The following is a 144,179-nucleotide window of genomic DNA, read 5'->3' as shown; positions in this document are numbered from 1 at the left end:
AGAATGGCAACAGGCTAATGTAGGTTAATTTAATGTGAAAATCTTTTTAGTCTGCACACAATTAAGGATGAGATGCTTCTCAGAAAAAACCTGCAACACCAAATATTAACACTTAAATGTACGTCTAAAATAAATGAGAAGACAAAAATTACTTAAACAATAAATAAGTGGGATTCTAAAGTTATGAACACCACCAGTTACCTAACTGGTAAGAGTTTAATTTGTCTTCCTACCTTTTAAGTCGAATACCTTAACCTTAATGAGTAGATTATCAGGCGATAGAGAATTCCACACCCAATTTGTGAGTACAGATAGAAACTTTAAGTGAAATATATGTCGCTTAGCTGTGATTATCTTTTGAAATTCTGGTACCTAATGTTGCGTGAACATAAAGGCCTATATAATACAATTATTTATGACACAAAATTACAAGGACACAGGGAACAACATAGCACCAGAAGTTGTTCAGTTGGGAAAAAAAATACATTCAAGCAAAGCTATCAAAGTATACTATATTGCTTCAGTAGCAATAGGTAATTACAGAAAATATACCAAGGTTATAAAAATAATGGGCTTTCCATTTTAACAATCAATTCACATAAAGTTAATGAACCGTTTTCACTGAAAAGCATCCTAAAGAATCTTTTCAGCTCTCTAAACAAGTGTCTTCCAAAAGCAAAGGAACTAGCAAAACTGACTCCTAGATGCTTCTCTTGGAAGAGAGCATGAAAATATCTTAACAATTCTTTATAAATGGTGAAATTATTTAAAAGGAATATTAGATGCTCAAGTACTGAAAATTATGAGTATTATTGATCTACATAGTATATCTGTTTCTAACAGCAGTGAAATTCACTGTATCCGTGGTTACATGATCTTCTTTAAATTATTGAACTGTATAAAACTGGTTTCTTAAGCAAGATGATACAAGTGTACCTTATTCGTGTCGTAACAAATTGTCGTAAAGATTTTATGTGTCATAACAGATTTGTTTACAGAAATACGTATCGATAGAGATAGACATAGAGATATAAAGATATATACAGAAATACAGACTTGTCTGGATATATTAGTCTGAAATATATAAATATATATAAATACATTTATCTGTAAATAAGTATGCAAATATTAAATTCTTCATGATCTATCCTGCAAAAGGGGCATGTATGAAACAATTTCAGTTCTCAAAATTGAGTAGAAGCATTTATGTTTATTTTAGTTAAAATTGAGTCAGGCCCCAAAGTAGTCTCTCAAGAATTAAGGCCATATTAGATTTGGCTTAAATGCTGATGGCTGAAATATCTCTCAGGGGGGTTCTTCAAGCACTCATTACTAAGCTAAGCACGATAATTTTTTACCTAAGTCTCATTTCTCTATTTTATAATGTTTTAGTGTTTTTTTGTTCTAGGAGCAGTTTTAACTTATTTCTTTTTCCTGGATTTCAGATGAACTTAAGTATAACTTAGCTTTCTTGATAGTTAGTCAACCAACAGCTTCTCATCCACCCTGAAAAGAAAATACTTGTCCTCTATCCCCCAGTATATTTGCAGTCTACAGAAGCACAGGAAGAAGACAAAGATTAATTTCTTAGATTCCCAAATGCAACAAAAATGGACATGATTTGAAGATGGTGAGCCTGAAATCTGTGATGCTAGTAACCTACTCTGCAATTTAAGTATTTCTTTCTAACTACTTAGCATATAACTTGGTGAACATAATCATATTTCTCCACATCTCCCTTCTTTGCAAGATTTTATGAGGGTTTGATGTATTGTCATCTCTTTCTATGAGAAATCACAGATTAACTTAATTCCATTTCAATAATTAATTCCAGTGATATCACCATGAAAGGTATTTGAAGAACATTATGAATTTTAACACCTACTTTTGTTTGTTATGAAGTAGGTATGAAAACCATATTTGACAATAACGCATCAAAACTGTAATACTAATCTTTCTTCTTTTCAATATCTCTGCCAATAAAAAATAAAAAGAGTAATATCCATTAAGCACAACACTATATCTCTTAGCAGTTTTTCTGTTTTCATATACAGCGTCACAGTTTCTCTGCCCAAGCCTTATGATTCCTTCTCCTGGAAAACGTCCTTAATACCAAGTACATGGATGGCACCCTTTTAGTCCAGTGTCTGTTCTTATGGCTAAAACTAAGTATGCATTCTTAAATGTTTTTGGTGTAAGTAATTCTTCATACCTATAAACATAAATAATTGCTACCTTTTCAGCATGAAAGAATTCTTGCTAGCTTTTACCAAAAGGAAAACATTCCCTGAAACAGAGAAGATGATTATAAACTAAGTTCTTGATTAATTTCCTTTAGACCAGTCCTAACCTTTATACTTAAAAATTATTGAAAATTTATTATGGTAAATTCTTCAGGTCAGTTGTGCGGAGTACATTGAAAACTGTGACTCAACAAAAGACTTCTCTGTCCCATAGTGATGTTTTGTCTTCTGCATAGAGCTCAATATCTTCCTCATTAATAGTTGATTAGATTGTAAAGTGTAGCGTCTGCATGCTATACAGAATTAATTGCTGTAATTACCAGTGATACATGTCATTCCAGTTATAGACCCATACTGCTATAGGTTGCCCCTACAGGTTCCCCTCAAAGAGGATATGGGATATTCAGAGATAATACTTGGTGTTTTCGATTACTCTTCTGCCCTGTGAAGTCCCTTCTCGACAAACTTTATGTTCGATACACTTCAGTGATTAACCTTTCCTGTCGTTCTGTATCAAAGTGCATTATTTAATTATTACCAGTCTCTTTACCCACTGGGATTTTCTGTTCTTTTTACCCCTACGCTCCCTGTCGTCAATTTTTAGTATTGACCTACCTAGCTTTAATTGCAAGATACACTTGTAAAATACCTCACCTTTCCTCTCTCACTGCAATATTACCACGGGCCTTCTGTGAAGATTTGCATCTTGGTTGCATCCACATACCAGTGCATAAATCTAATGAATTCTATGTACTGAGGTAGAATTAATTGCAGTCAGCCTCAGGTGAGTTCATTGTTTGGAACTTTTTCAGCTTGGGAAATTGTTGTTTAAAAAAAGAAAATCGCACAATGCTTTAATGCATAGTTGTTTCTGTGAATAAGTTTGTTGACATTTAATGCAATAAATAATTACTTAAGCAAAGACATGAAAAAACAGGGGCTTGGGAATGTATGATGATCTAAATCACGTAAAGTTTAGGAAGAAAAGTGGATCCTTTATCTATTGCTGAAGTTCCTGAATTTGGGGTTCAAATGCTTCATCACTTCCCCCAACTGTCTGCATCCATATACAAGTTTAATAGTACAATAGCTTTTATAGTAAAAATAATTGTCACTTTATTTGCTCTGATATAGATTCTTTATTTCTATGCAAAGATGTTATTATTTAAAATTTGTGATGGTAAATTCTAAAACCGTATAAAGGTAAAAGAGAAAATCATATTCTTTTTTAACATCCTGCAAATCAAAATATTTCATAGAGTCATATTAATCTTCTTTATCATAGGCAGGTTCCAATGCGCACACCTGCACTCACCTTGTCTATATACTTCTCTTTTTTAGAAAAGAACTTTTCGAATTCTTCACTACTTTTGTGAAGCAGTTGTACATCTAAGCTCACGCTTTGCCGGTCACGAGTACTCAGGTACAGCCCCGCTGAGCAGGAGGATGTTTCAAGCTCCAGGAAAGTCCTTGTTTGGTGATGTGCACGAAGAGGAAAAGCACCGTACACCCAAGTGGAAGGTGAATGACTGTGGTAAACGGTGTAGTCACGGAGAGAGAATGCAGGAGCACTAAATGAGGTGCCAGCTGTAAAGCGTCAGACACGGACAGTTACAGGGACTGCCCTAAAGTTACCTCCTCCCTCCCCTCTCAAAGAGAACCCGCGTGTCGGGGAAGATGCCAGCTCTGCCCCGCTGCCGGGGAAAGCTGAGAAAATGTTCATTCTGCTCAGGTCTGAAATATTTGAATTGCTCTTTCAATATGCGTACTGGACAACGAGGAAACGATGAGCTCGTGTGGACACAAAGCGAGTCTCTGAGCGTCTTTAAGCGCACGATTTAGAGCGATCTGGGGTTTTCTCTGAAAACGGTCTATCCTAACGCGTTACCGAGCACGGGCTCCTCGGGGAAGGAACCACCTGCGCCCCTCGGCCCCCGTTCGGCCCCGTTTCCAGCCCCCGCAGGCGCTGCCGGTGGCCGCTGCCCTTCCGCACCGCGGACACGCTCAGCGCCCGCACCGCCAACAGCACCGCGCACAGCACTGCACCGCACCGCACCGCCCACTGCGCAGCGCACCGCACCGCCCACCGCAGCGCACCACAAACCACACAGTCCCACGTTGCACCGCGCACCGCACAGCACCGCGCATCACACCTCCCTGCACCGCGCACTGCACCGCGCACCGCAGCACGCACTGCACCACGCACCACACGGCGCACTGCAACGCAACGCATCCCGCACCCCTTCCTGCACCTCGTCCCGCACCTCCCCACCCTGCGCCCCTCACCGCGCCCCGCCTCGCACTGCGCCCCGCACCACGGGACCCGCCGCCCTCGGCGAGTGCCCCGGTCCAGCCCGGGGAGCCCCGGCTACGCATTCCGGTCCTTTCCCTCCGGCAGCTGCTCCGGGAGGAGCCGTCTCCATCCGGAACACCGGTGCGGGACAGGGCTCTGCCCGGCGTCGGCGTCGTTCCACCCGCGGGCAGACGGGCGTCACGCAAAGCCCGCCCGAGCTCTCCATAGCAGGAGGTTTATTCTAAGCCTTGAGCTATCTTTTCGTTTTAAAAACAAACTGATAACCAAGCACGCTTTGTTAGCAAGTGACGGGATCGACTCCATGCTCTTTCCAAGCCTGTACCTTGATGGCTTCTTCTGAACCGTGCCCGACCCTCGGAGGCGTGGGGGCGAGCGTGCTGTCCCTGTCCCCACGGCCACCGGCGATGGGGCGCTTCGCCAGCAGCAGCGGTGCCCGCGCAGGCATCGGATTCCTCTGGAGCGGTTCCCCACCATGGATCTGCTGGAGCCCGCAGGAATGCTTGGAACGTTATTTTTAAAGATAGCCCGAAATGCTGCTTACAGATAGTTAAAAGACTATTATTGAAATTAATACTCGATTTTTAAAAGCTAGGCGACATCCACCCAGCTGTGCACTCCAGCTGTGGCCTGTCGCGAGGCAGGGTTGAAGCTGAGAGTCTTGGGGTTTTAGCTTCAGTCCCATTTCAACGTGTAAGCACAGAGGAATATTGAGAATGTATAAATTGCAGCATTAAAAAAATGTGTATAATAACTTGGACGCATTAGGGTAGGAAATACTGAAAATCTGCAGCTAGAGGCACCTCTCAGCAACTGAAGGAACCTGTCCAGTGGCAGGATCCCTTAGAGTCTTTTAATGAAGCGGAAGAACTCCCCTGGGTTCAGTCATCGCTTTACAGGAGAATCCGTAAAAGTAGCTCCAACGTCATCTTGTCCAGGTCCAATGCCTGGTAGGTGTATGGATAATTAGTGCTAAAGTTACAGGTAGAACACTCAGAACAATTGTAAACTATATTTCACTCTAATCTGCCATTCAGAAAAGATGATGCATAGTGATCCACCTTTAGGAATGACAAAAGGAAGTGTGCAACACTGGAAGGTGAAGTTCTGCCACAATATTTACTCTCTTCCTTGTTTAAAGATGATAAAACTGAATGCCTAAAACCATCTATGCTTTCCTTTGTATAGCATCCACCGGTGTTGATTTTTATGTACTCAGGGAGAGTTTTCTCACAGTCCGGTGTTTGCATCTATTGACTTTGTAATCTGTAGACAGACTCTTAATGAGCAGAAAAGACAAGAATCTCAGAGATAAAACCTCGGCATAACAGTGAGCCTTTACAGCTTGTCAGTAGGAGAAAGCTCAAACATAAATATCTGATTTACAGAAGTAACACAACTTATTTTGATAGATTACATTGTTTCTGTTTCAAATTACTCTGTCAATAGAGGAAGAAGAGGTTAAGAGGTCATATTAAAAGAAATGCTTGAAAGGGCTCTTTCAAGGGATTTTTCATAAATTTCCGCCCCATATTTAATTACCGATTAGTGATGGCTCTAAAGCTCTACTTTTCCTATCAAAGATGCTGATTTTTGTTAAATTTTGTTTTACAAATCCTCTCAAAGGCGCAGGACCCCCTACACGAAGCCTGAAGTGCGGTGGTTTGCCCCACACAGTCGCTCCTGACGGGTCATCACATCTTCATTTCAGGTTTCATTTTTATTCTGTGTTGGGTAGAGCTCTGTTGTTTTGGGTTTCTTCACTTGAGAGTAGAGGGTACAAAAAATGACATGGGCTTTTAAAGTAGAAGTGAGATCAAGTCTGAGAGTCCTTTAAAACAGCGATTGCCGGACCAGAGACAGGGAGGCAGAAGGGTTTAAAACGTTGAGGCAAAAATCCCCTTGGACACAGTGGTGCTTAACGCCACTCCTGTGCATCGCCACAAGCCCTGTGTGAACCCATATGGGCAAAGTGAACCGTTTCGCTCCTCCCGTACCCGTTACATGCCACAGCCGCCGTGGTGGCACCGAGGGCAGGAGAGGACACCCGTCCCGGCGCCCACGAAGCCCGTGGGAAGCACTCGGAGTGCCTCCTCACCGGCGCCCCGGGCACGACACGCCGTTTCTGGTGCCTCGGGCAGAGGCATTTGTGGGGTCGAGGGCTGTTTTATCCGGAGAGGAGGCGAGGGAGGCCGGGGCGGGTGTTCAGCAGCGGCCTCGGCCGCCCCGTCCAGCGCAGACGAGGCGGGAGCTGCGCGGCGGGGGCGCGGTTACCGGTGGGCTGGGACACGAGGGAGAGGCGAAGCGGAGCATCCTCGCCTCCCGTGGGGCCGCCCCGGCCCGCGGGCACTCCGCTTTTCCAAGGCGCTCCATTCCCCGGCAGCCGGCTAGCAGGAATAAATTACAAACCCGCATTTAATGTTAGTGACTCTTTAAATGGAATTTTTCATTCAAACTTTGTCATTAAAATAGAAAGGCCTTTTGGCTGTGACCATACAAGCATAATAAATTGTATATGTTTGCGATACTGAATGAATCCTGCCCATATGCTGCACTGCAAGGCTACATGAATGAAGCATTTACCAAATCAGGCCCACCACATTAAACAGAAAAACAATCTTTATTCATGGTAACTTATCAGTTTCAATTAATCAACCTCGACAATAGAAATTCTGATGTGTTCAAGCAACTTGAAAGCAATAGGTCATCTCCAGGGCAGCCATGTTGTGTCTTTGTGCCTATGGTCTCAAACAAAGCAACATCTCCAATAAATGTACATCCCCACACACAGATGTGTGTCTGTATGTGTACAAACATCTAGGCGCGCCCAGGGCCGTGCTGTACGCATACGGCTGGACCTAGAAGTGTTTATCTTTTTTTTGTCATACAAAAAGTTATTGTTTTCTAGTATTTTTTTTTAAGCTCTGCGAGTTTAAACAAAAGAAAAGAAATTTCCATTGGATGACCATCCTTTCAGTTTCTCTGCTGCTATGTGAATAGCATTGTGCAAACCATTCCAATGGTATTGAAAAGGGGTAACCATTGGTTTGATTTGGTTACACGGTTTCGTAAAGAGCTCCCTCCCACTGCCTTAGGGTCTGTGAAAGGTCCGTGACCTGTTTAGAACTGCCAAGTGAAATGTCATGTCGCCCCTCCCAAATGGGAGTATCTGCATTCATTTGATCAGTATAAAAAATGATTGGGGATGGCGAGATCAGGGCTTTTGAATTGCAATTTATAGCAGTTTACAAAAATGCACATTGTTGGAAAAGAAAACATGGAAGTGTTTCTTTCTAAATTGCATTACCTGTGAAATGTCATTAGTCTTTTTAGGTTATCGCATCCTATTTTTTATGATCTGGGAGAGAAACTTAAATGAAGACGTTAGGTGTTTCCTTGAGATAGGAACGCATAACGGGTTACCTAACGCCGCGCACTAAGCTTTGCCAGCTGTGGAAGGAAATGTTTCTGGATTCTTTTCCAGCACATGTTTATAGCTCCGCTGTCGTCACTTGATGTTATCGTGTATTTCACGAGATCTTGTCATTTCAGTGAAACTAACGACACGAGGCTGTTGCGTTCTGGGAGGGTGGTTTGTCCGTGTCCAGGGCTCAGCATCCTCCTGCCTCCCGCCGAGCGCTTTGACCACTGCCGCCTTGTCCGGGACAGATTCACTGAACGCTTAATTTGTTACTCTTGCAATTGTCCTCATAGCCGTGCACCTTAAAAGAAAAACAAAAAGAAAAACAAAACAAAACAAAAAAACAGAAAAAAAAAAGAATAAAAAACCAACAGAACAAAACAACAACAACAAAACAAGGGGGAAAAAAGAAACAGAAGGGAGAGGTTACACTGATTTTAAACTATCCGCCCTTGAATTTGTCTTCTCTCGCACACCATTTACCCCGGGGTCTGGGCCGGCCGAGCCCGGTCGTTGCAGGAGGGAGGCCCCGCCCCGTGCCGTGCCTGGCACCGGCCCCGCAGCCTCCGGTACTGGTTTGGGACCGCGGGCGCTGCCGGTCACCGGTGGCATCGACGGGACAAGGCGGGAAGCAGCAGGGCCGACCCGGGGCTGCCGTGGGCGCCGTGCGGGACGGAGAAGCGCTCTGGGGAGGGGAAGAGCGGAGAGGCACGGCTCGGGGGGCTTTGTGAGGGGCAAAAGCCGGGGGTGAAGTTGCCCCGGGTGTGCCGGGGACGGCTCGGGACAGGCCCACAGGACAGGCGCGGGCATGGATGCTGGTGGCAGGGCCGGCAGATGGGGCGGGCGGGTCGAGGCCGCTCCCCCTCCTTCAGGAGCCGGGACGAAGGGCGAAACTCCGCCACATCCCCTCTCCCCCTCACCTGGCAGGTGCCGCCCTGCCAGCACAGCAAAGGCTGGAGGCTTGCTTTGAAAACAGCGCCCTGCCTTCCTGGGCAGCTCAGCTCGGCCTCCTGGGAGCCATGTCCCGGGCCTAGACCGCGTCTCGACGAGCCCGGTGTTGCTCACCTAGAGCTGAAACCTCAATAAACCCTCCCCCGCGGCACGGAGAGCCTCCGCAGAGGCAGCGCCGGGGCTGCCGCGGGGACCTCGGGCACGGGGAGGCGGCAGGAGCAGCGCGTGTCCCGGTGTCCCCGCGTGGGCTGATCCGGACCCCGGGAACCGGAGGAGTTGTGGTGTCCCCGGGTAAAATTTTGGCGCTATTTCCACATCTGTGTTCATTGGGTGCTGTCAGAGATGCTCTTTGTAGCTGCTGTCGAAGGCGGAAACATTTAAACGGGGCAGATAAATTACTAGGAGTAAAAGACTTGAGCGGCTTAATTGGGAAAAGCGGTCCTGGTTCCAACCAATGTCCGTACAATTGCACACTGCAGTCCACCATTATTCGAGCTTCATCTACTATGCACTATATACCACCGTCTCCAAAGGATTGTTGCCCTAGAAACTTGTTTTAAATCTCCAGCTATATATCAACACCTTGTTTTAGCAGTCCTTGGCTGAATTACAGTTACACAGTTTGGCGCTTCTTTCAAATTTCCTCCCATCAGTTTGGCCAAAGAAAGGAATTTTTCTCCTTTAGAAATGAATTGGCTTAATTAGTAAGTAGATTAATGGCAATTGCTGGTGAGTTGGTTTCCAGCAGAGTTTCACCAGAGAGGGTTAATCGGAGTCAGGTCTGGAATCTTTCCCAGAACTGGCTGCCAGCCATTTCCGTCAACCAATCAACCCCGTAAACAAACGCGCCATCCGCTGAAATAGAGTTTATTTCTTACTGTCATCCCGCTGGAGTCATTTCCCCAAACAGCAGCCACCTTGCAGTGGGTTTGAAACGCATCGTTCTCGGCTCGGGGCTGCTAATTTCCACCTATTTCCCCAAATACTTGAAAGTGTATTCCTGGGGTGGGGGGGAAGAGATTTTTTAGGCGCATCAGTATTCAATAAACACGTAGCCTGCTTTCAGCAGTCTCCGACTGAGTTTTTTCCCTTCTAAGAAGCTGATAATTCGAGACAAAAACAATTAGCGTAACAGGGCAATCCAAAACCCTTTTCCAAAGTCACTGCCTCAAACAGGGGGCAAGAAAAAAAAACACCACCACAAAAACAAAACAAAACACATCACCACAGACTTTGACATCTTTTTCAGCCTTTCCACTTATTTTTTTTTCCTATACCGATAAACCGCATTCATACTTCGACTTGCAGCTGCATTAGTCTTGGAAAAAAAAAAAAATCCCTGCTGAGAAATGCATATAATAGGAAAAACAGATCGGCTGGACAGCAGCGTAATTAATGCCAGAAAGGGCTGAGGCCGGTTTCATAGTTTGTCTTTTGAGGATATCAAGACGAGACCTGGTGAAAAATGACGCATGCTTTAACATTTCAGAAAGCTGGCAACTAGCAGCGCTCCCCCCCTCCGCCCCTCCTCTTTTTTTTAACTTTATGCCTCTGAACAAAGGGGTCGGCAGAACTAGCTAGGTTGTAATGAGTTCTGTGTCCCTAGCACATTAAGTGCATCATGGAAACATATTGTATCGAAATAGTTTGGAGGAGAATACTGGGGATGAAAGAGAAAGGGTGCTTTGATCAGCTCCCTGGGGTCCTGAGTGCGCGCAGACCAACTTGCAAGGACTTATTCAGCTCCAGCGAGACACACTTACAACGCCATTCAAAGAAATTTGCATATCTGTAATTTATCACATTTGTCCCCAACATTTTTGCAAGGTAAATAAAAGTTGGCTGAATAAAAAATATCAATCATCACAGAGAGAGGGAAAGTGGGAGCGGGAGAAAGGCGAAGTGTTTGTTTAACCAGAATCCGCTTGGAAAACTCTGCCTGAACGCGGAGTAAAACCCACCTCGGTGCGTTTCGCACGGTTTATTTCAAGCTCCCGGTCCCGCCTCCCGCCCCGCAGCTTCGGAGCTCCGCGCACCCCGCGCAGCACCCCAGCCCTCGGGCCACTTCCCAGCCTCCGCAGGGCCCCGCAGAAACTCCTGGCAGAGTCCGAGGGGAGAAGGGGAACCGGGGAAGGGGAACATGTAACGTCGGGGAAAGATCCACGGAGAGCTCCGTGCAGCCCCTCGTGCGGCGTCAACTGACGGCGGCCACATCGCCACCGGCATCTTCAACTTGACCTTGGCGTGGGCTTCGCTCCTTCGCCTCATCTGTCACCCGCGCTCGGTGACAGTGATGCATTTCGCGGCACTGTCGGGGCAGGGCACGGGGAGAGCCGTCGGGGACGAGGGGACAGGACGGGCTGGCGGCAGAGGGGATGCGGTGTCACCGGGCGGTGGCGGGGACCAAATGTCATAGCGAGACCCCTGTGCGGCTAATTCCCTGAAAGGCGCGTCCCGGTCCCGTCCCGTCGTCGTCCACCCCCCTCCCCTCATCCCGGGGAGAGTCACTGTCTCGGGCTGCTCTCCGCTCAGGGCGTTCGCAGGACTCCACGCAGCCCCCCCGCCCCCTAAGACCGCGCCGTCGGGAGGCGCCCGCCGCCGTACCCCACACCGAGGTGCACACTCTGTTTTAACTTGTCCCGAGGGCTCTGTGCTTTCCCTCTTTTCCCCAAAATCTGCCGGACCAAGGCTACTGGCGCCAGGCCCGACTCATCTCTCTTCGGGCCGCTTCTCGGCTCTGCTGCGATGGGCAGCTCCCCGTTGCCCGGTCTGGGTGGGGGCCGGCGCCGTCGGGGGTGCCCGTCCCGGGGAGCGTCCCCGTCCGCTACCCGCGTAGGACCTGTCCGTCCCGGGGCAGGGTGGTGGGTTCCACCCGGAACATCGCTCTCCCCGGGCCTGATGTGGGGGTGACTGGGGCGGTGAGCGGCCACCCCGAGCCGGGCCCTCCGGGCGCAGGGCATCAGTCGGGGCGCCTGGAGGAGACGTTTCCCAAGAGGGGAACTCTCCTCCGCCTGCCCCGCAGACGCCGAGCTCTGCCGCCCCGGGCTGCTCCTCCGCACGCCCCTCTCCCAGCTACCCGCGGCCGCAGAGTTCTCGGGGGCCCCGTCGGGGCTCGGCATGAGCCCGCCCTTCGACCCCTCCCGCCGCCTCCCCGCGGGGAGCGGGATCCTCCGCCTGGCGAGGCCGCGGACTCGGGCCGCTCCGCGTCAACCGGGCACCGAGGGGCGGCGAGGGTCGGGGGGACAGGGACGGCTGCGACTCGGACAGGCCGGGCCGAACCGGGCCGGGCAGCGCGGTCGGGGTCTGTCTCCGCCCCGAGACTCGCCCCGCGGGGCGCTCCGAGGAGCGCGGGCGCGGCGGAGCAGGCAGTTCCTGCCCTCTCCAAGCCGCTCGGCGTTGCGGGTTGCGCAGAGCCGGTGCACGAGGAAAACGTGGCCTACGGCGGGACGGGGCGGCGGGCGGAGGCCGGGGGGGCGCGGGGCAGGGGCGAGCAGGGGGCGGTCGCTCCCGCAGGGCCCCCCCGGGGGCCGGGTCTTGCCCGCCCAGGCCGGGCGCTGCGCCCGCGGCCGCAGAACCGAGCGCTGCCTCCGGAGCCTGCTCCGCCGCCCCAGGGGCCGCCCGGGGGGAGCCCCGCTCCGCTAGGCGAGGCCGCCGCCAGACGGGGCCCGGCGGCGCGGCTCGGCGGCCCCTCGCAGGGCTCCCCCCTGGGCAGCGGCCGGCACGGTCGCCGAGCAGGGGCGGCCCCGCCGTCGTCCCCGGGGGCTCCCGGTAGCCGGGCCCCCTCTTGGAGACCTCCATGCGCAACGCGGGCGGGAGAGCCCCGCCGCCGCCGCCCGCCGCTGCTCCCAGGGGCCCCGACGGCGGTGGGTCCGCGGCGCGGACCGCGGCCGGGAGCCACCTCCGGCGCGGGGCCGCCCCTCCCGCCTCCTCCCGGCCGCGGTGGCGGCGCCGGGAGCGGCGGGGACGGGCGGGGCGCACGCGCGCCCGTGCGGGGTCCGGCCCCGCGGCGGGGCGCGCGGCGGCGCGGGGCGGCGCGGGCGGCGCGGAGCCGGGGCGGGCGCGGGCGCGGCGCGGCGCGGAGAAGGGGGGCGCGGGGCGGGCGCCCCTCCGCGCCCCCGGGGCGGCCCCCGGGCACGGCGGAGGAGACGGCGGCGCGCTCGTCCCCGCCGGGCGGTCTCCGGCGAGGCCAGCGGCGGCCGAGCGCGCCTCGCCTGCAGCCGGAGCCATTCATCCCCCGCCCCTTTGTTCGCCCTGAGAGTAACGCTGTGAATTAAAAGAAATGACAATATTTCGTATCTGCTCGCCCGGCCAGGAGAAGGGCCCTTGAGCCTGGCAAAAATCAGGCGGATCATTCATCGTGCCACCCCGCACCTGTGGGCTTGGCATTGAAAACCCCGCGGACCTCTTCCTATTAAACTTAATTATTCCCCCAAGGCGCACAATGGTTGAAATGGAGCAGGTTGGAGTCTGTTTATTGGTCGTAAATGTTTTTCTGAAGATCTTCTGAATCTCATTGTTAGCTCGTTGTTTGAGGCTGCCCTCTTTCTTTCAGACGAGAGTAGCCTTGGACTTTTCAATTTTCAATCGTAACATCTGCTTAATCGTACGGATCAAAATATGGAGACACAAAACATATGTAATGGTTGATTTGTTAAATCCTGGTAATGAGTTATTAACAAGGGAAAACAATAGGGCAGGATGGTGAGAGCCTTATGGTAACAGAGTCACTTTATGTAACGCCTGACGTTTCCCTTCTTGATAAATGGAACTAAGGTCTGAGCGCCAGGTGATAGCAAGAAAATCAATGTCTTTAGGGGCCGGCACGGAGACTTTTTTTCTATGTGAAAAATTAGGAGACATAAAATTTAATTGGCTGATCAGGGGAAAGCAGTGGTCTTAAGTTTAATTGCCAGTAGGCTTAGCGAGGGAGACAAAACAAGATTTGGGCCTGTTTGTTTGCTTGCATCCCAGCGCCGAGTCCAAGTGTATCGTTGAAAATGTGTTTTATTATAACACATGTCATGCTTTACAGTTCCCATATTGTGTAAAGACAATAGTTAATGGTACATTAAAGACAAGCAAACCATGCCAACACGTCTTGGACACATTGTAAGGGCCTCTCTCTTTGCTCGCTTTAGGCAGCTGCAGTCCAGGACCCAGAAGCACAAAAAGAACAAGTTTGAAATACCAGGTGCATCCGAGAGAACCACGACAGGGATTGATATGTTATAGCCCAGGACATGAACCTAGCAATAAAGATATCATTGCGATTGTTTGCGGCTTCCACGCCATGTAAAGCCGGAGGCGCCGGAGCAGGCTGCTTTCTGGCAGCGGAGGCTCTGCCTCCCCGGGCTCCCCCGGCGCCCTCAGCCAAACCCGAGCACCTGTTGGCCAGACCCCGGCCCCGTCGTGGGAATCGCCTCCCGCCCACGCTTCCAGGTCCCGGCAGCGCGGTTTGTTGTGGAGTTATTTAGGACCATTCCCACCGGCTGCGGGATGCTTTGGAAAGCGGGAGGTTTACCAGGGGACACTCAACTGGTGTTTGTTCGACCTCGCAGCTGGTACTCGGTGCCAGCGAGAGATGCGTGAATGAAAGAGGGATGAGATCCCGGGCTGGGGAGGCTTCACGCCCCGCGCCTCGCAGGGCGCTCGCCCGACTGCCGGCAGATGAGAGGCCCTGGGAACCGCGGCGGGACGGGTTCACAGTGCCCGCGGCAGCCCCTGCCTGCGCACAGCGCTGCTCGGGAGGCACGCACGCCTTCCCATCCCCTCGCTGCCCGCGCAGGCGAGCGGACCTGTGCCTCCGGTGTTTCAGGCTTGGGGGGGTAGTGGTATTTTTTTTCTTTTAATGGGGAATTATCCGTTTCAGACAATTAAATTGTCTTTTCACCTAGAGCATCACCAGAGACGCTGGTCCCCGGAGGGCAGCATCAGCCCGCACACCCAGAGCCCGCACCTCTCTCCTGGGAACCTGCGGGGAGCGAGCCGCCTGCAGCAGCCTCTAACCGCCCCTGCACTCCCCGAACCATGCGGTCCCGGGGATTTAGCCTCCTTTTGCTCACTCTTGCCCCACTTGGCGGCCCCAGTTCCCTCGGGGATGAGGGGCGGGAGTGGGACGTGCCGGATTCCGTGCTCGGGAGGGCCTCCCCCGTCCCGCTGTGGCGCCGTCGGGGCTGCGCGGCCGCGGAAGGGCGGATCCCGCAGGACACGGTGCGGGGTTTCAGGCGGGCAGAGGCTCCGGGTGCGGGACAGGGGCGTGGGGGAGGCGGGGAACCCGTGCCCGGGGCGCGCCGCGGGGGGCAGCGCTGGAAGGGGCAGCGACAGCGAGCATGGCCCCCCTGCTCCCGCTCAGGGCCGCGGGGAGGAGCGGGGGAGGGCGGCCCGGCCCGGGGGCTGCGTGGCTGTCTGCAGCGCCTGCCCCACGCCTGTCCCTACCGCACCCAACCGTGTTCACCGCCAGCAAAACCCCCCAAAAGCTGCCGCAAAAGCTGCAAGCCGGGCTTGCGGGAGCCGCAGGGTCCCGCCGGGTCCCTCTGGGCCGGGGGACCTGCACGGGCACTTCCCTCCTGCCTTGTGCGGCGGGATTTTGTCGCAGGAGCGCGGCGCTGGAGTGAATGGATGACGAGTCAGTCAAAAGGAGCTGTCAGTCTCTTTGAAGATTGCGTTTAAAGGGACTTGCCAAGTCAAGACGGGAGAGTGACAAGATAGAAACCCTGGTGTTTTACATGCGAAGGCCGGCTCTTCCGCTTCATCTGCACCATACTAAAGGATGTGTTGAAGCATTGAATCACAAAAAAAGTGGCACGCCGAAGAAAAGGTGCCACATAACAATGATTGTAGTGTTTTAATTGTGGGGGACCGCATCACCAAAGCCAATTGAGACGGACGGGGCTATACACAGAGGGAAACGGTACAACACTTCCATAACTTATAATTAAGCTGAAGTCCGACTAACATTTGACTTTCTAATGAGTGTAATGAGATTACATGCCTGATGGAAGCATTTGTGCAAAAGCGACTTTCTGTGTTTAATGAGGTCCTAATACAGGACAAGATCGAATTATAGGTCGGCTCTTTTTCTCGCTCAAAGAGCCCCGTTTAAGTTCAATGACACCGGTGCCGCCCGCCTCCCGCCCGCTGCCGGGCGGGGTGAGGATCGCAGCCGAGCAGCCCCTGGCTCACACGAAAAATGAGCAAATAAATAAGCAAAACTCCCCCACCCCCGCCCCCAGCCCAGCCTTGGCGTGTTTGTGTGGGTAAGCAGCTCCTCTAATTGCTATTGGAATAGATCCATGCCATCCGCGCTAGGGAACTAAATGTGTCTAACTAGGTTAATGCAATTAGCATGCATGCAACATATTGCTCCCACTTTGTGGCAGATTTGGAAAAAAAAAATAAAATGAGTGACAGGGAGAGATGTACAGTATATGATGGGTAATAATTATACCTTGGCTCACCCGGGCCGTTCCCATCCGCTTGGGCACAGCGCGGGAACAGTTCTGCTCCGGCCGCGGGCCCGGCAGGGCATCTGGGGCTCTCCCGGGGGCCGAGCCGTCGGGGCTGAGCCGCGGGTGCCACGGGAAAATCAGCACCTGCGGCGCCGGGCCGAGCCCCCCGGCCCAGCCCCCGCCGGTAGCACTTGCAGCCCCCCGGCTCGGCCGGCCCTGCCTCCCCCTCCCCTCGCCCCCGGGCAGGTGCAGCCCAACCCCCTCGAGCCCCCTTCTCCCCGCCTCTGCCCAGCAGCCGCGGACGCTGAGCTGGGGCTGCCAGAGCCACTCCGCCACCAGTTGCACGATGTATTAGCACCCCCAGCGGCATCCCCAGGGCGAGGGGTACAGAGCAAGACTCCTGCCCGCCGGGAAGGCTTGGCCCCCGCGGTCGTGGCACCGCGCCGGAGCCCTGACGGCCGCCCCCAGCTCGGTCCTCCCTCCCTAGCCCTTTTGGGCAAAGCTTTGTCTGGCTGCGGGTAGCGAGCCCATCCCCGTGGCGGTGGGGCCAAGGGTACAGGGTAGCGGCGGGGAAGGGAACCCCCGCGAGGCTGGCGTTTCGGCACTCAGGTCTTTCAGATGGAAACCACAGGCAGAGCAGAGGCACTGAAAGGAGGGGACCTCCTAGAGATAGACAAAGACATCAGTTGGAAGCACTTCAGGAGAGGACGTCAAAAGGGGTGGAGAGAAGGGGAATGTGTCTCCCCTACCGTCCCGTCCCCTCTTCCCCCGGCTGTATAAGAGCATCCCGAGACAGCGATGGGGCAGAGTGGGGCCGGCCTTGGAGCGGAGGGAGCCTGCCGGGGCGTTCTCCGCTGGGCCCCGAGGCTCATCCCGCCTGCCCGGGACAGAGCTTTTGCCTCGAGGCTTCCGCGGGATGCGGCGGGGCTCTCGGCGGCCGCTTCCCACAAATACACTGCTCCGCAAGGTACAATCCGGGTTTATTATTAACAAACACAGAAAGAGTCCACGTGCAGCAATAAATTATTTTCACAGCTTCCGGTATTATTATTTTTTTTCCCAAAAAAAAAGGTGCTGGTGGAATAAACCTATTGCATATCTTTTAAAAATCAGGATAAATTATATAAATTATACATTCAAAACAGACGATTCTACCTCATTATCGCTATACCATAATAAATAGATAAATAAAGTTGATTGCCCTTAGAGTCTGAATCTTAAATTACATTTACAATAGAGGTCTCTACATACAGCATGTACAGGGCGGGGCGGGGGCGGGGGCCACCCGCACGGCGCCTCACGCCACAAAGTCGAAGGGGGGTTCATTCTCGATGTCGTTGAGGGAGGCTTTGTTGTTCACCTTCCGTGGGTCCTCGGGGGTCCACACTTTGGCTGTCCGGATGATGTTTTGTTCCTTGAGTTGCTTTTCATCAGTCCACGACAGGGAGTGACCGGCCAGAGGGGGGAGTCCGTAGTCGGGGTCGCTCGGGGAGGGAGATCCTGGGGGAGAGGAGAAAGGGTCGGTTACCGCCGGGACCGGCATTCCTGCGGAGCGCGGAGCCGGGCCGGGCCGGGGCCGCCACTTACTTGTGCCGCGGTGGCAGATGATGATCTTCTTGGGCTGGCTGGGGCTCTCGCTGCTGGCGCTGCGCAGCGGCAGGTCGGACTGCACCAGCTCGCTGAGGAAGTTGATGTAGCCGATGGCCAGGCGCAGCGTGTCCACCTTGGAGAGCCGCTTCTCGTAGGGCAGGGTGGGGATGTGCGAGCGCAGCCCCTCGAAGGCGTCGTTGATGGACTGCATCCGCCGCCGCTCCCGCACGTTGGCCGCCTGCCGGAGCTGCTGCAGCTCCGCCTCGGAGCGCACCCGCCGCCTACGCTTGGCCGAGCCCAGAGCCTGCAGCCGCGACCCGGGGGACAGCAGCGCCGCGCCCGCCGCCCCGCAGCACTCGTAGGCGAAGCCGGGCGAGGCGGGCGACGGCGGGAAGGCGGCGGCGGGCGGCGGGCAGCAGTAGCCGCCCTCGGGGTCGCCGCCGTCGCGGTAGTACTCGTGCAGCTGCCGGCTGAGGAAGTCCACCTCCGGCTCCAGCAGCCCCTCGGCGGCCAAAGCGTCCCGCGAGGGCGGGTCGGGGAAGAAGTCCTCCTCGTCGAAGTATGGGGGCGAGGAGAAAGAGTCCAGGCCCCCGGGGAAGTGCTCCAGCAGCATCGTCTCCATGCTGCGAGCAGCCTCCGCGCGGACGGCACGGGGCGAAACAGGACGGGGGGGGGGGTGTGTGTAGCCCCGCCGGGACGCTCCTCCAGCCGCTCCCTCCGGCCCGTTGGCCGAGCCCCCCCGGCGGCGGCGGGGCCCCCGCCCCTGCCCTGCCCTCCCCGCCCTCGGGTGGCCGGGAGGCCGGGCCGGTGCAGCCGCTCTCCGGGGAGGAGGCCGGAGTCGGCTGGCGCGCTGGGCCGGCACGCGAGGAGTCTTATAACAACATCCCCGGGCGCGTGCCGCCGGCCGCCGCCGCCAGCCAATCAGCGAGCGCCGGGGGGGGGGGGGCGGACCCCCCCCGTCGGGGGACCCCGCTACGCCCCTGCCTGCCGGGGGGCGGGGGCCGGGTGGGAGCGTCCCGCCGGTGCCCCCGCTCCCGGCTCCGCCGCCCAGTGACCGGCCCGGAGCCCGCGGAGCCGGCGCTCCCCGCACGTCGGGCGAGAGGCTCCGGTGCTGCCCGGCACCGCTCCCCGCCCGCCACCGGCCGAAACGCAGCAACCGGGCAGCGGCGGGGGGCACCCTCCGCACCTTCCCTCCAGTGCCTTTCTCGCTGCCCCGGGCCCCTCAGCCCCCGCCGGAGCCGCTGTCGGAATTGACGCGAGGCGGGTCGGTGGCGGAGATGGGATTTCTCGTGGCGTTTGGAATGAATGAAGACAATTCTATCGTAACATCAAAATAAATCACGTCAGCTCTGTCGTGCATCGATTTTGACGACATCGGGCCCTGTTGCATTTCTCCTTTTCCCACTCCCGTTGCCCTGTCAGGACGAGCTCGTTTGGCGGAGGCTCTGTTAATAATTCCCTAACTGACTCTCACTGATTAAAGCCTTCAAAATTCTCACTGGGGTGAAATGGATTACCAGGCAGATTAGGGGAGGATTATCTCTGCCATTAGCGCTCCAAGAGTTTGTCCGGCAGAGTCTATCGAGGTTTATCGAAAGTGACTTTCCAGTGTGCCACCAGCACGGGCAGAGATCAAACCCCGAGTGGAAACGTACCCCGCTCTATCAGCAAAGCAGGACAGGGCCAGCTCCGGGAAAGTAATAAATGACCCGACTTCAAAGCCGCTGACAACTCCGTGATAACGGCAGGGAAAGGCGTGAGTCATGGGACGGAACAAAGAGCTTTGCAAGAGCCACTTCTTGGAAAGTCCTGCCCGCAGACGGACCACGCGAAAGAGCGAGAAATGAAGGAGGAAACCTTCACGTGAAGCCAGAAACGCGCCCAGGAGTGGCAGAGAGACCGCTGCCACCGTCCTGGGACGAGGAAATAGAAGGAGTATCCCCGTGGAGGGGGCGAAGCGACCCCAAAGCGACTCCCCGTTCACGTCGAGCCGGGGAGTCGGACAGGGGACGAGGGGTCGAGCCGAGTGCTGCGGGGAGCGCTCCCAGACCGGGACGGGCAGGAGCCTCCAGCCGCTGGTCCCTGCTGCGGGCATCACTCCGCGGTACCGGCCGCTGCACCGGGGGGCGCCGGCCCCGCTACCCGGGGCTGGCGGGAGGCTCCTCTCCAGCTCCCCTCCGCCCGAGGGTCCTGCGGGTCCTGCTGTACTGCCCACTCTCGTCTCGGCGGGAATGGGGACCCAGGCAGTGGGGGAGACGAGGAGGGCTCCAATGCTCCCTCCAGCTCACGGCCGGACCAGGCTGCTCAGGGCTTCATCAGGCCGGGTCCTGAAAACCTCTATGTTGAGCCTGGATGGAGCCTGCACAAGCTCCCAGGACAACCTGTGCTCCTGCTCCACGCTCCTTGGCCCGTCATGGGTGTGTTTCCTATGCCGCGTGTCCCCAAAGCCGGCCCCAGTACTTGGATACGGTTTCCTGAGCGCCGAGTGTGGGGAATGATTTCTTCCCTCGGTCTGCTGTACTGCTATCGTGTTCACGCAGCCCAGGGACGCTGCTGGCAGCCCGTGCGGCCAGGGCACACGGCTGGCTCCCGCCCAGCTCTCTGCCCACCACCCCTCGCAGCCCTTGCCGCTGCGGCCGGAGGGAAACGCTCCGAGCGCCGTGCAGCGCGGCGGGCAGAAGGGCCCTCGGTCCCCCCAAACCTTAGCTTGGCAGAGGCACCGTTCGCCCATGGACCTCTCCTCCCGACCAGCCATGTCCCACCGAGACGAGGAATCCACGTAGGAGAGCAAACAGAGCCTTGGCACCTGTGGACCGCCCGCGGGCACGGCGATGCTTCGCCGTTCCCTGCCTCGGGTTCCCCGGGGGCCGCACTGCCCCTTACACCGCGGGCATCCCCTGCGTCGCCCTTTGCGCTCCCAGCGCTGGGGATGCAGATGTGCGGCACCCCCACAGCGGCCGAACGTGAGGCGCTGGTATGAGGGCAGGGGTCGGCCACGCCTGACCCCTGAAGCTGCTGGAGAGGTGCTGGTGGGCAGCCCAGAGAATGGACCCAGGACCCAGGAGTCGCCAGCTCAGCCGGTCCCACAGTCGCGCTGCGCAGCCGAGGCGCGGTCGCGTCACCCCCTAGCAGTCCGGTCCCCAGTCCCGTGCAGACCGCGGGGGACAGGGACTCCGCCCGAGATCCTGCTCGTCCCCAGTGCCGTTGGCTCGGCTGGGGCACACGTGGACGTGTGAATGAATGCTGCCTGCGAAAGCATCACGTCTAGAAGTACATGGATAAATCTTGCAGGTATCGTACACGAAATGCTCTCGAATAGGTGTTTGTCTTACCCTGAAACACTTGGAAAAAGAAGAAAGCAGCTCCTTAAACCTGAGGTGATTTCAGGGGAATTTCCTGGCCACAAAGCTGGCTCCCTTCCCTCTCCTGCATGCCCGAGGTGTCATCACCCGTGGGACAGCTAGTCCTTCCTTGTCTCTGTCACACTGCAGCTGGAGCCGAGGAGTTCAAAGCCGATGAGCAAATCACATCGAGTGGTCCCTGTCACCACCGCATCCACTCGAGACACACACTCACACACTTCCCGACGCTGACCCACGGCTCCCCTGCCAGCGAGGTCAGACAGACCTAGCGTCGCCAGATCCAGAGGGGGGTCAACCCCCCCGAAACATGTTCTTTTTCCCCAAAGCGTCTGCCCCGAGCCTTCTCCCAGCGCAGCGCTTTGGCCGCGGTGTGTTCTTGCCCCTGAGGGAGAGACAGGCGCCAGGACATCTCTCGTTAATGTGGTGGTGAAACACCTTCCCGGTGGAAAAGTTTGAGGGCTCTAGGGGTGATGAGGAAGAAACAGGATTTCCGCTGTTGGTCCAAGAACTGTTTATGCTCAGAGAGGCCAGGGGAGCCCGGCTCCTTTGCCGTGCCCGGACCCTTTCCCCAGGGCCGGCGGTGCCCGTTTGGCCCTGGGCGCACGTTGGTATCGCACAGCCGGGATGAGCCCTGCCGCGCTGGGCAGTGAATGTCACATTGTGGCACGACACAGACGAGCCACAATATTCAGGGAGGCAGTCTGCGAAGCCAATTAGTGCGGTCTGTCCTTCCCGCCCAGGCAGATCCATCAGGAACGAAGGGCATTTCGTGGCGCCGTTGGGGCAGGGGGTCTCCCTCGGCCGCCCGGCCAACCATGGGTTTGGGAACCCGCTGTTTCCTGACTGCTGGGGACTTGGAGCCTGTCTTAAAACCTAGCAGATCTTCGGAAAGCCTGCGATCAGCTCTCCAGAGGTTCCCGAAAGAACAGCTTGAGGCGCGGGAAGGCTCCTCTCGGGTTGCTTAAGACGTTACAAAAATGAAACTTGCGAAAACCAGGAATTGGTACCAGCGCAGCCCGGGTCACAGCAACGCACCTGGGCCAGCATCGCCTGTGTCGCAAAACCCCTTCTTTCAATATTTACCCAGTGTCTCATCCGGCTCCCTCTTGCCCGCCGGGAGGGTTAGCGGTGCACTTACGGGGATGACACCTCCCGGCACCGCTCTCCTGCAAATAAAATATATGATCAGCACCTGACACTTCAGTATTTCAACTCCTGAGCGCAGTAACCGGGGGGAGTGTGGTGGTGTCTCTCCGAGGGGCACACCGCCTTCCCTTCAGAGTCAATGACCATACAACAAATCTACCTGGCAGCCACCTTCACGGGGACCAGGAGTCTCTAAAGGTGGGGTGGGAGATGGGGACAGGCCAGGGCTGGATGCGGGGTATGGCCCACTGGCACCCACAGCCGACCCTCCGTGGGCTCACGCAATCCCCCCCCCAGGACGGAATAAGGGGGCTGGGGGGGGCACACCCTGCACCGAGGGGATCCGGAGCACCTGGGCTTGCCAGGTCCTCTGGCCCTGCCTCTGCCGAGGTGCTCGACGCTGTACGCTCCCCGGGCCAAGGACACCGAGCCTTCGAGCCACCGAGTCTAGACCCTGGCTTCGGACGGCGGTAAGGACCTCCTCCGCGGGCGAGGGTCTCGGAGCACAGCTGGGAGTCCACAGCGGCACAAGGGCAAGAAGAGTGCCCATCCCTTCTCGTCGAGAGGATTCCCCTCGGGGCCGGGCAGCAGGAGCATTCCCCGCCCCGGCGGAGCCGCAAAGCGATCAGGACACCCGGCAACACTCTGCGCGGAGGGCGGAAGGCAACCGGTCCCCGGCTGCGAGCAAGCGAGCGATGCGGGGGTGAGCCCCGTCGGGAGCAGCAGCAGCGCTCCTCCTCGCTGTCTCTCCGCGGCCCCTCGCTGGCCCCCAGCGGGAAGAGGCGGCCAGGGCTCCCCAGCCCCGAGCTCCCCGCCGCTGGCTCCGGCGCCGCCACGCGAAGGTGCCCCGGCTTCTCTGTTCTGCTACGTTGTGCCCCGAAGATTTAGGAGACAGAAAAATGGACCAAAGTTGGAGTTAAGCGAGAACCAATGAGGCCGAGGTGGAGGGGAGCCACAGGTGGAGGTGGCGAGGTGGGCATCACGCACGCTGCCTTTCGGTCCGGTCCAGTCTTCTGAAATGGCCCCAAACACTCCAGAATAATGAAACCTGTTAGCTAAAGCAAAGCTCCAAGTCCCCTAAGAGACGCCTGTTGGGTTTCCTATTCAAGCCCCAAACCCAGCCCTTACGTTACCTGTATATTTTTCCTAACTCCTATTGCTGATCCAATGCAATGAAACCACAGGCATGGAAAGACGAGCCGGGTTTCCCCTTCCCGTGAGCAGTTTTCTTCTGCAAACCTTCATCTCCACCCTGCCAGGGTCTGGTTAAGCAAGAGGTTTCGGGTCTGCAAAGCCATGGTGGGGCCAATACCACCATATTTTCCTCAAGATTATAAAACTTACCAGCCCCCATTTGGATTCTTTGGTGCGCTGGACTCTCATTAGAGAAGCGCTTTTTTTTTTTTTTTTTTTTTTTTTTTTTATGCGCAAAGGAAGCAGAAGGCTTTTAAAAGATTGGATTTGAGTTGGCCCAACATCTATGCAAACGATATTTTATCACGAAAGGATTTTTTTAAGAAAGACAAACCACTCTTTTGCAATTCCTGATTTCCAATGGTACTTTATTTAACTGAAAAAGATAGTATCTTCTCCGTCCTTTCAAGCATTGAAAGCTAAACTTTGCTCGGTGCAGCCTTGGGGGATCGCGCGTTTCCTGATAATACATTTATGTGCAGCTCCCTCTTCTCTGGAGGCGAGGGCAGGGCTCCGCACGCCTGGCCCGGCCACCAGGATGTCCCACCGCACTCCTGACGCCGGAGGACCAGGGTGGCTTCTCAGAGACGCCTGCGGGAGCTCTTTCTCTCCCCGCGGGCCAGCAGAGCAGCACCAGCCCTCACCGGCCCCGCGCTGTGCCCGGGACAAGCCCGAGGGATGCGGGGGAAGCGGAGCCGGCCGCGGCGAGCCCGCCCCTTCCCCGCTGCCCATAAATAAGGCGGGGAGGGGCCCTCGCGAGCCCGGAGGAGGCGGCGGCACCTGCAGCCCGGGTCGCACTCTCCCCTGCGAGCTGGTACCTGGGCGCTGGGCTGGTAATGCACCATAAAGAGCCTCCTTTCAGGCTCTTTCAAGCCGAGATCGCGGAGGTCACCGTGTGTACAAACTCCCCTCTGTCGGCCGCTCGGGCCGGGGTGCCAGCGCGGCAAGCTGGAGAGCAGGCGCAGCCCATGGGAATCCCAACACTTGTGCCGCCGGCTCCCCCGGCCCGCCCTTCTCCCCCGCTCCCCCGCCCCGAGGAGCCGCTGAATGTAACAAATGAGCTGCAATCGATCTGCGGGCACGGGGGAAAATCAAATTATATGGTGCGGCTGGGCGGCCGCGGCCGGCAAAAGGTGCGGGCGAGCGGCGGGCGGGATGCTGCCTTCCCTGCGGATCCCGACTTCGCCGCCCGCTTCGCGCAGGGGCCCGAACGGGACGTACTGGCTGCGAGGGGCTCGCTAAGAGCCGCGAGAAGCCACTGCAAAGCGCCTGGAGGGGGACGGGATGGGGGCACTCCATCAACCCTTCTTCTGGTGCCGCTTCCAGGTCTCTTCCCCGAGCTCCTCTCCCGGGAAAGGGCTGGCGAAGGCAAAAGCAGCCCCGCTCCCGGCACGGGTGGCGCCGGGTCTCTCGCCGCGCCGCCCAGGCGAGAGGGGAGCGGGTTTCCCGCACCTGCCGGAGCCGCGGGCTGCGAGCAGAGGGGGCTCAGGGGGCGAGCGCGTACCTGAGCCCCTTTCTCGCCCCTCAGACGTGCGTCTGGGGCCGGCTCTGCTTGGGAAAAACGCGGCGCAAGGCCGGCGGTTGTCGGCGGGTCCATGGGAATCTGGCCACTTGTGCCGGGCGCAGCCGGGAGGGGGCTGTGCTTCCTTTACAAAAAGAGACACAATTAAGCAAAATGCTCAATGAACATTATAAATGATGTGCAATCGCCTCGCAGATTGCTTAGCAAATCAAATTATATGGTTGCTCACGGGTGATTTCCATGTGCTTTAAAAAGCAAACAGGTACTTTCTGATTTTGGTGGGGTTTTTTTTGTTGGTGGAAATTTTTTTTTTTCCTAAACAAAAAAAAGCGCAGCGCTGTAGCCATTGCGGAGCAATGCCACACGCTGAAAGGCGTCTGTGTGAATATTCACGTTCTTCTTTGTTGGCCCCTGAATTTCACAATGGCCCGGGGAGGGCACATCCACTGCGCTCTTGTAAATTTACCAATCCCTGACTAAAACCGCCAGGCACCTGCTTGGCAGAGCACAAAGCTGCCTACGTTTCCACCAACGATTTACTTCAGCTTCCAAATTGGCCCCACAATAGAAGGGCTTGAAGCAAATATCGGTTAAACCCAGGGAGACGGCTCCTCCTGCGGGACCCGTTCAGGTGCGAGCGGGGCGGGCCGGGCCCTGCCTGCCGGGCAACCGGAGCTGCCCTGCTTGGGCTGCCTCACCGGGCCCGAGGGGAGCCCGGGGACCGGGACCGGGGCAGCCCCGGTGCGGGGCGGAGGGTGCCGGGCGGGCGCTGAACGGGGAGGGCACAGCGCCGGGATGAAACGGGAACAAACCCAACGCTCTCCGGCAGGGAACGGACTCCGGAAGGGCTGTGGCTCCCCCGGGGGAGCTGTGAGCAAGGCGGCCGGAGGAAAGCGGTGCGCTAAAACCACGTTTTGATAAGGAGTCTCTTGTTTTCCAACAGAAAGCTACTCATGGGGAGGGGAGTTGTTCCCTGAGACCAGGTCCTGACCACACTCTGCTCTGATCCAGAGGATCGCTCGTTTGAAAAATTACGCGTAACTGTCATCCCCCCTGCAGCAGGGTTAGGGCACAACAAAGTAAAGCGGGTGGCTGTCGGTGAAAACGCTGGCTGCACTCTGTAGACTTTAAAAAAGGGTAACAAGGCTCCTTAACACTAGCTGGCAGGATGCGCTGCGACCTGGTTTTAATCGTTTTATTCCTGACAACTCCTGACGAGTAAGAGCCCTGTCCCGATGGATAACAGGGCACGTTTCCCTTCTGGTAAATAACCGTGTTACACTGCCTCTACCATAAATATATACAGCTATAGATTAAATAAAAATAAGTTTTTCCAGTCAGCTCTCCTCCTTGTGGGTCAGAGACTCCTGTTTTCTAACCTCCTCTCTTGGTTTCTTCCTCCCTAGTTTATGCCCATTTGCTCTTGTGTGAGTGTGGGTTCCCATGAAAGACCTCAATCTCCGCAGGATTTTCCCTGACATTTATACACTGCCACCACATTCCTTCCGAGCTCTCATTTTGCCAGGGCAAGCAAAGAAAGCTCAGGATTAAACTCCCTGTTTCTTTATCACTCAATGTACCTTTCCCTGCCCTTTCTCCGTGTAAGTTATTTTGCTGGGACAACCAGAACCATAACTGCACACAGCCATTCAGGAGAGTCCTCACAGCTCCTTTGAAAATACTGTCAGCATCTGCCTTTCTGCCCCCCCCCCCCCCCCCCCCCCCCCCCCCCCCCCCCCCCCCCCCCCCCCTTTGTACTTCAGGGGTTGTATTTACCCTTCTCATGGCCATGTTCCTTCAGCAGCTCATTACCACTTTGTCATTATCTGGTGCCCCAAGGTCTTTTTTTCCTTCTCTGGCAAGGATTACCAAGACCACAGCCATACCACATGTTCTTACCGCATGTCCCAAATGCGTCACCTTTTGACACTGGATTTCATTCCTTCTTTGCCACTCTGGTACTCATAGTCCTAAGCTTCCTTCTGATGATTTTTCAAGCCTTCTCTATGATGGGATGCCCTTCCCACTTTGTGACTTTGTCAGATGTTGTTAGCAGAGACCTTCCTTTATTCTAAAATTGTTAATATGTATTTTCTATTGAGTCCATAAGAGCAAAGAGGGGACTGTCCTGGGTCATGGCATAGGTCTATTCAGTTCCTTCACCCATGCTGGTGTTAGGAGCTCAGGGTTTTCCTTTGCTAGAGGTTGCTTCTGTGTATCTAAGAGCTCTTGAGACCTCTCTTTCATCAATTTGTCTATTGGCTTTTAGAACCCAAGCAGCAAGTTGTTTTACTAAAATTATGAGATACTATTTAGTAGAGCTGAGTTTTAAAAGAGTGATACCTGTCTTGGAAAAACATGCATAACTTAGAGATGCAGGTAAAACCAGAGGCTTAAAAGCACCTTAGGAATCCACATTCCTCAAGAATCTCTCCTCAGCTACTACCCAATTCCACAGTGTCTCTCCCGAGGAGGAGGCATCCTACATGATACGGTGTTTTGTTGGATAGTCTTGGCTGTAATATGATGTGAAAACTATCTTGATGATTTTTAACTAAGAAGAACTGACCTGCCACAGTTCTTCACTTCCAGGAAAGGATTTCCAGTGGAGATCCCTCAATCTCCACTTCTAAGGGCAGTTAGGTTTTTCTCCAGCCCAGAGTTAGACATCTTACATTTGTTGGCTCCTTGCTGAGCCCGCTGGCTCACTCCTGCATTCTTTGTTGATCACCTGCCTCCCACCACACCAGGAGCCTTGGGGCTGGGTGCCCAGCACCTACAATTTAGGCATTGCAAAACCACATCTCTGCATCCATTTAGCCCTGAGGCTTTTATCTTTGTGGTGAATTATTAACCAAGCCAGGGACATGTAAAACATCTACACAAGGAGATGCTGCATTTTCTTTGGAAGCTGTCCACACATGAACAGTACTGTTTTACCTAGCCTGGTACCTCTTCTCCTATGCTCACTTTCCAGTAGGCATGGGAGACCATTGCTTATTCCACTCTAAGAGAGCCTTTGTTGTAATGAGGATTGTTTTCACGTCTCCTCTTAATGATGTCTTTCCAAGACTAAGCAAATTCATTTCCTCTCTGTGTGTACTTTTTAAACATCTTAACATTTTTTGGTGTTCTCTACTAATTTCCCTGTAGCTTTTCTTCAAGTTAGTGCCCAAACTGGACACTACACCAAGGCTAAGGCTCAACAGTGCCAAGTAGAGCAGAATAATTACCTTAGCGTTTTAGCCAAAACACTGCTGCTAATGTATCCCAAATTACATTTGTTTTCCTGCATAAGTTTTATCCTGCTTTACCTAGTGCATGGTTCACAACAGACAGTTGATCCACTGCTGCACTGTTGCTGCCTTATTAGTTATTCCTTATTCCACAAATTGCACATTTGATCTGTCTTTTGTCTCAAGACTGCGTTTTGTACTTGTCTTTATTACAGTGCAGCTTATTGATTTCAGGCAAGCTCTCCAATCTGTGAAGATCAATGTGAGTCCTGATCCTGTCCTCCAAATCAACATCTCCCAGACAGTCATCTCAGGAGTTGAATAAAGTACTCTCTTTTCCAGTAGCTGGTTTATTGTTGAAAACATTTGGGCCACAACAGACACCTGCAGCACCCCACTCGGCATGCCCGGCTTTGACAGTGAACTGCAGATGAATGCTTTGGTATGATTCAAACATTATGTGCCCATTTCAATCCCCATTTCATTTAGATGTCATTACATGGCTTTTTTTTTTTTTTAATAGGAAGAGAAGGCTTTTGACACTCACTAAGTTGACATATATCACATCTGTCCCTTTATACACTTAGCTAGTTAGTCCTTCAAATGAGGACACTGAATTAATTTGAAATGATACGTTCTTGATTAATCCATGTTGATATGTCCTACTGCCTTCTTATCACTTCTGTGCTTACAAATTGATTAATAATTGACTCTCATTATCATGGTTATGCTGATAGATTAATGCTTCCCAGGATCCTCTTCTTTGCTTGCCTCTTGCAAGCCTCTGGCCACAGAGGCCAACACATGCCTCTGGCATCACTGTCCTCAAGCAAGTCACTTAGGGTGTGGGGTCATCATTGCCTCTAACTTCAGCCAGTTAAAATCTGGACACTAATTAGGAGAGTGATTAAATTCCTTACACACAAGAGTAAGACATGCATGGTCTAATATCATGTAAAGTACTACACAGTATCCAAGATATTTCCTGGGGTTCACAGATAAGACACGGGACCCACAGGAGACCTGCACCTTTCTGAAAGCTCATGGGGAACTTCCCTACAGGCTGTCCGCGAGATAAACCTGAGAGGATCTAGAATGGGATAAGGCATCTATACCAATGTTAAAGTAACTGCTCCCCAAGTATAAAGTGTTCATTCATATTCAAGGGAAAAAGATGGGTATAACAAACCACCCTCAGGAAGGAACTTTCTTAAGATGGATTCTGCTGGCCTTCAGAGATGCCACTCCCCTTTCACTGGAAATAGGAGGAAACAAAAAAAATTTAACTTCAAGTTACAGGACTACATGCTTTTCAAGGCATTCTGACGCTGAAATAGTCCAAATTCCCAGTGTGCATTTTGAAGTATCTAAGTGCCTCGCTCCCAGACTGGGGCAGGCTTACTCTGGCTGATTTTCAGCACTACTGAAGATACCCAATGTAGGAAGCTAATTACTCCAAAACCTCCCAAAACTTGGAGTGCCCTCTTTACATACTCATAGCTCTTTAAGAGTTACTAAGAGAATCTGCACTGATTAAACCTTAGCTTGGGTGGATTTGTTGACTGAGAGGAATCCAGGGTTTTATAACTCAGTCCTATCTATATCTATATCTATATCTATATCTATATCTATATCTATATCTATATCTATATCTATATCTATATCTATATCTATTAAGTTCAGAAAACAGCCTTCCACTTACTCTCAGGGCTTTGTGAGGATAACCAAATGAAAGCTTGTTGGGGGCTCTTTTTTTTTTTTTGTGGTAACAGAGTCCCAGGCACCCAAGGCAGAAGGTTTTGATGCACTGTGTGGTACAGATTGCAACACTGGAAATTCACCTGAGCTGCCCACAACCCTGACCTGTGTTAAGACCTTCTTCCAGATCTACAGACAGGACACTGATGGCAGCATACAGAATCACAGAATGGTTGGGACTGGAAGAGACCTCTCTAGTCCGACCCCTCTGCTAAAGCAGATTCACCTACAGCAGGTTGCACAGCAATGCATCCAGGCAGGTTTTGAATATTTCCAGAGAAAGCAACTCTACAACTTCCCTGGGCAGCCTGTTCCAGTGCTCTCTCACTCTCACAGTAAAGAAGTTTTTCCTTATGTTCATGTGTAACTTCCCTTGTTCCAGTCTGTGCTTGTTGTCCCTTGTCCTGTCGTGGGCACCACTGAAAAGGGTCTGGACCCATCCTCTTGACACTTGCCTCTTAGATATTTATAAGCACTGATAAGATCCCCTTTTGATCTTCTCTTCTCCAGGCTAAAAAGACCCAGGTGTCTCAATCTTTTCTCATAAGAGAGATGCTTCAATCCCCTAATCATCTTTGTGTTCCTCCGCTGAACCCTAGCCACCAGACTCCAATTCTAATGCAACAACAAATGAAGTAAATTAAGAAAACATCAAAGATCATATCAGATGACAATTGCTTCTATTTCGTTACCAAATGCTCAAGACCTCTTCTGGACATAGTGAGTCCCGAAGGTACATAAGCATTGCAAATCCACATGTTGAGCTGCATGCATACATTCATGCTCATGTGATGTACAAGATCTTTATGATCAATTATAGATAGCCAAGTGAATGAATGACACTGGTGCTGGTAAGGAAGGGATAGCTGCAGAAAGCAGCATTTCTCTTGTCTGTGTCTTTATTTTGAAGCTGTCAGAAATCTGTAGGATTAATTCCACTGCCAGCAGCATACAGGCTGTTAGATTTAATCCATGCCTCCATCAGCTTTCCCATCAGCATAGCGCACAAGGAGTTATCATATAATAGTTCAGATCCAAATGAGCTGCTGCTTTTCCCACCCCAGCATGAGGACTGATCCCGAATTACCCTAGGCCACCTGTCCCAGCTCACCACTGCAATGTACAGTAGAGGGATTTATCCCTTATTTGTAATCTTTTGTCTGTGGCCTTGTTGTTTGGGTGGGGCTGCACCTGTTCGTGGGGAGTGGGAATCCCTTAATTGCGGCTGTGGGGCTGGGCAGTGAGAGCCGGCCCTACGCACTGCCACACAAAGGCTTAGGGGAATGCGTGTGAATCCAGTGCCCTCTTTATGCCATGCCAACATTCATTGCAAATCCTCTGCAGGTCTTCATGGCTCAGCTCCTGCATTCCCAGGGCTTCTGTCCGGTATTTCACACACCAGATTGTCCTTTCTTTAGAGGGCAGAGATGAGATGCTGCCTCCTGATATTTTGGATTCTTGGGGTCTGCGATTGTTTAGGAATAGCAGTCGAGGGTTAGTAATATATTTTGAAGTGTACTTTTGGCTGTATCATCAACAGTTATTTCCTGTTATCAAATGCAAATTGGTGACCACATCCTATGTGTCTTGTTAGCGATGGCAGCTTAAGCCACACAGACACCCAGGTTATATACTCAACTGAATCCTCACGGATGATGTGACCTCAATTTTTTCCCCACGCTAATCCCTGATGAAGCCCGCCTTCAGTGAGTGCCTCATTCCCTCCCGCCCCTGCCCTCTGCTCCTCTCTGCCCTCGACATTTAATCTCCTGGTGCCCAGGGCTGCCGTCTCCTTTTGCTCCTTCTCCTCCCTCCTCACCCAAGCCTCGCCCTACCGTGTTTCAAGGCAAATATCACCGCCTCCCACCAAAATGCCAGCAGAGGAGACACAAACAGCACGGCTGGCCTCTGCTCTTTAACTCCAGAGGTCAACGCCACACAAACCTCTCAAGAATTCAAATTAATTTGTGCCTACACCTTGCGCTCCTGGTCCGGAGCGTGACCTGTTCAGAAGCAAACCACGGTGTTCTACGCTGCCAAACCCGACCAAGCCTCTGGTGAGCGTGAACACAACCATCCCCAAAGACTCATCCCACAGCAGTTCATCCCGCTGTGTTCCATGCCGGCTCTGCCGGTGCCCCTCCTGGGAGGAGCGGCGCTGCCTCCGGGCTCTGCCGCCACCGTGTGGCGCGGAACGGCGCCCAGACCAGCCCTGCCCGGGGCTCCCGAGCCACCGGCCCTCACCCGGGAACGGGCAGCGTCGGGGCGGCTCGGGGAGCCCCTGCCCTGGCCACCCCCGCCCTGCCACAGCGCACCGAGGCGGGTTAGCGCCATCCCACCCCAAACCATCCCAACCCCCCGGCTCTGCCGTGCCTGAAACCTTGCAATATGACCAAAACAGCCCCGGAAACGGCTGACATTTGCTTTATCGCCAACTCTTGCTAATAACGGCACTCCCCATTTGCAGTGATGCTGGTGCCGCAGGGGCTTGTGGGTTTTCTGGTCGTGGACAAGGCTGATGGATGTCCTTCATCCTGATTCATTGTGAAGGCTGAAGCTGGGCAGATAATGAACGCTGAGTCCCACCGTGGACCATTCCCATGAAGAGAACGAAAAGGAAGCTTAGCTGGTGCCCCTTCATCTTTCTGCTGCTCATTGGCAGCATTGCAGATGATGACACAACATCCATACCTTCTTTGAACCTGTCCTTAGAGCCGTGAGGATAACCAGGGTTGAGAGCCAGCTGTTGTTGAGCTTGTATGACAAATGAAGGGTTCAGATGTAAGATTGATGGCAATTACATTGCCACCTGCTATCGCTTTAATCCGTATCCCAGATTTTTAATTGTTAAGGGGGAGGCTGTTGGCACATGAATACGTAAGGACTATCTTAAAAGGCAGAAAGCGTTAGGATTGCATCCCAATCACCAGAAGTAGGCCTGCCCCATTTTTCAGTTTTTGGTCTCATTTTTTGAATAGTTTTGTCCTGAGCTTCCTAGGACTTCCGTACTCTATACTTCCACCCATGGATTTATTTATTTACTTATTTACTTATTTTAGCAAACATGATGATTTCTTTTTAGGCTTGGCCAGCTCTTTCCAGTTTGGCTTCCTGACAACCTTCTGCTGTCAAGTGGCCAGCATTCATTTGCGTCGTGTCTGATTTTCAGCAGGTCCCTATCTGAGGCCTATTCTTCCTGGCTCTCACCCAGGTGAGCAGTCCTACTGCAGTCAGAGTGATAATAGCTGTCAGTAATTGGTACTTCCACAGGTTTGCAGGGTCAGGGCTTACTTCTTCTCCTCATTTGGATAGCTCTAATCTGCTTTCAAATCTCTCTTCATAAGAAAAAGAGAATGCTGAGAATTTTGAAAGGTTTGCTATCAGGTTCCACAAAGGGATACGCTTGGGAGGAACATGTTGATTTTGTTGGAGAGACACATAATATGGACTATGATTTGCATAAGGAGCTACTGAGAGAGGGAAACTGAATGAGAGGTCAAGGCAAGGGTTTTCATTGACTTCAAAGAGTATTGGATCAGATCCACACGGAGCATCTGCAACTTCCTTTGATGCACCAGCAAACTGTAGATCAGGCCTCTCTTCTCTCTACATGCCCTAAGGCATTAAGTGGAGAAGGACTTTGAGACTGGTAATGGCACAAGCCAGTCTTAAAAGAGAAAGTAGGGCTGTATGATCTATTTGGGAGAAGCTGTTTTTTCTAAGCGATCTAAGGTTGCAGGAGGCTGGAAAGCAAACATACTTCTAGGTCACCGCAAAACAGCCATTTGAGCTGCTCTGTGTTCCAAGGGAAAATTGTCAAAATGTTCTGGAATATTAAAGTAGATTTTTTTTTTAAAAAAGAAGTATTTCAAGGTGACTCTGAGCAGTCAATGTCCATCCTTCTCCAAAACCACCCAACTGTATGCCATACCTGCACACAGCAGGATCCCTAAAGTGTACCCTGTTACCTTTCTCAGATGGAATGTCACCTCCCTCATGCTACACCCTCCACCTCATATCCCCATTTACTCCCGAAATCACACCTCACCACATGAGCTCTTCCTGCTGTGGAGTAGCCAAGCCTCGTCATCTTGTCTGCATCCTATCACCCCAGCACCCACAAGCTGGGCCCCCACCATGGTGCCAACAAATAGTCTCACTAGTCCTTTTCCAGCCAGAAGAACGGTTCTGATAGCAGACATGTCCCTGCAGGCACTACTGTGTTTGCTGTGGTCTGGGAATTCATCATAAGCACAGCTGAACACTCCTGATTATCTGTGGAGAGGTGCTTAATGGGCTTAAATACCACAGCATGGGCAGAGTGGAGGAGTTTTACTGTGTCTCTTTGGAGCAGTTCATTTGCTATCTCTGTTTCAGGCAACGGGATTTCATTGGCAATTCTTGCTTATTCTTGAGGCAGGTGTAGAGCAAGAAGGTGAAATCTTCCAGAAAAGAAGATAAATTGGCACAGGGGTAATAGAAATAAGAATAGCAACAGGGCCAAAATAGCAAGCTGTTGTGTGCATTTCTACAGCCCTTTTCATCCGTGGATGTCAAACAATTTGCAAGAGCTAAAAAAATTAAGCCTCTCAGCAGTGCTCATACGTCAGAAATACGCAGCTTCTTTCACCTATTGCTTAACTGCTGTCACCCCTGAATTAGGACAGAGAAGCTGTTCATTGCTAAAGGCAACGACGCCTTTCGATTTAGGGTGTGAGAGGCTAACTCAAACTGTAAGACAAGGCAGCATTTAGAGTTGGCCAGGCCACTGCCTTACAAAAAGGAGCCATGGATCTTTAACTCCAAGTGGTCAGGCCCTCAGTTTGACGTCTCAGCTGATAAAACAGGAAAGGTGAAAGCAGGGGCAGAACCAATCTTTTAACAGCTGGCTGTAGGAGAAGACAAATTTGTAAACTGAAAGAGGGACAAAGAAAAAACATTTACCCCCCGCTTTTAATAGAGATTCATTCATAAAAGTAAAGCGAAGGCTACAAGGTCATAGAAAGTTACATGTGATCCGGTTTTGGAAATGCCCCTCTTACAGACCAAGCCCAGAGGCAAAGGCTATTTGGGCTATTGCCAAGGAGAAGTGTCATGGAGCCCCTTTTTTTCCTTCTCTGGGGGCCTAAGGAAACTCCAGCTAGACATTTTGTACATGACAAGGTTTAATGACCTTTGTTCTTAATGGACCCAAGCGTGAATACCCAAGCGCATTCAGGAGAGGCCCAGGACTAGGAGGTAATGTAAAGCCTGAAATAGGGAGGAAATATTTTCTGGATTGGGAATAGGGTCATTCCTGGGGCAGTGAATGTATGAGGGTTCGTTTTGCACCTGGTATTCTGATTAACAGTGCGGTCAATCTCCTGAACCTCCCAAGCATGAACACCTGCTTTTAGCTCTGCTCAGATCCTAGCCCTTCACAAGGCTTTCTCCTTCAGTAATCCAAGAAAATCCCATGGTTTTGTCAGAACAGGCCCCACGACACTGTCACAACAGGGAGGACTATCTCAGCTCCCCCATTCCTCAAAGCTCACTGTCAGCTCTTTAGCTGCCATCCGCTACGTGCTTTCAGTCCACCAGCTGTGTTCTCATCCTTCAGCACTGACTCCTTCCGGAAAGGAAACCGTGAGTTCTTGTCATCTCTCTGACTCCAGCATCTTCCTTCATGTTGCATTTGTCTCTTTTCTAACAGTTCTGCAAAATACTTTGCTATCCTTTCCCGTTCCTTCCTTCTATCATAAAATGTCTGGATATTCTGGTGTTCCAAAAATGACACCTAAGCAAAGATGACCTGGCTGCGGGCCACATTGCCACATCCCATACATCAGTAACACAGCAGGGCAGTTCAGTCTTTGTTTCCAGAACTAAGCAGGCTGCTCGAGCATCCCTGGTGACTTTTTAAATTTTCTTTCCCCTGGTTTCTGTGGCAGCTCCTCTGTTCCTGACAAGTTTTTCTGGAAGTCACTTTGTAAATGCTATCAAACTGCATGTGCAAAGTTGTCACGCTGGATGAGCACAGCTGATGCCGGCTCTGCCAGCCTCCCCAGACCCTCCAGAGCAGATCCCCATGTCACCTTCAGCACGTGCAGATAGCTGCTGACTCAGATGTGGGTGAATGACTGCACAACCTCTCTGGCACTGAGGGAAGCAGACTCAGTGTATGGAACTAGAAGGGTTCAGGTACAAGGCGAAGGTAAGTGCAGTCAAAAAAACTAGAGCCCAGAGGATATTACAAAGGGATTTCTGAGGAGGAAAGAGGAAGGATACCACAGAGCAAAGAAGAAAAGAAAAAAAAACCAAACAAACCCCCCCCCCCCAAATAAACAAAAGAGAAGACAGTAAAAGGGATCTCAATAATGGGCATGAATTTCTCTTTCTTTTGCCGCATGGCAAGGTGCCAATCCTCTCCACACACATTCCTCATCACTACTAAAAAAAGTCCCCATGGACACACCTGCCTTGAGACAAATTCTTTTAGTCTTGAAAAAATCTGGGCACTTCTTCAATAAAGAGCCTTGCTTTTAAACTACTTTGCCTTTGTGAATTTTGGCAGCAGCTCACACTTGGAGAGCTTTTAAGAACCCTTTCTGCAGTCAGATTCCCCTGCGCTGCCTCAGGGGACTGTGGGCGAGTCACTTCCCACAGCTGTCCCTCAGCTTCCTATTTTGTGACATGTGGCTCAGCACCACCTCGAAGGGCTGAGGCCAGGCATCATTTCTGTGTAAATAGCTGTGAAATCCATGAGGTTGATGGGGTGCTGAGCGTTACATGACACGCTGTGAGGGTGGTGTTACCACAGCTCATCACTTGGGTAGAGCAGGAGTGTGGTTTAAAACACTTCACTCCCAGGGTGAAAAGTCATTAAGTGAATGGAAGAGGAGGCAGTTCAGTTGTGTGGTGAGAGGACTCATTTCTTCTACACAGTATTGTCAAGGTTGAAGACCGGAAAATGCAAACACTTGTGAGTACTAGTTAAGCCCTCACCATCTTGTTAAAATCCAGGAAAAAAAAAGCAAAACTCAAACTGAGATGTTCCAGTTCTTTCTCATGCAGGCTGCCTCCTAAGCCACCTCATACTGGAGATGTTCTGAGGTAGAAAAATCCTATTTTTGCTCTGGGAAAAGTCTCTCTTCTTCTCTTGTCCCAATCAGAGTCAGAGTATGTGGTCAACAAGCTTAAAAGAGAATCCAAACGATTTGCAGCATGGTGCAACAGACAAGAACATCACTACAGTTCTGTGGACACATGGCTAAAATAATGGGCATTACAGTTTCTGGTGAAAGGAGTGTGAAGCTGCTAGTTAAATGTGAGTATCCTGCTCCCTCTTTCCTATTTTCCTTTTGCAGTCACAAAAAATCCATGCTGTCTTCCAAGCCAAGAAGCTGCTGTTAGCAAGCTGCTTTGCCTCATTTCTGCCTAAAGCTGCCATGGAACAAAGAACATTGGTTTATTTTAGACTGTGTAACAATACGCAGCACAGCCAGAGAATACATCTGCCTGATTCCTAACCAAGCCCATACCATGTTTGCTCTGAGAAAGAGGTCAAGTATTGCTCTTTATGTGCCAAAGTTGCCCTAGTTGCCTTAGCTTTGGTTTTAATAGCGTAGATGGAAAAAACATGTGCTAATTTCACCTCCTCTCTTTCAATAATTCACCTCCTACCCCCAAACAATTAGATACCAAAACGAGTTTTAGAAAAAGCAGGGTCTGAAGATCTGGACGCTGCCAGGAGCTACGCAGAGACTAATTCTGGCTTGGCTGCTAGAATAAGTCAATGAAATTCTTCTTATCAGCTCTTCCCTCAGTAAAATTGAGAATAATTACTTGCCTTGTAGAGATGCTGTGAATACTAAGAAAGCCTTGAAATAGTTTATTTTAGATGTTAACATCTCTTAAGAATTATGTAGAAATCTCAATTAGGATTTATAAAAAGGTTATTTGAAAACACAATGGGATAAAATATGTCATCATTGAAACTAATTAATGAAATAAAATGTTGAAAAACTTCTCAGATGTGAAGAATAGAACACAAATCTGCTGTTGCCTGGCAGAGTTCAGCTCAGAGAAGCAACCGCTCTTTATTCTCTACGGTGGAGCAAAGTCAGTGCAGATACATGAGGAAGTTCCTGTCACCTACGATACTCTTTAACAGTGTCTTCCATCATTATCACTCTTTATTAGTAATGATCTTATGACATCTTGGGCCTTAGCTGGGATCTGTCCTGGGGTGGCTGGTACTACAGATACAGAAGATAATGAAGTTCCCTGCCCCAAAGAGCTTACAGTCAGAGGTCCTGAATGTCCAGTAGTTTACATCATACGGGGATGTGACCATAAATGTCAATGGGTCTGTTTGTAGACATCAAATTAGTTCATGCAAACATATCATCACAGGAGATGAATATATAATGAGAAATGTCATTTCTTGGATTCCCCTGGCAGATGCATGAACCACAAGGAAACAGTGGCATCCTTATGGCTGGTGTAATCCCAGCCGTTGGAGTACATCAGTTACTTACATGTGCTCCATGTGCATAGTGAGAAATGCAAATTTCAGGGAAGGGGCCAGGAAGAGAGAAAAACAGGCATTTTGCCAGTTATCTTCCTACTTTCTGCCATTTAAAAAATGAGAAGCATTTTGCTTTGGTATCCTGGCCAAAAGTTACTGTACTCAGGCAGGTGCTGGTTTCTCTGCCAGCACCTGGCTGAACACAGGAGTCTATCTGGGGGCACCTTCTACTCACACTCTTTTCTAAGACAACCCTCTCCTGATGTGAAAGGTGAGGAGAAGGAAGGGAGCTGTTTGACTAAAAAATGCCCAGAGGGGGCAGGCAATAGCTACAGGTGATGCAAGGGCGTCTCTGCATGGCAGAGCGTGACGCAGCACAGGTACAGCAAGCTGCATGCTGCTGGTAACAGACACCTCTGATGACAACATGACTGTCACCATCCACTACACTATGTAAGGCCAGTAACAGCAAGTGTGTACTCATGGTGCTTCACACCTCTGGTGGCCTTTGTGCCATTCTAGTTTAGGCTGGCTGTAGTGATCACTGTCTTCAGAGGATGTTTTTAAGAGTTATGAGAGTGTAGAGTTCTCCTGCAGAAAGTAAAGGAGAATTAAAAACTGCAGAGCTCCAAGACAGAAGAAGCAAAAGTAAATTCAGCAAAATTGAGGGCTGATTTCTGAAGACATTAAACAGTTTTAAGACTACACTAGTCTAAGTAAATGAACCCACCCTTTTTATTACTGAGGCAACCAATGTGGGAAGAATGGAAACAGTCTATTACAGGTAAAGCCAAATGAGATGTTGCCTAGTAACTCTCAGCAGGGAAGCATTTAAACGCAGCCAGTTTAGGGAAGCTGATGTTCTGACCAAGAGATTATTTTCTTTGGAAAAAATATCTGAAAGCAGGAAAGCTCAATTTAACAAACATACAATTTATTTTCCTATTACAGCAAACCATGGTGACAATGCTTGGAAGAATACAGAAGTATTTAGACTTGCACAAGGAAGAACAGACAAGTATGTTTTCAACAAAAGCATCACTTTAATGAACGTTGGTTTTGATGCTGATTTTTTTCTCCAAATACAGTAAACTTCACATTAATTTCTATTTTCAGATTCTGAAATACACAAGTCATAACAGAAGGCTGGAAATATTACACAGATCATTATGTTATTATGATGTTATTTCTGTAAAAGGAGGTTCCTGGAGCAAACCCTCCTTCAGCTCTGCTATTTGGCACAGAATCAGCCATCGATTGAAAAGGATAAAGACTCGGTGTCCCTGCTGGTTCAGTTGCCTGGAATAGTTTTAATTAGGTCCTCCTCTTGGACTTTGCTTTTATGGGTTCATGGAAAAGTCAACTGGCTTGGCTAAAGGTCTCTCACATAAGGAGAAAAAAAACGCCTCAAACATTATTTGGAGATTAATTTTATTTTTGCTTCTCTTTAGAAGGATATGATGATTTTACAGAAGTAAAAGCTCTGGCATGATCAGCCATGTACATCTGTATTCCTGGGTGCCACAACTGCTGTTCAGCATAGGCAAAGTCAGGTTCAGGAGAGCACTTCATTCCAGCAGCCTTAATACAGTTAATGTTGACAGTTACGAGTGTGAACTATTGCACAGATTTTTTTTTAAAATTAAAAACATAAACAGATCAACACTTCCAGCACACTAACCTTGAAAAGGCAGACTGCCAAAGAGTTACTACAAAAATACACATTTTATCAACACTGATAACAGCCGGAAAGCAAAGCTGCTGTGGCTTAAGTACTAAATTTGAGTTCTATATTAAAAGTGTGAGAGTTTTTCCCAAGCCTGTTGTACAAACAGCGAGGCTGTAAGCCACAGAGATCCACTTCTCACTGACTGGAGCCTGGTTTGAAAGTTAATGAAGCACTGTTGATACAGAACCTCTGCCCAGAGGGTGCAGGACCATCATCAAACACATGGCCTAGATGAGCATCACACTGCAACAGAAACGATGTACCATTATTACAAGTATGAACCAACAGGATGCTGGTACCTACTGCGCTATCCTGAATGAAGAAACCTCTATGATGAATTCACTGTTGAGTTGTGCAGGTGGGGGAGTCTGGGGAAGAGACTAAAAGTACATCCTGGAGTAATCACCTCTGTCCAGTGGGCGAACATCTGCCCCTCATAAAAGCAGATCCCAGAAGAGGCATTCAAAAGGTACTAATGCCAGAAAGTATGGAAATAAATGGAAGAATATGAAATCCACAATTCATAATGAAAATTTCAAGTTAATGGAGACAGTCACTGCAGGTCCTTACAGGTCAACTCAGAACTCCCATCCTCTCCCCAGGAATTACTGATGAGGAAAAATTAGACTCAGTATAGCTATCCATCGTTCATTATCAAATTGGAAGGTTGTGTACAACTGTTTTTCTTCAAAGATAATTCTTGGATACTACTGCAAACATTAACTCTACCATGATAATGGACTGCAGCAAACGTTTGTTACATTTGCAGCTAATACCTAATCCTGCTAGAGGGGGCTGCAAGCATACTGGAGGACAGTATTAGAATATAAAGCAATCCTAACTGTTCCAAAAAACAGACACAAAGAATCTCAAGATGCAATCCATTAAACTCAATTGCATACTCTCATATCTCAGCAAAAGTAATAGACGGCATGGATTGAAATGGTTAGAGGTGGCAGTTCTTTAGAAAATTGTTTGAGTATTACAGCAGGTCCCAATACAGGTATGGGTCATGGGTTGGGGAAAGGTAAAGGTGTAAGGACCGGAACACTATAATGCATCTAAACAGCCTCTGACATCTGACGCAGGTGAGGACTAGCTGCAGCGCTATGTCCAGCTTTACACTGTACTTCAAGAAGGAAAAAGATCAATTGGAAGGCGTGTGAACTAGAGAAACAAGAGGATCAGCGCTCTAAAAACTCTGCATAAAAAGAAATGGTTGAAGGAACTGGCCCCTTCTAGTCTAGTAAATAAATGATTGAGGGAGTTGAAATAGCTTCACCACAAAAAATAAGAGAACCCATAGAAGGTAGCTGTGAATTTGCAGGGTACCACTGCTACCATGCAGGGCAAACAGTAATAAGCTTCAACTGCTGCAAAGCAAAGCTAGTGGTTTAGGAATAGGAAAAAATGAAAATTATAGCTCATTAGGTAGCAAGGCTGTGGAGTCTCTGTCACTGCATATTTTCAGAACAGCTTCAGCAAAAAAGTAGCAGGACTGAATTAGGAAGAACTGATTCTGTGACGGGGCAAATGCATGGACTAAATCTCAGAGTCCATTCTACCACCTGTTGTCACACTCTGCAGTTCACCTACGCTCCTTGGAATAGATCTTCTGTCTATTCCTAGATTCTCTAGTCTAAACTCTGGCCCTTGGCTATACTTACATAACTGCTCTCCCCAGTCACATAATTTTCTTCAGCCCGAACTAACAGCCTATATTTGATATTTCAAACTCTACTCATGTGTTTCGTACCAAAAAGTGAGACAGAATGGTTCCAGTGATACCGTAATTCTCACCCCTCTATTTAAGTAGATTCACTCATGGGGGCAACCTCTGGCTTTATTTTTTAAGAACTGGGTCTTTGGGTACCACCTCCAAAATAAACATACCTGCTTGCAGACGACTTCGGTTCTAGTTGATCCCAACATGTTATCTGGTCGTCTCGTGATATTGGTGTTACTTTCATCTTTGCCACAAGTACCATAAGCCTCAGAAAACGATGGCCATCCAGTCCCAGAATTGTACTTCTTCTCTGAGCTACAGTGGAAACCAGATCTTCTTGTTAATTAATAACAGAGATGTTATGAAAAGGTCTGGTTTTAATAAGAGCACGGGCTTTTCTCCTCAGTCTCATCTTGTACTACTATTAATAATATTTGCCACAGCAGAAGTTTTCTCACTGGCATCAAAATGTGCTGGAACCTCTTTCCTAAAGGAAATTTTTGATGAGCTCACAACAGGAGCAATTGCCTCACTGTTTCTACTGTACTGACAGTTTGGCATTTTATAAAGCTTGAAAAAAGAGCTTTTCCAACACCCGAGCACAGCGTTTAGCTGAATTACACCTGCAAAGCTCTAGTTTGAAGCCTGGCCCAAGACAGCACAACTTCAGACAAGAAAGTTTACAACAGGAAATTAAGTATGGAAAATGAGTATGGAAAACGGCTGAGTTGGCCCAGCAGACCAGGCTCACATCTGATAGTGGCTTTGGCTTGCAGTCTGCTATCAAAACTGTTTGGTAAACCAGACAGAGCCTTGCTCCAACCATCAATCAACCAACGACAAATCCTCACAGCACAAAGATCTACTTTTCCCAAGGGATAATTGCAGCCATCAGAAACAGTCCCACAGATTGTCAGCCAATAGGTGCCTCCCGTTGACATCCAGGATTATCAGCCCCATTTAGCTGCATAGTAAAACCCAGAGTGTACTGGAAATATGATAAGAAAATATCTTTGGAATTGAGGGTATGGAAATGACATAATCCTTCCTATCTGAAGTTAAGCAAGTTTTGACAGCAATAAGCATTTTCTTCTACTGAGGAGTGCCCTACTGTGAGTTAGAGCAAGAAATTAAGTCAGACTTGCAAATCAGTAGGAGAAGCGTCCTGGAGACCCGCCACAACCATTTTCGCCCAGTTTCCCTGTTGATCCCGGTTTCACAAATCCAATGCTCTTACTGGCACCTAGTGGTGTATGGAGACACCGACACCAGCGGCAGCTCTTCTGTGATCCAGAGGACTAGTCCATTCGTCAACACAGAATTTAAAGCAAAATATCTACTGCATATCATGTATATATGTGAATAAAAATCTGAAAAACTTAATAGCAGTGCCTTTTAGAAAGACGAGACAAACAAGCGGGACAAAAAGCTTAAAAAATCCAAGCCAAAGAACAGCACATTCTTTAGGATGCATTTTATAATTAACTGCACAAAGCTGCCCTTGAGCAATGCAACTGTGGAAATAAAAGAGGTTTTGCACACAGAATGACTGAAGGCTAGTTTTTGTGGGGACTGTTGCTTAGCCCATTACACCAATCCACATGAAAACATGACAAATGTTCTCCTACCTCCTCCCTTCTATAAAAATAAGGAGAAATAGGAGACAATACAGAGGCAGGTTGCACCGAGGCAAATGTGGTTTATAGCTCTGTATCTGCATGAGAAGGTATTTAGGGCTCCAAGCACTGTGTCTTCTAGCCGCAGCTTCCCAAAGGAAAACTTGGGGCAACACAAGAGTCCGTACACCACTTCTGAGTTTCCCTGATACACCTGTGCCGTTTCTTTTATTTTATTTTCAAAAGATTTCTCTTAATTTTTCTGACACAGAGATCCTTCTTATTATTCATACCTGATTCAGGGATCCTCTCTGAAATCCTCTGGGGTTAAGGAAGGTCTTCAATGCTATGTAGGGTTTGCAACTGACTCTGACCGACTCTAACTCTTACATGTCGCTCACATGTTAAGTTTGTTTTAGATGTTTTCCACTGCCAAAGGATCAATCTTTTGAGTTGTTGAACTAGCTCTCTACAGAAATGGTCTCTGTGTGGTTTTACTAACAGTAATATCACTTAGATTCCCTAATAGAAACATTTTAGTACCCAAAAATATTGCTGTTCAAGATCATATTTGTCCTTTGAAGTATTTCACCACTTAATTTACGAATAAATGGACTTTCCCCAAACATATGCATTAGATTAGCCTTCGAAACACCATTCCTCCAGCACATGTCATTTACTTTGATCCTTATTTCAGTCATCCTGGACGGAATCCAGATAATTCTAAAAAGTGCTTTTTGCTGTATGAATCTCAGCTGTATGGTTTATGGTTCGCTGAAGGTTTGAGATTTCATTAAAGCACCACAATTTGCTATCTATAAAGGTTAGAGGTATGTTCCATGTATTTCTAACTCTTTCAAAGGAATATTTGGTAGCAGAAGGTTATAAATTCTGGTATAAATGTATACACACACATGTACTTTGAGCAAAAGGAGGAAATACTTCATGTTTACCTGTAGCTAATGATCTAATGCATTTGAAAAAGAAAGGACATTTTTAATACACTAGGGAATAAACATGATGAATGAATCTCTTATCAAATACCATTCCCCCCCTCCCATTGTTAGTGGTTAGTGTCCTCTACAACATAATGCATTCATGGAAAAAAATATTTTCAGACCATTTTGCACATTCAATAATTTTCAATTTTCTTAAAAGGCTTTTCCTGTAAGTTTGTTTTTTTTTTTAATTTCCCTGTATCAGTCACATTATTTTATGTTTTAAACAAAATTGCCTTTATTCTCTGAGAGCTGGATACTGCAAAAAGCAGCAAGACTGTTTGCTTATATTGTTGTTTTGTTATTAGCTTAGCAGTAGAAGCAATTCCCATCAGTGCTCATCTCTCTTATGTTGGCATGTCAATATCTATTGTCTAACATAAAGGATGCCTAAATTGAAGGAACATTTGAAGGAACTGAAGGAACTCTTCCACAGCTTAGTAATTTAAAATTTCTCTAATTTATCAGTATTTTTATTTGTCTTCACAATATTATGCAATGCTGCACTAGCTTCTGAAATAATTTCATTCTAAAGCATTTATTAGCAAACTTTTACAGAAAACATACATCTTATCAAATGTTTATTTGCAGAACAATAGTTTTCTGCACTGGGCCAAAGCAAAACTAACTGTTCACAATTATCAGCCCCCAACTTTACATTTAATTGCTTAACTTGTGTTTATTTTTAATATAACGACCATATTTTTTCCCCTCTTACTACTCAGACTTCTTGTTTCTCAGTTTCCCATTTGAAGCTCTGATCTATGATGCATCCTTTAAAATATTCATTAAAAATGGGCAGATCAGGTGTATTCCACTGAACTCACAGGTGAGAATTATAGAATATTTTCTAGATGAAAAATACGAGGAATTGTCCTTCCCAGTTCAGTTACAGAGAACAAAACACCCTCTGCACATGCTACTCTGAGGCACTTTATTTCCTTTTACTTAGGCTTTAATGAATTTGCAAAACAGGTAGTATTGTAAAGAGCACAGAGGTTAATAGCACAGGCATTCACAGCCAGGTTTTAAAAAGTAGATGTGACCAAAAAGGCAAAACCAGTGGAGTTTAATTTAGAGAACAAAAAGGAGGTGGGGTGAAAAGGAGGTTTTGGCTCCAGTATGAGGGACTCAGCAGTAAGAACATAACAGCAGCCAGGCGAAGGCAGACCAAAGGTCTCTCCTGCCCAGAAGCATGAGTGACATAAGTTGACTGTGGAAGAGCACAAGAACAGAGGAAACACGGAGTGATACTGACACATAAACATGTGTTCTGTGGCAACTTGTGGCTTAGGGACCTCTTAAAGAGATAATTTTTATCCACCAGAAAGGAGAGTGTGTGTGGCAGGAGAAAAAGGCAGACCCTAATGTAGCAACTACTGTCTGCTGGACATTGGAGATGCTTATATGCTTAAAAAAAGGGCACACCATGTACCTGTACCACCACAGGTATCCCAGATATCTTATACACAGCACTGTGGCACCAAACGATTGTTCTTCTAACCAAACTAAGCTTTCCATTCCTCTCATAAAAAGACACTGCCCATTCTGCACAGTTATGGCATTTTAAGGATGCTGTGAAATCTGAAAGATGTTACCTGAACAGCGGGGCATTGCAGCACACGCAGGAGTATATTCCTGATTCCATGTTGTTCAGATAGATCCCACTAAAAGGCTTTTAAAACAGGAAGAAAAAAAGAAGAGAAGTTAATAATGCAGGTCTTTAAAAGCTCGCCATCTGGAACAAGCATGTAGGAATCAGGAGAAAAACCATAAAAAGAAGGCTTCACAGGGGGGCTTTGAAGAACAAACATTAGTAGCCTAAAGAAATGAAGGGGAGGATGCCTTTGGATTAATAGTGAAGACTACCCCCTGCCCTCAGAAACTTCGAGACCAATCAGATACATAAATCATCCAGGTAGCAGGGCGAGAGTCATGACCTCCGAGGAACTTGTGAAATGTGCAGGATCCCAAAGACCAAGGCTCTGTTATGGAGTGCCACAACTTCAAAGTGGCTTGACAAAGGGACTCTCCTCCTCCCTGCATGGTCTGGAATTGGGATCCTCATTTTACAGACAAAGATTTGGGCATGGTTCAAATGATTTAGTCCTATGGTACACGCTTCACACATGCAGAAGCCCTGGCTCTAGACTAGGGACACCACAATGCTACATGGCCTCCATCACTGATAGCAGCAAAGTGTGAGGACAAGGCAGCTGGGTGATCTGGCACACAAGGGATAAGTTTGCTCCTGAATTGAGTGTTACATATAAGATTTTCATGGCAAACATACATACGGTCAAAAAAAGGAGACTACAGGACAAAAATATGTTTTTCTCCCTCCCACTGGAGAGGCCTCCACTACTTCCACACAGATGGCTGAGCTGGCAGTAAAGTATCCCAGAAATAAAAACAAAATATGAAAAGAATGCAGAATGTTTTTTCATCTGCAAACTAGTCCAGGTCAGAACAAAATCCACCCAGTTCAGTATGCTGAGAATAATTTTCACTCCCAGGAAGGCAGGAGAAAACCTGCAAAGCAACCGAATGATGACAGCTCCCCAAAGCAGGTTTTTCTCTGCCCAGCTTATCCTTGCGCAGCATCAGTGTTTTTGCTTACCGGTTCAGTTCCTTTTTCTCTTGTAACATAGAATTGCTCTGGAGTAAGGCATTTTTTCCAGTCTGTAGCAACAGTTGCTTCAGCTTGTTTAGTCACAGAGTCTGGGTCTTCAATTAGATATAGAAAGATAGTTTGTATTATTTTTAACATCATTTTAACTTAGACTCTCTTGATGCTTTCCATCATCATCTCAACTCTCCCACAGTTTCTATGGGTACAGATAGAACACAGCAGGGCAGTTCAGGGACATAAAAGCAGAGGTGAGTGCAGGACTTTGCATCTGCTTTCCAATCTGCGGGCAGCAGCTCCAGCACACCCCTTAGGAAGGCTCTAAATGAAAACAGGCACTTATGGCCCAAGATACCATCCACTCTCCCAGCACAGCCTTCTATTTTGGCTTGGGATAACTGCTGGTCTGCTGGTCCTTCTTCCTCATCCTTGGGTATCACTGAAAGGGTCAATGGTTTGCATCTTGGAAACTCAAAATAATGCTCACTTACGGGCTACTAAAGATTAGCAACTCCATAGAATAATAGAATGTTTTGAGTTGGAAGGAACGTTTGAAGAACACATCTACTCGAACTTTGATGCAGTGAGCAGGGACACCTTCAGCTCAATCAGAGCCCTGTCCAGCCTGACCTTGAATGTTTCCAGGGATGGGGCTTCTACCACCTCTCTGGGCAACCTGTCCACAGGCCTCAGTGAAAAGCGGTACTAAGAAGGACCACCAGAAAAAAAACAACACCTACAACCCAAGAGAAATAGGGACATAATTAAGTGATGGACACACAACAGCAGAGCAAAAGTCACCCATCACGGTGCAAGCTTCCAGCAATACCTCCTATGAAACTGTACACACTATGTAGAACACTTATAGTGGTGTGGGATAAGAAAGAATTAATAGATTGGCTGAAAAATAATGAGTAAAATAGTTCCATTACTTCCCTAATCAAACGTCTGGAGAAGAGGAGGCTGAAGCGTAGACCTCATTGCCCTCTACAATCACCTGAAAGGAGGTTGTAGCAAGGTGGGTGTTTGTATTTTCTCCCAAGTAAAAAGTGATAGGATGAGAGGAAACAGCCTCAAGTTGTGACAGGGGAGGTTCAGATTGGTTATTAGGAAAAAATTCTTTACTGAAAGGGTCATGAGGCATTGGAACAGGCTGCCCAGGGGAGTGGTGGAGCCACCATCCGCAGAGCTGTTCAAATTCCGTGTAGACATGGCACTTCAGGACATGGTTTAAGGCACGGTGGTGTTGAACTTGATGATCTTGGAGGCCTTTTCCAACCTTAATGATTCTAAGTCTGAGGTGGGGAACTACCATGCTTATCTTCCATCAGCATAAGAACCTTGGAAAAAAAAATCAGCTCCTGCGTATGAATGCCTGGACTCACCATTTGTGATGCAGAGGGAGAAAAAAGGGAATTTGCACCTTACAGTCTAACTATAGAACCTGCAGTTTAGCCTGCGAAGTCTAGAGAAACACCTACAGCGGGGTGACCTGCCTATCCAGCCGGCTGGAGGCCACCGGGCACGGGGATGCTCTCTCCCTTGGGGACGGGGATGCTCTCTCCCTTGGGGACAGGGACGCTGTCTCCCTTGGGGACGGGGACGCTCTCTCCCTTGGGGGCGGATCCTGCTCTTTCCCCTCCCCACGGCGCGGGTACCTTCGCCGGCGCTGCCGGAGCTGCGCAGCGGGGCGCGGAGCCGGAGCCGAGCACTGCCGAGCCGCCCCCGGAGCAGCGCAGCCGCCATGGCGCGGGGCGGGCCCGGGGGGAGCAGCCGCAGTCCCGGGGCTCCCGGTCCCTCCCCGCGGAACCGCAGCCGAGAGGGCGTTCAACCTCAATAACCGCACCATGTGACAGCTGTGAGTAACGCACCTGCGTTAACCCGTGCACCACCTACAGTTAAAGGTGTCGATCACTTCTTACCAAGACGCAAAGAGATCGGCTTAAAATTTGAGCGATCGCTGCAGCCGTAAATAGGACAAAATCCTGCGGAGACGTTTGCTTGCAGCCCTCACAGGTTGCTTTTAAGGAGGAGAAGTCGAATATTTGTATGCAAAAGTGGTCTTGCTCTCCTAAATGCACATTGTGGACATTGCTCTTAATTGTATTCATGAAGAAACCGGGGAGGCGATGTGCTAAGCGGCAGCGTGTGTTTGCGGCGTGATCCGCAGTCGCAGCTGCTTGGACTCGGCCTATAAATATACCTGTAAAAGGACCCACATTTTAGTTTGGCCTCCTGTTCTCGGGAGGTAGCCCTGAGTACATGTCGCTTTGCCAGGTTAAACCTTAATGCTATTGTCTGTTTTTTTCCCCCCCCAGTAGCTCCATTTCTGATTTGGAATTACTGAACCATGTGGAGAGAACTGTTTGATTGCATCAGATAACAAAACTATTGTGTTTATTACAAAAGTACCTTCTTTTTAGTCTAAGCCTGCTGGCCTAATTTTTAAATCATAGCTAAAAACCAGTGTTGTGTGATCAGTCTTGTGTATACACACCATTTTTATTGAATTATCCACGTATTTAAGGTGGTGAATTCAGTGGCAGCCAAGGGCATCCAACACAGCAGAGGAGCGGTGCCATAGCTGTAAGCAAATCTGCTCAGCTCCATAAAGCCGTGCACTGAAAGACAGGTAGCATAAGGCTCATAGATGTTTGCGTTCACTGTGTGCAGTAGCAGGGGAAAGGGGGCACACAGTTGTTTAGTGGAGGCTGGCTGATGTTGTGCCCATATACAAGAAGGGTTGCAGAGAGGATCCGGGGAACTACAGGCCTGTCAGTCTGACCTCAGTGTCAGGGAAAGTCATGGAACAGGTGATCTTGAGTGCTATCATGAAGCACATGCAAGAGAACCGGGTGATCAGGCCCAGTCAACATCGGTTTACAAAAGGCAGATCTTGCCAAACTAACCTGATCACCTTCTATGACAAAATCACTCGACTACTGGATGGGGGAAAGGCTGTGGATGTAGTCTTCTTGGACTTCAGTAAAGCCTTTGACACAGTTTCTCACAGCATTCTGCTTCAGAAACTGTCAGCCTCTGGCCTGGACAGGCGCACACTCTTCTGGGTTGAAAACTGGTTGGATGGCCGGGCCCAGAGAGTGGTGGTCAATGGAGTTAACTCCAGCCGGAGGCCATGCACAAGTGGAGTTCCTCAGGGCTCAGTGCTGGGTCCAGCTCTGTTCAATGTCTTTATCAATGACCTGGATGAAGGCATTGAGTGCACCCTCAGCAAGTTTGCAGATGACACCAAGCTGGGAGGAAGTGTCGATCTGCTGGAGGGTAGGGAGGCTCTGCAAAGGGATCTGAACAGGCTGGACCGCTGGGCTGAGACCAATGGGATGAGGTTTAACAAGCCCAAATGCCGGGTCCTGCACTTGGGGCACAACAACCCTATGCAGCGCTACAGACTGGGGGAAGAATGGCTGGAGAGCTGCACGGAAGAGAAGGACCTGGGGGTGCTGGTTGACAGCCGACTGAACATGAGCCAGCAGTGTGCCCAGGTGGCCAAGAAGGCCAACGGCATCTTGGCTTGTATCGGAAATGGGGTCACCAGCAGGTCCAGGGAGGTTATTCTCCCTCTGTACTCAGCACTGGTGAGACGGCACCTCGAATACTGTGTTCAGTTCTGGGCCCCTCACCACAAGAAGGATGTTGAGGCTCTGGAGCGTGTCCAGAGAAGAGCAACAAAGCTGGTGAAGGGGCTGGAGAACAAGTCTTACGAGGAGCGGCTGAGAGGGCTGGAGTTGTTTAGCCTTGAGAAGAGGAGGCTGAGGGGAGACCTTATTACTCTCTACAACTACCTGAAAGGAGGTTGTGGAGAGGAGGGAGCTGGCCTCTTCTCCCAAGTGACAGGGGACAGGACAAGAGGGAATGGCCTGAAGCTCCGTCAGGGGAGGTTCAGGTTGGATATCAGAAAAAAATTCTTCACAGAAAGAGTCATTGGGTACTGGAACAGGCTGCCCAGGGAGGTAGTAGAGTCGCCTTCCCTGGAGGTGTTTAAGGAACGGGTGGATGAAGTGCTTAGGGACATGGTTTAGGGAGTGCTAGGAATGGTTGGACTCGATGATCCAATGGGTCCTTTCCAACCTTGTGATTCTGTGATTAGTACTTCAACATATATCATAAGACATGGTGGAGTGAAGCTGGAGTACCTTGATAAAAATCCTGGAGATGTGATGCCTGAAAGTCCTCAGGATCATGAGTCAAGACGGTGGGAGGACAGTGCTGCTGGGCACAGAGGAGAGGGCCTCGCTGAGGCTCTTGGTGCTGGCAGAGGGCAGCATCTATGCCGTAGGCAGGACATTTTTCCATGCTCAGACACTTTGGGAAGTAAAGGTCAGTGAAAAATCTTTCCAAAACCCTTCTAGCTTATCCCTACGGTGTTTTATATCAGTCATTTAGCCACAGTTTAGGAGGGAACTGGAACGTGTTAGGAAAGATGAGAGACCCAATTAGATACTGCCCCAGTTCTGGCAAATGGCTTAGGACTGGGAAGTGCTGGCAGGTGATGGGGTCTCTCTGGGGTTCACTGCTGTTGTCTTCAGTTCAACTGCGACAGAGAGGCGTTTCCCTGCCATTCCTGGCCTTGGTGTCAGGCAATGTTTGCTGCTGTGGAGGGGAGGTAATCAATGAAGATTTCCCTGAAGTATCTGAGAAATGAAGGAAGGTGAAATAAAGTGATTAGTCCTGAAACTTGCGTCTTTTAATGTAATTGACATTGATTTAACTGGTGCTTTTTTAAAAGACAAAATTCAATAAAAATGAACCATCAATATCTTCTTTGCAGCTCTCTGTTTATCCCAGAATGCAGGAATTTAGAGGTAGTGGGAACTGAACCAACGCAGATCCATTGCTGTGCCATTTTCCTTGGCCTCTGAAGGAAGGGATGAGCACCTGGGCTATGCACCGCAGGGAGCAGAAGTCATTGGGCTTGTCCACTCTAGCCTCGTCATCCTCTCAGTTACCCAGTTTATTGCAAGCCTTTCCTTGTTTAAAATGAGCATCGTGGTGGAACAGGCAGATCCCGTTGATGCCAACACCCATGATCCACATGAAGTGGTGCCCTGACAGATCATATCCTCCGTTTTTCCCTCCAACAAAAGCCTGACCTGCTGTTCTCCGAACCAGTGTGACAGGTCTTCCTCAAGCAGAAAACAGCCCCCCTGGCTGAAGGTATTTCATTTTTCAGTTCTTCAGTGCTGAAAAACCAAATCATTGTCCTGTCATGCCCATAATATTGCCTCCCGTGGTTACAGCACATACCAAGCTTTGTAGCTAGGCAGAGAACTGGCCTGCATTTCTCCCCATAGGCTGTTACAAAAGCCAATTAGGCTGTTATTAATTTTTTTTTTGAACCCTTATGCACAGGGGGAAGCAGTTAAAAGTCTCCCCTAGCTACATTATGTAAATTTTCAAGTGATTTCTCCTTGAATTGTAATTCAGTGGGTTTGTTGTTAAAAATATCACCTGACTGCAGCATATGGACAAGCTGCATCCAGGGAAGGGTCGCTCATCAAAAGCACAATGTTCTTATTAGATGTGTGTAGATAGGGAGAAGCTCCTCAGCTCCTCCTGTAGCGTTACTTTGTGCCAAGGCAGCAGCAGCAGCAGCAGCAGCAGCAGCAGCACATGTGTAGGCGGTTGAAGGCGAGAGTAGAAGGGAGGCGGTCACGGTCCAGACAATCCTGCTAATATTTATTCGGGTTCTAACCATTTCCCAGTCCAGGCTCTGTCTTGACTGACAGCTTTGGGGACAAGTGGAGCATCGTATAATGCCTACGCTGGCAAATACTGAGCAGTCATCCAGGAAGCGGTGAGGTACAGAAGTTAAATAAGCCCTGCTCAAATTCAAATATCTGCTTAAGGGGCTTTTGTTAATAAAGCCCCTCGACATTACTGCGTATGGAAGAAAATGCTGAAATAGTGGTATTTTTACTTTATATGCATTTGTATGCAATTATTTTTCTTCTGCTCGTTTCGTCATTCCTAATGTGTGTCCCCTCCTATGGGATGTTCCTGTTGAAGGGAGCTCAGAATACAAGAATTTGGCTTGGACTTGTCGTATGTAATGGTACTGTGTGCCCAGGTCCCTGGAGAATGAAGGAAAGGGGACCGGCATGAGCACTTTGGTGAGTAGGTTGCATCTGTGGCAGGCTCCCTTTTCTCTACAGAAGTCCTCACTGCTTTTGTAGATGATCATGGGTGCTCCACATCCTTCCTCAGCAGAGTCTTCCCTCTCCCCTAATAGAATTGATGCAAATCCACAGCTAGTTTATCACAGTCAGATGTAATGAAACTGTCAGCTCCTGGTATATGGAAAAAACATTTCCACATAGAAATACTATCCAAAGATATATGGTGATGCTCCAGTGCTGAATTCCAAGGATGGAAAGGGATTTCAGCAAAAATTTTTAGTAGCGTAAGTGCCAAAGCATCTTGGAAAAGAGTATTGCCAGTTTCCAGAGGCACAGAGAGACTGAATACAGACCTGAACCTCCCTGAAGCTTACCCATGGATTCTACTGAGATTTGTTTATGGAGTAGCCTGGCATGATTCAGGTCAAAGTTGTTATTAGTAATAATTAACACACAACATGTTGCCTTATTTGCTTTATGGTTTAATGTATCCTTTCTCTAATCATATGCTATAGGACACCTAATTTTTCTGACCTCTATTTTTAGAAAAAAATAGGTCATATTTGTGGACTAGCTTAAGCAGAAGCTTTCTACTGGAGTATAAGGATGGAAATGGAATGGAATGGAATGGAATGGAATGGAATGGAATAGAATGGGCAGCTATTTGGAAGGAACAACTCCAGGCTGTTTCCCTGGATTGCCCCATGCATTCCCTATATCATACCATCCAAATTCCTTGAGCCACGTAGACAGTTATAATACATTCCCCAAATTTGTGTGTGATTTCTTATCCCTTGTACCTCAAGGCAGTGAAGAACTGTGAGAGTTCTTCTTCCTTCCAGCACTCAAAGCCTGAACAAAACATTGAATGAACAGTTATTTGGCAGCAACTGCTGTAGCAGCAGCTTTCTGTAGGTTATCTTAATGGATTTATCACCCTGAACTAAGCCCTGGCCATCTGTTCTATTCTCTAATTAGAAATGCAGAAAAAGCTAATTCACAATTGCATCATGAAAAAATGAAATATAAGTGGTTTAGGAGTGGGGTATGTCATGCTTCACACTCTGATTGGGATAAATTGCTCTCCCTTCTATAGACTGACTTCTGTGGTAAGAGGAAGTAGGGAAGGAGTAGAGCTCACCAGAACAGGTTTTATTCCCCGTCACTCATCTTAGATGTGTTCTAAAATTTGGGATTTCAATAAATGCAATTATGAACCTTCTTTCTTTCTGTCTCAGTGGAGCTCCCAAAGATGTGTTTTTCATGCATTTTCTAATCAGGGGAAGCACAAACTCATGCTCCTTTAAAACCCCCCTAAAACTCTGTGTTTCCTCTATCTCACTTTGCTGTGAGGAAGGCATGTCTGGTAGAGTCACCCACTCATTTTGTGCTGGCAGTTCATCTTCACTGCAGTGCTGTTGGTATGGAAGAAGGGCAGAAAGTGGAGGGCTGAGTGCACGCACTGCTTCTCATGTGTGACCTTTTGTTCTGCCACTCTCTGAGCCACCTGCAGTGGTCATGGTTTAGCTGGGAGCTCAAGTTCTGATCCACTTGCGTTGTGTGGGTAAGGACTTCTGGCAATATCTGTCCTCTGGAAATCTTATACTAAAAAAATTAATGGAATGGAACAAGTTAAGTTGAGGGGCCAAGAAATAATACTATGGTCCTCTGGTTTTTGTGGGGTACAGGCTCCTGACACCAGCACCTCTTTGCAGTGTGAAGCATTGTGCTCTGGGCTTACAGCAGCGTTGGCAGAGCCTTGAGCAGCCCTGAAGGCTGTGGGGGGGTTTGATGGGCCACTCAAACACACACTACCAGCTCCCTGCAAGAGATAACTGCTTCATGGCCAGGCAGGGAGGCTGGACTCTCATCTCTTGATTTCACTGGGATGATGAGCAGGACTGTTGGTAAAGTAGAAAGATAGCGGGTGGGTGGGGAAATATATCAAAATCAGTATGGTATCTGGGGTTGTGGAGGCTTTTTAGTTCTATTCCCCCCTATTTATTTAAAGATTGAGATTTTCTCAAATGCATATATTATTTTTTTAAAAAAGAAACATGTAGTAGGGTGGAAGCAGAGAAGAGATCATTCTAGTTCAAAACATTGCCTGGGGATTTGCAGGCTGTGCAGGTCCGCTTTGCCTAGTGGAATTTGCCTGCCTTAAACTCATTATTTTAGCATTATTTAGCAGATTAGATTATAATCCTTGGTCTGTAGCATGCTTACCAGTTACCTGCTGGAAAAACTGGCATTCTGTTGGCAAGGTGTGAGCTGGTTTTCTATTTCATGAAAATGGAGTGCTGAGTGGCATTCTGGCCCAGCACTTCCCACTCCCATAGGAATGGGAGTAGAGGTTTGCTTTCCGGGAGCCTATGTGAGCAACTCTGGGCTGTGCCAAAACTTCTACTGCAGCCTCATGTCATATAAGGACCAGTCAGATCTGCAGGGACAACTACCCCTATAGGAACTTTACGTTAGCAGACTTTTAAAAGACAGAGTGTACCGAGTCTGTGCTGCTGCTGTAAGTGTTTTGGTCCATATTTGCTATGTAGTAAGAGAGTAGAAAGAGTCAGGGCAGGCTCTAGGTTTTATACAGATCTCTTGTTTCCACACCATACTGCCATTCATCTTTTGGGGGAAATCCTGGTACCTCAGGTACTGCTGGCACGTTAGCATGCATTGCTTTGAGTGGCAAGCACAGACAGACACCTTCCCAGCATACCAAATATTCAGTGGCATTTCAGTACCTAAAATGAGCACAGACTTGACTGGAATCTGTGCTGCTGTTTACTGTTGGACTCTGGTCAGCAAATACACCTCAAGTGAAAGCAACAGACTAAATTGATGGTGGCCCCTTTCTTTATCCCTCCTCTATCCCCTGGTAACCAAAGCCACACAGTGAATGATTGCAGCTTTCTGATCAGAGCTTTTGCCCTGAAGAAGGCACCTTGACCAACAGAGCAGCTGCTTGGCACACGTAACATGCTCAACCTGGCATTTCGTAGAATCATAGAATGGTTTGGGTTGGAAGGGATCTTAAAGATCATCCAGTTCCAACCCCCTTGTTGGCAGGGACACTTTCCACTAGATCCGGTTGCTCAAAGCCTCATCCAGCCTGGCCCTGAGCACCTCCAGGGATGTTTGATTTTCCCTAGTTCATATTTTTTTACAGGCATGCCACATGCTGTGTGAACACTTGGCTTGTGGAAACTGTCATGAGGTACTTACATCCAACATAATGTTCGGTGCAGTGCTGCGAAGCCCCAATCCCACTTAATTTTTGATGCTTAGCTTTCTTGTTATTGAGAATTTCTAGAGGAATTTAATACCTGAATAGCTCTAAGCTCATCCAGTGTTTAAACTTATGCCCCTTGACTTTAAAAAAAAAACATTACTGAAATGCCAGCCTGTAGTAATCTAATTCTCTTTTTATTACTGCAGCTCTTATTAATAGCAGGTGGATCTAGGATTAAACTCACTTACAATTAGATATCATTACCAAAATCGCTTACATCTCGGGACACTGAACAGACCTCCACCCTTTCATAAATGGTTTCCTAATGCCGATTAAAAATAAACATTTTGAAAAGGCTTTTGACTCTTGAATATCTTTCTGACACCTGGCCTTTAAGGAGTCTTCTTTCTTCTCTGTCACTAAAAGCAGCTTGTTTAGACAAGTTTGTATTAAAAAGGAATTAAAAACATGCTATGGCTTTTTTTTTTTTTTTTTCAAAATCCTTCTTGTAACTAGGAAGCACTGCAGATCTGTAGGAGGTCGTAGGCTAGAAAACACAGAAAATGAGTATCAGAAACTGACAGTCTAGGGACATCTGCAAACAGCAAGAGAGAGCAGTAACGATGAAACAGGGAGCACAGAGTTTATGAGCTGTAATGTAGACATGGGACCAGCATGGGCTGAGGTGTCTGTACTTAGCTCAACCTTTCTTGCAACAGAATGGTGAACTGGTTTTGGAGCAGTTTGTGATCCACAAGAAGTTTAGCACTGTGTTTTAAAGAAAAGTTGCACAACGCTAGCACTGCAAAAGGGAAAGAAGTTACACACTGTGAAGTCCAGTGGAGGAGCTTATTATTTTTGACAGTTTTATACAGCATGGATGAGGGAGTGAGAAACAGCAGTGGATGGCTGTAGACTGGAAAAGGTTGGCTCACAGGTAGATCTCCACACAAACCTAATGGCACTGCACTTTCTGTGAGATTCTTCCACTGAAGAGCCTTTTTTGTCTCGCAGTCAAGGCAATCCTGCACAGACCAAGCATTAGGACTGCTGGACGGCAGGGTCAAAGAAACTGTCTGCTGCGCTCACTTGCAAAGTAGGACTAGAATGAGGAAAGATGGTTGTAAACAGCAGTTAAGTAGGGGGGCATAACCTGGACAAAGGGCTGCCTGAGCGACAGGATCTGCTGCCTGCTTTGATATGATTGCTTTTCTCATCTTGCTATATTTCCCCCAGTATTTATTCAACCTCAGGTAAGAGCTGGTTTCAATTATGCCTTGTACATGGTTTTCATAGATGACATCTCAGCATGTCAGTGAAACATCAATGAGCTGGAAGAACAAGCTAGTTCATTAGTATGCAAATAAGCCTACTCCTTAATGAGAGAAAAGCTTTTACTAGCTCATTGTGTCTCCAATACACTAATTTCTTCCATGTCCTACAAATACTATTTTTATAGGTCTAAGACACGTATGCGCATCTGTCTTTCCCTCTGTGTTTCTGTCATTTCTGCATGTACTCCACCTATACCTGAAATGTAAATTCTGCTGGGGTGGGTAAAAAAGGCCAGATAAAGTCATCCAATATTTCTGATATCTTTCAGTGTCAGCCAGTTTTTGTATAATAGAAAAATAATTAGCTCATTAAGAGGGCTAAAGAGCTGTTAATTTATCTGCAGAGTTCTGCTATAATAGCTGTACTAATAAAAAGCATGAAAAAATCATGCCCCAGATCCACATAGCTGCTTTATAAAGCTCATGGCAAAATGCTGGAGCAGAGCCCTTTGGTCGTTTCCCTCTGTGCTCTTTGGGGAGAGGTGCAGCTGCCTGGGAGACGAGGAGGTACCTTGGCACAGCCATGGTGGGAGAGGGTTTGCTTTCTGGATGCATCAGTAGGTGTTTATCTGTGTGTGGTTGTACTGTATTACATGTTTTCATCTCTGTGTGGTGCTTCATGGTGTTATGGATGTGTTGATCAGCACTCAGCAGTTCACATGTTTTAGCTGGCCACCGATTCCCACCCTTGCCAGTGGCCAGTCCTGCCCCCTTCTCAGCGCTTGGGTGGCGATCCCCTGGCTCATAGGGCTGTGAATGTCCAGTGCCTCACATAGATCCACTATATGGTGTTGGAAGAGGTCTCTTTTAACTTCTGTAGTTCAGGGAAATAGTTTACACAGGTGAAAAAGAGGTCTTTTGTCAAGGGGTGGTAAGGGTTTTGCCATTGCTGCGCTGTTGGTAAAGTTTGTTGAGGAGAAGTTGGCCATAGTTTTAGGGACTTTTTCCTGCAAAGTGGTGCCTGTGGTTCATAACCACCCTAGCCCAAAACCAAGCTGATGTTTATCAGCGTGTTTTCTTCTCTGTGACAAAAAAAGATGAAATGGTTTTGTAACTGACTTCATTCCACTCCAGAGCAGCCCAATCCAAGCAGTGGCAACACGGATGCCTTTCCCATTCAGAACCAGAACCCAGGCACTGGCTCTCACCTGCCCACATGGCAGCGGGTCCATGCAGTGGGAGGTGGGTCTGAACTTGTCCTCGCTGCCCTGAGCAGTGCCCGCATGCCCTGCGTCCCAGTGCTGCTGGTGGATCAGCAGGCTGATCACGCTGCTGCTGGGCAGAAGCCAGGGTGCTGGCCTGCGCTCATTTCGAAAAGGAATGGACTAAGCGTCACACAGGTGAGTTCAAGGGTCTTGGAACAACTCTGTGAGCTTGAATTCTGCCTGCCCAGGCACTCCTCAGCTCCTGAGGATCCCATGACCAGCTGTGGAAACTCTGCTGAACATTATGACCCTGGAACAGCTCCTGGCATCCCTGGACAACACCCTCCCAGTCTGACTGGACGGACAGATATGCTTTTACATGTAGATTACAAACACAGAAACACATGGTGAACACACACAGAGCCAATGCAGGTCTTCCAGATCATGTGCACTGCTACACTTGTGCTTCTGCATGTGGAAGATTCCTCAGGAGAAGATGCAAAGAGAGTAAAAACAAAAAGGAGGGAATGTGAAGGAAAGGATGGACAGAGCAGGTCGACAGGTTGACGCCATTGCACAGGCCAGTATCACATGTGGCTTACTGGCTATCTTCGGTGGTGCTTTTATTCTATAAATACTAACAACTTTTTGAACACACCTCGACTGTCTCAGAACGATGGTTTTCAGCAAGTGTTTGCTGGTTCCCTGCTGGTCTGGTCACTGTGGCTGGACTGTGCCGCAGCAGGTGGACATGTGCTGGGCTACAGGGGCACCCTGCGTGGGGGGCTGCACTTCCCAGTGTTTCAGGACGGGACACTCCAGCTCTTACTGCTGAGCAATATTTTTGTATTTGTTTAAAAATAAAGAAGGATGCCAAATCTTTTGACTGGTTCAACTCAATTGTCAAAAAAACCCCACCCCATGACATGAGGGGTCATTATTAATGAAATACTAATGGGTACACGGGCTGGATAGGAGGATGCTTCTGCCCATTAACCTGTGGCTTGACACAAGTCACATTTCACCATCCACAGAGGCCGTCGCTTCAGTCTGTGCGTTGTTCCTCTGTGGCAGCCGTCACTGACCAGGCCATGCTGGCTATTTGTTTGTTACTTGCATCCCTGGGGCAAGGGCTGGCAGCCCCCGCGCTGGGCTGAAATTGGGTCCTGGGCGGGGATGATGGCACTGGTGGTCCCAGGTAGGATGGGTCAGGACTGTTAAGCCTTGTTGCTTCACTTAAAGCCCTGACAATTTATCTTTATCACAGGAATTTTTCGGTGCTAACTTGTGCTGCGGTACTAAATAGTCCAGGGCCCAAACCTGCTATTGCCGCCCAAATCATCACCTCCCTGCTGGCTGTAGCTGTTGTGTGGTGACACCTTGTTATGGGGATAGAAAAAAAAGAAGCTTATGAAGAATGAAAACCTTTGTAGTATAAAATCAATTGACCTGAATGACTAAATCAATAAACGTGACTGCTGACTGCTTATTTTCATACATCAGTGTATGTTGAGGTTTTAAATGGAACTGCCACTAAAGCTCTATTCTGCCACTCAGAGCTCTGTAGCACCAGGAACTCTGGCACAGGATTAGAAATCACCTTTTCACAATCAGCCTCTGAGGGCAGAGAAGGAATAGTAACTGGATAACACCTTCAGGAGTTTGTGAAACCCTATAAACCAAAATAGTCGAGATTACAATGAAAGACTTTTTTTTCCCATTTTGGCTAGGTGGTTCACACCATGGGCATGAAAACAGGGGAATGAAAGAATGAAGCTTGGAGGATGTATTCTTCTAGTCAATAAAGAAGATACCAGGGGTGTAAGATCTGTATATTTATTATTATTTCCTAAGTCTTGAACTCTGGACCTGTCTTTAATGGATACATCCTAGTCTTCAGACTCTTTTTGTGGTGTGTCTTCCTTTATTTTCTTTTAAGATCAGAAGTAACAGACCGTATACATGAATGGGCTAAGTCCATGGAGTCAAAAAGGCATCTCCTGGAAATGTGGACCTGCTACCGAGTGAAGCATAAGAGCTGTGATTTACCATTGCATTTATCAACTTGGGATGGTACAAAAGCATAATAGCCAAATACTTTACTGCAAAAGGAAACTGTGTATTTTGAAGGCCAGGAGGCCGAACCACTAAGTTGTGTTGAGCATGTAATTTGCAGAGACAGCTTTTTTTTTTATTTTTGCATGGTGATGAGTCAGTTTGGTGTCTCCTGCTTGTTCACCTCTCACACAGCAATGGAGTTATCTGCCATGGAATCATAAGGAAACTCTGACTCAAGTTAGAGTTTAGGAAGACCACAGAGCTATACAGAGCATCCTGAGACCTATGATATTAATACAGGTTAGGCTTCCTACTGTAACCACTCTGCAGCTTATCCAGAGAATTTTAAAGATGCCTTATTTTAAAGACTTTGCATGGCAAGCCCCTGAACTGCAAGCTGCTGAACACTACCAAAGTACTCTGGAAATTTGTATTTGTGTGTTGTTCTTAATCTTTTCCATATTGACTGTTGCTGGAATCGGGCTGCTTGGTTAGACAGACGCTTTGCTTGAGCCTGAATTTCCATTCTTATGCTTTCGTCTTCTACTTTGCTGCAATGGCATATGCTGTCATCGGACTTTGAATTATATGGGGATTTTTTTTGCTTATTTTCAGTCTTCTGAAGGAAAACAGTACTGCCAATGAGTCGTTGAGGAGAAGATTCTTATATAAACCAGCAAGAGAACTATGAATATGATAAATGTATTAATATACTTTTCTGTTGTAACTAAGTTGGCATGTCAGCTAGTAAATATCTGCTGCCTCTGCACATTCTCCATTTAGATACTCTGTGCTGATAATGAGCTGGACTTATGAAGTAATGCATCATATAGTAGAAGAGGTGCAGGTGCCTGCAAATAAACTATGGATAAAAGAATTTGTCACCATTCAAAACCTATATTTACTAACGAAATACTTTGGTATTTGCTTGTTTTTCCCTAGAGGAAAGTTTGATGTAAAAAATAACAGAATGAAAGCTCCTCCTGCATCTGAAAAGAACCAAACACCTGTTTTGCTCTAGGAGCCTTGGATTCTTCTCAGGATCCAGAGTTAATCATCAGCGGAGATTTATTGGAGGAAGAATTCATTTCAGTTTCTACTGTACAAGGGATTACAGTTTGAGGGGATGATGTTCTGCCATTGCTGTAGTTTAGCAGTGAGTAATCAGAAACTATTAGAAATGTGTTAATTCTATAAATTACACAGCAGTTTTTCCCTGCTAGCATAAAGATAAAACATGTGTAAGTTAACCTCAGTGCTGCAGCTGCTCAGGGATCGAGGGCAACAGGAGGGAAGCACGGAAGTGCAGCTGCGGCTGCTGCCAGTAATCCATACTGCCTCTGCATCTGCTTGGGGAAACCCATTTCTACAGCAAGGTGTTTACCAGAAGCACCTCTGAGAATCAAGTCTCAGCCAAAACCTGAAATCATCTACTTAGAATCCCCTTAGCCATAATGGTTCCAGCACACAGAGGCCAAGCAAAGGCAAAGGAGTGCAAGGTCAAAGCGCCAGACTCTCTCATATCAAAAGCTGTATTCCAACTTGAAATCACATTGACAGTGCCACCAAGTTTGGACGGCTGCTTTGCTGGTTCATGTTCAGTAGAAAGTGAGGAACCACGTCTGACCTTTCAATAACACACTCCAGTTTTGTACTTCTTGATATGCAGATGTGCTATATATTAGACATTGTACTTTTCACTGCCAAATCAAAACCTAAGTTCTTTTTTATGACAATGAATGGCAGGGAGGGGGTGTGTGTGCGCATGTGTGGTGTGTCAGTTCCAAATGCCTTGGAATAAGGCCCTGGAGTAAGCAGCAAGCTGAGCAAGGCACTACCCAAGTTCAGCACAGTCAGCGTGAAGTTGAGTAGTTCCAGCGAACCAGAGGAACTAACACTAATGTCTTCATGCTAGCTTCTCTCAGGAGCACAGACATCACAGTAGGGATGACTTAGAGATGCTTCTTTCAAATCAGGATCTACAGCCTGCGTCACTGTCCTGGGATAATCGCCCACACACCCTGTCTTTCAAGAAGCTGAGCAAAACCCTTTGGTTTTCATTCTGCACAGCTGCTTGCCATGATGCCTACTTTGGTGTAATTGCCCCGTGGTTACAGCTGTTGAAGAATGGACCTCGATTCAGTTCCTGGTTTTATTTAAAAGAGCCTTTCATCTTGCAGAGAGCACCGAACCAGGGTATTGTTCTAGGTAGGGTGCAATTTCTATATTTTACAGAAGACCCTCAGTACATTATAGCATCTCTGGCAGTGGGCACTGGAGACCCAGACTCTCCTTTCCCAAAGGAAAAACCTAATTGTTACCCCAATATTAGGATGAAGAAGTTGCTCAACTATTAAGTTTATATAGCCTATTATTCCTGCTTTCTTTTCTACACAACAGCAGAGCTTCAAAAAGAGGGATGATGAGTGCTTATTGCCTAGAATATACCCTGCCAGTTAGGTGACTGCAGACTGTTTTGCTCATGCTTAGGAAGGCATCAGACCTGACTCCTGTGTCCCGAGTGACTGATCTGCCCTGAACTATTATGTAAACGGAAATATGAGGCCCTTCCCCATCTGCTCCTTACAAGGTAGGCGATCATTTCATTCAGGCATGGACCAAGCCAGATGCTGATGCTGAACACGTTCTGGGAATACTTACCCAGCTGAGCACTGAAGAACTTTTGAACACTTTGTTTTCTGATTCAGATCTGGACTGAATGTGAGCTTGGCTGCTCTTGTCAAAGTGGAGGCAACTCTTAACCAGGGCATGGCACAGCTACAGGTCCCTGGGAAGTATCAAATAAAAAAGTGTGGCATCTCTTGACTTACTTGCCAACTGACCAGCAGTTTTCAAAATAAGCATTTGGGATTTCAGTGTTTATATTTTATTTAGATGTCATTTCTGACACCAAGTGCATTACAATTTTGAAGTGATGGAACTCTGCTAATACAAAGCTAATAATTGTGACAGACATAAACCAACCTCCTTGCAACACATTTGAATCATCGAAGTCTGCATTATACATGGCTGTGTAGTATTTTTTAATTCGTTTAGCCAATCATTTTCTGTAAAGTAATCTTGTATGTCTAGAAGAGAAGTTTCCCAATTTTGATCGTGAAAAACTTATATTTTGTGTTTTTAAAAAATATTCACTTTTATTAGAAACAACAGGAATAGCTTTGCTTTTCAAGACCTCAAAAAGAGTAACTCACACTTGAACATTATGGTTCTAATACAAAATAATGAAATGCTAATGCAGGAAAGCTATGCAAAATGACAGTAGTAGTAGGCCGTTCATTCTTATTTTACTTCCCTTTATTGAACTTTCAAAGTTGGAGGTTTCTGTATCTGGTCACTCCTGTCAGTGATAACGTATCAATTTTCATCCATCCCTTACCTGCTACATAGCAATGGTGAGAAACACATCCTCACCTTCCATTCCGTTCTGCTAGTATAGTATATATTTTGTTTCCAGAATTCTTTTTCATTCTGATGTCTAGAGTACAGCTGAATGTAAGGTAAAAAAACCTGAACACAAGGCCATATAAGTGAAATTGCAACAGAAAGACAAAATGTTCCCAAAGGGCTATCGGAAAATCATTCTCCACCTCAGGGTGAGTGGTGGGATCATGTTCATAAAGCAGTAATGAATGCAAAAGATTTAAACCTCCTCCATCCAAAGTAGACAATACAAGTGACTGTGCTTATACAAACCCTAAAAAACTAAGAGAACACAGATTCTAAATTTCTTTATCACATTTTGGTGTGCAGGAAGTAAATACTTTGTTGGCGTTCTGGTTTTCTGAAGTTTAATTTTGCGCAATGTTGTCTGCATTGGCCTGAATTCTGTAAAGGAATTTTTCTCAGTTTTCTACAATAAAGTAAACTCACTTGATAGCAATGCTCCCGGAATTACTCTACTGCAACACATTCCTGACAGCTTCAGATGAAAGTGAGAGAGCGTTCTAGCCAGTGTTTGACCTCTCTTAGATGCACCACCGCACTTTGGCAGCACCATGTTACCAAAGGCTGCAAGAAATACAAATTCCCTGTCCAAAACTGCTCCCTGCTCCGTCTATTTTATCCTCTAGTGAAAAGCAAAGAATTTAAAGGGAGATTGCAAGCAATAATGTATCAATCATCGGTCTTCTCTGTGCCAGGTCAAACAGTATTTACATTCATCCAGAGCATGTTATTATCCCTAATTATTAACTCTGTCAAGAAATATATATGGGATGTTTTCTACAGAAGCTGAAAATATACTATTATCTTAGTTCTTGTAACTCTCAGTGCTTGGATTATTTCACACAAGAAATTGTCCAGTTGTTCTTAGGTGACTTGTTATTTCACCAGGTATCTTATTTTCTTGCTTCATGGACATATAATTCCTATAAATGTGCATGGCAATTAAAGGAGCATAAGAAAAAAGAATATACTCTATTTTGGAAATAATTTAAACCTATTTAAGAAGCATTATAGTGTTAACACAGCAAATACTAAACCAAAATTTAATCTCTAGTTTTACTGTTTAGTCTTAAAAAGTACCAAAACATTAACAAAATTTCTAAGCATTGAAGCATACCTAAAATATGTTTAATTAAACGTTTAGGACAATGTACGAGATATGCTTCTTTTTAATAGCTGGACCTGAAACCTCTTCTGTTTCATAAATATGAGCACTGCAAGCATCTTTAAAATAGCTATTTTAGCAAAATTTGTCAAGATGATTAAATATGTTCGTACTGATCTGCTGCTGCACTTCCCTGTTTTATCAAACAGCCTGGATTAAACATTAGATCTACAATATACTTTTTAGGAGGAAGCAGAAGCCCAGCTATCCCTTTAGGAGGGGCATCGACCAATTCAACTTCATTCCAAGCTCTGTTATAGCCGCCACGAACTAAACTACAGCCAATGCCAATTCTGTCTGCTATCACCTAAAAAAAGAAGGAAAAAGGAGTTAATCACAATTAATACATTTAGCTTGTGTGATATACAGCAAGGCGAAGAGATGCTTAAGAAGAAAAATATCTGAAAGGCCAAGAGCTTTCTTGAAACAGACCTTGTAAATCTCTAGTGTTCCAAACTGCAAATCTTATTGTTGGTTCTGCTTAGAAAGTGCAGGCTTTTAAATGTTATTTCTACCATATTCTAGGCACAACGTATTCATTTTAGCTCTTTTCAGACACTGATACATTTGCTTATCAGCCAGTCCTTCAGATCTTAAATGGAGTGCAACATCCACAGTACCCAGGAATGTTTTTTCTAGTTGGAAGACTTATTTCTGAATAACATTTTGAAGAATGGTCTACACAAGCAATGAGGTGTAGGTACATCGCACACATATACCTAGAATGAAATATGAAGTGTAAAATTTTAACATTTCCATCAGTGTAAGTTTAGGACTGCTGCTCCACTCTGAAGCACACTCCTTACTTTTCAGCCCCACGAATTTGGAAAGCAATGAAATGTGAGGCAAGTGTCTGCTAGATGAAACACCTGCCTCTCCTTTGTGCTGTGCTGACAGACCTGTAATGGCTTCCAGCTACAAAACCGCTTTCTCAGAATTCATCTGCTGTGAAGGAATGAAATCCTGAAAAATGTCTTAACTTGTTATGAATAGGCAAGGATATTCATTGCTTAGGCTGCTTTGGCTTTAAGAGCGGTGATCCATCCCTGCAAAGGTTTCTTACAACAGTGAAGGATGCTTATCATCTAGCACTGAACATCAGTGCTGCTTTAGCATAATTAATTCATGCCCTGAGCCCTCTATAAAATATGTTAGGATTTTCTTCTTTCTCTATGCATACTATAACTATGGGATTGTGCTTACTATTTCTTAGGTGCTTCCTGCTTAATGTGCTAGGCCATGGCTTCTCTTTTCCTTTCCATCCAAGAAGGAGGAAAGTCCAGCTACCCAACAGCCAATGAAAAAGGATGGGATAGATAAGCAGGCTGCAGTAGTACATCTTCATGTGAAGACAGAAAAAATTAATTTTCCCTGTCTAAGAAACTAGAACATAAAAGCCATTATATACTATCATAGAATACTGGATGGATATAAAATAAACATTGTCTCAACAAATTTACATTTGGAAAAAAAAAGAAAGCTGCATAATTCAATATTTTTACAGTTTACAGAAAATGTAAAATGTTTTGACTCCCTATCAAATATTTTGGCTTTTTGCCATTTATCAAGTATTCTGCTGATATCACTTAAGACAATTTAATGACAACAAGAACGTTTACAGAAAGAAGCGATGCTGGCTTTAACTCACTGAGAAGTCAACATTGCCAGTGAAAAATGACTTAAGTGTACACAAAAGATTTTGCATTAATATAAATATTATATTACACATATATTTTAGTTTATAATATCCATAATATCAATAATTAATGTACCTTGAAAAGTAAAGCCCTGTGGTAGAATGTTCCTTTTTTGATTTTCCCAATAGGCACAATGTTGCATTTCAGCTCAAATTCTATTTCACTTATGTGAAGTTCCCAGCCGAAGTCATGTAGTTTGTCTTTTTCTATTGGGCCACCCATCTTGTCTGCAACAAATCTGTTCCAATGCATACTGGGATCAATTACATTTATCATTCCTTTTGTATTTAACACAAAAATGTAGTGAAATGAAATGTATACAAGCAATAAGTGAATGACATACAAGACATACTTTTGCTATGTTTCCTTTTATTGCTCTATTTAGTAACTGGTATTTTAAATATGCTCACTGTTGAATACAGGTAGCCATAACTCAGGTCATTCACATTTGTCACATATGTAAACCATGGTGCAACAGCTGTCAGCAGAGATTTTTGAGAGGCCCAGTATAGACCCAAAGTCCTTAGGAAAAATCACCTACAACAGTGTAATAATTACTGAGGAAGTAGTTCAGAAGCTAGCGTTCATCTTTACAGCTCACAGATTAAGCAAGCTATGTATCACAATCCCCAGCCTTTCCACTTGTTTCAAATAGTAATAAAGGCATGAGAATATATATGACAAAAATAAAGCTGTAGGTAATGATCCTAACATAGGAAACCAGCTATATCCAAAACCGGTACTTCAACTTCTATGTGTGCTTTCTTATTCAGTGTTAGAGTAACAGTTAGACGCGATGATCTCAAAGGTCTTTTCCAACCTAAATGATTTTATACTTACATTGAAGCCAATATTCGGGGGATGCGGAGTATGTCTTTATCCATTGAAAAGAATGGCTCAAAGAAACAGGATATCAGAATTCACAATCTGTGCAAACGTTGCCAAAGGCATATCTTTGGGGTGATTGTGCACTCATAGGATTAAGCTCCTACCATCTCATGCAGAACCTCCGCATCCCCTGTGTAGGTGTTGTAGAGCTGACATGGGAATCGCAAGCCACCACTTCAGACAGGGAGCTAAAATCTGCATCACCTCCTCTGCTGTAACTGTGAACAGGTCTCTGTCCTCACAGTACGTGCCAGGGAACCTCAAAGGCTGTATTTCTCGAAACCTGGGGCCTCACGAGGTACTGGTCACAACAGCATGGGTACAGGGAGCTATCACTGAGCAAGCAATTCATGGTATCTTGAAGCTGGGAATTACTGCATAAGCCTGAAGAAGGGGAGGCTCCAAGCAGTCACTTGCCAGCCTTCTGTAAAGACAGCAAAGCTCCCCAAGCCTGCACGCACACCACTCTCACGTGCGCACAAAGATGTGCTGTGACTGTTTAAAAGGAGAGAGCCAGCACAATCGCGTGTTCCCTCATCCACCACGGGCTCCCTCCCCGGAGAGCACAGCAGGGACTCTGCTCAAGCTGCCTGGCTGCCCAGGGCTGCTGCAGCTGCCTCCTCCTCCCCTTCCTATTCAACACACGCTATTCAGGCAGCCGCTTAAAATGGAGCATACACATAAAAATCCCCACAGAAAACATTCTACTTAAATTTCCTGTGATTGTTTTGCTGGGTTGTGTGTCTGCAAGTATTTCACTGGTATGTTTGAAGAGCAGATTTGAAAGAGCATTTTATGGATTCCACCTTGGGGGAAGCAGCATGATTTATACACAGCTGGATAGTTAAGGATGAATATCTGTCCTGTAAAATTTGGCAGTCAACAGAAAAGTCATTCCTCATATCTTATTGGACCACTTAATTAAAAATTAGAACTAGTAGAAGAAACAAATTTTGTGAGACTCAGTGGGATCTGATGCCACACTCTCCAGACCCAGGAGGCAGCCAGGAAACTGCTAAGATAGTAAAGATTAAACTAAGGAGAAGATGAAAGCAGACACACTGCTTGGAGGTGACAGTGATTGGTGCCCACGCTATATACTCAGTGTAACTAATGAATCAAATATTGATAACAACAGTCTGTACATACACCATCACAATATTCTGGCACTATTAAATCATCAGGATGTTAATTACAGTAGCACCTAAAAACTACACCTGAAATATGTCTCATGCTTTTGGCTCTATGGGAAAACAAAATACAAGAAAGTTTCTGTCCCAAGGGGTTTCCAAACGAACTGGGTAAGAAAGATTGTAAAAGAAAGAACAGATACATACAAGTTACAACAGTCTCAGTGTTAGGCCTTTAGGGTTTTAGTGTAAGGGTTTTAGTCTTTAGTGTTAGGGTTTTAGCCTGTGCATTTAGGCTCTGCAGCACCTAGGTCTCTCTTGTTCCTTGATATAGACGTTAGCTGGAGCTCATATGTTCATTGGAAAGGATCAGAACAGCTATATAAATGCAAAAAACGCTGAAATTGTCCATATGAATATTTTCAAAATGAGAAATCGGTATGCTTTTGTTGTAATTTATATTTTTTTTTTAAAAAAGTGACCTAATTACAACAGAATTAGAAAGAAGTAGCTTAAAACCAAAAATTACGTTAAATTCTGGACCGAAGCTGATTTGGATTCCCATTAAGGATGGGAAAAATATCAAATTTGGAAAAGTCCTTGGATAAGAAAACTGTTATTTCATAATTCAACCTATTTGCACTATTTATGGAAATACAACTTGGTACTCACCGTGCAAGAGCCACAACCTGTTCCCGGGTAGTAGGTAGTGGTAGAATGGTTTTGGAAGCACCATTAATGTAATCCATTAAAATGAAGTCAGGTGGTGGTTCCCAATGTGAATCTTCTAGATTTATTTCATCCTGGACTTTAATCTGAGGAACTTCTTTCATTTTTTCCTCTTCTTTTTTCCCCCTCCCTTTTCTTACATAAAAAACAATACACTTATTTAGAATAGTGTAACCTCTAAAGTCCAAATTCTAATACAGTAGTTCTTCAACAGGACATTTTATACAAACTGATTCTGGGAGACAAGTAGGGGGAATATTTTCTCTTGATAATGACTAGTTCAAAACCTACAAAGCTGTAGAAAATATTTGTGGAGCACATCCTCAGGAGATGGTTAGGAGCTAAATGACGCTAGCTTCATATTAATATTCCTGTAAATTCTCATTTTATGTTTGTCTCTGGCTCTGATATGCTTTCCCCATATGTGTATTATCTAGGGGAGAAGACACCCTACATACAGCTACATAATGAGTGTTTGGAGAGTATATAGAAAACATGTTTGGACAGTCATAGTTTGGTTGCATATGGTCATGAATTAAAAATCATGAACTCCCATGTATTTTTACTCAAAAGAAATCTGGACTTCAAATAAAGCAACAAATGGTATCAAGAGCAAGGCTGAAATCTTGACAGGACATGCCAAGTGATAGCCTCTGTACTTGCAAATCCATGCACTTCAAGCATTATACAAACCACAACATGTTTTTTCACAAGCACCTACCAGAGGTATCAGTGAAATGCTTGTTCTGCTTAGCTGGACTGCTGTGCATTTCACAAGTTATAAAATCTGTATCTTGCCAGAGGTATCGTTAAGATCTATACAATTGGACAGCTTAGGATTTTTCATTTGTGGGAACAAATGGAACTTGTGTTTTGTAAGCATTATGTCTTTTTTTCAGCATAGGTCCTGAATAATTCTAGAAATATGACAAAATGTCTTTCCTTTGTTTAGCAGTTCAGACTTATTTTTTTTTAAATCCATAATTCTTCTGGCACTCCTGTAAGGAAAAAACCCAACTAAATAAAGTACCACTTGGGTATATGTCTCCAGGGCACACTATCATTATTTTATGCTTTTCAAAAGATTCTTAACATTTTAACAAAGAACAGCACTCTGAAGATGGAAGGCACTGGACAAAGCAGAAGAGCATATACCATTATCAGTAGTCTAATTCAAGCAATTTGTCTTCAGGATACTTTGCAAATTTTTCTTTTACCTATTGAGATTTATCATATTCAGAAAAAGCTCTTTTCATAGATTTCATAAAGCATATTATTTTAGAAGGATAACCAATTAAGATTTAATCTTCAAATTATGGAAAATTAACCACCCTCTCAAATAAACCTTTCTGATTATTAATTACACTTATACTTGAAAAAAAGCAGACAGTTTTCTTTATCTAGTGTGACTCTATCTAACTATAGCCAGGGATCTTACAATGCTAGATTAAGCAGCTACCTACTTCTCCATTTATGTAGTTATGATTATGGTTGAGAATACCCTGTTTAATTCCCCTCTGAGTTATTACCACCCCTCTGGTGTCTGACTTACCAGGTTTTCAAAACAACACTTTCTAAAAATAGTGTAATTCTTATTCCTTGACATTCTCCCTGTTTGTCCCCTGCTCTTCCTTTCTTTCTCCCAGTACTTTCCTTTCCCTATGAAAAGTGCACCGTTAAATGATAGCACTATAGCAGGAGAATTTGTTCCCTTTTCCTTTCTACTCAAGTGACTCTTGAAGTATTCTCCTTCTTTCCAGTTTTCAGGAACAAAAGATATGAGAAAGATGGGTTTGAACAATGGTTTGCTGGTTTTTTTTTTCTGCTTCATATTCCTCTGCGGTATGACTAGGTTCTATTCCCTCGTGGAATGGTTGATATAAGGTTTTGTTCCCCATCTGTCTCTACTCTAATCCTCAGCTCTTCAGTTCACCATGTCTATCTAGTATTTGTCTTATAAGGAACTGTGAAGTTGCTGTCTTACAGCTCAGTGCTATAAAATAATCAGTAACTACTACAATAAACTTCTGCTATCTTCTCCCTATCCTCTTTTATTTTATCCCTGTTTTATTTACTGATGGGAAGTATAACATCAGGAAAAAAATCACCCCCCTTTCCCAAAGCTGTTTTACTATTCATGAGGTGTACTTCCTGCAAGTGCAAAGGAACATTGCAAAGGAGAACTCATGGCAGTTAATAGTCTTCAAGCTGTTTCCGATTCCTGTTGCAAATTCAGTACAAAATTTCACTGGATCACCAAAGACTGAGGAAGAAGGCAGCCAATACAATATCCTGCTATCAAAAGACAGTCATGACACCTATTTCCTTTGGGTTTTTTTTGCATAGCTTAATGCCTTGACTGTCAGTAGAAAATGCGTAAGTGAGTATTGGAGAGTATTCCCTTAAATGATGTACTGGAACATAGCATGGAATGAATGCACATTTATCAGTCTACATTGAATACTATCTTCCAGCCCAGTCCATGACTATATCAGGTATGCAGCTGCTTGATCAAATATGTTGCTATCTGTCTATGCAAATATACATCATAGGTACTTCCTCTACATCTAATTCAGACGCTCTGAGCAGGTAATTACAACCGCCCTTTCTCTTAGCTTTCAACTATAGTTTATATAAACTAGTATCACTTTTTCAAAACAACGGCTTTAAACTGAGTTCAGTAGTACTTTGCAAAATAATGATGATCAGAAACATATGATCAAAGGAAAAAAATATGTAGGAAAATGTCTAAGCGTGTTTCAGACTTGGAGTCAGATACTGACCTTCAAGTAACTCCCATATAGCTCACAAATTAATAACAATGATGTATGAATTATGAATTCCAAATGAATGGCAACGGGGTTATAAATCATACGACTTGATCATGACATTCAAATGCAACGCTCCTACAACGGAGACTCCATCTCTCCCTTTTTTTCAAACTCTGCAATGCTTAGCATTTTGTAATGCCTGCCACTCACATTAAGAGCCCCGAGGCATGTCGAAGGACCCTGACCATAAAATAAGGAAAAAAAGGAAGTCAGGACCAGAAACCAGTATAAAATGGTCAACTCACTAAGTTGGCTAACAGAGAAGCCGAGGAGAGGTTTAGGTTATATAATGTTCCTACGAAGGCTGTGACACCATTCCATTGATGGGAAGGAGGCTCTATTTGGACTGGTTTTGAAATTCCTAACGTTACCCTGGAATTAGGCATGTAGACCTGTCTTCTCTGAAAGGCACTGTTGTGGTTGTGCTGCTGTTCTACAGAGAGTTACCGGTTCAGCTGAGACACCATGCTTCTGTTTTCTTCTACAGGAACAAACTAAGAGTCAAACATTTTATATTAAAACTCATCAAGACAGGGACTAGAACTTTGGTTTCAACTCTCTCAGATACATGTCCTAACAGCTGAAGTAGAAAGTGCTGTCTGTTATGCTTCTTTGTTAGCAAACAGCTACGATGAACCAGAATGAGACTGCTAAACACCAAATATCATGCAACCATCTCTCTGCAGGTAGGAGGGGCAGGTTCAGATCCACTATCTGTAAAAGAAGGAAATTGATTTCCCACAAGAAAGTCAGAGATTTTCCCTAATTGGTATGAACAGACATGTCCATCATATCAGTTCCACAAAAAGGACTGCAGGGCTTCGCCTAGGGTATGATATGGACCAGAGGAAGCCTTGCAAGAGTAAGGCATTTTGGGGTTTGTTGCTGTCAAAACTGGAACAGTTCTGAGCACACCCTTCTCAGCTTTTAGTCACCTATGGAATTTCACTGGAAGAAATTTAATCTAGAAAGAAGGATGCATGTAGGCAGTGTAGGAAATTTTTGTGGGTCTAGGTTCTAAACTGAGAAAGGACTTCTACCCTAACACCTTTGTCTTGGTTGTCAAGCTGTAAAATAACAGCATTTCGCTGCCTTCTAAGGATACTGAAAGGAAAAACCAACCAAATAAATGGGAGATGTTAAAATACAGCATGAGGAGGGAGGACAAATAGTTACTGAGATCATAGAATCATAGAACAGTTTGGGTTGGAAGGGACCTTAAAGGTCATCTAGTTCCAACCCCCCTGCCATGGGCCCGGACACGTTCCACTAGATCAGGCTGCCCACGTCCCCATTCAACCTGGGCTTGAACACCTCCAGGGATGGGGCATCCACAACTTCCCTGGGCAACCTGGTCCAGTGCCTCACCACTCTCATAATGAAAAAATTCCTCCTTATGTCTAGTGTAAATCTGCCCCTCTCAGTTTATAGCTATTCCCCCTAGTCCTATCACTACAAGCCTTTGCAAAAAGTTACTCCCTAGCTTTCCTGTAGGCCCCTCAGGTACTGGAAGGTTGCTATAAGGTCCCCTTGGAGCCTTCTCTTCTCCAGGCTGAACAACCCCAACCCTCGAGTCTCGGCCTGTCCTCCTATGGGAGGTGCTCAAGCCCTCGGATCATCTTCGTAGCCCTCCTCTGGATTGGTTCCAACAGCTCCATATCCTTCTTATGTTGAGGACTCCAGAACTGGACACAATACTCCAGATGAGGTCTCACAAGAGAGGAAGAGAGGGGCAGAATCACCTCTGTCGTTCTGCTGGCCACGCTTCTTTTGATGCAGCCCAGGATACGGTTTGCCTTCTGGGCTGCGAGAGCACATTGCCAGCTCATGTCGAGCTTCTCATCAACCAGCACCCCCAAGTCCTTCTCTACAGGGCTGCTCTCAATCACATCACCCCCCATCCTGTGTTGAAAGCACGATAGACAAAGGAAGATTACTGCAATTAGGAGGTGAAAGAAAGACTCTGAAAACATAGTTCACATTATATTTGAGCATTTGTACTCTAAGAAACCTGCTGTAACTATTTTTAGAATTCTATATCTGATGATAGAGAGCAATAACAGACCATTGAGAAGTAAATTTTAATACCACACCTTGCTTTTTCTCTGCTACATTTTCTTGACACAGAAGGTGACAAGACAGTCTGTTCGTAAGATGAATCTTGTGCCTTTTCCTCTACTGCAAGGACACTGAAATGGAACAAGATGTTCTTGCAGATTATTTGCAGAGATAGTATTTACATGTTAAGCTATGAAAACAGAGTTCTGATTTTAAAGGACAGTAAATATATCCATAGGAAGTACATAAGTGGAAGAAATAACATAACCACTAACAAACTGGATACTGGTTCAGGGATCAAAAATGAAACACAGAATACCAAACAATGGACAGAAGAGTAACTGGGGATAAGACTGCTGCCAAGGCAAGAAGCTGTATCAAAGTCAAAAAAAGAAAACCTAATAGATAAAGACAACTCTAGGGATCAGCAAAGAACATGGAAGTTTAGTTTGTTATAGATATTCTCAGACATCTTTAAGGTGTCATATACAAGCTTAAAAGGGAAACTAATGATACTGTAAACCGAATATGTCGTGTTGACAGAGAAGGAGGTTTCGGACTTGCAGAATATTGGTAGAGCATTCTTTGATCTCTGAGACTGTTTACAGGAAATGAGTCCCAGTTAAACAAGCCCAATACCAACTTCCTGCATTCAAATCTGAGAAGATTTGTTAGGCTCGCTTCAATTTAAACAGAGACGAAATGGACACAGGTTCTTTATGAAGCCTGAAAACTTAATGCTTGGCTTTGTCCTGCCTCTTGGGATGTTCTGCTTAAAACTTCATGCATTTGTCTGTACAAGAAGACCATAAAATCACAGATTTCATTGTTGCATGTTGACTTTCAAATTAGATGACATAATTACTATGGTAGATGACAAGCTTTGTTATAACTAATAAAACACTGGATGTCCCACCATCAGGAAAAGTGTTAAATGAATGAATCTTAATGGCTAAATTAAAAAAAAAGCAAATCAAATTAATAAATCTTTTCCATCTAGAGGGAAAAAACCTACTTTCCGAATTCCTTATCTTATAAAATACAAATCTCTTGTCTTCTAGGACATGAAGCACTATGCTGAGATCTCTCTATTTTATATATGTGTGTATACATACACACTATGTAATTTGTATGAGAAACAGTGGAAAAAACCAGAAAAGATGAGCTATTGCAATAAATGTTGGTAGATCAAACATGACTCACTCTTCTTGTGGTTTAGCATTAATGAAGATTATGGCCTGACGCTCAGTAAGCTCTTGTATACTTAGTTCCTCCAAAGACAAAAATTTCACTCCATGTTTTATCTACAAGAAAATTAAAATAAAAGATGTTCTGTTCAGTTAAAGATGAAAAGAAAAAAAATATAAAAGATACTTAATGAGTAATTTTAAATTCCTCATCACTCAAAATATGTGAAATTGGTTTCTTTTTAATTTGCATTTTCTTAAGCTATTTTCTTAGAAAAAGACTCTGTAAAAATAATTTAAATTATAATTATTGTTACTATGTCATTCCAAACAGTTCTAAAGTAAGGAAATATTCTTGTCTCTGAAGGTTTTACTACACAGGATAGAATTTTTAAAAGCAAACCAAGTGCTTTAGGTGGAGGTATTTCACTGATTTTCAGTAAGAGTGGTATTTCTAATTCATTTGGGCATTTTGAAAAGTCCTTCTCAGATTTAAACTGAACACAGCACTAAAAAGTGATACATAATAGAGTCATTCTTTGTATATAAACAGTGCTTTATGAGAGAAAAGGTCATGACCAAGGTGAAAAAACAAACTCTCTCCTTTACGTAAAACTTAACAAAGTTAAGTTAAGGAAGTCCATAGGTGATTCAGTATTAGATGAAGTATACTGCACGGAAAGAGACTAGACCAACTAAGGTCTGAGAAAGGATCCAGAAAGGAACTAGGAGCTGCACAGCTTACATAGGATGGGGTAGAAGATTGCAACTAGGAGACAGAATGAAGATGATGAGATTTCATCCATGAAGAAAGACCACGGAATCACAGAATCATAGAATGATTTGGGTTGGAAGGGACCTTAAATTCTACTCAATACCAACCCCCCTGCCATAGGCAGGGAGACCTCCCACTGGATGAGATTGCTCAAAGCCTCATCCAGCCTGGTCTTGAACACCTTCACGGAAGGAGCATCCATGATTCCTCTGGGCAATCTGTTCCAGTGCCTCACCACTCTCACAGAAAAAAATGTCTTCCTAACATCTAATCTAAATGTACCTTTTTTCAACTTAAAACTGTTACTCCTTGTCCTATCACCACACTCCCTGATAAAGAGCCCCTGCCCGGCCCCCTTTAAGTACTGGAAGGCTGCTATAAAGTCTCCCTGGAGCCTTCTCCTCTCGAGGCTGAACAACCACAACTCTCTCAGTCTGTCCTCATGTGGGAAGTGCTCCAGTCCTCTGATCATCTTTGTGGTCCTCCTCTGGACTTGCTCTAACAGATCCATGTCCTTCCTGTGCTGAGGGCTCTAGAACTGGAAGCAGTATTCCAGGTGAGCTCTCACAAGAGCAGAGTAGAAGTGCAGAATCACCAGAAGTGACCTCCTGGCTACACTTCTTTTGATGCAGAGAAATAAAATAAATCAGTATTAAAAAAAAAGATAATAAAAAAAATTCATATAAAAGCTGGGAAACTTCAGCACAAGAAAACGAAGTATTTTATGTAGCCAGATTCTGGATTTTGCTATAATGCTCTTAATTTTCTAAATCAAGAAGAAAATTTTACACTTTTTAAGTAGAGTCATTTTGTTAAAGTAGCTTACCTGACCACAATCATAGAATCCATCAGTAATGATATTACTTGACGATAAATATCCCATCCGGCTGTACTTTTGAGGAAGATTGTTATCAAGTAGCTTTTCCACAGCAGCTTCACTAAATTTATTTTTGCGGCTTGTTGATTGATTAATTTCTTCTAGGACATCCAAAGCACTGTTAAACATAATATAAAGGCAAATTCATCATTAAGTACCAAATATTTGTTATTATACAGTTCAGAGTTAGTTTTCAGCACTGTCAAAGCCAAGACAGATTAATTTCCAAGTGCTAGCCTGGTGCCCTGTGGGCTAGCAAATAGCTGCCTTGAGAACAGAATTCTTTCTCTAGGGAAGGAAAACACCTTGCAGTGCTCAAAAGCAAAAGCAATTCCTTTAGGCAGTTTTACACTTATGTAAAGAAAAGCTAACAGGATGCCACGACCTTTTATCAGAAGGATGTTAGACACCACAGAGAACTTGAGAAAAAGTAGGATGTAAAAGCAGAGCAGAAGGATTAATGTTCAGAGGTGACTACATGATAGAGTTCAGGGAACCTTTCTCTTTCTCTCTCCTCCCAACTTGTACTGCAGTTTCCAGGTTCCAGTTGAGCATTATGCAATGTGTGAATCCTTCTGGTTTAGGACTGTTGCTGTGTTTGGGGGAAGGCACAGTTGGTAGAGATTTGCAAAAGCACGTAAACACAAGCAGTTGTGTCAGCACCACCAGGATGGTAGGATTTTTGCAGGATGGAGGTAGAAACAAATGGCCATGGGGACATGGGAGGACAGGAATTCTTCCTTAGGCTGGTTCTGGTGCCGAAACCCACATACCAGTAACTTCTGGCATGAGAAACTTAGGAAAAGGTCACTAAGAAGATAAAGGAAGCTGAATCAGGAGACCATAAGATAGTGCAGTTTTGCAACTGCTTAGGAATGAAAAAAACAGAAAAAAAAAGAGTGAGACACATTAGTGTGTGTGTGTATGTGCATATTTAGATTTATATCTGTGTGTCTATACACACGTGCAGACATTCTTCACATCCTAAGGAATCAATTTTATATTATATATAATGAACTCCATGTTTAGACTGCCCATTTCTCTCTCTGAACTAAGCAGGGAGCCCCAGCGGCGGACATTTACAATGCAGACTTCTGAAAGTACGTCAGATGGATTCCAGAGAACAAGTTTTTCAGACGAGGCAAATGACAACCTTCTCTTCTAAAAGACAGCAATGGGAGAAAACTGTGGGCCAGCAGTACAGGCTATTTGTCACACAGCATAGTGCAACCAAGTCAGCTAACTGACAAGTAATGCAGGGAAGAATTTTAAAGCAGAAAATGAGTAAGGGATGCCTAATGAGTACAGCAGTGTCAAAGACAGATGACATTACCAGCACAATGGCGTATTATCCTCATATGGAGAAAAGACAAGCCAAAAAGGGACTAATACAGCTGAACCAAAAACTCTGTGAAGACCCAAAAGCCATACAAAGGCTCATACAAAAATGGAAACACTTCCAACGGGAGAAAAACAAAATAGCCACAGGCAAAGTGAGATACGACTATTCAAGGACTCAAACAAAAATAAATGTTTCACATGCCACAAGTCAGAGAGGAAAATGTACGCCTGTTACTCAGTGTAGGAAGAAAACTCATAACAGATGGCACAGAAAAGACTGAAGTGCCTGATGCCTTTTTTTTTGCTTCAGTTTTCATAAAAAGGTTGCAGGCAGATGCCTGGCAGTAATATTAACAAAGAAGTGGAAACAGTAGGCTTAACACATCTAGAGTAAGTTTGAGGAGACAAGTGCCTGAGAAGACTTACCTCATACTACTCTATGAATTGGCAAAAGCAACCTCTGAACTATTTATATTTGAAAATTCAGGGAGGACAGGCTAGGTGCCAGGAGAGTGGAGAAGAGCAAAGATAGTATCTAGATTTGAAAATGGAAGACTAGGAAATAAATAGAGATCATTCAGCCAAATTTCAGTGTCAAAAGGACACAGAATCAAATTATTAAACAACCAGTTTGCATGCAACAAGAGATAAGATAGTAAGAAATAGTTATTATGTATTTGTCAATAATAAATCATGTAAAGGCAATCCAATCCCTTCTGTAACTGGATAGTCAGAAGAAGTAAATGTGAGATATGTGTTGACTTTGATATATATTTTCACTTTAATAAGTCTTTCCACATATTCCTACTTGAATACTCATGAGCAAGTCAAGGAAATATGATCTACATGAAAATAATATAGAATTATAGAATGGTTTGGATTGGAAGGAACGATGAAGGTCACCTAGTCCAAACCCCTGCAGTGGGCAGGGACATCTTCAACTAGATTGCTCAGAGCCCCATCCAACCTGACCTTGAATGTTTCCAGGAACAGGGCATCTACCACTTCTCTGGGCAACCTGTGCCAGTCTTCCACCACCCTCAGCAAAAAAAATTTCTTCCTAATACCAAGTGTAAACTTCTCCTCTTTTAGCTTAAATCCATAATCCCTTGTTGTATTGCTACAGGCTCTGATAAAAAGTTTTTCCTTATCTTTCTTATAAGCTCCCTTTAAAGGCCACAATAAAGTCTCCTTGGGGTTTTCTCCAAGCTGAAAAACCCAACACTCTCAGCCTCTCTTCACAGGTTTTCTGGCCCTCCTCTGGACCCGCTCCAACAGGTCCATGTCTTTCCTGTGCTGAGGGCTCCAGAGCTGGATGCAGTACTCCAGGTGGGTTCTCACCAGAGCAGAGTAGAGGGACAGAATTATCTCTCTCAACTTGCTGGCAATCCTTCTTTTGATGAAGCCCAGGATGTGGTTGGCTTCCTGAGCTGCAAGTGCACATTGCTGGCTCACGTCCAACTTCCCATCCACCAGGACTCTCAGGTCCTTCTCCACAGGGCTGCTGTCCATCTCTTCATTTTCAAGCCTGTAGTGATACTGAGGGTTGCTCCAACCTCGATGCATGACCTTGCACTTTGCCTTGTTAAACCTCATGAGGTTTTCACAAGTCCACTTCTCCAGCTTGTTAAGGTCTCTCTGGATGGCATTTCATTCCTCAGGGGTGTCAACCTCACCACTCAGCTTAGTGTCATCTGCAAACTTGCTGAGGGTGCACTTAATTATGGTTGGACTTGATGACCCAGTGGGTCCCTTCCAACCTAGTGATTCTATGATTCTATGATTCAGTGACATAGATCCCATCATCTATGTCATTGATGAAGATAGTAAACAACACTGGTCCCAGAACAGATCCCTGAGGGACACTGCTTGTCACCGATCTCCATCTGGACATCGAGCCATTGATCACTACCCTCTGGGTGTGACTGTCCAACCGATTTCTTATCCACTGAATAGTCAACCTATCAAATCCATATCTCTCTGCTTTAGAGAGAAGGATGTTGTGGGGGACCATGGCAAAGACCTTAGAGACCTCCAGATAGATGACATCTGTGGGTCTTCCCTTGTCCACTGAGATAGTCACTCCCTCATAGAAGGCCACTAGGTTGGTCAGACAGAACTTGTCCTTGGTGAAGCCATACTAGCTGTCTCAAATCATCTCCCTGTCCTCCATGTGCTTCCAGGAGGATTTGTTCCATCATCTTCCCAGGCACAGAGGTGACGCTGACAGGTTAGTAGTTTCCAGGGACCTCCTTTCTAAGAATAGGTGCAATATTACCCTTCTTCCAGCCACCAGGGACTTTGTCTGACTGACATGACTTTTCAAATATCATGGAGAGTGGTTTGGTGACTACATCAGCCAATTCCCTCAGGACTCTTGGGTGCATCTCATCTGATCCCATGGACTTATGTACATACAGGTTCCTCAGGTGGTCATGAACCTGATCTTCTCTTACAGCAGGAGGGATTGCTCTCTCAGGCAATGTCTTGCAGTCCATCCCCTCGAGGGGTGTGGGAAGAGAGATTGCTAGTAAAGACTGAGGGAAAAATTTTGTTAAGTACTTCAGTCTTCTCATTGTTTGTTGTTGCCAGCTTGGCAGTCTTGCTCATCAGGACAGGTACAATCTCTTTGACCTTTCTTTTCTGATTTATGTACCTGAAGAAGCCCTTCTTGTTATTCTTTGCTTCCCTTGCCAAGTTCAGCTCCAGTTGTGCCTCAGCCTCCCTGACCCTATCGCTACACAAACAGGCAGCATCTCTATGCTCTTCCCAGGATACCTGACCCTGCTTCCAGTGCCTGTGCATCTCCTTCTTGCCCTTTAGTTTGAGCCACAGATCATGACGCAGCCAGACCAGTCTCTTGCCTTTCTTACCAGACTTCTTGAACATGGGAATGGAGGGTTCTTGCACTCTCTGGAAAGCATCCTTAAAGATCTGCCAGCTCTGCTCTGCTCCCTTGTCCCTAAGGACAGTTTCCCAGGGGGGTCCTATTGACTAACTTCTTGAAGATCTGGAAGTCTGCTTTCATGAACTTCTAGGCCCTGACTTTACTCTTCACTTGACCCATATCCCTCAGGACCACGAACTCCACCAGTGTGTGATCGCTACACCCAGGCAGCCTCTGTCCTTGATGTCCCTGATTAGGTCACTCACGTTGGTGATCACCAGGTCATATATATAATATGAAGTAGTGCCTGACTGGTATTATTATCAATAATATGCTGTTCAGACTGGAAGGACACATAAATTAGAGTCCCACTCTGATACTGTCACAAAGAAGGGATTAAATAAGGACAGTGTTATATACAAGATACGTGAAATAATTACTGAACTTTATTTGATGGTGCTGTGACCTCAGCTGAAGTTATCTCATCCAGGCTAGGAGATGGCACTTCAAAATTGCATAAATAAATGAGAGAAAATGTGTAAGAAAATTATACAAGATTTCAAAGCAAAAAGATGATTAACATTCTTACTTTGTCAGGAAAAGGAAACTGAGAAAGGGACATGGAACATGAGAAAATTCAGTAAGTTAACATTAAATTTCTATAAAAACATGATTATTCAATCCCACTGGAAGTAGGACAGCATGTAGTTGGACTGATTTACTTCAAGGGATATTTAGTTCTCAGAAACCCCATTCAGCACTGGAACAGGTTACCTCAGAAAGTTATGAAACCCTCTCAGAATTGGTATTTACACTGAACAAGCAAAAATATGTCAGTGTACCTGATTCAGTTTTACAGTGGGCAGATGCATAGCATCACATTTGAGGTCCCCTCCAGACCTAAATTTCTGAGATACTGACTGCAAAATCCCCTCACAGATGTGCAAGTGTCTGTGTAGTAATCAGAGGAGTGTCCAGCAGAGGGAGCAGGGCAATTACATATATTTTAATTTAAGGATTACTAAAAGAGTCACCCTGCATAAGAGACCTGTGTCATAAGTCTTAACACCTAAACCAGCTTTTGTAATTCAGATATTAATATATGGAACTTCGAGTTTTTAAGAAGGAATAAAATAGAATCTCTGTGACACTTCAGCACCAGCGCACTTGCAGTTAAAACCCAAATTTAGTCTGAGTGTATTAAGTACTATTTGCTGTATCCTGAACTTACCCTGAAATCTTAATTTCAGTTTCATATGTATGGAACATTGTAGTCTGATATAATTGATATCTGATTTTGACTGATATAAGCACATCTTCAACATAAAGCCTAATTTGGTCACAGAAACAATAAAAGTTTTTATAATTCCAGACAGTTCTCTCTTCAGATTTGCGTTTTTTTTCTTATGACTTCTTTTACTTAAGATCATTAGTATTTCATCTGTAACATCTATGGTGCAAAAGTAGTTTCTGCTTACCAAAATGTATAGTTTCACTTTTTTATTCTGCTATAACTATGTAAAAATGAGCAATAAGGGTTTTCTCATAAAAATGTTCTCGCTGCCCATTGATACTATTTCTACTCACCCTAGCCTGCATAATTCAACCGCAGTTTCCTCGTCACTTGCACAGACCATAATAGCTGAACATGCATTTTTCCTGACTTCTTCATTCTTAGAATGTAGCAATTCAATGAGGGGTCCCAGTCCACCAGCATTTCTTAGCTATAAAAAAATGAAGACATTGCCACTTACATATTTCATCTGTCCCAGCAAGAACCACGTGTGAAATTCACGTTGTGAAACATTCAAGCCTTGTAGACAAGCTATGTTGGGCTGGTAGAACGGCCATTTATGGGGATTCTCTGTTTCTGTGAACTATGCATAGGCTGGAGCTGAAGCAAGCTTCACAGTGGTTGAAGGCACACATCCCTTCTTGCTTTGCAGTTATTGGATTGTGTTGTGGAAACTGAAGAGCCTATGCATCCCAGGACAGCCGCAGAGTTACACAGCTTCTTCCGTGTTCTGTTGCCTCCTAGCAACTAATTTACATCACAATATATTTGAATTTGTATTGTACTGTATGTATGACAATCTTATTAACATCTAATTCTCTTGTGTGCTGCAGTACCTTTCCTATACCCGCTGCAGGAAATATGCTCATTTCGATTTCTGAAGAGAAAGACATTTTAAGGACACTGAAGAAGTAGATTAATTATCTACGCCCCTTATTCATGTCCTAATTAACAACCTTGACCCATGAGAAATCCCTGGCTTATGATCTATGAATGCACACAGCATTATCCTTATTTATGAAGAGAAAATAATATTACCATTGATAAATAGCAAATAGTTCAACTTGCTGGATGCCACTGATCAAGGGATTAATTTATATTTGAATTTTGTTTGATTTACACTTACTCTGTGCACATGCAGTATCTTATAAATCAAGGTCAGACATTGCCGTTCAGGCCTCGAAAGTGGGTGACAGAACAACACTGAGGGAAAGTAAAGACGACAGAACTTCTCATTTTCTAAATACAGCTGACAGTCGCAGCTGTAAGAAACTGTAATGTTTAATGCTCATAAACATGAAGATTAAGATATAGCCCTGGTTAAAGCTCATTGAAGCCTCTGGAAAGCTGTAAAACATTAATGTGGTACAAGCAAATACAGCAGTAAAAATACAAATTAAAGAAAACACTTTTCAAGTTCCTCAGATAAACCAGAGCTAATTCAACTGAACAAGCCTATGATGAAAATGAAAATCTGTTACTATCTAGAAAATCCTGTGACTTTTAGGGCAGACATACAAAATACAAAGATCCCAGGTAAGTATACAGCCAACCTCAAGCTCTATAAAATGTTACAAATAACTACAGCCTTGAAGAAGAGTTTTACCTTGGTTCTCGCATCAGCATCACAACCAAATGCAGCCACAGCAAGTGCTGCTTTGCTTTGCACTTGGCTGTTGGTTGAGCGCAACGGTTTTGCAAGCACAGTCATAATACCATGGCTCTGGATAGTTACACGGAATGGCTCTTGTGTGGCTAGATTTGTTAGCACTTGGCAGCATTAACAATGGCTCCAATCTCTCTGAGCATCCAACATATTTACTAACAGCTCAATTCCTTCAGCCTCAGCAACAGCACTAGCAAAATGAAGGAGAAAAAAAGAAACCTTTGTTATTTTATGATTATTTTTTCTTTTAAGTGCATTATATTTACCAAGTAATTTAGTATTACATTCTAAGAATATAAAATATTGCTTACCTGCAATAAATTGCAAGACTAACGTTCATATTCTAAATTACAGTAGGAAATTTAAATTAAAAATTTGAACTGTGATGACTCTCTTACTGTGCCTTAACTATATTTGAGCTACAGTGTGAAGCTCAAGAGGTACAACCTAAGCAGACAAAACAAGTTACAAACCTCTGGATTCCTTAACTTATTCAAATATGGATTCTTTCTGATTTTGAACAAATGAACGATCATTTCAAAGATGCAGAATTTCTGAAGCTTTAGTTCTAAGCAAATGTCTCTGCAGAGTTTTATCACCTCTCCCCATAATTCACTCTAGCACTACTTCTAATGAGGATTATAGCATGTGTAATATCACATTGTTGTTCTTTGTGCTGTCTCCATAAATTGCTGTGATTGAATACTTAAGCAGCATAAACATAGTACAGCAACCTTTTGCCATTCTTACGGAGTAGGCTTACATGGTGCAGCTCAGAGCAATACCAGAATTATTGAGTTGGCTTTATGCAGGCTGATTGAGGCGGCAGGAGTACAACAGACACATCAGCATAAAGGTCAGGCCTGGCTATGACTGTGGTTCCACATTAACTAGTCTATCAGCAGCAGATCCTGTTCAAATATTCCCTCTGCTCCCAGATGATCATGCAACTGCCCCTCAGCAGGGCTGGGACCAATGCTGGTCTGTCTAATCTCTAAGCCAGACCTACAAAACAACCCATGTGCAAATAAAATTGGAGAAGATTGTCAGGATATTTTAAGGATCATTTATAGATCTAGGTTTTCAGAATAGCCAAGAAAAAAAACCAGTTGAAGCAGCACTACTAAGGAAATAGTAACTGCAGGCAGGAGACAGCAGAAGGTGTGGGTAGCTGCACCACTAAGAGGACACATTTGCAATTATTTAGACGTGATGTGCCTGCAAACTAATAGCAACGTGGGTCTACATCTTAGTCACAGCAGAAGGAACTGGCCTATGAGCACTTCATCTTAACATTGCTATTCTGCTTCTGGCACTCACCGGGACAGTACCTTTTAAAGAAAAAAAAATGTCAACTTATGAAGTTGACTTTTAGTATTAGTATCTGGATAAAGATACATTTGAAAGCAGCTGGTGACATGGCTTATAATGACAGTAAATTCTTGACTACAAGTGATGCAGACCCTGAAGAGAGAATCTGTCCTGGCTCAGGGGAAACTACTATACTCTAACAAATCTGAAAAAGCATACCTTTCTGAGGTACCACCTCATTAGGTATTCTTTGGTATCTTTGTCATAAGCAAAAAAGACTACTGATACAAATGTAGTTTACATTTTTCAAATGCCACGAGATATTCCTAACTTGAAGATTTTTGTTGACCTTCTTGCTGAAATTTTGCTTTCTACTAAACAGGAATGTATTTTTTGTCTATATCATCTTTTATCATCTCACATTTGTTTCAGTGGTATTTTTTTCCATCACACTACAAAAATTGAATTGTCTTCCTTCTGAGTTTGTATATAAAATTTGTCAAATGATTTGAGGCATATGCCCATTTTACTATCTGCTCTAGTAATTTTACATTGGGCTCATCTGTTTGTAAACAAAAGTTGGCAATACTGTTATCAATTGAAATGGGCAGATGGGCAATTTGAATTTTCAATTGCACTGCGTTTTATACCCCCCTTTTAGTACATTTTGTCTGTATCAAAAATGTGACAAACTCTTCCACCTCTATGCAAGCATATCTAGCACTTCAACAAGCAGAAGACTGTACAGTTTTCATAAGTTTTCTAAATTTCTGTCAATACATTAATAAGAGAAATCTGAAATTTGTTAGTAGTGTGGCAGCATTAGCAATGGCTCCATCTCTCTGAGCATTCAATGTATTTACTAACAGCTCAATTCCTTCAGCCTCAGCAACATCACTAAGAAAAGGAAGGAGAAAATCTATGCAGTGAAAAAATCTTACTTTTACTGTAACAGAGTCTTATAAAAAAATCTAACTACCCTTTTGATAACTTTCATAGTTACAAATAAAGAGGAGCTTAGGATATTCCATACATAAGAAACACCTATGTTATCAAGTACCATAAAGCACTGGCAAAACCAAAAAACCTCAGGAATGCTGATGGTCACTATCATGCAAGCAGACACAAGCAGAATAGATGTCAACCTGTGCTATATAATCCCATTACACAGGCAACATGAGGTAGATCTACTGGAACTGATCTTAGTGCAACTATCTCCAACCACATTTTCAGAGAGGGGGATGTGGATACTCCTGAGCAGATACTCCTGTAAAGAATCAGCGGGGGCCAAGAGATTTGTTAGTCTGATTTCTGCCTTCAGCCCTTAAGGTGATGGCAGGTCACAGGTAGGGCTGGAACATGAGTGTAAGGAAGGCTGGCAGGCAGGCAGTAGCCCCCAGTTTGGGAAAACAGAAAGGCAGCAATCCAGGACTGAAGGTGAGTAAGGTTTGGTACAGCATAAAGGTATTAGACCAGTTTGGTGTTGGATAATTAATCCTCCTGCAGCATCAGGAACTAACGCAGGCACTTCAATCTCTGTTCAGAAGCAAATCCACACGTTTTCAGATCTCCTGCACTGTACTCCTCAGAGTGTCTTCAATTAGTTGGATTTCCTCGTGTCTGAGTATCCTTCCTCCATTCCCTCTTTGAACAGATAAAGAAGAGTTGAAAATGTTTGGTTTGGTGGTTGAGTTTTTTTTGACAGGGTGGGGTGGGTTATTTTTGTTTCGGTTTGTTGTTTTTTTACTTGGTTAAGGCTGCCTTATTTCTTAGGTTCTCTGGTTAATATTGTCCTTTTCTTCCCTATGAAAATTTTTATCCAGATTTCCAGCTTCAGGAGGGCTGTAGCTCTATCTAAGCTGCTGCACAGGAATAAATCCCAGACATGTGATTGCACTGTAAGGATCAGCTATGCACCACATGTACTACAAGATTTTGGAAAACATCACATTCATAGTACGTATAACAGTAACATGACCTGCTGGCAAAGTGTGGGAGAGACATCACCATATGTGCACACAGCCATGCCTTATTTTGGGAATCCCCCCACGAAATCAAAGTTTTTCCTATATGATGGCTATCCAGAAATTTCAGAATTTATGGGACAGATCCACTGCTTATGAAATGCATCAGTACATCTCACAGGTGCAGTATATTCAGTACTTCTGCAGTATACTTACTACTCTTATACTACATCCAGTAACCTGTAGGAAATCCTAAATAAACATATAGTCCCTGACAGACTGATTCTGATGACACATGGAACTGATGATGCAGCCAATCACATTACAAGAAGATTTACTATAATTTCCATAAATCCAGCAAGTACACAAGTACTTAACAAAAGAGCAAGGTGACAGCTCCTCCTGTGTTCAGAGCTGACCTCAGCAAGGTACAGAGCACTGCCAATTTTCTCAAGTGCCACTCAACTTCAAAAGGTTGAGAACCACTGATTTTAGAAGATTATACATATTTTATTCAATCCTTCATTCTACTTCTGTGCGATTCATTCTGAATCAGTTTCATGAGTATAGTTTAATCAAATAGCACAATGGATCACAGGGAAAAAGAATTCATGTTAGAAGTAACAACAGCAGGTAATGAGAGTTGAAGGTAACCCAATATCTTTGAGAATAAGATTTTAAGAGGACACAACACCTGAGGGCAAACGCTGCATCCTAATAACTGATATGTACGGAAAGGTTATGAGGGAATAGGGGAAGAATGAGGAATTCATAGTTCAACTCACTCCAGCACCCACAGCCCCCCAGAGAACACAGAAATAGTGCTGTCACCCTGGGCCACAGAGCCCCAGCTGCTAAAGAGACAGCAGTGCCTGACCCCAAAAGGGAGTGGAAAGAATGAATATGCTTAAGTTTTCAAGGTGCCGAAATACTACAACATTAAGATCTAAGTATCGAGGCCTTCATTCCCTTCCATTTTGAGCAGAGATATGCACTATGTAGGTTTTTATTAAAAAGGAAAGCAACAGTCTGAGGAAGAAGTTTTACTTAATGTAGATCAGCACTAGCTTCTATCCCTGCTTCGCACACATCCTGCTGGATGGTGCACTTCATCACTGCTCCCACCATAGGACTACATCCTCAAGAATAAGAGCACCTTGGCTTCTTGAAAAAAAAGTATACACTTTTGCATGTAGGAAAGGAGTAAATCATATAATCCACAGCTCTTTTTCCTCCATGTGTAGAGACTCAATACACCGAATCACGGAATGGTTTGGGTTGGAAGGGGCCTTGAGGATCATCCAGTTCCAACACGCCTGCCATGGGCAGGGACAGGCTGCTCCAAGCCCCATCCAACCTGTCCTTGAACACCTCCAGGGAGAGAAAATACTAGGAAAAGGACAGAAGACAATGACAAGGGCGAAAAAAATAGGGTGTTGCTTTTGCCGTATCACCATGTGTTTTTGAAAAGTGGAAGCTATCTGAATCACAAACAAACAGTAAAAAAGACAAGACAGGTGTAGAAAACACAGAGTTTTCAAACTAAAGTTAAAATAATTCAAATGTTATGATTTATAAGCACATAGATATGATCATTACAGTGCCTAACCACTTACCTTAGCCAGGATATACACAGTACAGGTACCCTAATGACCTTAACCATGCCTTGTAGTCAAACAGTAAAATTCTGATTACAATTGAATTTAAATTACTGTATTCACAAATAGCTAAAACATTTTTCTCAAATGTCACTGGAAAGGCAAACATTAGAAGGTCATATAATAAATATTTATTTTAAATATACCTTGTAAGAACTTAAATATACCAAGTAAGAACTTGATTTCTTGAAAACTCTCTAAAAGATCACTCAGGATTCAAAGAATAAATGCTGAGAGTTTGAGAAACCCAAAAGTTTCTGTACTGTTTTTACTGCAAAAATAAATTAAAAGTTGACAATAATGGCATTAACAAAAGTTTCACAATATAATTTTTTTCTAAATGTTTATTTATTTTTATAAACATTTATTTACATGAACTTCACCAAACTGAATACTGAGTTGCTTTAGTTGCCTGTGATGCAATAGGAAAGCTCAGACATTGGCAGAGTGTTGCAAAAACAATCATCAGTAAAAACTGGACCAAAAGTCTGTGGGGTTGCTTTTATCTTTAGGACTGTGAGCTCTCTGGGGCAAGAACCACCTCTTTGTTGGCATCGCATCAAGCACAGTAGCTCCAGTCCCCAACCAAGCTTCCTAGCCATGGCAAGAAAGGTAACAGATTATTTACTTCCTTAGTGCACAGGGAATGGTGCAGCCAGCCTTTCCTCCTGAAGAGAAGGTTCAGCAGAATGGAGAAAGCAACTACCAGCGTCCAAAGAGCTATCAGAAACCACGAAGACTGCCTCTAAACCCCTAAGCTAAGAAACCTCCCATAGAGGGGAGACAGAAGGGAAGAGCAATGGTGCAGCTTCATGCCACTCTTTACTCTGGATTGCATTTAATTTATAGCAGTGAGACTGACGCTTCATAAAAATGGTAAAGCATATTTGGTTTTGCTTCTTCTACCACAACTGAAAATAAACAGGTTTATATTAAATTATATTTTTATTCACATCTATGTTGTTTACTTCTGCCCTTCCTACTGAGCATTTAACACAATTTCTGCTCAGAAAAAAAATCAGGTTTTCCTCCTCACAAAGGCCATTGCACTCCTTATGGACTTCATTTTCCAAATGTATTTGCAACTGCATGTTTAATTTCTGTGCAAAATTACTGTGATTGTGTGTGAGGTGCTTAGCTAGCCATTTATGCCTGTGCATATCTCATTTTCATACATAATTGCATGTAAATTATGCATAAGAATTATGCATCTAATTACACACACATTTTTTAAAATCAACTCTATCTGTGTTAAATCGCATGACTTCTTTTTCACACAAGGCATTTCTCACCTAGTTCTATTACATAATTTCTGACTGAGAAAAAATATCATAGCTAGAAGTTCAAAAAACCTCAAGAAATATATTCCTTTTTATCCCTTAAATGTATTAGTATTCTTCATTTGCCTTGTTATGCCATCAAAATAATCACATCCAATAAATGTCTTCTGCATTTACCAAAAATTTCACTTTGTGATTTAATATTCTCGAAAGCAATTGACTGTTGTGTATAGTCACTCATATTCTAATTAAAGACCAATATTACTTCTGTTTTCTTTACTATACAAAGGAAATTAATGTCAGTATTTTTACTCTGAGCAAGGGAATCTAGCACAAGAGAATCTGATCTACAATTTGAAGCTGCTTTGTGCTACAATAAAAATATTGATGATATCAACAAACCATTTTCTTTTTTCGTTTCAGGAACTGAACCCTCTTCCTATTCTTTAATGACAAGAACCTTGCTAAAACATCAACAAACCCTAAACTCAATAAGCCTCATGATTTGGAAGCAATAAAACCTTAAATTGACTGTGTTAGCAGAGACTGTAGGTCCTGACTCTCAGCAATACACAGAAACCTTCTAAGGTCTGTCACTGAACTCATCTGCCAGAATTACAAAGCTCTCACTACTTAAACTGTAGTATACCCAGTTTGAAATATTACTGGTAATTGGTAATAACTGATCTATCCAGGATATCTGCTCCTTTTAACTATAATATTATTTGCCACCTTTATAAAGAATTTCTGACACTATCACCAGCAGGAGTAATCTTGAAATTCAGCAATACAAATCCTTTTCGCTCCTTAAAGATCCCACGTAGCTTCAGCCAGGATAAGCTTATGGAAAAGACACTACCCTCCTCTCTCTTTTTTTCTGGTTCGAGAAGCAGTGCATGCAAAAATCAATAACTCAGCATAAATGCAGAGAGTCTGGAATCCACATTGTTACAAAAGCAAAATAAAGGGGAAGATTCAGGAGTTGCCAGAGCAGACTTCATGGACATGTAAGAGAAGGAAAGAAAGAGCCAAAGCAGGGTCCCCACAACAACTCATTTTGGGCACAGACACAAAAACACTGTGCCAGGTCAGCTTCTCTACAAACAGTACTCAGACTGTGAAACCTGACCCCATCTTTCACTTCTGGATAAGTCTTTTCTGAACAACTGTGAACTTATCTCAAATGGCAGCAATCTGTTTTGCCTTGCTAAAGGTTCAAGACCTTATGATGATTCAGAGTGCATAAATTTATGCTTTTATTTTTCTCTCTTAAAATTATACCTTCAAGAAAGTATGCATACATTACTACGTTAAGATAAAATTACTGAGGTTGCAAGTCAAAAAGGTCTAAAGTTACTTGTGAAAGCTTATTTTTACCCCCTTCTGTGTATGACAGTCCAATTAGACAACATGCCACACTAAGTGCACAGGTTAAATTCACAGCAGGACAGAATTAAGTTTGCATCATCAGCCATAAACCTGTAATTCCCCTATATACGCTTAAAATAAATAACCTCACACTACGCTAAAGTAAGCTAAGACATATACTTAAATAATTTGCATTTAATTTAGAAATACAGTACAAAGAAAATGTGCATGTAAAAGCACCAATACATCTGTCTGAAATTTACTCAAATGTAATATAACTCTCGCCACTTTTAATTTATAAACAGTGCAATTCATCAGTGCATATCCCTAAATGTTACTGCAGGGATACACACTCAAGAGAAATAAGTGTACTCCTGCTGCTGTATAAACCACAGTTTTCTCTCTCAGCCTTGGAAGTCTCCACCCAGGAGGAAAAAAGTCACACCTGATCCCACAGAAATTTACCCTGGGAAGTCACAGGTGACAACACACATGCTCCAAATTAAATTTCAGCCTTCTGCAGGTAACATAAATATTGACCATATAGATGATCAAGGATTTGAAGAGTAAGGCTTTAAAGGTAAAAAAGTACAAACACCCAGGTGGATTTTGCTATATCTATAGGTGTAGAACTTCTGTTATAGTGACCATTATCCCATTTTAAAAGCCTTCCATTTTCAGTCTGAATCTATTTTGGATACACTTGGGTTCTCAGGCACTTTGGGATTCTGTAACAGGAGATTTGTGTTAGAGACAAATTCTCTATATTGATCTCTGTCTTCAATATAACCTGTGATAGGTAACAGAGTTTAAAAAAACAACAAACAGAGAAATACACAACAAAATATTTTTGTGAAAGAAGAGCTGTACTGGGAACAAAATGCAGTTACAGTGTCTGAGTCTATAGAGGGACTTTTCCTTATGCACATCTTCACAAATCTAAGAGACAAAAGCAACGACTGGCTGAGTGAAATATTTTGCACCTGCCAGGGAGGGCTTATTTAGGGTACTGTCCAAGGGCTGCGGATCAGTCACCTCATGTGACAGTCATAGTGCGAGTCTATTTCTGAATGACATACCAGAATTAGGCCTGGATTCAGCTTTTCTGCCAAAGAAAAAATGCTTGTGATGTGTTGGGTAATGACCATGTTGTCTTTTTCTTTAGACAGTGCCCTTCACGCTATGCATATACAGTAAAAGCAAATCAAACCAGGAATCTATTCATGGCATAAGTTAACAATTCGTATTTGTATAGGGCTCAGCAGAAGGGGGGTAATGTAAAAAATAACAACACAAACCAGAAAAAACATCAAAATTCTTTTACCTTGTAGCACGGTAGCTCGAAATTAAAATTCTGTCACTAGGGGTCAGTATTAAAACACATTACCTTTACACAATACAGCTGGTGGCATTCTATTGTTGACTCCCTCCTTCAGAAACAAACTCATTTATAAAGAACTACTAAACCACAAACCCCCTCAAACCTATACAATGGATACTTATCCATTTCTGGTTTTAAATATAGCTCTCATGTACTAGAAATTTTTGTTTCTTTTCTTCATAGATTAACACATGTATTCATGCAAATTTATTATCTTACATAATATGGATGTTTCAATGTTGATCCATTTATATGAATTAGATTCCATCTATAGTCTTTAAAGAGAAAAGCTATCATTACATTCCCCACTTTCTAATGGGGAAAATTACTAGTTAAGTGATATTGCTACCTATTGATAATAATTATTACTTCCTAATGATAATAACAAGATTTGAAATGTTAGGAAACTGGACATTCCTTAAGAGCCATAGTCATCTTAAAACCAGTAAAAGTCTGTTGTGGATACTGAAAATCTCCATTTAAGACCATGAGAGACAACCACTACAGGTGAGCATTTTCCACATAGAATAGACTCAGGTGTATTCTGGGTCGTTAGATCAGTATATGAATTTCAGTTTGGAATTAGATGCAGTGCCCGCTGAAGTCGAGGAAATAACTCGCTTTCTTCTCACTGGGCATTGCCCATGACCAATGAGCTCCAACAACTGCCTTCCTATCCTTAACTTACTCCAAATCTTGAATATCTTCATATGAATGAGAAAGCACATTCAGATGCTGTGATAATGCCTATAACTACCAATGTGGACATAATTTTTGCTAATTTCAATAGGTCCACTGATGCCTGTGAAGAATTCAAGAAATAGAAATTAAGTAACATCCAACTTGCTGATGTTGCAGTTTTGGGGATGACATTTAAAGGTCTTCAATCTAGCTATAAACACTTACAAAATATGTAACATGGACACTAAATTATAAAACCCAGGAGAAATATTCTGCCAGATTACAAGTCTACTGAGAACCACAATTCCCTGCAGCCCGTGGTACAGCTGAACAAAATCCATCCCTTCCTTTCCTTCCCCAGACCAAACTCTAACTGAATGCTATAAATTTTGCACTTAAAGTAAACAATTTAAGACAAATATTATCGAGGCTGTTAATTAGTTTTCATGTCCAGTACAAAGCTCTAAATTTCAGAGCATATGTTTTTCTTTAGTGGTAACTCCATTAGGTGCCCAGAATTCAGACACTGCCAGATTTATGAAGACAGCTATGAGAAATGGCATTTGTGCTACGACAATACTGAAGAAAGGAGCTGGTCAAATTAATGTCTGGCTAACTGCTACATTTGAGATCTTATTTCTATGTGTTACTTCCATCTAATAAAGCATTTATATTTAAGATTATATCCTAAATACATGAAAGTGAAAATATTTTGTACTTTAAAGGGGGAAACCAGGCAGAGACTGAAGCAAAACATTTATTTTGTGGTTACATGTATAACATAGAATAAGTTTATTTTTTCTGTCCAATAGATGGCACTGCTGTTTCTTTGTGTGTAATTTTTTCCATTTGTGCATAATATACATTATTGATATTGATTGTGCCTACATTTCCCAATGCGTGGACACATCAAAACCAGACAGATTTCACAGATTCTTAAAATGGCAATTCTCCCTGTCCAAATAACTGTATACAATTTTTCAATAAAGCAAGTTAGTGTTCTGGATTAAAAGAACGTGAAGTGGATACAAATATGCCAGCTGAACATAATTCTCTTCTCCCAGCAGCAGCCCCACAGAAACAATTCTGACACAGATATGAAGCATGGCCTCAGAGCTACAATATAAAAATTTTTTTTTTTAATGTTACTATATGTTAGAAGAAGAAAGTGGGATTTTTAACGTGCAGCACACTTTGCAATTTTATTTTTATTTAGGCTAATTACTAACAAGTTTACAAAAAAATTATCATCAATGCAGAGCCGCATTAAAATTCTGTCATTACTTCATAAAAAATTCTGATAAAAGCATCATCTAGGGGTGTAAATCTGTAAGCTAATGAGGATTTGACCACTGTACTCTTTTCCATGTGCTACTGAAGCATGACACAACATCAGCTCCGCAGCAAATGCTGAAATATTGTAGAAGTTATTTAAATTAATTTTTATGTGTTCTGGTAGAGATCATATTGAAAGCCCATTTTTTTCCAGTAAACCTGAAAACTCAAACAGTTGGTATGGGACTCGTTCTCTTCTGCTCTAGGTCTTTGATTAAAACAGTATTGGGGCCAGTGTCATTAATTAATTTATTTATTTTTGCCAGATCGTGGCTGCTTGGGGATTTGTATGCAATGATAAGCTGGTCGCTGTCCCGTTCATCGTGAACAGGTGTTCTAATTACAAAACCTCCACCATATTTGACACCTTTATTAGCTGTCTCAGTTGAGAAACAAAGGATTGATTGGAAAGGGGTATAGAATGAGCCTTTCATTGCTGTGGGGAAGCACCTAAAGGTCAAGGTTAATATACATTAGTGGGGGGTAGTACTGCCCATTGCCTATGCCGTTCTTGTGTTATTAATCAATGGAAGACTTCATCCTTACAAGCTAGCTATTGTGGGAACCTTAATTACACAATTTGTTTTAATTTGTAATTTTTTCCATTAAAAGTAGACAACATTTTTTGACCAAATATTCCTAACAATGAACCTCCAGCAAAAATACCAGTGTCTTGTACTCCGTTTACATTCTGCAATATATACTGTATAAAATGAAAGGGCAAGGTACACATCCTTCAATCAATGCAGTACATGAAAAATGCTCATTAAATTAAATACAGCACAATACATGTATATGAGTTCAATAAGATCGAATTTTTGCCTATCTGGTAGAAAGTGAAAACATTTATAGTTAATAATCTTCCTCTTTACTGTAGTCATTTTGCTCTTGCCACAGGTCTACCTGCTACTAGTAGCTTTATGATTTAATATTCTTGGAGAGTTTATAACAAGAATCTAATACATAACCAATAAAAGGGCACTAGTCTCATTAGTCTCATTTAGGACTGCAATATTATCAACATAATCACACAGCAAAGTCACATCATCATAAAAGTGCATCAGCATCTTCATTATATATACTCTTATTTTCAGTGGTTTACAAGATACACATACAAAATATTTCAGAATAAAATATGATTATGGTAACTCAATCTGGAATGCATTTTCTGCAAACTGTTTTTTTTCCTATTGTGTGAATGTAAAATAAATATGGGCCAGATACTCAAGTCAGTGAGCTGGAACTATACCAATTTGTATCAGCTGAGAGTTCAACTTTATATATTCATTTATAGATCCTAGTCACACTTGGACCCTTGAATGACTTATTAATGGTTTTGATTTAGAAATGAAGCTTTGAAGTAATTATATAGTCATATGGCATTCATCCAATATACATATATCATGTAAATTATTGCTTCCTGATTTTCAGAGAAGACCTATGATTAGATTGTCTGGTGCTTTCACATTGTAGTTTGAACTGAATTGCAAAGAGAGAGAAGTATATGTAAGCCACCTTTGCAATTTCCTGACTCTGCCCAGCAAGAAACAAATACGGACTCCATTACAATGCAGAGGAACAGAGACAGCTATTTCTCTGCCTGTACTCTCAGAGAATTGCTCTTGAATAGCAGTTAAGCTAAACAACGTCCTGACTATCTCTTTGGCCAAAAAAACCCAGAATGAGTTGGCATAAGCTGCCATACCAACTCAAAACTCTCCAGAGATTCCCTTCTCACAACGTGAAACCTAAAAGTGCTTCACTAGAAAACACAGCTGTAGTGGAGGTGTAAGTTTGACCTGTAGACTCCAGTGGTGTGCTTTTTTTTGCGTGTGTATGACTCCCACTGACACCAACTGAAGAGACATGCACGTGAGGAGAGCAGGATATCAGACAAAGAAAAATTCTATTATGTGAATCTGAGAACAGAATATTGTTCTCTTGTGTCAACTTATGGCTCCATCTGGTTACATGTAAGCAAATACTGGTGACTATAGAGCTGAATCAATAATTGAAACAAATAATTTATTGGTGAGTAATTTTACTTTTTCACTTCAAAGAATGCCTGTGAATTGATTGCAACTTCCTTGAGTATATTCCAGGAAACTTCTAAGGAATTTTATTTTATCATTTGTTAGTTACATGTGATTGCTCATACACATCAGGCTGTTCTGTTTTTTTTCCCTGAACAGAACTTTTAATAGATCTGGGATAACAGAACTCTGCAACTGACGGCAGAATTTAGTTGATAAAATTATTTTGGAACTTCTAGTCGGCTAACCATGCTTGGTTAGTTATTTTGGATACTGAAGTTACACTTTTTTTCTGTTAGAGAACGCAGGGCGAGCATTCTGTATTACTTTGGAAACAATAAAAAAATAAAGATAATGACAATATTCAGAACATCTGAGTGCTATCACCCTCAAAGACTGGGTTTAAATCAGTCCAAAAAGTTGCATGAGCCATCAGATTTTAAAGGATACCTTACGGATTTTGAATTTTCAAAAAAAACCCCACATCAAATGGCTTAGATTACGAGTCATATTTTCTTCATATGTTCTCTTCAAAACAGGATTTATATCTCTGCTTTCATTGCACCTGCTTTATACTTTTCCTTGATAAGGCAAACATTAACAAAGATAGTGTAACCCTTGTAAAACTTACGAGAACCGATATATTCTAGATGATTCATAAGCACCAAAACATACCTTACAGTCAAATTGAAACAGACCTGCCTTGTAGGATAATGACAAGATGAGGCATTATTTACAAATGAAAATATTAATACTTGTGTTCAGGTTAGTGCTTTAATTAATAATTTAATTATTGCAGACTCACCTTGCATTACTAGGACTGGCTGATGTCAAATTAGCTAATGCTGTCACTGCGGCTTCTTTTACCTCTTCATTGTCACTGCTTAGCAAATGTACTAGCTGGGGAATCCCTTTGAAAGAAATAATTGTACACATGAACCTTTAAAGAAACCATTGCAATCTGAAAAATTATAACAGGTTCCTTATAAAAGGAAAAGCACAGATTCTCAGTTCATCCCTTCCTACCTTACTTACCCTGGAGTCCAAATGCACGTTTGCTTGCTAAATTCTCACACATGACAGAAATTGCTTGGGAAGCAGCAACTTTTACTCCATCATTATCAATTTCCAAAAGATTTACGAGACACTTCTCAACTTCTTCCTCATGCAAGATTTTTCTGTTTTCAGCTTGAAATGAAAAAGAACAATAGCATTAATCTGCATTCATTTTTGCAATGCAGTGAAAGGACACAAATTTGATTTTGTATAGTTGTTTCCAACATAACAGTTGCTTTTGATATTATGGAAATGGAAATATTTTGCTAACAGAGGCACCAGCAATAAAGAAATGAGCACAAAGGACCGGATCCAAAACCCATTAGACATCAATGAAGTCTGAATCAAGCCCAAAAAGATGACTATTAAAATACAGCTTTTAAAGGTATATAAACCCAATAGAACATAAAATTTATTCTCGGTAAGACTTAAAAAAAGCAGAATGCAGAGAAGCTTGAATGAAAACAGCTTTTTGAGTTCAACAGATCAGACTTACTCAGGATCATGCTCACTTCGGTTTATGATAACAAAGTCCAAATGCATAAAATTGAAGAACATACTAGTAAATCTACAATTGAACTCAGTGGAGTACCAGTAAACATAATAAAATAGAAAAAAAAAGAGGCAGGAGGTGGTAAAAATTGAATTTTTTAATTCTACATAGCTTGCAGTTCTTCATTAGTGCACACTCTGCACAGAATTTCAATTAATATTTTAGCCTGATGACACATCGGTTCAATGCTGACCTACACTGCAACAATCTGTAGCAGCTAAGGAAGGACATATACGTTCCCTTCCTCCCACATAAGTAACAACACAAAGCATCTACAAAGTATGTACAGCCATCTGACAATTTACTAATAAACTCACTCATCCCAAAATGGATGAGATCCCAAAGTAAACATAATAAATATGTAGTGTGTAAGAAAGAGCCTGAGTGAAACTTTCTCAATAGAATGCATTGGACAGTACAGAAGCCCTACAGTCACGAGGGTCAATATACATGTAATGGCACAAATAATTTAAAGCAGATTAATTATGTGCTTACAGTTCTATCTACAAGGTAAAATGTTTCAAATATATCAAATAATTCAGGAACTGAGAAGTCAGTAGGACAGACGACATTTTGAAATGTTACTAGCGCTTACTAGTGCTTTCAGGGGTCATTCCCTTATTTGGACTGTTGTCTTACGAATAAAACATTTTAAAAAGAAAAAAATATCGGAACTATTCTTTGAAATAAAAACCGAATCTATAGTGAATAAAAGTAAATAAACAGAAGGCCACAAAAGCCAGTGAAAAGCAAGTTTGATTGAAAAAACTAGTTACGACAGAAATATTCAATGCATGTACACGAGACGGCCAGCCATCTTTTCCTCTCTAATTCAGTTTTAAATATTTTCAGAATCATCAGAGACACACAATTAAAATCACAAAGCAAAAGACACAACAAATAAAACAGGGAGGATTTTAAGTATCAGCAGATACCCCAAAATCATGGCCAGAGTTTTACTTGATTACCTATTCAGCTCACCTTATGGAACTATTTGAAAAAAAGGTTAATGGTAAGTAATATCATGACCTCTTCATCGATCCTGAGTTGAGATACCCAGACAAATAAAAACCTGTATCATGAAAAAGTGTTATGTTATAACGCTACAGAGCATGCTTAGTGTGTTCCCTATATTAAAAAGATTTGCATTTAGATACATGTAAAGAATGGGAGAGCTTCAAGACGAGGAGTTTGGCAGAGTAAGGCCAAACTTGAATGACCATGATCATCACTTTCCCTGTACATGCTTCACAGCATTTTGTTCTTGCTGCCATGTCTGGCATCGTCAGGGGAAAGTCAGGCTCCCCTTAATCAACAGTCCAGATAATCCACTCACAGATATTCCATTATTTATTACATTTAATTATATTTTGCATTCTGAAATGACTGTATTATTTGCTAGGCAAGGAGGGAATCAGTAAAATTCACCACTTAATTCTAAGCATACAAAATAAAACCATTGATAAATTAATATATTAATTCAAAGTTCTGTTACTGAACAAAAACAAATTTCAGGGGCAAAAGGATAATGATTATGTATAGAAATATGATAATTTTATTTACTTAACAGAACATCATCATAAAGATGTTATTTAAAATTTATATAGTGTTCGTACCATGTATTATTCTGTGATTGAGAATAGCTGTTAAGGGATAAATCTATCTTGTAACAACAACAAGTTACAGGAGTCCCTTTCCAAAGGACTGAAAGGGGCATAAACGAAAACTGTTTGTTATGATCACATTTGTCAGGATAAAATCAAAACTAAATTCCATTTGTCAACAACAATAATTTCAAAACGAGACACTGCTCTATACTCAGCTGTCAGGACTACAAAACCAGAGAGATACAGGTTCTATCATAGCAAATTTTCCATTTCAATGAAAAGCAGTATTTTTTTTCTCAAGTATGCAGGAAATGTTCGTGAAATGCAACCATGATTATCAAATCTGAAGAACATGGGCTAATGTACTGCAAATTTAATGAAAAAGTAATAAAAGAATTCAGAGCTGTGTTGTATTATACTGGATTTAATACGATTTGTGCTACTAGAAAGCTGTGATCTGGTTGCCATCACTGAAACTTGGAGGGACAAATCCTATGACTGGAATGTGGCTATCAATGGCTCTTCAGAAGGGAGAGACCAGGAAGGAGGGGCAGAGGCATTGCCCTCCATATCAGGAAATGGCTGGAGTGTGAAGAGCTGTCTTTTAAGAGTAGCCATGAACAGGTTGAAAGCTTGTGGGTGAGAATAAAAGACTGAGGCAGCAAAAGGAACCTTGTGGTTGGTGTATACTACAGGCCACTCGATCAAGCAGAGCCTACCAATAAGGCCTTCTTCTTCCAGCTACAGGTGGCTTCACACTCACAAGCTCTCATCCTATTGGGGGACTTCAACCATCATGACATATGCTGGAAAAGTAGCACGGCAAGCTGTAGGCAATCCAGGAGACTTGTAGGCAATCCCCCCCCATCCCGCCCGGGGGGATGCAATATTGGACCTGATGGTCACCAATACAAGTGAGCTCTTCAGTGATGTCAAGCTCAGAGGCAGCCTGGGTAGCAGTGATCATGCATTGGTGGAGTTCAACGTCCTGAGGGATATGGGACAGGCGAGGAGTATAGTCAGGACCCTAAATTTCAGGGTCCTGAGGGAACTGGCTGAGGCAGTCACCAAGCCACTCTCCATGATATTTGAAAAGTCGTGGCAGTCAGGAAAAGTCCCTGGTGAGTGGAAGAAGGGTAACATTGTCCCCATTTTTAGAAAGGGTAGAAAAGATGACCCTGGGAAATACCAACCTGTCAGCCTCACCTCTGTGCCTGGGGAGATCATGAAGCAGATCCTCCTAGAAGCTATGCTAAAGCACATGGAGGATGGGGAGGTGATTAGTGGCAGCCAACATGGCTTCACCAGGGGCAAGTCCTGTATGACCAACCTGGTGGCTTTCTGTGAGGGGGTAACCACAGCAGTGGGCACAGGAAAACCAGTGGATGTGATCTATCCGCACTTCTGTAAAGTCTTTAACTCTGTCCCCCACAACATCCTTCTCTCTAAATTGGAGAGGTATAGGTTTGATAGGTGGACTGTTCGGTGGATAAGGAATTGGTTGGATGATCTTATTCAGAGAGTAGCGGTCAATGGCTTGATGTCCAGATGAATATCCGTGACAAGACTCAGGGGTCTGTACTGGGACCAGTGCTGTTTAATATCTCAATCAATGACGTAGACAGTGAGTGCACCTTCAGCAAGTTTGCAAATGAAACCAAGCTGAGTGGTGCAGTTGCCATACTGGAAGGACAGGATGTCATCCAGAGGGACCTGGACAAGCTGGAGAAATGGGCCAGTGTGAGGCTCATGAGGTTCAACAAGGCCAAGTGCAAGGTCCTACACCTGGGTGGGGGCAATCTGCGGTTTCAACACAGGATGGGGGATGATGTGATTGAGAGCAGCCCTGCGGAGAAGGACTTGGGGGTGCTGATTGATGAGAAGCTGAACATGAACCAGCAATGTATGCTTGCAGCCCAGAAAGCCAACAGAATCCTGGGCTGCCATCAAAAGAAGCATGGCCAGCAGGTCGAGGGAGATGATTCTGCCCCTGTATTCTGCTCTTGTGAGACCCCACCTGGAGTATTGTATCCAGTTTTGGAATCCCCAACATAAGAAGGATATGGAACTGCTGGAATGGGTCCAGAGGAGGGCTACAAAGACAATCAGAGGGCTGGAGCACTTCTCATATGAGGACAGGCCGAGAGAGCTGGGGTTTTTCAGCCTGGAGAAGAGAAGGCTCCTAGGAGACCTTATAGTGACCTTCCAGTACCTGAAAGGGCCTACAATAAAGCTGGTGAGGGACTTTTTACCAAGGCTTGTAGTGATAGGGCAAGGGGGAATGGATATAAATTGAAAAGAGGGAGATTTAGACTAGACATAAGGAGGAAATTCCTCACCATGAGAGTGGTGAGGCACTGGAACAGGCTGCCCAGGAACGTTGCAGATGCCCGATCCCTGGAAGTGTTCAAGGCAAGGTTGTATGGTGCCTTGGGCAGCCTGATCTAGTGGGAGGTGTCCCTGTCCATGGCAGGGGGATTGGAATTAGATGATCTCTAAGGTCCCTTCCAACTGAAATCATTCTATGATTCTATGATTTACATCAAGGCAAGTATTAGTAAAGTACAAATTAGTGTTGTGGCTTGGGTAGGCCGTTTAGCATATTTATAATCAGCATCAAGAAACAAGAGCTGCAAAAAATTTCTGTTTTCTTTTGGCACTTGGACTATTTCTTATAATGGCTCCAATGTCACTCTTTCCACTGGAAGGCTGGCTTTAGACCAGTAGCTCTATGCATCTGAAATAAATTAAATACTTCTGGGGGCCATGTTGAGGACTAAATTTACTGGACCTTTTCTACTGTCCCAGTGCAATAGTGCCCTTCATCTAATTGGTTGTCACCAAAATTCTACAGCTTGGAAGTAAATATTTTAAATCTTCTTTTGATCTATTCTCCCAGCTTGCTGAATCCATACCAACTGTCACAGGCTGAAGAAGAGAGCAAACCTTTATAATGAAATCACATTGACTCCATTTGTAAAGAAGTATGACAAGAAGATGCATCTTCACTGACGGTAACATCCCATGATATAAGATCATAGGCAGTGCTGTAATATATTATGTGTAGCTTTTGCCACCGTGTTTTGAAAATGTTGCATTCAGACAGGCTTCTACTAACACCTTCTAAAATATGAGGCCACAAAACCTGAAAAGAGTGTGAAAGAGGAAAATAAGGCTATGCTTATTTGAAAATAAATATGAAAAAGGAGTAAGACGCAGTAGAAAGTAGTAGTAGGAACTATAAATCTGATTAGCGTATTACTTACAAGCCTGTCACAGGACTATAAAGATGGTATTGACAGTCCTAAATAGCAGAATAAAATAACAATACGGGAAAATATACAAAGAAAATACTGGCATAAGAAAGTCCACTCCTATCTTTGATACCTAAACATTAATGAAAATAATTTGCAGTGAATTGCAAAGCTTCCAGTAGATAATGATAAAAGCATTCAGAAACCCACAGAATACTAGGAAAGGTAGATACCACTCTTTTCATCTATAATTTGCAATCCAAATTATTACAAATATTCAGGATGTCAAACTAAGGAAGGTGAGAAAAGAATTGGAAAGATAAGATGGGGAGAGAAGAAAGGAGGTCTGAAACACTGTAGAAAGGAGAGATTATTTTAGCCACGTATTAAATTAGATAATGTATTTGTAAAATACACATGAATTAAAGACATGATTCAACCACAAGATGATAGAAATATGAATGAAATATTTAAGCTCTACTGTCATAGCTACTATCATCAAAATCCCTCGACAGTATTAAAATCTCTTATAGACAGAGGTATGTTATTTCTTGCATTGCATTTTGTTATATCACACTACTAGACATACGTTGCAACTCAGAAACCAATGAGTGGAAGGAATTGCAGATGTAGATTTGTTTAAAGAGCATCCTTGTGGGCAAAAGTGAAAAGCATGTTCTGCCTAATTCAGAATTCCTTGGTGAATTAAAGAAAAGCATATAAAAAAGGACTATAGGATGAATAATTATAAAAAGATTACAATGAAACTATTTAACTCCTCTGGGAATATTAATCTGCAAGCCATTTGAAAAGCTTTTTTTCATGTCCCTGTTAAAGGAATTTGTATTTGAAATTGCCTGACATTTAGACAAGCAGTTGTGTGCAAAAGGAAGTGAGCTTGTGATTAAGTTTTAACCAACACCGATGAGAAATAGTGCCAGCAGAGGTGGCTTAAGACGGCAGTTAACTGGTATCACTAAGCAAAAGGTAAAGATCTTATTTTCAAAGCTCCGTTTTCTTTTTTGAGGACAGCATTTTGCATGAATATATTAAATTTAAAAATAAATTTTGGCAATTTTTTAACATTTTCGTAAATATCTACATCTCCTATAATCCAATTGCTGCTCTGATTGACAAGATTCATCACTGTAATTCATTCTTGCTAATGTCTTCAGAACAAGTACTACCCTCAACCAGATAAGACAGCCTCATTCTGGATGAAAAATTAATTCATAATCAAATTCACTTGCACAGATTTTTAAAAAGTCACATACAGTCATAAGCTGCTTTGGTAATTGCCTTTGCTGCGTTCTTCTGAATATCAGGAACAGTAGAGGCTCCTACAAATGAAAGGAGCTTTTTAAGGCCTCCTGTCTGCTGAATCAGTTGCAGAGTATGTACGTCTTCCAGACAATTTCCCAAGACAGCAAGAGCTTCCACATGTAGATCACTGAATTCCTAGTAAGGAAAAAAACCCCAAACAAATAACCTTTAAAACAGGTTTAAAATATCTTTGGCTTTTAACTATGTAGGAAAATTGTCATAGTTTTCTTTTGGACAGTTTATTTATATTGCAAAGCACATTATTTTCATACTTGTACTTCTTGTATAATTTCTTTGATGTGCCTTAGGATGCAACACAATTTATTAAAAACAGCAAAACGCCTGAAATTATCTCATTTATATCAATGTGGGTTAGGCAAGAATTCAGAAGAGATCTGTCACCTTACAAATTCCATAAACTTCACAAATTTGTCCATGCATTGTATTTCCCATGGTGATATCTGAACTCAAGAACCACTAAAATAAGTCTCATAATAACATAAACAGTAAGATTTCCAAGGTAGGAAATTCTCCTTAAGGGCATTGACATCAAAGTAAATTCAGAAAAAAAATCAGTGTTTGAACTAGGAACCAGCACCAGAGTTCAACACATAATAAAAAAATCTGGCGAAAACATCATATAAAAAGCCATACAATGAATATTTCTGATATTTACAACAATTTGAGCAATGGACAGTAAATGCAAAACAGTATTACTAATAGCAATAATGCAATAAAACAAACATAAACATTTTGATTAATCCATTTGTGCCCTTTTGTAGTAAGCCAGGTATCCCAGCTTATTCTATTTCTGTCATAGTTGGCTCTAAGTCAGGAGTTCTTTATTCTTTTATCACTCTTCTGTAACACGAATAATATTTCTCATTAGTCATACAAACATTAGCAGCAAGAACAAAAAACTTTTAAGGCAAGTAAACTGTACATTGGTTTCCAGGATCTTCACAAGACAATCAAATCGTTTATTTTCTCCCAGTATTATCCTGGTTTCTCTGTCTTTGCTAATTACTTCTAAGGTTTTAAGGGCTAACAACTGAATAACTGGGTATTCAGATTTCAGTAGTTCCAGCAAGGGTGGAATTACATTCAGCGCACGAACTGCAGCACGGCTTTGAAAATCCTGTAGGAAAATATTCAACAAAGAACATTAGTGATAGAGAATGTAACATTACATCAATTCCTGACTTTAAAAAGAACCCCCAAAATCTGATTTCAAACATATAAAAACGAGTCAATGAAGTTCCTGTTTTGAAGATTTCTTTCTTTTCAGCTAAGAAGCAGACAGAATATAATCAAGCCTCAGCAGCCTTAAATACCCGTCTTTTTCACAACTGAAGTATACACTACAGAATCTAGTCCTGTTTAAGGAAGCCTATTTATTCTTGGGTTTGCCGTGTTTGTCTCAACATACATGCTTCTTTGAGAAAGTTTTTTAATTTTAGTTTAATCATTTTTATTTAGCTCAGTCGAGGGGGAAATAGTTTTCACACTCTGCTGTGGTTGCCTGGTTATATCTTTTGTTTTAGCGGTTATAAAATGACAGTTTAACATTTCAACTTTAAACAGTGTATATGCAGCTTAATAAAAAGACAGTAGGAGATTATATTAAAAAAGAGAAAAATTAACTAAATTACAATTTGCTTTTAAATAGCTTATTGCACATGTGCAGCATGCAATTATCCTTATCAATATAAGCAAGCACCAGGTGCAGTTATCCAGATATACCCTGCAACAAAGACCGTGAGATAGCAAAAAAGGAGAAAGAGTAAAATGTGATTCTGAATAGACATGCTCTGATGCCCCAAAAGAGATAGAGTTATAAACTGAATTCATTATTGAATTGATTCGCTTAAGCCATGGAACAGAACTGCCATTCTTTTGCTAAGCAGCATATGGATGACATTAGTGCTGAGTGTGAAAGTAGCCAATAACAAATCTGTTCCTCCCAGTGTGGAAAGTAGCTGTTGACGGCATTCACCTATCGTTAAAAAGATGTTCAAAATTGTGACTATGGACTTGCTGGCCAAAACAAGGCACAATGCAATTGCTGGTTCTTTAACTCACAGGATTATTCCAATCTTTTGGATAGACAGGCTATTATTTTCATTACCAAGATTAACATTTCCTGACTAAGAAAACATATTCATATTTAATTATAAAGAATCTGAATCTGATCTCACATCACTGGACAGCATGCATAACTGCATTTAGTTCAACAGAATTAGAGTTAGAATTACACTCATAACTAACGTAACAATCAAGGACCTGGGTGTAATGATCTCAAATACATTAATGAACTCTGGAGAGTAAAGAACAAAATATTCCAAAATTATTAACCCCACAGAGGATGGTAGGGGTGGGGTGAGACTGCTTATCTACCTCTGTAATTTAAAACAACAATAAGAAACTTTACCTGCACCAAGAGATAGATACATTCAACTGAATTCTTCTTAACATCAGGATCGGGGCTATCTAGCAGTCTGATAAGTGGTTCTAATCCACCTTGCTCAAATATTTGTACTTTAGTAGTATATTCAACAGCCATATGTGCTAGACACAGAGTAGCAAATTCATGGATAACTGCATCTTCTATGGGGGGGAAAAAATATTTTGATCAAGTTGTATTCAGCACAGTGTATGTTCGCTAATCCAGTGGTTTAAAATATTATTTGAAGTCAATAAATAATAGCTGTTAATCATACCTGACATGTCCATAAACACATAGCTCCATCTGCACTGCATAAAACATTACACATTGAGTAACAGAGCTACTCCTATACAAGCACTGCCTATTTAAACACACAGTATCACAAATTGTAACTTACAAGGAAGATTTTATTAAATTGTTGGATCAAATGGCTATCATAAATTATTTCTGATTCCACTTTTGCATAAGGAATGAATACTGCAAGCTACCTTCTGGCGCCAGCTGTGATATGAGTGAATTTGTGACATCCAGTTCCCTCAGTAACTTCTTCACATCATCTACAATGAAATAAAAACAAACATGAAGTTTTTTGTTTGGCAGTTTTGGCTGAATAAAGAAATAGATTCTGCTCGAAGGGTAATGTACTTATGGTTACTTCCTGAGTGACAAAAAAGATCTGACTGAGAATGACACACAACTGAAGTAATATGAAGTTCATAACGGGCCCAGAAAACATATAGGAGATTTTCAAGTACCAGACAACATTGTTTGACATTCAATATATACAAAGTTCCTCAACACTTCATCAAAACTTTATTCAAAACATGTGCATCTAGCAGGTTCTGATTAAATATTTCACAGTTTTAGTTGTCAAAGAAGTCATACCCCAATGGCTAAAGATTACTTGAGGTTAAAATTATCAAACTAAAAGGAATCCTAATCATTTAATTCTCAAAGCACACATGGGCCACCTATTGCTTTGATGACCATTGAAAAATATTAAAAAATGTAGACTCTTACGATTAGAAGCCATGATGCCAAATACCATGATGGCATTTCTGCGCACAATTGGATTTGCATGTGAGATGAGTTTACACAGATGTTCCACTGCTCCAAGATCAAGAAGTGTCAACTTGTTTTCATCACCTGAAAAGTAGTTAGTTTAAAAGTTCTGTAAAAATGCAACAAGCTCACAGTTCTAAAGCAACAAGGTAAAAAAGCTACCAATCTTTTACTGGACTGTAGAATCAAAGAACAAAGGCCTGGACAAGACAATTGTCAAATAGTATCAAGGATTAATAGTATCTAGGAATAATTAATATCTGTAAAGCAAAGGACGCTTTTGTCTATTGGACACCCAACTCATTTTTTGGAGACTGCGGTGGTAGTCAAAGGACAGTTTTCTATTTAGCGAAGTACAGGTGAATGATACCATTATTCATGAACCTAATTTTATTTTCCTCTTTTCTTGCCTCCCATTTTTTTTCCTCAAAATAACAGTTAATTCATTCTGTGGATCTGTGTTATCTCTCAACTGAAGCAGCTACCAGGATTTGGGTCATTAAGGCCCACCTAAGATTTCTACCACCTGAGAATGGAGCACTTTATAGCTGAATAGGCTCTGGGCGTGCAAAGCAGAGAAGCATTTTGTATGGTTACAGCCTTCTGTTCCTGCTCACTCAAAAAAAACCCCAAACCCAAGAAAAATAATTCAAAACCTACTTCTATTCTCAGTTACAACAACAGCTTTATAGTTCATATTCTAATGAGCCATGCCTATCCTTTCTGGCTATAAGTAAGCAATGTGAGATGAAACTAGAGAACTATGCTCATTCTCAGGCCAAAAACCAGTTAACATCCAAGAACTATTTTTATGAGGGACGGTACTTAATTTACTAGCAACGTTCGAGAAATAAATTGATTGCAAAGTGAAACCAACTCCTTCTCTTGTGCCACACTGCAAAGTTACAGTCTCTGGAAGATTGCAGGAATATCTACATTAACAATTTAAAGGATTATTCTTTTAGTAGACACATTAAAAACTAAGTATCTGTCCTCATGCAGTGTGCCATACGTTACTGTGGACAGCAGGGAAGGAGCCAACGAGAGTTTACAGTGTGCAGTTCATAGCCATCTCCCAACAGCCCAAATTCTCTCTTCACATATTCAAAACTTGGTTGCATGCCCTCAGCCTAGCTACCCATATTAAGCTGAAAAACATCTTTCAGAACCCAAAGATCCCATGCCAACTTCAAAGCCTCCAGCTCTTCTCCCACAGCTTCAGCAGTGATGACTGCCATCAGTACAACAATCAGCATATAAACCCAAAAATTTAAAGAAAACAAATTAAATGGAAATTAATATTAAAACAGGTTACTTATATATCAAGACCGCTACCAGTGTATACTGATTTGAGTGGCTGGCATGGAATGTGTAGAGGGCAATTTAGCAATTATGTGCTATAGTTGAGCATGATATTCCAGGTTCCCAGGTGGAAGATTTAGAATTTTGGAGTTTTGCTAGATTCCCAACACATACAGAAATAATCTCAATAAATGAGGCTGAGCAATCTCAAATAAATCATCTGTCACAGAAGGATTGACACAAGAGATATATGCAAAAATAACACAAACAGGACCAAAAGTAATCTTCATTGAAAACTGAACTTTAAAATAACTGCAGCAGCACAGAAGTTTCAACCTGTAACATAAAAAAAGAGAATTTTTTCCCAGACGCAGGTCTGTTGCTCATAACAATACAGATTGAGGTTATATCTAAACCAAGTGCTATTAAACAGAGAATATAAAGTTCCACAACAGAACGATAAAAATTTCCTTCGCACAAACCACAGGAATTTATAACTGCAAACACAGGTTTGACAGATGTTTCAGAAAACTCCTGAAACCTTGACAGAGACCTTCAGGATGAAGTGAAGATTTCAGTGCTAGGAAACCAAAGAATTGTGAACCACTACCATAATGTAAGCAACACAAACAAAGCTCATGGCAAAACCGCTAACCTTTTGATGCAAATTTATAGAGAGCCTCACATGCTTTGACCAAAATTTCCTCTTCAGGAGAATTAAGCATTAGCACAACTGTCGCTGCTGTTTTGCTTTCAATCAATAAAGGATCAAACTACAAAAAAAAAAGAAAAAAGAACAGTTTAATTTGTACTGAGCCTTCCTTTGTGCTGCAGTAGATTCCCACATTTCAGTAAAAAAAAGTTAGTTCAAGGTCTACATTAAGTTAGAAAATTTAACATGAACTGCTAATTACTTGGAGAAATTAATTTTTTAATAAATACTTGAGACATTGTCGAAAAACAAGAAAGAATAATTGTCTTCCCAATATAATAATTATTTCATTCCAAACGAAGTTTCTGGGAAAACTTTGACACTTCCCTGTACATCTAGGAAGTCTTGAATGCAACAGACTCCATAATTCTGCTATGTGTGTAGAATCGTCCTGTATCTTCAAAACCAAACATAAGGAGTTTATTTTGAGCAGCTGTGCACAGATCTTCTGAACTTAGGTGTTGTACCAAGAATAGTATTTGGTTACTCCATGATGTTAACACTTTGTGGTTGCTTTAAAAAAGAAAGAGGACCCTTCCAGTACCTTCATTAACTCAGTTCACTAGTTTACCATGATCTAGCTGAGTATTTCCATGATATAATCTATGCTCAGCCAGCTAGAAATGATACAAAATGTACATTTGCATCTCAGACCTCTCTCATACTGTAAAATCTTCCAACAAATCTGGCAGTTTTCACCTCTTGATAGAATCTTAGATAGGGACTAATATCATTTGAGAAAGGGAATCTTCAAAAAAAGGTTTCTGCTCTTTGAAGAGACTTGACAATTTCTGAAAGTTCCACCCATCAAAAAGTTCTAAGCTTACTTGGACTTAAATAATTTTAAATATGGAAAAAATGTCTTTTACCCTCACACTTTAGGCCTACATATTATCTGTTATACACAGAAACTACTGATACTGGAGCTATGCAGCCTCTCAATATCAATGTACTTATTTTTTAAATACAGCAGATTAATAATTTAAGACAGCAATACAAATTAACTTCAAATATTATATTTATGTATATTTATACTGTATATATTTAAAAATGTATATTATTTGTTTTACTTCATTTAAAAACCCTATAATACATCAGAGGCACCTGTTACTGAACAACAAAGGCATACATACAGGTCATGCAAGGAAATTTTGTGGAGCAAATCTTAAAAAGTTACAAGTGTGCAAGAAGGAAAATGAACGAAGAGGAGGCTCCCCTTCTGACTTAAAAATAAGGCAAAGCAAGTTGCTAGCACCCACATTTCCAAATTCATATTTTTGGTAGGTTTTTAAATCTAAGTAATTTCATCATCTTCCATGAGGCACATCACACAAGTTAACAGTCTGCAAGATCAAGGTCTAAGTTTCAGTTAAGAGGTTGCCTGGCTAACATGCTGTGCTTAACTGGCCTCCTCAGCTTCAAGCAGGTCCGAAAACCTGAAAGCACTGTTCAACTTCATGCTTGCTATGACATGCTGGAGGCATGAGACAAGTCGTGGAACAAAGCTCCTTTTTAAAGAATATATAATGAGATTACTGTATCATAAGTAATTTTACTTAATAACAGCTCAGCAACAAGAATTAAACCAAACAGTGGCACAGTGGTCCAAGTTACACCTTAATGAAGGACCTAAAGTTATGGAGTTCCTTTCAGGAATTTTCATTCTAGATTGTGAGGAGGCAAAAAGCTCAGCTTATCACAGCAACATTCATTCTATCCGTTTTACACAGTTTGTTTATTTTAAGCATATGAGAGGCATATGGGAGAATTTAGAGATGACTGAAAGTCTCCTTAGCCACCTTCATACTTCTCTGCTTCTGCACGTGTGTCCTTGCATGGACAGAACATGATCCTCTGTCAGGCAAGTGCTATAATTTAAGACAGACTCTCCTGAGTCTGACCAAATACTTGGTGAAGGGGTAAAACTGTTATTTTTAGTAAAGACTGTCAGTCCTCCAGAGAAAAATAAACAGAAAGATGGTTCCCAGTTGAAGTTTAATAACAAATGAAATATGAAACAGGAGTTTTAAATCTCTCTTTATTTACTTACATTGATCTAATACCAAAGCTGCTATTATTTTGTTCCATTTTTCCTGCCTCTCGTGTTCATAAGTAATTGTAAAAACGACAATTCAATGACAGTTTCTAGAATTTAATGACAGGTTGGAACATGAGCAGAGTGAAATCGGTCTAACCTCTGCCCCTTGCTATAGACATGAGTTTCACTATTTCTGTCTCAAATATCCAATAGGCACTTTCCTATTGGAAGTAGTTTTGTGCTGAAAATACAGTAAAAAGAGTCACTGAAATCAACATATGTTTAAGTAGTCAAAGGCCAGAGCAGGTCAGTGATTTTTTTGTCAAAACTATCATAGAACTGGATGTGACTTCTGCTTATCATAATGCCAGCACAGCTAGAGTTCAAGGCTTGCTTCTAAATCTCCTAAATCTCCTCCCTTAATGGCATGCAAAAGACAGTACATGCTATAATAAAATGCCTGAAGTTATACCTAACCTTGAATTAAACACAGAAATTTAAATGGTTTATAAGCAACAACATTTCTGACACTCTGTTTGTATTAAGAGAAAAAAAAAAGTTAAATGAAAAAGGAAGCTATACTTAAAAAACTCCCATATGTCTTTGATCATGATTTTTGTGTACATTTGTCTTCAAAGCCATTAGAAAATGCAAAGTATTTGGGGATTTTTATGGCTTGCATCAACTTAACTTAGTTAAAATCAAAGGTAGTACAAAATATGTTTCCAGTCAGACCAATACCCATCTAGCTCAGAATCCTGTCTGTGACAAAAGCCTGTAACAGGTGTGGGCAAGCAGATGATTAAACTTTGCTTATAAGCTCTCCCAGACCGCAGCACTCTGCAACCCAGGGAACTGGTGAGCTAGTGGTTTTGTTCAAAAAGTCAAAAAAATATTGTCCACCTGTTAATTTGGTAAATAATTTTTGAAGCCACCTGTATTTTAGCCACTCCTGTTATTTTGAGACACAAGAATCACAGTTTAATAGTTATATAAATAGTTGAGTTTTGTTTTAAAACTACCATCTGATAACTGTATTTTTCCTTCACAGTTCATCCACCATAAGAAATGGCAAAAAAAAAATGTCATCCCTTTGCCTTCTCTGCATACTCATCATTTTGTAAGTTTCTATGATATTTCTCTTCACGGTCATTTCCTGTTAGGGATGAAGAAACCTGAAACCTCTTTGATCTTTCCTAATACAGAAGCCATTCTGTCTGTTCTTGTTGTCCTTCTACAGTGCAACTGTGCCTTTTTTGAGATGGAAACACCAGAACTGTTAAAGGCAATCAATATGTTCATGTACAATACATTTGCCAGTGACATGGTGTTTTGCCTTTTATTTCTGGAATTTGAAATGTATTTGTTCACTTTTGCTTACTTAGGAACTGGCTACCTTTTTTTGTGAAAGGATCCACATTAATTCTGATATACTGGATGACACAGGTTGCACAATAAGACCCCATGACACTCCTCTGGCAACCTCTCTCCATTATGAAACCTGAAGAGAAACTAGTTTTCTCACCTTTTCTTTTTATTTTATAAGCAGACATTATCGCCAGGAAAGGATTTTCTTTTTACCTGTTCATGTTTATGTGAGAAAAAAGCCTGGTCTACAACTTTTTGAAAAAGCTAAATAACTGCATCAACCAGATCACCATTATCTGCTTGCTCCCTGATCTCTCTGAAGAATTCATATACATTTCAGAGATCGAACCTTCCTCTATATAAGCAATACTGATTCACCTCCATTTACTATAGTATTTCTCCATGTATCTTCTTTTTTTTTCCTACCAATTAACACAGCACAGAAGCCAAACTTTCTGGCCTGTAATTACTGATGTATTGCTTTTTTAAAGTGAAATTTTCTATCCTCCATTCCTGTGGTAAAAAGGGCACACAGTAAACACCGTAAGTAACAGTATCACAACCAAAACTTCAGATTTTAGTTATTTTTCACTTAGAACAAGACCTGAGAAAATACTATTTATTAATATTAGGAAAATTTCTTTAGATTTGTTTTAGTGATTTGGTACAACGCTTTCTCTTCTTACACAAAAATAAGTAATTTTGCTTCTCTTTCATGACTTTAAACACCTAATAGTGTGCTTCTTGCATCTAGTCAATTTGGAAAAGCTTTATCATTAGCTTTTCCTTCCTTGCTAGTTCCCTCTAAAAACAGTCTGGTGCATTGTGACACTATGCTTTTAAGTTTCATTTGTGAGTGCAAGGTTGGGGTTTTTGTTTTCTCATTTAGATGCAAGTCCCACATTTTGAAGGATGCATTTATCCGCTATTATTCTACTGTTTAATCATGCTGTCATTTTTTAAACAAAAATCCTTTAAATTTGAATTAACTGACTATAGGACTGCTTTATCCTCGCATCTTTGCTGTCTACAACAACCTTAAAGGAGGTTGTAGCGAGGTGAGTGCTGGTCTCTTCTCCCAAGCAACAAGTGATAGGACAAAGGGAAATGGCCTCAAATTGTGACAGGGGAGGTTTAGATTGGATATTAGGAAAAATTTCTTTACCAGAAGAGTGGTCAAACATTGGAACAGGCTGCCTAGGGAAGTGGTAGAGTTTCCTTCCCTGGAGGTCTTAAAAAGATGTGTAGATGTGGCCCTTTGGGACATGGCTTAGGAGGCATGGTGGTTTTGGGCTGACAGTTGGACTGGATGATCTTAGAGGTCTTTTCCAACCTTAATGATTCTATGACTCTTCAGAAGCATTACCAATACCTTTGATAAACTAAACCTCTTTTCCTTTTCCTGGAAAAACAGTTAATATCTCCTTAGCCACACTAATTGTTTCTGTTCTGACATTCTTTGATCTCCTATACTAACAATATAAACCAAAGATATTTCAATGAATCACAAACAGTTGATATTAGAAGGCACCTCTGAAGATGATCTGCTCCAACTGCCCTGTTCAGAGCAGGGTCAGCTAAAGCTCAGGGCCAGTGCATGGTCTCATTTTCAATGTTTCCAAGGAGGGAGACTCCATTACCTCTCTGGACAACCTGTGCTGTGTTCCATCATTCTTACAGAAAAAGAGGATTTTTTTCCTTATGTTTAAATGGAACCTCCTGAATTTCTGTTTGTGTCCATTGCCTCTCATCCTTTCAGTGGACACCACTGAGATGAACCTGGTCTGACTTCATTACTCCCTCTATCTGTTATTTATACACATTGACAAGACTCCTCCAAGCCTTCTCTCAAGACTGAATAGTCCCAACTCTCAGTCTCTCCCCATAAGACAAATGCTCCAAGCCGTTGGCAGACTTGTTCTATGTCTCTCTTGTACCAGGGAACCCAGAACTGGACACGGCACTCCAGGTGCAGTCTCAATCACCAACACTGAGTATAAGACAACAGTCCTCTCCCTCAAGTTGGTGACAACACTCTGCCTAATGCTCCCCAGGATAAGCTTTGCTGGTGCACTTCCACCGGAATACTTTCTTGTAAATATGCTTTCCAGCAGGTCATCACCCATTCTGTACTGGTTATTCCTCCTCAGTCACAGGATTTGGCATTTTCCTTTATTGAACTTACTGAAATTCCCATTTTCCCACTTTTCTAGTTTGTTGAGGTCTTTCCAAATGGTTGCACAACCATTTAGTCTACCAATCACTCCTCTCAATATCGTGTCTTCTGCAGACTTGCTGAGAGTGCAGTCTGCCCCATCACTCAGGTCACTAATGAAAAGATTAAACAGTATCAGACCCAGGATCAACCTCTGGGGCACAAAGCTAGTGCCTGACCTCCATGCTGCTGATCACAGTTGAGTCTGGCAGATTATCTAGTTTTCAATTAATTTACACTGTCTATTTATCTTCTTTGTATTTTGTCAGTTTGTCTATGAGGATGTTATGAGAGACTGTTGAAAGTCTTACTAAATTTAAGTCAATATTTAGGCATTAATTGTCCAAAAGAAAGTGTTTCTGTGGAGACTGAATTTCAGCAGTTGACAGTGCCACTTCATATATTACACCTTTTAACATCAATGTTGTGAATGAAGCCGTTTTAAAAAATACTCAGATATCTATAGCCTTCTTTCAGTGATAACGTGTCAGTATTTTCTCTAGTGGTAACCTTAGGCTTCCCTTTTAATGTCTATGTCTTAGCTGATGATGAAATAGTAATATTATCTAGAGCAAACTTAATGAAGATACCATATGAAAAGTTCCTATCAGTCTATGTCAAAGCTGGCGTATTTTATCTGCCTGAATTACAGTCTAAAGTCAATATTTTCTTGGAGAGACCCAGTTCTCAGAACAGATAGTAAAAGACAAATTATGAAAAGCAGGGAAAACAGAGTCCTCAGGAATACTTTCTGAAACATATAAACAGCATGTAGGTTAAAAAGATGTGTTTTCCACCTGTTCCTAGAAATCTTTGAGAATTAGTGGTCATCTGCAGTAACATATATTCTCAGAGCATTCTACATGCACAAAGGCCCTCTTTTATAAGCCTGTCCACATTATCTCAAGGCTTCTTTTCATGGACTTGACATTTTCATAAGCAGTTTATCAATCAGATGATAACAGCTAATACATTTTTTATTGGTCTGCAACTCATTTCCTTCCATCTGAAACATCCACGTGAAATTTAAAGTTTTGAGATGTGATTTACATGATCACTATTAACAATATTTTCATAGCTAGAAGATTTTCTTGGTTGATAGTTACAACTAATCAATAATATTTTCATATTTAGTACTGTTCTGCTAGGCCACATTCAGATTTTTTCCTCTTGATAGGACTGCTAAGAGAGCTATACTAGCCTGAAGTAAAATAACGGTAAAAAACTAAGCCAAAAACTGGAAATATCATGTGGACTTCTCTCTTCCCAATTCCTTCCTTTGTAATAGTTTTACTGACCTTTTCTGTAAGTTTAAGTTTTTTCAGTTCTTGACTAACATTATCCACAGTTTACTGTAGTAGTCAGTAGGTTGTACCACACTTTTCTCCAGAAACTCCAAATAGTGTCTTTCACATCCAGAAATTCTGGTGTTGCTTCTACTGACTTATTCAATAAATACTTATTGAAAAAGTCAACTTTTATTACTTTGGAGACCATAAACTCAACTGTATTGTTTCAATACACTGCCAGGCCATTCAATTTTTCTTCTCAGACCGTAAAGATATTTAGTTTTAACTCTTTAGGACTGCTTTAATTAGTCCTATCCCCAGGTTTTCTAGGTTACACTATACAGAAATGGCTTTAGATCAATTTATCTGCTCGCATTGAAGTTTTATGTCAAGTCTCCATTAATAAGAATTTATTATTGATTGGAGCTTATGATTTACATTTCTCATATTCATCTTTCCACAGAACATTTGGACAAAACCTGGTATCAATTGTTGTGCCTTGGTGACATCATAGCTATTGGATATTACTGCCTTAGTCAAAAATATTTGTTTATTAATATCGAAACTGTGATATAGTTTTTGCTGATCAGCCCTTCTATGACTTTTGAGGAAACACTTACAGTACCAACATTCTTTACAGATAAATCCACTGTTTTTTTAAAACAGTGTACTGAACTTTGCATTTAGTTTCATGCTCCTCTGCAGGACTCACTGATGTCTTGATTTTCATTAACTTAGTTATCTTCTGGCACAGAAACATTGAATGTTTCTGCCTTATTTCCTCTACTTCTTTCTGAATAAACCAATTAAACTTTAAAAATACTTATATTTTGAGCCTCTATCTTTTATGGGTCTCTTTGTATCTGGTGAATTTATAGAAACTCTTGAAAATTGTGCTGGTGTCAGACCTTTAATCTCCACCTTCTGAAAAAGTCACATTACCACCATTATTCCATATTTCACTTGAGCTCTTGTACTTCTCACTGTGGCACTTCCAATGGTATCAGAAAAACCTAAACTGCTGCTAAAGACTCTATGTCTTTCCAAAAGATCCAGAATACGCAGTACTGTCAAACAAAATATCTGTAAAATTTTGTAAAATCCTGCAGATCTATCTAGGCTCTTAACTCTTTCATCCTTAAAGAAAGTCAACGTCTCCACAGCTGAACAGATAGGCAGATTTCAGGTCACTCTTCTCCTTTTTCCTTTGATTTTTACAATGGAAAACTAATACTTCTCTTCAAATAAAAAGAAGCCTGGATTGTTTCACACGTTACTATTTGCAAAACCTGCCAAAGATAACAATCTCCACAAAGAACTGCACATGCCCAGTCACTCTGGTTTGTCTGCTGTCCAAGAAAAACAGAAACAGAATCATCTTTAAAATACATTTTTAGAATCATGTGGGTAAGCTAGGAGAGTAAGGAACTATGTAAGGCTGGTAGAGCTGGGCCTATAATTGCACAATGTTTATTTTACAGCACATAGAAGTTTATAAACTTACCACATCCTTGGGTGGATGCTCAACTTCCTTCTTTACTTTTTTACCCATTCTAAAAACAAAAACAATAACAAAAAATAAAAGCAGACAAACTTACTCCCTTCTGTCTTTCAGGGATCAGTTTACAAGTGATTTAGGAAAGCTTGTAAGACAGACTTTCTCATTCATTTGTTCCACCTAATCAGTTTGAAGACATCTTTAACACAGTAATTTCTATGCAGAAAGTTGTCCCTTCTAAACAAAACAAAATTTCCAGCACTTGAACACACTTGATAAAATACATCTGTGAACAAAAATGCATAACTAAAAAGAAAGACAGAAGATGCCACAGGCTCAAGTGGAAACATGGTACAAATACATAGGACATGCCTTTCTGTAAGTTAGCTTTATCTGCATCTATAAATTAGGTATGAACTTGAGGTCCCACTAGGTTATTTCCCCATGCTTGTCTATACATTCTATGTTGGTAAACATTCTGTATAACTGCAGAATGTACACATAAGCACCTTACAAGTGTGGTTCAAATTCAATTTGAATTCCCTGTTCATATTTCCCAGAACAAAACTCGTGTCTGCATGCATTAACAGTTTTGCACAATACAAATTCCACTGATTTAAAAAGTTACATGTATTTGCACCACGTCCAGCTTCTGTCTTCTGCTTTTTTTTTAATATTAGCACATGTACAAATGAACCAGGAAGACCTTCTCAGCTGCATTTAATAGCAGCTTCTGAAGCATATGAATGTAATATCTCATGTGGATCTAATTTCATGTGGCTTGCAAAATTTCAGCAGAGCCTTCCAGTTAAGCTACAGGCAAAAGTAAAGAGCAACATGATCCACTAGCAGTAGCTATGCATAGAACATAACCCAAGTTATGCCAAACTTAGGTTTGTTTTAACACCGTAAAAGTGAAATGTGCACTGTTAGTAGCCCTTAGGAACTCCTTGGTTAGTTCTCAAAGGGAAACCACCCTTCACCCTCAGCCAGGACTGTACGAACAGCCTCCCTGGGGTATAAGAGATTACCTTCCAGTGCAATATGAGCTGTAGGCTGGCTCTTCGCAGAAGTTATGGTTATCGTTTGTGGTGTTCAACAAAATTTGGGGCCCTTCTTGAATTCTCTCAATTTTTTTCAGGTATTTCTCCTCAACTGGCTTCTCAAATAAACCGTTAACACAGCAATAGTGAAACCAGCTGATTAGCACATCCTAAAAATGCATCTGAAATTTAAAACTTCATAGGCACTATAGTTTTGAGAAGAAGATCCATACAATCAAAGGTTCTTTAGCTCAAATCTACTTCACCTTTGTGCATATATACATACACACATATGAACACATACACATTCACTAGAATTTGCTGTTCCAGAAAGTGCAGCTCTGGCTAGAGACAAAGCAAACTTATACAAGAGAAAGCATAACGACCAATTACTGACAGTAAAGTCAACAAAAATTATGAGCATACTACCCCCTGATTTATGCAGTCCCTGTAGAAAGTAAGCATCACGCACACATACAAGAATCAGATTTAGAAGGACATTCAGGAAATATGTGTTATTTAAAATGTGTTAAATCCTATTAAGGAGATATGGACACTTACTTGGAATGATTCAATTCAACTTAATTCATTTATGATATAAATTAAGCTAAAGTCATAAAATCTAATTTTAATTCTGAATGAGTTTAATTAGGTTTAAACTAAACAATTTTAAAAGTTAATTCATGTAAAAGTATTTATAATGTTGTACAATTAATGTTCACAGCTTAAAATAATTATGCATATTCCAAGACTGTGAATAACTAAAGCCTTTAATTGCAAATATCTCTTCACACTACAAAAACATCCAACTTCTGAAAATATTTTCAAGAAACTTATAAATTCTGTACGTTCAGAAATATTTGGCTCCTTGGTAATACTAAAAAAGCAGTATGATCTGTAGCAAGAAGCACAGAGAACATGACAATTACTTTATTATGGATCATTCCCCTCAGTCTGTTTCTTTGCTGCAGTTACTATTCTGGATTTCAACTCATTGTGCCATCAAACGTTGTGTTAGCTTTGTTCCTGTAAAGCTCTCTTTATTCAGTGGTTATTCTCTCATGTTAGGCAATGAGGCACGTGGAATTCTTTGGCTTACTGATAATTAAAAATGTGTCTTCTGCATTGAATTTTAATTATTGCAGACAATCAATTTGTACAGGTATTGAAAGGCTACTGACCCATAACAGGACTTCTTATTCAAATCCCTTTCTCTCCATGATAACTACATGTTGTGTTTTTTTCTCACTTTACTATTTTAAACATTTAGGATTCAGAACAAATTTTTAGCAGTATTTAGATTTCTAAATGTGATTAAATTCTGTGTTTAAGCTACCTGAAATTTTTTTTTAAAAAAGTAAAACTCTATTCATTAGTAATTAAGTGTAACTAATTATATCTTAAAGACAAAGAATATTCTCATTCCTATGTGTTTCTAGAATAAGAGGAGCATACTTTTTCCTCATCCTTTTTTGATATTAGAGGACTGATAGTTTTAAATCATGTAGAGCTGGAGTCACTCAAGGACTCTGGTATAATAGACATAGCCAATGCATAGACAAGCAGTCTATGAAGTCATCATTCTATGCTAATTTCTGACCTTCACCTGGAATTTATTGCTTTCAGTGGCAAATTAGCCTGCTCCACTTTGCTCCTACCCAGTTTCAGTGCAGCAGTCTAACCAGGTGTTGTCTCTCAGCCAGCAGGACAGTTATTATGTCTAACTAAATCCTCACTCCAAAACTACAATACCAAACACTTTCCCTCAACTCTGGCTATTCTTGGTGCCTCAGCCAGCATGCACTTCACTGTTTCACTATGAACTTCATTTGGGCATCCAGCTGTCCCATAGGACCAGAACTACCCCAGTGTGAGTATCTTAAGTTAAACCAGCATCCAGAAACTATGAGAAGCATCCGCTAAAGTAACTTAGGCATTAGTACTCAAGTTAGTCATTCTTCTTACAGTTGATGAAGATTTGGCCAACATATCCAACAGCCCTTAAGGCAAATTGATCCTGAAGTAGGTATCTAACACTGAATTTCACCGTAAAAATACCTATTTTTTCCTTGGACCAAAAGCAGAGTCTGCAGCTCCTAAATCAAGTATTGACATTTACACTGACATCTGAAGTTAGTGATATAAACTTACTACTCTGTTTCTCCACAGGAAGCCACATGCCAGGCTAGGTCTGGCAGATGCTATCACAGTAGAGCAAACATTAGCAGAAGTAGGTATACAACAGAGCACAGCCACCTCATCTTTTTTTAAAAGTGGCTGAAGGAATAGTCCCATCTCTAGTAACAACTCTGTGATGGGAACATTTTGTCCACAAGGGGAAAATTATTTTGAAGAAGGACACAAATTTTTAGTTCATAGATTCATAGAATCACCAGGTTGGAAAAGACCTCTTGGATCATCGAGTCCGACCATTCCTATCTGCCACTAAATCATGTCTCTGTGCACCTGGTCTACCTGTCTTTTAAATCCCTCCAGGGATGGTGACTCAACCACCTCCCTGGGCAGCCTGTTCTAGTGCTCGATGACCCTTTCGGTGAAATTTTTTTTCCTGACATCCAGTCTGAACCTTCTGTGGTGGGATCCTCTGACCTCTTGGCTACTGTATCACAAACTGGCATCTCTGTCATGTCAAATAAAACAAGCAAAATTTATTTAGGTTTTTAAAGATTTGTAGCAGACGGCTGTCCAGAGGAGCAGATTCCAAGTACTAGACTGTAAGATAATGATGGCGATGATCCCTGTACTTCCTTCATTCTATTGGCTTGTTCTAGGAGTCACTTTGCTCAGCGTGAATAGTTTCTTAGAACGTAAGTCTGAGATATCCACTTATTTCTAGTCACTATGCTTACACTGTTTCTGTTCACAATGCTGAAATCTTATGAGCACTTCCTTTACAATATGGAGTGTATATCAATACCCATTGTATATACTTAAAGACAATATTATTGCATGGTTTTAAGTCAGACAATGCATTTAGAAAACATTATCTGTTCCATTTGCAGCTTCTGTTTTCAAAAACCTCAAATAACGGACAAAACAGCCTAAGACTCTGCACATACTTGATGTTAGTGAGATATGAGACATAGAACAGAAACAAGTCAAAGACACAGCCAGCTGTGGAACTTACCTCTTATCAAAGGTCTCTTCTGAGAGTAGTTACTCCTATGGAAAAGCAGTGCAAAGAGAAGCACTTAGGAACAGCTTCTAACTAGTTATTTACTATATAATCCACTTTGGAAATTAACTGTCCCATGTCTCACTCCTTTCTTGAGTCCATAAATGAGTATGCCTTTTGCAAGCCTCCCCATCACTCTCCGGTAGTTTTGTCGTAATTAAGAGAACAACGTGAAATAATCTTGAAACTCCCTTCTTTTTCTCTCCCAAATTAACCTGGCTTTCTTTTGTCCTACTCCTTAAATACGGATTAATAGACTCCCTTTCCCCAGTGCTGTAATGCCAGTGCAAGCAGTATTACGTTATAAAAAACTTGGCTTCATAGCAAAATAGTTAAAAAGAGATACCACATCCAATTTAATATGCAGTTCTTGAACATATATGCTAGAAAACAATAATATGCTATCTGTGAGACCAATCAAGTCAAGATCTTTGAATCCATCCACCATTTTACCTATGCCCACGTGTATATTAGGCAAAAAAGATCAAGACTATGTAAAGGATTAGATATCACGCACCAGATGTTAACTAACTAATTTTCACTAGAATCTCTTCCTATCTACAAGGTATTACTTTCTGTTTTGACTCGGCTGGACAAAGTTATCCCACTGAAAGGAAAAAAACAAGACTAAATATATTGTGATCATTCTGATAATTCATTAAAAATCATAATTTTTTTTCAAATTATCTAAGTGTTCACAAATTACGCATGCACAAACAAAAGAATCACCAAAACAAAAATAGTGAGTGATGCAGAGTGAAGTACTCTGCAGACACACCCTTAATGCCAAAATGAGTTTGCAGGCAGATGCTAGGTTGAGGAAATAGCTATGAGAGGGAAAAGGTAGGGATTCTAGCTGAGCTAAAAAATAATACAATTATTTATTTAAAATCTCAAGAGCATTTAAAATACAATGATGCTTTTTATTCGCATTCTGGTACCACATTAACATTCAACTCAGTGTTACTGATGCTGTGAAAATATGCAAGGTTTTTCAATAAAATTTTGACTCACGTAAAGCTGCTGACTGACAGCAGTGCGTTTTTTCATACTGCCCAAGGACTCCACTGTTTTCTGAAGCTGAACAGTTTGGTACACATAGTAAGAGGTGTTCTAAGGTGGGAGGTGTTTCAATTGTGCTAAGATCTTAAGCTGTAAGGGCAGAATGTATTTTACAATGTGTACAGTGTAAAAGATGGTGTATGAATGTTAATAAAATGAAGTAATGGGAATTAACATGGTTGCATTCTACCCAAATCACAGAACAGCTAAGAGGCCTCAGCACAAAACCTCCCTCCATGAATAAAAAGTCTTCCACAGCAGATCAGTATCCTGCCTCCAGAGTGCTAAGAGCAAAATGCTTCTGATAGATGCATGAAACCAATCCCAAAAGTCAGATTTCCTCCATCTGTTATGGTTTTTTTATTTCCTTACAGCACAAAGGTTTAGATCGCCTGAAGTTTTTATGTTCTTCTTAACAATAGCAGCAATTTTTACTGCCCAAATAAATGCTTAATCCTTTCACTCTTCATTCTTAGTCTCACATGCTACACCACAGATCCAATGGCCCAGTGTACCGTGTACTCCTTAGATTTAAAAAGTATGTAAATGCTTTAAATGTGTTATTGAATTCAACACAACATCCCTTGTTCCTGTATTACAACTTTAGATAAAAGATGCCCTGACTTGATCTTTTCTACTTTGTTTTATAACTCCCTCTACATTCTGATTTATGACCTTTTGAAGCTGCCTTAATTATTTTTTCCATATAGCTTTTCCAGTCATACAGGTTTCTTGTCTCAGGGTCCCTGTGTGACTATTATAACTTTCTCAGATATGATGAACCTAACCTGAAATACCATAATCAATTCTAGGACACTACTGATTTATTCCAGTGACATTACAGCTTATGGGGAATTAATTTTTACCTGATTTCTTCAGTAAAGATTTTCACTAATCTATCCACATATGGTAAACAAGGTCATTTCCCTAGTTGAGCACAATTAATTTAGATTCACTACTGAAGAGTATATTGTTCCAAATATTCCCAACAGTGCAAACTACATTGCTTTCATAAACAATTAATTTTATATGTCATGGTGTTACCAATTCATCTAACTGCAGCAGAACTCTCAGAAGTTTCTAGGGGTCTCCTTTAGTGTTAACATAAATCATTTTACCTCACCAGAAAATTTTGGTTTCTCATTGTTATCGTTCATTTCCAAATTGGAACGCACATATTAAACAATATCAGATCTAGGAACTATCCTTGGAAATTCCAAGCTGTGACAAATTGAATGGAGGAGATTTATAAATGCCTCACTGAGATGCATAGTGGAATCCCTTGTCCCGTGACAAAGAGACTGAAGAAAAATTGACTTAATATAAAACAAATGAGAGAAAGCAGTTACACAGGCACTATCTGAGCAATAATAGCAGAGCACTTTTCATACAGAAGTCAAAGATAATCTGCTGTAGGAAGAAAAATATTTTAAAGACTAGTAAAAAATTAAAGACACTCCTCAGTTTTTAGCTAGCTGCGCCAATCTATGTGTTAAAAGGAATGCCTCCTTCTGCCAGTTTCACAGGGACACTGGGCTGAAAAGGCCATTCTGGATGATCAGATTCGTTCCCCGCCCCCATCACAACCACCACATCACATTAATCTAAACAGATACGTATTACGCTGTACTTTAAAAACTGTTAAGTATTTTGTTCCCACTTCTCTCATTAAAAGGCTGTTTCACAAGCCGTTTGCTCAGTCACCAAGGACCTTTCCTAATTTTAAGTCTGCATTTATTCACAACCAGTTTACTGTATTTCTGTCAAGTTTTGAGATTTGCCAATGACTTTGAGGGGATGTATCAAAATATATTACTTATACTAAATATTTGTACTCTACAACATATTTTTACTATATTCTATACATATTATATAGAATATTACTTAAATGCTATATATATGTACACATATAGAACCAGAATATATTTGAAGATAACATATCTTGTCTGGAGCACAGTGTTCATATTACCTATACAAATTCTTAAATAAAATTCCTTTCTCTACCATATAAGTTTCCTTACGACAGGTCGGGTGTATTTTCTTGCTTCCCAGTTCACATCTGAAAATACCAGTCACAGTTATCCTGTGCTGGACTAGCCCACCCCCGTCACTCCCTACCTTTGCCAACACCAGTTCCTAAGCTCCCAGTTTCTAGAAGGAAACAGCATCAGGAGCCCTGAAGTGCAGGATTTGCTCTGCCTGGTTTTAAAATTTTATTTATGTTTATTCCGCTATACTACAGCTGTTATCAAATCCTACAATTTTATTATAAGTCTTGCAATTGTCACTGTTTTTCTTAAAGATGTCGATGCCGTTATCAGGCAGACTCTAAGCTTTTAGAGTTTTTTGGTCGTAGTTGGAGGAAACTTCAAAGTACAACTTCAAAAATAGTAATAATAATGAATAAGAGCAAATTTTTTTTAACTTTGACTCATGACTTCTGAAAGCCGGTGGGCCCCAGAACATCAATGAAGTGCTGAAAAATCATAGTATCATTGAATCATTAAGGTTGGAAAAGACCTCCAAGATCATCAAGTCCCACTATCAGCCCAACACCACCATGCCCTAAACTATATCCTGAAGTGCCATGTCTACATGCTTTTTGAAGACCTCAAGGAATAGAAGCCCTATCACTTCCCTGGGAAGCCTGTTCCAATGCTTCACATCCATTTTGGTAATGAAATTTTTCCCAATATCCAATCTAAACCTTCCCTGTCGCAACTTGAGGCCATTTCCTCTGGTCCTATCACTTGTCCCTTGGGAGAAGAGACCAACATCAACCTCACCACCACCTCCTTTCAGGTAGCTGTAGAGAGCAATGAGGTCTCCCTTCAGCCTCCTCTTCTCCACACTAAACAGCCCCAGTCCCCTCAGCTGTTCCTCATAAGACTTGTGCTCCAGACTTTTCACCAGCTCTGCTGCCCTTCCCTGGACACAATCCACTCCCTCAGCGTCTTTCTTGGAGTAAACAGCCCAAACCTGAACACAGGATTTGAGGTACAGCCTCATTACTGTCAGGTACAGGGGGACAATCACTTCCCTGGCAACTCTTATATCTGCCACGACGCTGTTCGCCTTCTTGGCCACTTGGAATTACAGAATCACATAACAACCTGTGTTGGAAGGGACCGAGGAGGATCGAGACTGACTCTTATCCTTGTACAAGACAACCTCAACATTCAGACCATGCGTCTGAGCGTACTGTCCAAATGCTTCTTGAATATTTTCAGGCTTGGCGCCAGGACTGCTTCCCTGGGGAGCTGTTCCAGTGCTTCACCACCCTCTGAGTGAAGAACTTTTCCTTATATCCAACCTAAACCTCCTCTGGCACATCACCCTACCATTCCCTCGCCCCTATCACTGGTCACCAGAGAGAAGAGATCAGCTCCTCCTCCTCCTTCCCCTGTGAGGAAGCAGTAAACTGCTCTATGGTCCCCCCTCAGTCTCCTCCAGGCTGAACAGACCAAGTGACTTCAGCCGCTCCTCACACACCTCCTCCTCCACACGCTTCCCCAGCTCTGTGGCCTCCTCCGGACACTCTCCCGTAGCTCGCGATGGTTTTCGCGGCGCCCAAACCCGCACCGGGTGCTGGCGGCGGCGCGGGGCTGGTTGCGCAGGACGCGGCACCCCTGGGCTGCGGGGGCGCTGCTGCCTCCCTCCGGCCCCCTCCGTCCCGCAGGGCTCCCCTCCAGCCTCTCGCTCGGTCTTTTCCAACCGAAAGATGCTGCGATTCCCAGGAGGGCTGCTGGGAGCGGGCCCCGCCGAGTTCCCCGCAAACAGCCCCGCTGTAGCGCCCGAGCCCCGCCCGGCGCCGCCGTTGTTTCCCGGTTGCGCGGCGACGGCTGCGGGCAGGAGCGGGCGGGGGACGCGGAGAGATCCGGGGGGAATCCGCCTGGAATCTGGGTGGAATAGGAGCCGTTCCTTCCCTCCGCTCTTCCAGCTGTCCCTGGGAAGCGGCTTCAGGCATGTTCGCTTGCTATCGCTCTCCAGAGTCGTAGAACCATAGAACAGTTTGGGTTGGAAAGGACCTTAAAGATCATCCAGTTCCAACCCCCCTGACATGGGCAGCAATGTCCAACTCGATCAGGCTGCCCAAGGCCCATCCAACCTGGCCTTGAACACCTCCAGGGATGGGGCAGCCACAGCTTCCCTGGGCAGCCTGTGCCAGTGCCTCACCACTCTCATGGTGAAGAAATTCTTCCTTATGCCTAGTATAAATCTGCCCCTCTCCAGTTTATACCCGTTTCCCCTTGCCCTATCACTACAAGCCTTTGTAAACGGTCCCTCTCCCCAGCTTTCTTGTAGGCCCTTTCAGGTACTGGAAGGTCCGTGTAAGGTCTCCTCAGAGCCTTCTCCAGGCTGAACAACTCTCCCAGCCTGTTCTTGTATGAGAGGTGCTCCAGCCCTCCGATCATCTTTGTAGCCCTCCTCTGGACCCATTCCAATAGTTCCAACAGTCGTTGGAGAGTGGTTTCGCCGTGATACATGAGTTAATCCATTTCTTCACGATTTATCCCAACTCCAAAGTGTTGGGAACACATCCTTGAGGGAAGCACTAACTCATTTATACTGATGGGCTGCAGTAGGAATGAAAAAACAAACCGGTTATTCCCCAAAATTAAAGGAGAAAGCCACTTTCTCACCCAAAGCACACTGAGTATATATATCTGAAGAGAAAAAAAATGTATACAGTCTGTCTAAGAATTAAAAGTTACCATGTTTACATCTGCCTTTTGTGGGTTTTCTCGTGTTCCTGTTTCATTATTTTCAGTGCAGTCATGAATGTGCATCCCAATAATTAAGGGGGCCTACAGGAAAGCTGGGGAGAGGTTTTTTTATCAGGGAGTGCAGGGATAGGACAAGGGGTGATGGTTTTAAGCTGAAAAAGGGATAATTTAGATTAGATACTAGGAAGAAATTGTTTACTGTGAGGGTGGTGAGGCATTGGCAGGTTGCTCAGCCCCACCTGGAGTACCGCATCCAGCTCTGGAACCTCCAATGTAAGGACACGGACCTGTTGGAGAGAGTGCAGAGAAGGGCCATGAAGATGATCAGAGGGCTGGAGCACTTCCATGAAGACAGGATGAAAGTTGTTCAGCCTGGGGAAGAGAAGACGCCAGGAATGTCTTATAGCAGCCTTTCAGTATGTAAAGGGAGCTACAAGAAAGACTTTTTACAAGGCCTTGTACTGACAGAACAAGAGGCAATGGCTTTAAACTGAAAGAGGGTGGATTTAGAGTAGATGTAAGGAAGAAATTCTGCATTGTAAGAGTGGTGAGGCACTCGCACAGGTTGCCCAGGGAGGTTGTGGATGCCTCATCTCTGGAGGTGTTCAAGGCCAGGTTGAATGAGGCTATGAGCAACCTGATCAAGTGGAAGGCATCCTTGCCCACGACTGGGGTTTAGAACTGGATGATCTTTAAGGTCCTTTCCAGCCCCAACCATTCTATGATTCTGTGATTCTGTGAGGGGGAAAAAAAAAAAAAAGCAGCTGAAAAAGCTATTTGTTCTTGGGAGTGAATGGATAGAACAGTTATGCGACACAGAGCATGGGGCAGGCAAACCTCGGTAGGAGTGTCGCCTGTTGTGGCCTCACTGGAAAGGCATCAGCACTGAGCTGTATGAGAGAGGCAACAGGGTTGTCTCCTTTCTGTCATCAGCTCTGGGTCAATGTTGGAGAAAGCCATGCCGTATGGATAATCTGGCTACTCTCAGAATGACAGTTCATGGTGGTATTCTCTTTTGCCAGCCAGGGCTATTTGGGAAGGAATACTAACACAAATTCTGAAAATCAAATAACATTTTCTAGCTTGAAATTCAGCTTAATTGCTATCAGTAACTGCAGAATTAACAGGAAACGGGCAAATACAATCATTTTGGGGCCTCAAAGTCAGGTAATACTAGATAAAGAAATTACAGGTGCTATCAACTGTCTCCTATGATTCCTTTTAATCACAAATCTCATTGCTTTCTCCACAGATTTCATACAATGTTGCAGTGCAAGTATAATTTTAGTTCTATTTTTATAGGCTATATCCATCTGTTGAGATGACAGCACAAACAGGTCCTGGCTTTATGGTAAATGTGCACCATCACAACAGAAGAGTTGGTGGGTCATTTTCAGGTACAAACAAGGCACATGTGTGAAGGTGTGTCATTTCACTTTTAACATCACCACTCCCACAGAAAATTTATAGAGATTTATAATCACCCATGCTGGAAAGCAACTGCAAAGACAAGTCAAGAACCATTTACACTGATGTGTATTCAGCTATCACAATGAACATCTGAGGCCAATTTCTGACTGACAGACACTCCATGAAGTCTGGCTGACCTCTCATGCTTATGATGGTGCTTAGGGGATCACGCAGGCAGAGATGAAGCAGAAAGATTTTGCAGTAGCTTGGTAGAGGCAAGTAATCTGCTTTGAAACCTTCTTTGTGGATTTTTATTTCTCTAAACAGACTCAGTCACCGCAGTGACAGGTAGGTGATAGAAATGCAAGAAGAGATGAGTATAAATAGTGAAGGCAAAGATTTGATTTGAACTCTGTGCCAGGCCTGGCTGGGATGGAGTTAGTGTTATTTGTAGCAGCTTGTATGTTGCTGTGTTGTAGATCTGTGACCAAAAGAGTGTTGATAATACAGCAATGTTTTAGCTATTGCTGAGTAGTGCTTGCACAATGTCAAGGCCTTCTCTGTTTCTCACGCTGCCCTGCCTGCAAGGAGGCTGGGAGAGGACACAGCTGGAGAGATGGCCCCAGCTGACCAAAGGGTTATTCAATGCCATATAGCATCAGGCTCAGCAATAAAGCTGGGGGCTGATCTTCCCAAGGTAGCTATTGTGTGGGGACTGGCTGGGCATTGATCTGCTTGTGAGGGTGGCGAGTGGTTGCCTTTGCATCACTATTTAAAAAAAACCAACCTTTTCTTCATTTATTAAGCTGTATTTATCTTGACAGACTAGAGGTTTTTTTTTACTTTCGCTGGTATAATTCTTTCCCCCATCCTGCTGTGAGTGTGAGGGGTAGCAAGCAAGTGGCTGGCTGGTGCTTAGTTGCTGGTTGGGAACTATTCACAATGAACCCAATGATTTCCAGGACTGGCAAAGCTTTTCTTTTGCTTATCTTCAGTGGCAGTAGTTCTTATGGCTATTCCAAACATAATTCTGGTCAATTATTAGTTGGTTAGGTTTTTTCTTTATTTCACATGTATGGTTACACAGAAAGCATATAAAAAAGCAGAATTGATATGAAAGAAGAGAGACATGGTAATCAGGTGCATGATCACTGTGTGTTTCAATACAATCCTGGAACAATGGGCTCGGTTATCCTTGAAGACTAAAGTTACGCAGGTAGGCCATGAATGTGTAGCCTCAGACTCAGCCAGCACCTACTCACAAATTTTGTGTAAAGTATGCATCTGTATTGCAAAGCAGACAGATAGACAGAAAGGAAGAAGGACAACAGCAGGTGACCAGAATAAAGGCGAGCTTGCTTTTCCCTCCCTAGCTCTGTTATTCATGTCATGTTCACATATCTGATCTTTGGGACTCAGAAGCACCTCCAGGTGTGTGCTTTTGTGGCATTTTGACTCCATGAAATCCAGGTAAGATTTGAGCACATCCCTTATCTCTTCCTTAGTCCATAGAGATTTATTTTGTATTTGGTTTTGTGCCTGGGAGTTAAGGACCATGAGCATGTTGTGGGCACCTACCTACTCGATAGACTAAATAAAAGTGTCATTATCATTCTGTGGGAATTAATTCTGCAGAGATTATCCTTTCTGTCTTTATTTTTATCTGCATTTGCCATGGGTACAGACAATCAAGTACTGTGTGACAGCCATATAATTGTGGTATATTTATTATGTTTTGGCACAACCATGCAACTATATAAAGAAATATATTTTTAAAGTTAATTTTGTCAAAATATTCTGAGGTTGTCATTAAGAGACAACATACTAATAAGGAAGAAAAGGAAGAGGACTAATGAGGAGTACAGTTACAAAATATCATGAGAATTCACAACTCTGACGAATAGTCACAAATGACAACTATTTTATTGAAATACCATTTATTCTGACACAAAAAATACACAAACCAGAATAATATAAATTGTATTAAAAATAGGAGGTTATGAAATTAAAGAGCTTTCTAGAGACTAAATACCTAATAAAGTGAATAAGGACTTTATTAACTACATATTTGAATGAAATTTCATTACTTAGCTTTTGAAAAGCCACTACAGAATTTGTATGCTTTCCTGTGAAGGAACAGGGCCAAATATCCTATCAATTTGATTAAGTTAAGGCTTCTGCAAAAATAAGTATGGATTAAAAAAAAAAAATTGAAATAATATTGTGGAAACTATTTTAAATATTTAATTTCATAAGGGATTTAAAAGCATAAGCTACTGCTAAATCAAAGTATTTGTTGAATTTAAGTGTTGGAAATTTGTGTGTCGAGGTGTTTGAAATTATCTTTCTAGTGTTACTGAAAGCACTGCTGGGGGAATAATTTCTCATTTTCTGTAACATCAGAATTGGAATTATTGTTTGCTGGATTGCTTGTCTGAAATAATTCTTTTTTCCATTTAAAAAATAATTAGTCATAATTTATGCTTTTAGAAATACCTGATGACATACAGTACAAAGAGTCTTGTCATATAACTTGTTTTATAATATATCAGTCTCAAAAGACACTTAAAAGGAACTTTCCTTTTCTGACAAGAAGCAGCTGGCTTAGGGAGTGATGAATTTACAACATATCATCTTGGCATTTCAGTTTGCTGTATTACTTCATGCATTAAAATACTCAATATCCCTGTAAAAGGACTTCTTTCTCTAGGAAAATAAATGGAAATCATAACAAAGAACAAGCCTTTCATTCGTGTGGCTTGCAAGTGAGCTTTGTAAGTCTTCATTTTTTGCAGGCACCCTGCCTTCACCAAGTGTGTAGTGTGGGAGTATTGAAGAATGTCTTCCTAGTGTAGTGGTATTCTCTAGTTGGTTTTTCTTCTATACGACATTACAACTAAATTAATGGATGAATATTTTTAGCAAATGTATTAATCACAGTCTGTAAATGGTAAATTGCATAGAATTGTCATTTAGGAACTGATGACTTGCAGACACAGCTTGTACCTAGATCTACAGCCTAAGTCTCTGCTATATAGGACATCAGTGTGTATCTTCAGAGACATTCAGATAAGGATGGGTAGTTCACCAGTGGGTATTTTAAGCTGGGGGTTGAGACCATAAACTTCTTGGGTAATCCTGAACAAGCTGCACAAGATTAAACTGATTTGGTTGTTTAACTGGAATGACTAAATACCTTAGTATTTCTGTACTTGAATTTCTACCTATGAAACCATACACTTCTGAAGTCCTCGTCATACACAGTGTTTTGAGCTGAAGTGCATTGAGGTCCTCAAATATTGTTCTTGAAGCATATAGGCATGACAAAATTAGGAAGGGCATGATTAAGTGATATCTAGTAGATCAATAGCTGGCATACTTGTTTCTTAGGGCACATGTATCCTAAGAAAATGAGGTTGTGTTTGAAGTCACTGTAACTATCACATTTTTTGCTTTTAAAAAACAGTAGGTTAGGAGTGACCACAACTAACATAAGTGAACACATACAAGTCTGGTTTTTATCTAAAGTGGAAGTTGAAAACTAGATGTTATCAGAGATGTTAAGGTATGACTGTAAGGAATGACGAAGGAAAGGGTAACTGAAGAAATCACATTTTTGACCTTACATCTAACACAGATCAGATGATTCTGCCTAAATATTTTCACAGTCTCTTAGCAAATATATTTTAAAACACCATTTGTTTTCCTAAGATGTAGATCCTTTTTAAGTCTAAACTGAATGAGTTTGCTGGGATCCTGTTAAGTGTGAAGTTTGATATTGGGGTTCTCAGAGGTCATAATCTCTTGTGCTGATGAAGAAATACACAGATTGTTTTTAAAAAACATGAGATTTTTCTTGCCCGAATTTCATTTTACAGCTTCAGTCTTCAAAGATGAAACATTCTGTAGTGTCCTCAGGACAAATTGTGCTGTCTTGTTTCCATTCTTATAACAGCAGCAATGCTCTGAAGCCTTGCCAAAGGCTGTGTTTCAACAAGGAATGATAACTCTATTCTTATCTTGGATTTGAAGGCTAGAGTCACAAAATATAGTAGATAGTTTAATGAACAGTTTAAAATTGTTTCAATACCTTAGAATTCAAAATAGAGTTTTTCTAAGTTGAAGTCTTTGCTCTTTTAATTACAGACTTAGAATTCTCAGAATTTGAGGTTTTGGTCGCTTCCTTTTCCTCCCTATATTTCTTTCTGGTTTAGAGGGGAAATTGAGCAATTTTTTCACTTTTCTTCAGTTCCTCTTCATTAATCGACTTTGTAATTACCTCCTAACTCAGAAAACAGCACGGAGTACAGAATTAGAGTTTCATTTTCCTTTTGCTTGTTGCGTAACTTAAAAACTTGAGGCAAAACAGGTCTGCAGCTTAGAGAGAAAGCCTCCCTGTAGGGACTCTTTTTAAAGTCTGGAAATGAGAAAAAGAACAAACACTTTTAAGTTCGAAGTTATGCAGACAAGTCATACAAATACATTTTCATGAGAAAGATACTAGTTTAGATGAAAGCTCATTTATTGCTGTGACCCTTTTTTTAACTGAAAATGCCCTTTATGTCTAGAAGATGCATTCAGAGATGAGAAATTGTGTTTTAAAGTTATTTAAACCATCAGTCTACATATTGATTTTAAATGTTGTTTTTAAGACATTCCTTAATCTTAGCAGAGATGCCACTCTGTTGTGCTTTCTGTGTTAAGTGGTGAGAGTACGTAAATAGCCTGTTATTCCTGAAATATTTTTAAGTCAGATACATGTACTCAGGGATACCTAAGTATCTTCAAACTCTTTGCTTTCTTTCCCTCTCGTAGTCAGGAATTTTTTCGGTAAAAATCAGAGCATCTATTTTCTCCCACACTCATATTTTAAAATAAAACACTTGTTTTGGAGTCCTTTTGCTAGACTCAGACCAGATATGAGAATCCAGCATCTTGCTGACCAACTGCTTATTGAGCCCATGGATAATTTTAAAAGATGCCAGCCACTGCTGTCTCTGAAGCCCTGTTTGTGGTGCCAAGCCTTATTGTTAGAAATAGTGTAATCACAGCCTTGAATTAGGTCTCGATATAGATCAAGACTTATTAGCCAAGCTCTTCTTGTATTTTTTGCTCCTGCTGTAAAAAGCTAGACAAAGTGGAAGAGGAGCACAAAAAGCAAGACAAGTTGTGTTTTTAGGTGAATAACCTTGAAACTGCCATCATGGCAGTGAATGCAGCTCGTGTTTGACTTGAAATTATTTTTAATGTCACACGTTTTCCTAGCTTGATTACTATCCAATTCTTGTTTCAGCATTATTTTGTGTTTGAAAATTACCCTTTGGCATATTTTCAGCTACCAAAATATTACCTATTTCAAGATATTAAGAAATTGGTCATCAGCCCAGTCATTTTAGGTCGTTGGCAGAGTGCGTTCAGGACTGTTTGGTCAGGGCATCTGCACAGAATTGTTTCAGAGCGTGTTTAGTTTAGGATGCTGAATAAGATGCTAACTAACACATTCTGCAACTGAGCCCTGCTTTGTCTTCTGCTTTTCCTGTGTTCAGTTAGGGGTTGTTGGATCTTGCATGCCGTTTGACTCTAGAAGTACTCCTTTTGTGTACTTGCCTAGTCCTGATTTCTGAAACAGATACATACTAATGCACCTTATGCTAAGCTTAAGCAGAATAGGGCTAAATGCTATATGGTTTTGCAAAACTATTGTCCAGAGCAGTAATACTTGAGTTCAGTTGCTTCACATGGTTCCTTGACGGATAATATGAACACAGTAAAAACTTTGCAGACAGTTTGGAAGTTCTGTGACCTGAAGGTATGCTTTCTATTGCAGAGGGTAGTGGTATTGAAAAAGGCTTTCAGACCATATAATTGTGTTCAATTACCTCCTTATAAATAGGTAGAAAACTAGTAGAAAAGCAAATCACCTACCTACATGGGATGAGGTGCTACCTTTGCAAAACCTGGGGATACTGTTCTTTTCACCGTTCGGATTTAGGTATCATCCTGTGCAGAAGCCACAAGCAGGAGGTGAGAAAGGGAAGGTTTTAGGCCCTGATGGGGGCACATGCAGCTGATCACACTCAAAGAAGGGAGCTCAGAAGCACTCCTAGGCCTCTGGTTTAAGCTAATGCAGGTTTGGTTCTATGCTGATTGCCAGGACTTTTGTTCGTGGGAGTCTGGTGTTGTACAGTATTCTTTTAGTGCAGTGTAGACCAGGATCTGAAAAGCTACCTACTAACTGCATGTCTCTGTTTTGGTAAGCATTTAAAATAATTTTTTTTTTATGAGACCTGTACTTTTAATAGACAACTTTTACAGAAAATATTTTACTGCTCACAATGTTGCATCTCAACCTGTAAACTTCTGCAAGTGACCTAAAAAGATAAATGCAGCAGTTTTATCTGTTTCCACAATATACAATTCCTGTCTTTGCTAACCAATCCAGGAAGACACCAGAGGTGAAAACTTCTGTATCTGAAAGCTGTTTTTATGCCAGGTGGTCCTGTCTCCTTTTCCATTGTGGTGACCTCAAAGTAGGAGAGCCTATCACAGCCAATACAGAATTACTCGCCAGTGTTTAAATACTGCTGGTCTGTGTATTGTTTGTAAATTTTCTATATTGTCTTCACTGTGACGTGTGTAACTGGTTAATACAAGGTTCTGTATGCTGGAAACAAAACAAGATCACACTTTTAAGATATTCTCTTGTGAGTTTAGAGGCAGTTCCTCTTTCCACAGCAGCAGCAGCAGCAGTTTCTTTGTTCATAGTAGCAAGCCTCTCTCTAGACAATCCTCTCCCAGAAACTGTTCATCCCTGGGCTGCGTGACTACTTGCTACATGCTGGGGTTTTATGCTACTTCTGTACTTGCTTTGGATCTTCAATCTGTTTCTGCATTCAATAATCCCCTATTCCTGGCACTTCCTTCTTGGTCCCAGTGCCTGGTACACATGTAGCTCAGTCATAGGTAGGATCTAGCTGTGTCCTATATTTTTGGGCAATGGCTCTTGATGTTTCTTAGTTTTGGAAAGTCTCTTACTCAAAAAAAAAATGGGACTTGGTGTCTTCTTACATGTATGGTAAACGTGTGATATCTGCCATGCCTATGAGCTTAACATGAGTGATCTTTAACAAGCCCTCTTCGTAATGGGTCACCTTCTTCAGTGGTTTATAGATATTTTTTTTTGAACAATGTAACTGCAGGGTAGTAAGAACTAAAGGTAATGGTTGGACACTTGGAATAGCTCAAGCAAACAGGCAGAAAATAAGTAAGTGGTAAACAACAATAATTATAGTAAAATAAGATTTCTAAGTAAATAGCATTGGATTTAGCAAGGGGGCTAAGTAGAATTTGGCCCTCTGCTTAGGACCATATGATGCAGTGTGCTGTTCTGTTCATGATACATCTGTTTCACCTATCTCTACAGACGGGTATCAACATCAGACTCGATTATATGGAGTCTTTTAAACTCTGAGATTTACCTGACTGCACAGCAGTTCAGTGTGGTACTGGCATTTCATTACAGGTGTGAACTGCTGCAACACCTAGTAAAACAGGAGTACGTGAAGCACCAGGCAGAGAAATACAGTGAGGTGGAGTTTTTACTGGAATTATTTTATAGGCTCTCTTAACCTAGCTGAGTGAAGGAACCAGGACTGATTGTAAAATAAATAATACTGTATTTATAATTTGCAAATTTTTTAATCTCTTCCTAAATTACATTCTTTCATTTTTAATATTCACTACTGCCACAGAAAATATTGCTTGTATATAATTTTACTTTCGATAATCAGGCTGGTGTGATGTGTTTAAACAGATCTATATCTTACAGCTCTATCTAAGGTTGCCCTTACGGGAAGTCGTTTTGGTGATTGGTGGGATGGGTTTTTTCCATTCACTGTGCCAGGATTTAAGATGTGGCAGATAGACCCCACGCATTATTCTGAGCTCTTTTTATGCCTGATTAGAATATGTGCTGGATTTGATTATTTATTTTTTAAACATTTTAAATTTATACACAATAACTGTGGGTTTCGTTGCTTGCTGGATGATTGCAGTTGCATTTAAACTTAGGTAGGGAGGAGAGAAGCTTTCTTTCTTGCAAAGGGGAATTTGATTTTAAAACCATTTAGAAAACAATGGCTGCTATCTGCTTGCAGACCTTCCAGCATATTTTAGGTTTTAACTTCGTCATATTCTATTGGATGTCTTTTAGTCTACTGATATCAAAGTGTGTATTTCATAGCTTCTCACATAAAATTAGGCAAAGACAACTGTGGTCATTGTTTTTCTTGATCAGCCCAAGTTTTGAGATATGTATTTTGGTTGCAATAGCTGATCATACAGCACATGCAGTTAAGCAATGGGTTAACTGTTTCTCTCCTTATAACAGTTCCTCAGTTGCTATCAGATTAGCGGAGCTGACTTCAGCAGAACCAGATCTATTTCCAGCAGCTCAGGATACAGTCTCTTGAGCTATATTAGGAATAAAAAGACTTGTTCAATTAGCAACAATTACTTTCAACAGTGAAAGGATAATAGAGGATCTTGCTCACAGGTCTTGATCTTAGGTCCACTGAACCATTTAACGATTCTGTTTGTTTTGGTGCTCCAAGCTATCAACTAGACAAAAACAATTTTAAAAAATTAGTTCTATAATTTTCAAAGGCCTTTGCCATTAAATGTTCATGCCTAAATCTGTGTGTGTGACTCAGGAGGCAGTAGCAGCAAGAAGAGCTGCCATGAGAAACAGCAAAAAGAGAAGCAATGTGAGGTGCACAGAGGAGGCTGAAATAGACCACTTGATGACAAAGCTGAAGCATGAGCAGTCAGAGAAATAAATCAAAGGATGGCATTGCGTATTCTGTTGGATTTTCCTATATTCGTGCAGGAGGCAGGGACATATGCTTAGGATTAAAGCTAATGTGCCTTTCAAACAAAAATCATTCTCTGGGGTTTATGTTTTCTGTTCTTAGAACTCTTGAATTCAACGCTGAAGTCATTAGCAATTATATGGGAGAAGATAAATCTCTCTTCAGGTTTCCCTGCCTGGACCTAAAGAATCTGGGTTCAACATTTCCCCAAATGACAGCTTGATACCACTTCTTATCTCTAGGTAGCTCAGCTCTGCTGTGTAGCAGTACAATAGTTTCTCTATTTTCTCCTGTAAAGTGTTTGTAAATCTATACTAAAAAAAAAAATCTCGGAGTAACATAGGTACTGAAGACCAACACAGACACTCTGATATTCTTTAGAATAAGTGTTATTTTGTATTTGGCAGGCCTATAGATAACCAAAACTTTTTTTTCATTTTCAGGAATACTCCATCCTGATGTCTGCTTACTTCACTGTCATGAACAAAAAATCTGTGCAGAATAAGTCATAATGAATCAAGCTTATTAGCAATTAATACCTGATAAGATTTCAAGTTTATTAGTACATGGGAACCACCAGTAAGGGTTTATATATTCATATAAATTACATTTAGACTGTTATTAATAATATTTTCTGTCTTTCCCAGAATAACATGGACACCCTGTCATGATGATTAATATATGTCTCTGTGTCATTATTCTGACAGGTTTATCAGAATACCATATTTCAGATTTTTGTAAATTATAACAAGATCTGACAGGCAGGCTAGGTAAGAAAGGATAAACATCTTTATGAGGAAAAATTAAAATAATTATATATTGAACTTGGTAAGACAGGGATCGTGTTGGAAAGAAAGGAGAGGTAAGAAATTATAACAATTTCAAGGCCACAGATAATTTTAACTGAAGTTTCTACTTATTTTTTCACTTGGCAGCTATTATTTTAGTTATAGCACAGGGAGATCAAATGGAAATAGAAAACAGGGAGCTCTTTCACATTGCAGGCGACTGTAATGGGTATTGCAAACAAAACCTAGCCATTTTTATTTGTCCCTTTCTTTGTGCTAATGAGACTCTTTTACTTATAAAGAGTTTCACTTGGCCATTGAGCTTTCTGCCAGTTTAGAAATTGGCTAGTACTATATAGTTGTATTGTATGTTTTAGCACCTGTTGTTATGGTCATTACTCAGGGATTCTGACAATTGCCCTTTGGTCTTTTGTACATGCTGTTCTTTCCAGCTTCTCTGTGGCTTATTGTTTTTCGTTCTCTGAACCTGTCATCTTCCCAGCCTGAATAATTTTCTCACTGTAGGACAGTTAGTGTCTCATCAGTCAAATACTTCACTATGGAAGTGATTTATCCAAAGCCGTGGGGTTTTACAAAACTATCAAGATCACTTTGCTGAATGACACAAATGATACCATTACTAAATATAATATAGAGGGATTTATAGCACTGTCTGCTTTATAATAAACTGCAAGTTCTGTGCATTGTATGGTATCAGATATCAGTGCTCTCAGGTCCCATTTATTTTAGTACCTGTAAGAATGCTGTGCTGGGCCAGGGGATGGAGGGAGCACTGAGTGATGGGCTAACAGAGAGTTGGGCAACTGGGATGCATCCAGACACTGTATCATATCCCCTAGCAGGACTTCTGTGAGCAGGAGGCTTTCTTAGGACGGCGTGGACTTGCGACAGCTTGATTCCTGCTCTGTGATCTCATTCACCAAATCAAAGGATCTGTGTAAGTGCTGAATAAATGTGTGTGTTTGATCCCCAGCTGCAATAGAATGCCAAGCAGAAGCCAACTGTGTGAACTCTGCAAGAAGTGTGAAATAATTGGCAGGTCTGAAGTCTAAATTCAGTGATGCAGTGGATGTGATTGCCACAGACTAGCATCTTGTACAATCACTCACATCTTTCAGATGAGAAAGGTAGAAGGCTATAACCATGTCGTGCTTGCTATGCCAGAAACGATCTTGAGCAAGAAGAAAAGTTGAACACCATCAGATATTTCCAAACTCCTTAATAAGGAAGGATAAAATATAGTAATGATATTTACAAAAAAATAAAATAGAGATCAGTACAACAAGTGATCTAAACCCAGAAAAAAGCTTTTGCTTTAAGTGCAATCACTGGTTAAAATTTTATGTCAGAGTGCTTTTTTGAAGCTGGTCATAGCTGTCAAGATCTATCTGTAATTAATATATTCTGCTGAATAACGGTTATGTGAATAGATTTGAGGGTGTTCTGGTGAGTTCAGTATGCGAGTGTTTTGAATAATATAAAACAGTATTAGTTGAGATTTTGCCAATGGTTATATTCACACAGAGTTACACAGTTATTTATGGTCTAGCACCTCATAGTCGTCGAGCACGGCTTTCTATGGTTTTGATGAACACTACATTAATTTTTTCCAGACACTGAGTTGGTATTCACATTCCTTCCCCTCTAGCCTATTTTGAACTTTCCCGCAAAGAGTTTCAAGTAAAAATGACCAAAGATATAGGAAGTGAGCAATGCTTCCACTTCCTGTGAAAATAAGAATCAAATCCATATCTCTGTTCCAGTCAGTGGGTTTGAGTTCTGTTGACTGTGTAGTTTGAGGTCCAGCCATAAGCACTTCTTACTTCCCATTATGCAGAGAGTCCAGTATAAAGCTAATTTAGTAGTTCTATTTGAAACTGAATACTTGATGACAGAGGGGAACTCTTTTCTTCCGCTGGATTTTTTACAGTTTTCTTTTAACTATTTCAGTGTATTTTGTAGGATTTGCCCCTTTGTTATTGTTATTGTTATTGTATGATTTTACAACTTATGTACGAACAAAGGACTAGAGGCTCCTATGTAATTGTCTGCACATAAAGGTACTCCCTATCTTTTCAGACATCCTCAAGGATCTCAGTCCTCCTCAGGTAGCTGCCAGATGCGATGTATGATTGGTTCCCTTTTAACAGTGCCCAGCCAGAGGCCATATGGAGTACACAGGAAGCTAAGGCATCTCAAATGGTATCACCAGGTGCCTATAGACAAGTACGTGAATCAAACCTTTGCAAAGGACTTTAGTTTGAGATTTATTTGTCTACATACAGCACAACATCCTACAGCCCTCTCCCAAAAACACAAGCATCAAAAGCCATGAAGAACACTGGACTGGAAAACAACTTAGAGATTAATTATGATCCTTTGCAGTATTTTTATTTCTGTTTTTCTCATGTCATGTTAATAACCAATTTTTTAAGACTTGCTTAGCTAAATGTGTAGATTTCTGCCTAGTGGGTCTTTGGAAAACACCTAAATAGGATAAATGTGCTGCAAGAAGGAACACCTAACTCTCACTCGTATTTCTGGAAATGAGACATTTACACTTCTTAGGCATTTAGAAAAAAACATGTTCTGTAGTATCATGGGAACCTAGGTACTTTGAGAAACTGCTGCAATTACTTAATTGGAGGTAAGTAATTTCTGAGCTTTTAAGACATCCCAGATCAGAAGTATTGAGGAATATGTAGAATATTAAATCATTTTGAAGAAAGATGCTGACAAACAGCATGATCCTTCTAGTTATGCATCATCTGGCAGCTTCTTCAACAAACCACAAAAACTGAACGCTACATGGGAGAATGTTGGAGGCTGGATGGTGTTTAAGCACCATTTCAGAAGGACTGGTCACAGCATATGATTTGCCATGCAGATCTGCCAGCACAGGTAGATCCTGGTGGGAGAATCTGACAAATAGGGAAACAAATCCACCGTGCTGTGGGAGAAGATAAGCAATGCTGTGATGAGACACAAAAAGACAGTAATATCAGAATTGTGGTCAGGGAATATCATAGCCACTGTA

General features: G+C 42.9%; 3 protein-coding genes across 3 annotated transcripts; all 3 read right to left on the bottom strand.

Annotated features, from left to right (window-relative positions):
* Positions 1-17,671: 17,671 nt before the first annotated feature.
* Positions 17,672-18,586, bottom strand: PTF1A (pancreas associated transcription factor 1a). Its single transcript, XM_054059930.1, has 2 exons — positions 17,962-18,586; positions 17,672-17,874 (listed from the first exon to the last, which is right to left on the bottom strand). The coding sequence occupies exons 1-2, from the start codon at positions 18,584-18,586 to the stop codon at positions 17,672-17,674; spliced, it is 828 nt and encodes a 275-aa protein (XP_053915905.1).
* Positions 18,587-39,653: 21,067 nt separating this feature from the next.
* On the bottom strand, positions 39,654-49,251 carry MSRB2 (methionine sulfoxide reductase B2). The gene is made up of 5 exons (XM_054060754.1): positions 49,048-49,251; positions 47,381-47,487; positions 46,359-46,435; positions 42,314-42,461; positions 39,654-40,663 (listed from the first exon to the last, which is right to left on the bottom strand). The coding sequence occupies exons 1-5, from the start codon at positions 49,133-49,135 to the stop codon at positions 40,556-40,558; spliced, it is 528 nt and encodes a 175-aa protein (XP_053916729.1). The 5' UTR covers positions 49,136-49,251; the 3' UTR covers positions 39,654-40,555.
* A 16,777-nt stretch (positions 49,252-66,028) lies between these two features.
* On the bottom strand, positions 66,029-129,136 carry ARMC3 (armadillo repeat containing 3). The gene is made up of 20 exons (XM_054059086.1): positions 128,819-129,136; positions 124,217-124,251; positions 120,032-120,080; positions 111,561-111,678; positions 109,562-109,687; positions 109,030-109,098; positions 108,527-108,702; positions 107,039-107,233; positions 106,047-106,230; positions 99,338-99,490; positions 99,108-99,213; positions 87,416-87,499; positions 85,232-85,397; positions 83,919-84,055; positions 78,053-78,221; positions 76,468-76,568; positions 75,300-75,395; positions 70,319-70,510; positions 67,704-67,866; positions 66,029-66,238 (listed from the first exon to the last, which is right to left on the bottom strand). Exons 3-20 carry the CDS (start codon positions 120,077-120,079, stop codon positions 66,029-66,031), a joined length of 2,493 nt encoding a protein of 830 aa, XP_053915061.1. The 5' UTR covers position 120,080; positions 124,217-124,251; positions 128,819-129,136.
* Positions 129,137-144,179: the final 15,043 nt, after the last annotated feature.

Source organism: Cuculus canorus, chromosome 2 (assembly GCF_017976375.1).
Source record: "Cuculus canorus isolate bCucCan1 chromosome 2, bCucCan1.pri, whole genome shotgun sequence".
Classification (NCBI taxonomy): Eukaryota; Metazoa; Chordata; class Aves; order Cuculiformes; family Cuculidae; genus Cuculus; species Cuculus canorus.
The sequence above is the reverse complement of the archived record's forward strand: the minus strand, read 5'-3'. Positions and strand labels throughout refer to the sequence as shown.

Excerpts from the sequence above, each read along its gene's own strand:
- PTF1A (XM_054059930.1), bottom strand. The coding sequence starts at position 18,586 with ATGGAGACGATGCTGCTGGAGCACTTCCCCGGGGGCCTGGACTCTTTC. Across the intron at positions 17,875-17,961 it reads CATCTGCCACCGCGGCACAA|GATCTCCCTCCCCGAGCGAC; the intron begins GTAAGTGGCGGC and ends CCTCTCCCCCAG.
- MSRB2 (XM_054060754.1), bottom strand. The coding sequence starts at position 49,135 with ATGGCGGCTGCGCTGCTCCGGGGGCGGCTCGGCAGTGCTCGGCTCCGG. Across the intron at positions 46,436-47,380 it reads GAGAAAAAGGAACTGAACCG|CCTTTTAGTGGGATCTATCT; the intron begins GTAAGCAAAAAC and ends CTGTTTTAAAAG. Across the intron at positions 42,462-46,358 it reads TGCAATGCCCCGCTGTTCAG|CTCAGAGAAGAAGTACAATT; the intron begins GTAACATCTTTC and ends TTTCCACTGTAG.
- ARMC3 (XM_054059086.1), bottom strand. The coding sequence starts at position 120,079 with ATGGGTAAAAAAGTAAAGAAGGAAGTTGAGCATCCACCCAAGGATGTG. Across the intron at positions 106,231-107,038 it reads TGAAGATCCTGGAAACCAAT|GAATTCAGTGATCTACATGT; the intron begins GTACAGTTTACT and ends TTTCCTTACTAG. Across the intron at positions 87,500-99,107 it reads GCCAGTCCTAGTAATGCAAG|TGATGTTGCTGAGGCTGAAG; the intron begins GTGAGTCTGCAA and ends TCCTTTTCTTAG.